The following is a 124,483-nucleotide window of genomic DNA, read 5'->3' as shown; positions in this document are numbered from 1 at the left end:
AATTCTAACATGACGTCCTTCAAACGCTTTGAGTACACACCCGTGGTAAAATTTGAATATATTGCATGGGCTGTTCCGATCGTACTCCCACGTCATATGCTTTTTTATGAATGAGTTTCGCGACGTCATAATACGATGACGTTAGAATATGAGCATTTTACGGGAAAATACACGCTTGAAAAACCGAAAATCATCACAACATGGCAACGTAAACAAACGATGCTCAAATGTGTTATAAGCCATATTTGTTTATCATTTAAAATAATTCAAAACTATCTATATGCGTTATTTTAAATAGTTTAAGCATGTCACTAATTCAGTTTGCTCCGTTCTTTTACGCCAATTTAATAGTGCGTTTATTTATGGGAATGGCAAATATTTGCCTCCACCTAGAGCGCTTCTATCCAAAAGAATTGCCGTATTTGACCTATTAGAATCGAAATAATTCATGGGGGCTTGAATATATCTAGATTTTACCACGGGTTGTCCCTTTATGCCGATATTTTACCCCTCGCTATCGCTCAGGGTAAAATATTTGTCATAAAGGGCCAACCCGTGGTAAAATCACGATATATTCAAGCCCCCATGAATTATTTCTTAAATAATCTTTACCATTCAGTGATAACAAGCAGTTTTTTTACATCTTAATATTTTATGATGTATTTAAATGAGTAGTAATTGTTGCAAACTCCATTAGAATATTTTAATTGAAATTAGTTTTGGAATAAGGGAAAGGGGGATGTGATTAAAAAATTGGGTTCAATTTTTCTCATTTGAAATTTCATAAATAAAAAGAAAATTTCTTCAAACATTTTTTTTGAGAGGTTTTATATTCAACAGCATAGTGAATTGCTCTAAGAGAAAACAAAAATTTTAAGTTCATTTGAATACATTCATTCTGTGTCAGAAACCTATGCTGTGTCAACTATTTAATCACAATCCAAATTTAGAGCGGAATCCAGCTTGAATGTTGTGTCCATACTTGCCCCAACTGTTCAGGGTTCAACCTCTGCGGTCGTATAAAGCTACGCCCTGCGGAGCATCTGGTTTGACATATTTGAAAGATTTTTCATATTTGAGCTTGAATCGGATCGTTTTTAATGACTTAATTAGTTAAAATCTTTCACAATAACTAACTGAATCAAGTGAAATAGACACTTAAGTGTTAAAAAAGTGTTCAAAATCTTTCTTCAGATGAAACTGAAATTTGAGGCCAAAATGAGTCCTTACCGGACCTACTCCTTAAGATTGTTATATTCCATTACATCTGTAAGATACTATCGAATGCTTACTCACAAATTGTTGCCATGAAAGCCATGGTTTCGTAAAAATTCCACTTGGCCAGAAATGTCAATCACAAATACTAGTATACGGTTCGTCATCTGATATGACGTTTAGCTGTGCGGAAGCCGTCCTTTTATTAGGTCTGTCAAAATAGCGAATGAAAGTCACTTTTACGTTTCGATCTTCTAAATACTTCCGCATAAGTTTCTCAGATCCGTTACACTTATTGATACCACCGACATAAAACCGACTGACTTTTTTCTTATGGACAACTCCTTTGAATGTTGAGCATACTGAACTCGGAAAATGAACCGGAATTTTGTGTTGATAGATATAGGAAGATGTGGTGTGAGTGCCAATGAGACAACTCTCCATCCAAATAACAAATTATAAAAGTAAACCATTAAAGGTCAATGTACGGCCTTCAACACGGAGTCTTGGCTCACACCGCACAAAAAGCTATAAAGGGCCCCAAAATTACTAGTGTAAAACCATTCAAACGGGAAAACCAACGGTCTAATTGACCATTATTTGCAAGTGGTTGATCCTTATTGCGTACATTTTCACCAGAGTTTGGTGTAAAGTTTGAAGACGAAATGACGGATGCAAATGACTTTTTTTGTAGGAAGCCTTTTTCAAAGTTTTTCTTAGGGTGTTAGACCTGAACGAACAATTAAATTTCTCAAAAGTGAAGAATCAGTTTCATTGTTTTCATTTGCCATAGCAACATGAATCTCTGTATATGTCACCAAATCAGCAGTACTAGTACAGGCTTTGAAGTAGCAAGTGCATATCAGTGGCGTAGCTAGGTCTTTTTTACGTGTATGCCCGAACCTCGATGAGGGGCCTGAATGAAAAAGAATCGTACAATAACAATATGTCACCCGACATCCGTCAGGACGACATAAATAATTTCAGCTGATCTATTTAATTGTTATCCATTATATCCAATTTATCACAAATAAATCGAAATATATATATTTTTCCGTGTTTGGTTTCAATCAGATATTGATCAAAATTGATAAATGGTTTCATTTGTGTAGTACAATGCCAAATTCCAAAGGGACATATAATTGAAATAATAAGCATATTTCTTACTGAATAAGATAAGAATGACCAAAAGAATGACAGAACAAAGAAATATAGAAATGATGCCCCCCCCCCCCCCCCCAAAATCCCTGTTGTCCCCAATCCAGACCCTCATATATCACTGTGATAGATAGTTTTGTTAAATATATTTAACTGGTTTTGTCTTCAAAAAGAATATTTTATTTGTATACAAAATGTTGTTAATATATGTAATGGACGATATATACCATGCCCTCTCAGCCGAAGTCGTAATCTCATTTTAATGAAAAAAGTATTTGAAAGCTTGCCTCCCTGTCAATATGTTATTAAACGGTGACCAGGCCAATCTGATTTAAATTGCGCCTGTCAGTATAAAACTGAAAAATGAACGATAACAAATGATACAGAAATTAACCATGAAAAAAAAACTTCAAAAAAGTTTACTGATTAAATTCGACGAAGGTTTAAAAAATTAATTGATATGTAACAAATTTTAACCCAAGATTGTAAACTGATGCAAAAAAAAATCCTTTTATTCATAAAATACAGAACTCATCATATATAATTTCTTCATTTTGCTTTCAATACTCGTTTGACCATAAACAGTTTTTGTCCAGCTACCGTAAAATTTTACGAAGGTTTGACAAAGTTATTGATTGGTATGGTATCTTCAAACTTTAACCACGTACCACGTAATGAACCTACATGTACATATAGTTATATTATTGACACCGCCGACGAAATTTAGGACCGAAATGTCACGCTTTCGCGACATAAATGTCAAGAGCTCGACAAAAAATGCAAACCACATTTCGAATCTTAGCACATAATGAATTGCTTAAAAAAAATAAGGAAAATGAGTATATAGAATTTACTGTAGATTTAGACTTTGACAGAAAATGAACAAATATATAATATGATACTAATTTTTGTCACTTTTATTTGCAATTACCAATCCATTGAAGAAAGACGTAGAAGATTGATGTACTGTTAACCAATTCTTTCATTTTTATTCAGATGAATATATATTTTTTACCCAATTCAAGTGTACGCCCGGGCGTTTTGATGTAAACGTAGCAACGCGCATGCATATTTGGTTGGAACATGTTAGTTGCTTGACGTTTTTCTCCTGCGCGTTCATACGTTTTCGGAGTTCTGTTACAGATTGGTTGTTGGACAACGTTTTTTTTTTTTTATTAAAACTAAGAACGGAAGTATTGATCTCTTTAAGTTCATTAGACATAATAGACACTTTAGACTTAAGGTTACACAATCATGATGCACGACTGTCGCTAATCTTTGTGATTCTGATGATTTCAGAATCAAGTCTAGATTTTTAAACTCTGAAATAGTTTTTCCGACATATCGGTAACAGTCTTTTCCAGGTAGGATATTTCGTCCTTCAATTTTGAAATAGTAGATCTTGATAAATTAAGCTGATTTTGATGGTTAATTAACCTTTCATTCTGCTTGTTTAATTTTCTATTCGTCGATCTTTTATGTTTCAAGTTTGTCTAGTTTTTTTCGTTTGTTCCCTTCGTAGTTTTTTCATGTGTCAATTTCTCGCATACCAAAATTAGGTATTTCTACAGGAGTAGACGAAACCACGTTTACATCCAGGTATGAATTATTTCTACCAAAAGATTTGCTGCTTAATGATTCTTTCAAGTCATCGCAATACTCTCCGACTGATGCAAGCCTGAGAACAAAACAATCTCGTCCAAGCTTTTGTACCAGATGTTCACCATATTTTTTTACTTGAATACGTTTTTTATACTACCGCAAGGTCGTATATTGGTATCACGTCGTCGTCGTCGTCAGCGTCGTCCGAAGACGGATGGTTTCCGGATAATTACTTTAGTATAAATAAACAGAAATATATAAAATTTAAACACAATGTTTATAACCACAAAAGGAAGTTTCGGATTGATTTGGGGGGTTATCGTCCCATCGGTGTAGGAATAAGGGGCCCAAAGGAGTATATACAATGCAATATTCACTTTTACTACCAACTGATAAATTAAAGCATTTTTTACCATTCAGTGATTACAAGCACTTTGATTACCATTCTACGGTTATGCTTATTTACAAGTGGAAAAATTGAAGATTTTTTTCGTTTCTGTTCTCTTAACTTTAGTTTGTCTCAACTATATTTAATGAAATGAGTATATAATGCTTATTACCTCTAAACTCAGTTTAAGTTCAATTTTTAACTTTATATACTAGCGGGGGCATCATCTGTGTCTCTTTGAACACATTCCCCATTTTTTTTTTAACGTTACTATTAATTAATATTTATAGTATAACTAATCGCCGTATTTGAATATAAAAAATAAGACAACGCGTGACCGGACGACGCATGGATTAAACGAGTGCGCAGCACGAGTTTAGTCCATAGCGGCGTTCGGTCACAAGTTGTCTTATTTTTTGTATTCAAATACGGCGATTAGTTATACTTTTTATTACATTGGCTATTAATGGCTTTTTTTTATGAAATTAATGCAGAAATTGTAAGGAACTATATTATTTTCCTACGCATTCACAATTTGTTTTGATCCGACGTTATCGACGTCTTGACAACGCCTATTGTTGTATGACGTCAGAGAGTGAAATAACCACGTTTATTTCACATGTGAAATTATCGGTTTTTATTCAACTGGGAAATCAATGTAATTCATTGCAACCAATGTAATAATAATTTTAAACATGACTGTATGACATTTTATATTTTAATACTTATTGATGTATTTAAATGAGTAATTATTGTTGCAAACTCCATAAGAAATTTGAATTAAGATCATTTTTGGAATAAGGGAAAGGGGAAGTGAAAAAAAATGGGGGTGGGTCAATTTTTCTCATTTCAGATTTCAGAAATTAAAAAGAAAATTTCTTCAAATATTTTTTTTTGAGAGGATTAATATTCAGCAGCATAGTGAATTGCTCAAAAGCAAAAAAAAATAATTAAGTTCATTAGACCACATTCATTCTGTGTCAGAAACCTATGCTGTGTCAACTATTTAATCACAATCCAAATTCAGAGCTGTATCCAGCTTGAATGTTGTGTCCATACTTGCCCCAACCGTTCAGGGTTCGACCTCTGCGGTCGTATAAAGCTGCGCCTTGCAGAAGCAAAAGGAAAGTCTGCTCTAACTTTTGCTTTTATGAAATATTGCATTCTCAATTGTTCTATTTTATCGGGGTTATTGTTGCAAATATTGCATAAACATGAGATAAAGTAGTCTCTTGGTATATTACTACATTCATTTTCGATGCGTTGGGAGATTGTTTCGCTCATTAGGCAATTGTTCTTTATTAATGACTGAATCTTCAACTAAATGTTCAGATCAAGGCTGTACGGTACCCTATAGTTGTTAATTTCTGTGTTATTTTTGTGTTTTGTATTTTTTTTTTAAATATTAAGAAAATGATTTGTTATCATTGAAGAGTCGCTGTCCAAACTGTGTATTTCACTTTCATCATTAATGCATTAATTAAGACTTCTGAGATAACTTAATTGTAATAAACAAGATATTAACTCGGTATACAACTTGTGGTAACACGCTCAATTAGTTCATATTGTGTGGAGAAAATTGCCATTTTTAACTGTCTTATGAGGTGGATATTTGTCGAAATGATTGGGTATAAAATTTTCTTGTTCTAGTGATTGGTATAGGGACTAGGATGAAATTGCAATCATGAGTCCATGGATTACTTTGTAGAACATTATCAGTCTGTTTTAGGCGGCGCTCAGTAAGTGAGGGCCATTGACGATTAAGTTGAACATGAGTGTAACACTACTCTTTTTCTCACTACAGGTGTTGTGGTAATTGTTACATACACATAATATACTTTTGTATATTTAATTTATTCAGTGGCTAATATATTCGCTATTGTCATGTGTGAGGCTCTCCTGGAGGTATGTATAAGTATACATACATATATACATACATATATTATTTATATATAACTGAACTTAAAGCAGAAATCACAAAGCCGGTAAGTAATTTCTGCATAGTAGTACATTTATCTAGATACCCCCTCCGTTTCCCGAAAATGACCAGCCCTACGAGTTTTGATACGAAATATTTTTTGGACGAATTAGGAAACACATACAAATTCCACTTTTTTGCAACCAATAACATTCGAGAGCTTATTAGTATATATTTATATAAAAAAAAGGTACGAATTAGTTAGGTACGAGTTGGGAAATATCATAAGGTACGAGTTGACACTGATTTTTGCGAACCTGTGATAATTCAAACGTTTTAATAACCATTACAATTGTCCTTGAACAGAAGTCGGACGAAATGGCATCTAAGAGAATATCAAAAACGGCGATAGATTGGAAGAATCTTGCCACAAAATTGGGCGATGGTGGCAAGTCTCAATACAGACACATTAAAGGGACAATAGACGGCTGTTTATCAAGGTTTTCAATATTTTTAAATAGTGACTTGTTTTTTTTTGTTTTACTGAGGCTTTGCCTTTGGCTTTGGTCATTTGATTTATCTGTGATAATTTTTTTATTTTTAATAATTTTTGTTGTTTTTATGTGTCAACTTTTGGTGTGATCTGGAATTCGTTTCTTAGAAGGACCCAGTGGCGGAACTTTGCCTTAGCCAAGGCTAAGGGGGGCCCACTGACTGACCTAAGAGGGGGCCCGCTCCAGTCATGCTTCAATGATTCCCAATATAATCAACCAAATTTTTCCCACGAAAGGGGGGGCCTGGATCCGAATATGGAACCTCTTTGGATAAGTTTCAATAACTTTTGTATGTCATCCTAGAGTCAGTAGACTGAGTGTGACAGGATACACCTGAAGCAAGTTAACTCGTACCAGCAAAAACTCGTACTACCTTAACTCGTACCAAAACATCAAGATACAACGATTATGGTATCCTGTATCAATGAAGAAAATATGGAAAATTCTGAATAAATTGTACTAATTGTTTTCAAAACAAGCACATATTTAGGAGTTTTATAATACTGTTACATTTAAGATGGATTTTAAGAAAAAGTATACTGTTCAGATTATTTTAAGCAGATTTTGCAATAATATAAAACTAAAAAAATGCTTTCGGTTTCTTATGGTTTCCTGTCACGTTTAAAAAAAACTTTAATATAACATTGAAAATAGATTTTGAATATTAACATGAAGCAAGTAACACTAGTAATGGTGTTTATTTATGCCTTTTGAATTATATTGTGCAAAATAAAGAAAATAAAGATTGGTTTCCTTTCACGTAAACGGTGAATCAAAATGTAATAATTTTTTCTCGAAAAACTCAATTGTTCCATTCATACTATTCTAACACCAACACAACCCACAAAATATAAGTTAAAATTTTAGAACTTATAAAAAAGGATACAAAAAGAAACCAAAGGCCGAATACCAAATTATGGTCCATATCTATATCCAAATTGAATTATTTAAAACTGTAATCCATGATCACAAATTGTATGCTATGTTTACAATTGTTGAAAGCCATGCGCTTTTTGGCGGGAAAATTGGGGAACCCCTTATATTTAACAGGATGACAGGAAACAGTTACATTTCATTGTTATTTATAGACCGTAAGAATTTAATTTTGGAAATCATTTTGATTAACTGCTAAGATTTATTCATGAACAATTGATATTTTCTTGGGGTGAAACTGATAATACTTTAATAATCTACATCTGCCACAGTATTTTCTATCCAATCTGACTCTATTGTGTTATTGTAGTCTTAGATCCAATGGACAAGGAATATTAGCTACACATTGGTCATTGTACTTTCAAATTATATATATTTTACAGACTTAAGAGGTTTGGAGTGAAAGTAAAGTATATATTCATCATTAAACACCATTTTAAAAATGCATTTAAATAAGTTGCAGTCTTCATGATGAACTTTTAAATCTACAGGCCTGAGGCTCAATTTTTGAAATTTTTTAGTAAGATTCTGTTGGCCTGTAGATATGATTTTTACAGGCCAGAGAGCAATATTACGAGCCTGGGCTGCCACTCTGTGTGAAGACTGAAGTTGGTACGAGTTAGCAGTGGTACGAGTTTGTATTGGTACGAGTTGACGTTGGTACAAGTTTACAATGGTACGGGATAACTATAATTCAATACACCTAATCGCTATTTATTCCATTACCATGATTACGGATAAGTTCTCTAAAATTATACAACTTTTTCATCCAGTTGAAGCTATTTGGGACCCTGTTTAAACAATTCACCATGCATGAAACTTTTTAATGAGACCTGTTTAAACTACCGTAAAATCATGTATTCTACCAGTAAATAGATTTACTTAAAGAGGACAAGTTGACATAAAAGATTTTATAGTCATTAGTTTTGTTTATCAATTTATTTTTATTATTTTAGAGTAAACAAGTATCCAGAAGAAATAAAGAAAATAGATTTTGCATATTACAAGACCAGAATGGCAGATCCCACTATGGCTGCAGCATTTGAGAAAGCTGTAAGACTACTTAAGTGTCAGATTGTGTCACACTAGTATTGGGGGGGGGGGGGGGGGGGGGCTGCAGCATTTGAGAAAGCTGTAAGACTACTTAAGTGTCAGATTGTGTCACACTAGTATGGGGGGGCTGCAGCACTTGAGAAAGCTGTAAGACTACTTTAGTGTCAGATTGTGTCACACTAGTATGGGGGGGGGGGCTGCAGCATTTGAGAAAGCTGTAAGACTACTTAAGTGTCAGATTGTGTCACACTAGTATGGGACAAGCAAGTTTTTAAATCAAAATCACCTTTAAATTTTAATATGTTTTATAGTTTTTATACGACCGTAAAAATTGAAAAAAAATTTGGTCGTATATTGGTATGACTTTGGCGTCGTCGTCGGAAGACATTTGGTTTTGGCACTATAACTTAAGTATAAGTATATAGAAATCTATGAAATTTAAACACAAGGTTTCTGACCATAAAAGGAAGGTTGGGATTGATTTTGGGAGTTTTGGTCATTACAGTTTAGGTATTAGGGGCCAAAAAGGGCTCAAATAAGCATTTTTCTTGGTTTTCCCTCATTAACTAAGTATGTTTATGACCACAAAAGGAAGGTTGGGATTTATTTTGGGAGTTTTGGTCCCAACAGTTTAGGAATTAGGGGCCAAAAAAAGGTCCTGAATAAGCATTTTTCTTGGTTTTTGCACAATAACTTTAGTACAAGTATATATAGAAATCTATGAAATTTTAACACAAGGTTTATGACCACAAAAGGAAGGTTGGGATTGATTTTGGGAGTTTTGGTCCCAACAGTTTAGGAATTAGGGGCCAAAAGGGTCCAGAGTTTGATTTCATAAAAAAATGAATTATTAGGGTTCTTTGATATGCCAAATCTATAACTGTGTATTTAGATTCTTAATTTTTAAAAGACCGCAAAAATTGAAATTTTTCTGGTCATATAATGGTATCGATGTTGCTATCCTTGTCCTCGTCCTTGTTGTCTGAAGACATTTGTTTTTTGCACTCTAACTTTAGTTAAAGTAAATAGAAATCTATGAAATTTAAACACAAGATTTATGACCATAAAAGGAAGGTTAGGATTGATTTTGGGAGTTTTGGTCCCAACAGTTTAGGAAGAAGGGGCCAAAAACAGGTCCCAAAATAAGCATTTTTCTTGGTTTTTGCACAATAACTTTAGTATAAGTCAATAGAAATATATGAAATTTTAACATAAGTTTATTACCACAAAAGGAAGGTTTGGATTGATTTTGGGAGTTTTGGTCCTAACGAATTAGGGTCCAAAAGGGTCCAAAATTAAACTTTGTTTGATTTCATAAAAAATTGAACAATTGGGGTTCTTTGATATACCAAATCTAACCCTGTATTTAGATTCTTAATTTTTGGTCCCGTTTTCAAATTGGTCTACATTAAGGTCCAAAGGGTCCAATATTAAACTTAGTTTGATTTTAACAAAAATTGAATTCTTGGGGTTCTTTGATATGCTGAATCTTAACATGTACTTAGATTTTTATACCCCCGCTTTAAAAAAGGGGGGGTATACTGTTTTACTTCTGTCAGTCCGTCAGTCCGTCTGTCCGTCCCATGAATATTTTTCGTCGCATTTTTCTCAGGAACTACAATACAAGGATTTCTGAAATTTGGTTTCAATGTTTATCTAAGTCAGCTAGACCGTGTGATGCGTTTTCAGATTGATCACTTGAAAACTTCCTGTTAACTGAACACTTGTATGATTTTACACATGATAGCCAAGTTGAAAATTTTCGTCACACTTTTCTCAGGAACTACAATACAAGGATTTCTGAAATTTGGTTTCAGGATTTATATAAGTCAGCTATACAGTGTGATGCGTTTTCAGATTCATCACTCGACAACTTCCTGTTTACCGAACACTTGCATATTTTTACACTATTTATTTTTCGTCGCATTTTTCTCAGGAACTACAATACAAGGATTTCTGAAATTTGGTTTCAGGGTTTATCTAAGTCAGCTATACCATGTGATGCGTTTTCAGATTGATCACTTGCCAACTTCCTGTTTACCTAACACTTGTATGATTTTACACATGATAGCCAAGTTGAAAATTTTCATCACACTTTTCTCAGGAACAACAATACAAGGATTTCTGAAATTTAGTTTCAGGATTTATATAAGTCAGCTATACTGTGTGATGCGTTTTCAGATTCATCACTCGACAACTTCCTGTGTACCGAACACTTGCATATTTTTACACTATTTATATTATCCACTTGCGGCGGGGGTATCATCAGTGAGCAGTAGCTCGCAGTTTCACTTGTTGATTATGGGCCCAGTTTTCAAGTTGGTCCAAATCTGGGTCCAAAATTAAATTTTGTTTGATTTCAAGAAAAATTCAATATATGGGGTTCTTCAATATGCTGAATCTAACATTGTATTTAGATTTTTAATATTTAGGACCGGTTATCAAATTGGTCCACCTTGAGGTCTAAAGGATCCAAAATTGAACTTTATTTGATTTTAAAAAAAAATGAATTCTTGGGGTTCTTTGATATGATTAATCTAACCATGTACTTAGATTTTTGATTATAGGCCCAGTTTTCAAGTTGGTCCAAATCAGGATCCAAAATTATTATATTAAGTACTGTATTGTGCAATAGCAAGAAATTTTCAATTGTACAGTTTTCAGCAATAGCAAGAAATCTTCAATTGCACAGTAGTGTGCAATAGCAAGAAATTTTCAATTGCACAGTATTGCGCAATAGCAAGAAATCTTCAATTGCACAATATTGTGCAATAGCAAAAAATCTTCAATTGCACAGTATTGTGCAATAGCAAATATTTTCAAATGCACAGTATTGCGCAATAGCAAGAAATATCTAATTGCACAATAGCAAGACATTTTCAATTGGAGTTTTCTTTCTTTGTCCAGAATATAGTTGAATCAACTTAAATCATTGTTTTATACAATATACAATGTATATTCACTTTTTACTTCCAACTGATAAATTAAAACAATCTTTACCATTCAGTGATAACAAGCACTTTTTTTACATTTTAATATTTTTTGATGTATTTAAATGAGTAGTCATTGTTGCAAACTCCATTAGAAATTTGAATTGAGATCAGTTTTGGAAAAAGGGAAAGGGGGATGTGAAAAAAAAATTGGGGGGGGGGGGGGGTGTTCAATTTTCTCATTTCAGATTTCATAAATAAATAGAAAATTTCTTCAAACATTTTTTTGAGAGGATTTATATTCAACAGCAAAGTGAATTGCACAAAGGCAAAACAAAATTTTTAAGTTCATTAGACCGACCACATTCATTCTGTGTCAGAAACCTACATTGTACATGTATGCTGTGTCAACTATTTAATCACAATCCAAATTTAGAGCTGAATCCAGCTTGAATGTTGTGTCCATACTTGCCCCAACCATTAAGGGTTCAATCTCTGCGGTTGTATAAACCGGGCTCTGCGGAGCATCTGGTTGATTATGGGCCCAGTTTTCAAGTTGGTCCAAATTGGGGTCCAAAATTAAACTTTGTTTGATTTCAACTAAAATTGAATATATGGGGTTCATCAATATATATGCTGAATCTTACCATGTAGTTAGATTTTTAATATTTGGGCCCGGTTATCAAATTGGTCCACATTGAGGTCTAAAATTGTACTTTATTTGATTTCATCAAAAATTGAATTCTTGGGGTTCTTTGATATACTGAATCTAATCATGTATTTAGATTTTGGATATTGGACCATAATAGGTAAATGTTCAATTTAAAGTTTTTAAGTTTAAGTTCTTAGACCACATTCATTCTGTGTCAGAAACCTATGTTGTGTCAACTATTTAATCACAATCCAAATTCAAAGCTGTATCAAGCTTAAATGTTGAGTCCATACTTCCCCCAACTGTTCAGGGTTTGTCCTCAGTGGTCGTATAAAGCCGTGCCCTGCAGAGCATCTGGTAATACGTTTATTGGTATCATGGCGTCGGCGTCATCAGCGTCGTCCAAAGACAGATGATTTCTGTATAATAACTTGAGTATAGAAGTAAATAGAAATCAATAAAATTTAAACACAAGGTTTATAACCACTAAAAAGGAAGCTTCGGATGGATTTTCAGGGTTATGGTCCCAGGTACATTTTACATGTAGCAATAAACAGTTAATGTTACATGTTACAAAGGGCAAATATACATCATTTGTTTTGTTAAAATGTATTCAAGTTTATCATCATCACTTACATTATCATCATCATAACCAAATTAGATCATTGTTTAAGGAGTGATGATGCAAAAGGAAAAAATATTTCACTCAATTACATGTAAGTGAGGAGTAAAAACCTTAATTGGTGAATTTTCATCTGGAGCTCTGAAATTGTCCTCAAAAGATATTGCCCTCTTAATTTACTACTCAAGTGTTACATTCTATGTATTGTACTTGAAGCTCTGTTACATTTTACACTTCCAGTTTCCATTAAAATACCTAGAAATTACAAGAATCTATTCAAGACAGTTTAAGAGGAAGGTCATTCTATAGATCAGGCTTTTTACATGTCTAAAAGTCCAAGAGATTCAAATGTTGAAAATAGACAGCTAAGTATAGTTTGAGTATTTTGTTATTTTTCTATGGTTCCATTCCTTTTAAATTTTCTTTATATTGCAGTATACAGCTTTGAAGGTTCCATATCCTGAGGATTCAGAAAAGTTGATACCTGAAATTGAAAAGGAACTTACAACTGTGGTTTGTAAATTCTTGATATTCTAGAAGTCTTGCCCATCAAGCTATATATATGTATTTTGTAAGGGATGATCCATAAAAAATATTTTTTAAAGTACAATATATTTTAAGGCTCACGCTATCAGGCGACTTGGGCGAAGAAGTCGCTTTCCCGACCGTCACTTCGCTTTCCCCGACCCCCAAAAGTGAAAACAAGTCGCCCTGTTCTTGACGATACTCGCTTTCAGTCACTTCCGTAGGACATTTTTGAATTTTTACCAAGTTGATGAAGCGTCTATTTTTTATTGATAATTAAAGAAATTTATACATAAACGATTCATAATCTTTAAAAAGAAGTTGAAGCATTCATTGTCTTTGAAGTGTGTTGCAGGTTATTTGATAAAAATACAACTTGTAATCACTTCGTGTATTTCCGCAAGTTCCTGTGCTTGTTACTCGAAAACGTACATCAACCTAAATTTCAGCGGAAACTTCATTTAAACGTGATAAAATGTTTAATCCATTTATTGCATTAAAAACGTCATGTTCCTTTCAAAATAACTTGTCAAACATCTTTTATTTTTGTAAATTTTCTTGCATTTGTCAGCCATTGACCGATTTCTAAACTATGGATCTCAACCGGACCAGCTATGACCGAAATCCGTACTTTTACAATAATTACTATGGACGCGTGGATGGAACAGCTGACAGAAGAATATTGATCCCAAGGGAAAATTAATGTATTCCACACGAATTAAGAGACTGTTGGTTACATCTAATTGATTGGTTTATATAATTCCTTATATTTTTTTTGGATTGTTTCAAACTATTGATTAAAGTTGCTTAACTCTGAGACTATTATAATATACTAATATCAATATATTATGGCCCAGCTTTATAATAACTTTATATTTTTTGATGAGAAACACTGAATTTCATACACAAGATAGTTTTGAATTAAATTGTAATTGATTAATATAATTTCTTTACATTTTTTATACGACCGCAAATTTTGAAAAAATTTTCGTCGTATATTGCTATCACGTTGGCGTCGTCGTCGTCGTCGTCGTCGTCGTCCGAATACTTTTAGTTTTCGCACTCTAACTTTAGTAAAAGTGAATAGAAATCTATGAAATTTTAACACAAGGTTTATGACCATAAAAGGAAGGCTGGTATTGATTTTGGGAGTTTTGGTCCCAAATTTTAGGAATTAGGGGCCAAAAAGGGCCCAAATAAGCAATTTCTTGGTTTTCGCACTATAACTTTAGTTTAAGTTAATAGAAATCTATGAAATTTTGACACAAGGTTTATGACGACAAAAGAAAGGTTGGGATTGATTTTGGGAGTTTTGGTTTCAACAGTTTAGGAATTAGGGGCCAAAAAAGGGCCCAAATAAGCATTATTCTTGGTTTTCGCACAATAACTTTAGTTAAAGTAAATAGAAATCAATGAAATTTAAACACAATGTTTATGGCCACAAAAGGAAGGTTGGTATTGATTTTGGGAGTTTTGGTCCCAACAGTTAAGGAAAAAGGGGCCCAAAGGGTCCAAAATTAAACTTTGTTTGATTTCATCAAAATTGAATAATTGGGGTTCTTTAATATGCCAAATCTAACTGTGTATGTAGGTTCTTAATTTTTGGTCCCGTTTTCAAATTGGTCTACATTAAGGTCCAAAGGGTCCAAAATTAAACTTAGTTTGATTTTAACAAAAATTGAAACCTTGGGGTTCTTTGATATGCTGAATCTAAAAATGTACTTAGATTTTTGATTATTGGCCCAGTTTTCAAGTTGGCCCAAATCGAGGTCCAAAATTAAACATTGTTTGATTTCATCAAAAATTGAATAATTGGGGTTCTTTGATATGCCAAATCTAACTGTGTATGTAGATTCTTAATTTTTGGTCCAGTTTTAAAATTGGTCTAAATTAAAGTGCAAAGGGTCCAAAATTAAACTAAGTTTGATTTTAACAAAAATTAAATTCTTGGGCCTCTTTGATATGCTGAATCTAAACATGTACTTATATTTTTGATTATGGGCCCAGTTTTCAAGTTGGTCCAAATCAGGATCTAAAATTATTATATTAAGTATTGTGCAATAGCAAGTCTTTTCAATTGCACAGTATTGTGCAATGGCAAACAATATCTAATTTCACAATATTGTGAAATTGCAAATTTTTTTTTAATTAAGAGTTATCTTTCTTTGTCCAGTATAGTAAGCAAGAAATATCTGCAAGATTTTTTTTTAATTGGAGTTATCTTTCTTTGTCCAGAATCAACTTAAATCTTTGTTATATACAATATACAATGTATATTCACTTTTTACTACCAACTGATAAATTTAAATAATCTTTACCATTCAGTGATAACAAGCAGTTTTTTTACATCTTAATATTTTATGATGTATGTAAATGAGTAGTAATTGTTGCAAACTCCATTAGAATATTTTAATTGAAATTAGTTTTGGAATAAGGGAAAGGGGGATGTGATTAAAAAATTGGGTTCAATTTTTCTCATTTGAAATTTCATAAATAAAAGAAAATTTCTTCAAACATTTTTTTGAGAGGATTAATATTCAACAGCATAGTGAATTGCTCTAAGAGAAAACAAAAATTTTAAGTTCATTTGAATACATTCATTCTGTGTCAGAAACCTATGCTGTGTCAACTATTTAATCACAATCCAAATTTAGAGCGGAATCCAGCTTGAATGTTGTGTCCATACTTGCCCCAACCGTTCAGGGTTCAAACTCTGCGGTCGTATAAAGCTACGCCCTGCGGAGCATCTGGTTTAAATATATATTTTTTTTTTAATGCTATATAGATACTAAATATTTAGTTGGTAGTTTTTCACAAGAACCATAGTAAAACTTAAACAACTTTTTATTTGCAATGTTACTTTAATTGTATACTCAGATATGAGTCGAATTGAACAATATAAAAAGAACATTATGTACATATGACCCTTTATCATGTTTATACTATAGTAAAATCCAAACATTGTAGCACACCGCACGAATGAGCACTTCTCTTTCAAATCTCACAAATTCTCCCTATCAGTTTCAAAAAGAGAAGTCACTTCTCCCTTTAATTCTGAAGTAGTGAGCCCTGTATTTGTAGGATTTCTGTGATTTTTGTAAGAATTTACTTATTAAATATATAACAATATAATCCACATGATATTTAAAATTGTGTTTTGTAGGATAAAGAGAATGCTGTTATTGTAGAAAATCTAGATGGGCAGATTAATTTATATAAGGAATATGTAAGTACAAAAGCATTTAAAATTCATTCAACATAAAGTTATAAATTAAAGACTGTTTTGTCTTGCCTGCAACATTTGAGTGACATATTGATTCCAATCCTGAGGTGGCAAAAATGTATAAAAGATTTTTTGTTAGAAGATTTTCTGACTAATTTAGGTTTGCACTTGGGTCTGTCTGTCCATCCCTCAGTCCTGCAAATCAGTTTTCACTTGGAATCTTTCATAAACTTTCCCAAGTAGTGCTTAGAATGATGTCATGCGGTGGTTTCACCATTGTTGCCAATTTTTTATGATTTCTTGTATGTGAATATATAGTTAAGAAAGGTACATGCTAGCTCGCAACTCATGAGCTCAGCTGTTAAGTATTTTAGATTTTGGGATAAAATTGGTCAAAGGTTGTGGATCCAAACATAATAATCTTTATAGGGATTGAGATTGATTCCTCAACAGTGGAGCTTAGACTCCCTGCAGATAAGTTATATCTCTTATGGCAATAGTTTTAAATTTAAAAGCATGCAATCAAAAAGCTGCTACAGTCGCATGACTGGAAGCTTAACTGTGCATCAGCTTTGATTTGTGGCAGGAGAGTTTTCCTCAGTAGAAAATCTAGATGGACTGCATATTTCATCACTAAAGCAAGATTGGCACAACACACTCCTTAAAAAATTAGGGTCCAAAAACAAGCATTATATTGGTATCACGTTGTCATCATGCGAAGACAGTTGGTTTCCAGACAATTTCTTTAGTATAAAAAAATAGAAATCCATGAAATTTACACACAAGGTTTATTACCTCAAAAGGAAGGTTGGGATTGATTTCAGGGCTTATTGTCCCAACAGTTCAGGGATAAGGGGCAAAAAAAGGGCCCCAAATAAGCACAATGATAAGAAATTGTTGGAGGGGACAATTTTTTCTCATTTCAGATTTCAAAAATTAAATGCAAAAAAAATTGAATATAAATTCAAATCATATAACCAACTCTAAAGTTCTTTGACTACAGTTATTCTGTCTCAAATTAAGACCTATTATGTGTAATATTTTATTACAATCCAAATTCAGACCTGTATCAAGTGCTAATATTGTGTCCATTTTTGTCTCAACTGTTCAAGGTTGGACCTCTGTGGTCGTATCCAGCTGCGCTCAGCGAAGCAATTTTTTTTTAACATGTAGTGCCGTATCTCAAAAACGGTTTATGAATATTGCTTAAAACTTTAGACAACTCTTAGTTATATTAATCTAAAGATCTGTATACTTTTTGGTGATGATTCAAAATATTTTTACATTTTTGTGTAAAAAAAAGGTGTCACGTGTCATGCCTTATCTCAGAAACTATTTGTGATCATTGCTAAGACAAAAAAAAGGGGGGTCACATGTCATGCCTTTTCTCAGAAACTATTTATGATCATTGCTTGTGTACCTCCTGTCTGTCTGTCATCAACATGTTGGACATTAACCATATTGCATAATACTTTGAAGAATTGTTTATATCTATTGACTTGAGCTCCCTTTCATTTTATACGACTGCAAACATTTTTTGGTCGTATATTAGTATCACGTTGGTGTCGTCATCGTCGTCCGAAGACATTGGTTTTCGCACTCTAACTTTAGTAAAAGTAAATAGAAATCTATGAAATTTAAACACAAGGTTTATGACCATAAACGGAAGGTTGGGTGGGATTGATTTGGGGTGCTTTGGTCCCAATAGTTTAGGAATTAAGGGCCAAAATGGCCCAAATAAGCATTTTTCTTGGTTTTTGCACAATAACGTTAGTATAAGTTAATAGAAATCTATGAATTTTTAACACAAGGTATATGACCATAAAACAAAGGTTTGGATTGAATTTTGGAGTTTTGGTCCCAACGAATTAGAGGCCAAAAGGGTCCAAAATTAAACTTTGTTTAATTTCATAAAAAAATAAATTAATGGGGTTCTTTGATATGCCAAATCTAACCATGTATTCAGATTCTTAATTTTTTGTCCAGTTTTCAAATTGGTCTACATTAAGGTCCAAAGGGTCCAAAATTAAACTTAGCTTGATTTTAACAAAAATTGAATTCTTGGGGTTCTTTGATTTGCTGAATATAAACATGTACTTAGATTTTTCATTATGGGCCCAGTTTTCAAGTTGGTCCAAATCGGGGTCCAAAATTATTATATGAAGTATTGTGCAATAGCAAGATATTTTCAATTGCACAGTATTGCCCAATAGCAAGAAATCTTCAATTGCACATACTTGTGCAATAGCAAGAAATTTTCAATTGCACAGTATTGCCCAATAGCAAGAAATATCTAATACCCCAAAAAAATGTTTTCAGCAATTCTCATGAAACTTTGGTGAATTGTTTATATCTATTGATGTTCAAGCTCCCTTGTGATTTTCATTAATTTCAAATCTGACATTGAAAAGATATTGAACTGTATTCTTTGAAAACGTGACGGACGTATCATGTGCTCATGGCACAGCTGTTAATTAATTTTTGTTGTGTTTGTTAATTTTAATTTTTACTTGATCCTCTGTTGAAACTCAATAAATAACAATCTATTATTATTAAAGGATATTTTTCATTACATAAAATTGTGTAGATAAAGTTGTAGAGTTGCAGATCTATATAAGTTTGTTACAAATGAACATGATAAAAGTGTTTTTAGAATTATTTTCACCTTTTATCAAGATAATCTGGTAATTGTCAATCATCCAGTAATAGTTGGAGTGACAGATTTATTTGAAAACTATTTATTGTATTTGATTATAATTTTAGATTTTGGTTCATGGAAATACATTTTGAGTATTTCACTTTGAACAGAAATGGTTTCACTCAGAAGTATTTCATCAAAAAATGAAATGTTAGAGTTCTTTGATATACTTCTAGTAATGTACATGTACTTAGATTTTGGATATTGGACCATAAAAAGTTAATTCAAATTTTTCAGTTCTTTGACCACATTTATTTTGTGTCACAAACCTATGCTGTGTCAAATATTCAACCGCAATCCAAAATCAGAGCTGTTTTAATCCTAAATATTGTGTCCATGTATACTTACTCAACTTTTCATGGTTCAAGCTCTTCAGGAAAATCCTGTTTGTGTTGTCTCTGACAGCCTCTTGTTTTATAGAATATGAAGACTATTATAAAGTCAAGTTTAAGTGATAGGAAAGAATAACAATGTTACCTTTAATCTTACTTAGCAAGGAAAGAATAACAATGTTACCTTTAATCTTACTTAGCAAGGAAAGAATAACAATGTTACCTTTAATCTTACTTAGCAAGGAAAGAATAACAATGTTACCTTTAATCTTACTTAGCAAGGAAAGAATAACAATGTTACCTTTAATCTTACTTAGCAAGGAAAGAATAACAATGTTACCTTTAATCTTACTTAGCAAGGAAAGAATAACAATGTTACCTTTAATCTTACTTAGCAAGGAAAGAATAACAATGTTACCTTTAATCTTACTTAGCAAGGAAAGAATAACAATGTTACCTTTAATCTTACTTAGCAAGGAAAGAATAACAATGTTACCTTTAATCTTAATTAGCAAAGCTGCTTATATTGTTCATTTCAATGTAAGAGATACAAAAAAAAATCATAACATCAGAATTCTTAAAAAAGATTATTTTATTTAGGTGGCCAGACAGACAGAAAGAAGTAAAGAAGTTAGACTTGATGCTGAAAAAGGTCCATACTTAAGACTTAAAACATGCATAATCATGATAATACTCTTAGTAATGAATTCTGGATAAGGGCATTATGATATCAGATTATTTTTACACATGGAGATAAATTTTTACTTTATTTGTTTTTTGTTTGTTTTTTGTTTGTTTTTTTATTTATTTCTTTTCTTATTTTTTTAGATTGCAGTACTGGATTCTTTGCCACCACTTGAAGAAATCACCAAAGAGATGGCTCTTGTATATTTCCCAAGTCCTGAAATAGATATTGATCGTCCAGCAATGTACCCCTTTACACCAGAAGTACAGCCAGAAGCCTCTCCCTCTCCATTAAATTATGGTGGAAAGAAATGGTGATCATCGCTATGAAATAGTAATCATAGCTTTGAAATTATTTTGAGATTTCCATCTTTATTTCTGACAGTTTTGGGTTATGAACTTATGTTGTCTGAAGAAATGATTTTTTAATTATGAAAGGAAGAAAACAGAAGCTTGTTGTCCAATTTTTATGCCCTCGCAATAGTGGAGTGGGCATTAAGTTTTACCCTTGTCTGTCTGTCTGTCTGTCTGTATGTATGTATGTATGTCCAACAGTTGGTTTTTCTTTCTCTAACTTTAATTTGTCTCAACCAAATGTTTTGAAAATAATACACAATGCTTATTACCACGTAACAACAGTATAGAGATTAAGTTCAAAATTTGGTGCACTTTTATTAGTCCCTACTGACAAGGTCGAGGGGACTTTAGGTTTTGGTACTTGGGCTTGAAAAGTTCTCTCATAAAATCAGTTTTCCATTCTGTTTTTAGTCATGCTTGAAGATATTGACTTGGTATCTTCTTTTGTTTACACGGTCACCATGACCAGTTATAGAACAAGTTAGCATTTTGTTCCAGTAGAATGAATTTTAACCTGGTAGAGTTCTATGTATTGCCATGCAATACTCTCAGAATTCTGTTTTTTCTTGAGTTATGCCCCTTTAAAAAAATAAAAACTGCTAAAAAAATATTCGTTTCCCTTCTCTAACTTCAGTAAAAACACCAAAAATCATTGAACTAGCTAACTTTAGTTTGTCTCGACCAATTGTTGTTACTTATACACAATGCTTATTACCACAAAATACAGATAAATTTAAATTTTGGTGGCTACACTTTAACCATTCTCAAGTTTTGCCATTTTACAAATGGAGAAATAGCTGAATTTTTACTTAAATTAGCCTCAACCAAATGCTACGAGACTTATAGTACTGCAACCATTGTTCATTTTATTAAACTTTAATGTTACGGAAAAACACACACCGAAATTATATATCGATGGAAAGAGAAAACATGTACAATAAGAATAGTTTGGTCGTAAAGTTCTAGAGTGGTCACATTTTTGTGAAATTGGGGTCAAAGGTCAGGCCTGAAAATATCAGTATTTCAACCTTAAGGACAAAAAAGGAGAAATTTTCTGATATTCATTCATTAGAATGCTACAAAAACGTTCAAGCATAACCATATGATGCTAAGGTCGCTAAAACTAAAAATTTGACTATTCATATGAAGAGCTGCAATTAAAAAATGGTGTTAATCTGGAACCTCCTGATTTTTTTTCCATTTATGTAGAAGTAGAAGTGGCCTTTACCTTTTTACATCCATCAACTTTCATATTTTTTAGCTCACCTGGCCCAAAGGGCCAAGTGAGCTTTTCCCATCACTTTGCGTCCGGCGTCCGTCGTCGTCCGTCGTCGTTGTTAACTTTTACAAAAATCTTCTCCTCTGAAACTACTGGGCCAAATTGAACCAAACTTGGCCACAATCATCATTGGGGTATCTAGTTTAAAAAATGTGTGGCGTGACCCGGTCAACCAACCAAGATGGCCGCCACGGCTAAAAATAGAACATAGGGGTAAAATGCAGTTTTTGGCTTATAACTCAAAAACCAAAGCATTAAGAGGAAATCTGACACGGGGTAAAATTGTTGATCAGGTCAAGATCTATCTGCCCTGAAATTTTCAGATAAATCAGTCAACCCGTTGTTGGGTTGCTGCCCCTGAATTGGTAATTTTGTGGAAAATTTGCTGTTTTTGGTTATTATCTTGAATATTATTATAGATAAAGATAAACTGTAAACAGCAATAATGTTCAGCAAAGTAGGATTTACAAATAAGTCAACATGACCGAAATGGTCAGTTGACCCCTTTAGGAGTTATTGCCCTTTATAGTAAATTTTTAACAATTTTTCGTAAATCTTAGTTATCTTTTACAAAAATCTTCTCCTCTGAAACTACTAAGCCAAATTGAACCAAACTTGGCCACAATCATCATTGGGGTATCTAGTTTAAAAAATGTGTGGCGTGACCTGGTCAACCAACAAAGATGGCCGCCACGGCTAAAAATAGAACATAGGGGTAAAATGCAGTTTTTGGCTTATAACTCAAAAACCAAAGCATTTAGAGGAAATCTGACAGGGGGTAAAAATGTTTATTAGTTCAAGATCTATCTGCCCTGAAATTTTCAGATGAATCAATCAACCCGTTGTTGGGTTGCTGCCCCTGAATTGATAATTTTGTGGAAATTTTGCTGTTTTTGGTTATTATCTTGAATATTATTATAGATAGAGATAAACTGTAAACAGCAATAATGTTAAGCAAAGTAGGATTTACAAATAAGTCAACATGACCGAAATGGTCAGTTGACCCCTTTAGGAGTTATTGCCCTTTATAGTCAATTTTTAACCATTTTTCGTAAATCTTAGTTGTCTTTTACAAAAATCTTCTCCTCTGAAACTACTAGGCCAAATTAATCCAAACTTGACAACCATCATCTTTGGGGTATCTTGTTTTAAAAATGTGTCCGGTGACCCGACCATCAAATCAAGATGGCCGCCACAGCTAAAATAGAACATAAGGGTAAAAGGCAGTTTTTGGCTTATACCTCAAAAACCAAAGCATTTAGAGCAAATCTGACAGGTGGTAAAACTGTTTATCAGATCAAGATCTATCTGCCCTTAAATTTTCAGATAAATCTGACAACCCATTGTTGGGTTGCTGCCCCTGAATTGGTAATTTTAGGGAAATTTTGCTGTTTTTGGTTATTATCTTGAATATTATTATAGATACAGATAAACTGTAAACAGCAATTATGTTCAGCAAAGTAAGATTTACAAATAAGTCAACATGACCGAAATGGTCAATTGACCCCCTAAGGAGTTATTGTCCTTTATAGTCAATTTTTAACAATTTTCATAAAATTTGTAAATTTTTATTAACATTTTCCACTGAAACTGTTTAGTAAAGTAAGATTTACAAACACATCACCATCACCAAAACACAATTTTGTCATGAATCCATCTGCTTCCTTTGTTTGATATTCACATAGACCAAGGTGAGCGACACAGGCTCTTTGGAGCCTCTAGTTATAATTTTTCACTACAGTATATTGCAGAATTATTTTATAAACTATAAAACACCACTTTATCAAATTATTTGAAAAAAACAAAATTCAAGCTATGAAACAATGTTTTTATACGACTGCAAAAATTGAAAAATTTTGGTCGTATATTGATATCACGTTGGTGGCGTCGTCGTCTGAAGACATTCGCACTCGAACTTTAGTTAAAGTAAATAGAAATCTATGAAATTTAAACACAAGGTTTATGACCATAAAAGGAAGGTTGGGATTGATTTTGGGTGTTTTGGTCCCAACAGTTTAGGAATTGGGGACCAAAAAGGGCCCAAATAAGCATTTTTCTTGGTTTTGCTCAATAACTTTAGTATAAGACAACAGAAATCTATGAAATATTAACATGAGGTCTATGACCACAAAAGGAAGGTTGGGGTTGACTTTGGGAGTTTTAGTCCCAACAGTTTAGGAATAAGGGGCCAAAAACAGGTCCTAAATAAGCATTTTTCTTGGGTTTTGCACAAGAACTTTAGTATAAGTTAATAGAAATCTTTAAAATTTTAACACAAGGTTTATGACCACAAAACAAAGGTTTGGATTGATTTTGGGAGTATTGGTTCTAACGAATTAGGGGCCAAAAGGGTCAAAATTAAACTTTGTTTAAAATGAATTATTGGGTTTCTTTGATATGCCAAGTCTAACCGTGTATTCAGATTCTTACTTTTTTGTCCTGTTTTCAAATTGGTCTACATTAAGGTCCAAAAAGTAAAATCACAAAAATACTGAACTCGGAGGAAAATCAATTAGGAAAGTCCATAATCACATGGCAAAATCAAATAACAAAACGAATGGACAAGAACTGTCATATTCCTGACTTGGTACAGGCATTATGAAATGTAGAAAATGTTGGATTAAACCTGGTTCTATAGCGCTAACCCTCTCACTTTAATAACAGTCTCATCAAATTCCGTTATATTTACATGATGCGTTAAATGAACAGTCACAATTAATAAAATAGTCAAAATATGGGTACATCAGTCATCATCGTATAACAATTTTAAAAGGGGACATTTTAACCGAACACAAAAACATCTTCTATCTACGAACACATTAATTGATTTGAGTGTTTGACGTCAGAAAATTTTATACGTCACATAAATTTGTTGTTCAATGTGCATACACACAGTTTTAAAATTTACATGGGTAATGTAAGCATACAGGGTTAAAAAGTCAAAAGTATGTAAGAATAAATTACAGAAATAGACCGATATTCAAACTAGTCCAAAAGTTATAGGTAGAATTTATGAGAATCCAAAAATAGTTAATACCACTACGTATTTGAATGATTTTGACGTTTGTGGTTCAACGTACATAGTAATTCATAATAGAAATATATCAAAATGACATATAATAGACCAATATAATACTGACGGGATCTTTTAAATAACAGAGTCACGTAATAAGAACAAAAGAAATACAAAAAGTCGCATATACAAAACAAACCACAAATAAATGAAAGCCAATACAAACACATTGACGAGATGTAGAAGTACCGAGCCACGTCAAACTGATATCACATAAAACCATTCAACAGTAAAAGTTATATTAATAATAGAACAAAGACAAATGAAAGAACAATAAAACATGTTGTTAAGATGATAAACAACATCAGTACGCAGAATCTATACAAAAAGACCATCGTGTATATGGAATATTAACAAGGTCTTGATACCTTCCAATGAACTTTTTTAGAAAAAGGACGAGACGTTCTTTGACATATCCCTGGTTCATTAACTTTCTACTCAGACACTGATGACGTTTTACAAAGTCTGAGTAGGAGCTGCAAGCTCTTGAATATCGAATAAGTTGGGAAATATATATCCCATATAATGCAGGTGAAGTTGGTATATTGCAACTAAGGTGGGGGAAATTTATAATTTCAAAATTAAAATCGTCTCGTTTGTCATAGATTCTGGTACTGAGATGACTGTGTAAGTCAAATTCAAGATATAAGTCTAAAAATGAGGCGGAGGAAGCTGTGTCTGTTGTTTCTTTAATCTCTAGTTCTGGGGGATATATCCATGGAACCCAATCAGAAAAGTTCGGATTGTTTATGGAAAGAACATCAATATATCTGAAAGTGAAATTAAATAATCTGGCTTCTTTGATCCTCTTGTTTTTGACAAGTGTCTGGAGGAACTCCGATTCATATGAAAATAAGAAGAGGTCGGCAAGAACAGGTGCACATTTTGTTCCCATAGGAATACCGACAATTTGTTGGAAAAGTCTACCTCTAAACTCAACAAATATGTTGTTGATAAGAAACTCCAGCATACTGACCACTTGTTCTTCTGTGTAGCATGTTTTACCTTTTTGTTTGTCAATATTAACGAAATATGCCTCCAAAGGGTCCAATATTAAACTTAGCTTGATTTTAACAAAAAAATAAATTCTTGGGGTTCTTTGATATGCTCTGAGACTACTATAACACTGTGTTATAGTAGTCTCAGGTACCAAGTACCTTTTATATTTATTAAGGCATATACATTATATAAAAGTTAAAGATGAAATAAAATAGAGGGAGCTTATGTCAATAGATGTAAACAATTTATCAAAGTTGCATTAAATTTTGTGAAAGTGTTAGTTATGGTCCCAAAATTGGAAAATCCCCCCTTTTTTAAGCATAAAAATTCATTACACGGAAATATAAAATCTGAAATTTATAAAAATTGAAAGGGAGCTTACATCAATAGATATAAACAATTCACCAAAGTTTTGTGTACATTGGTGTAAATCTTTTTGAGTTATTGTCAAAAGTGTTAAAAATCCCCCTTTTTTTTATGAGTAAAGCCCCATAAATCCAAAACTTAAAATTTTATATTTATAAAAATTGAAAGGGAGCTTACATCAATAGATATAAACAATTCACGAAAGTTTCATGGACATTGGTGAAAGCCTTTTTGAGTTATTGTCTGAAGTGTTGAAATTCCCCCCTTTTTTTATGAATAAAGCCCCATAAATCCAAAACTTCAAATCTGAAATAAAAAAAAAACGATACGAAGCTTATGTCAATAGATATAAACAATTCACTAAAGTTTCATGGAAATTGGTGAAAGTGTTTTTGAGTTATTGTCTGAAGTGTGGACGACGGCTAGACGGACGGACGGAGGGACAACGGTATACCATAATACGTCCCGTCTAAAAGACGGGCGTATAAAAATTGAATCGTAATTTGCTGTTAATATGCACATCTTTTGGCTTTTTACTTTTTGGACTTTTCGGATTACAGCTCTTCATCTTTTATATAAGCTTTGGATTTCAAATATTTTGGCCACGATCATCACTGAAGAGACATGTATTGTCCATCTGCACATCTTGTGCAGGACAATTGGTACCGTTAATATTATTACTACCACTGGGTCGATGACTCTGCTGGTGGACTTCGGTCCTGGCATGAAAATACGGATTTTTTGTTTTATTAGAATTTGCTGTTACAAAATGTTAGAAATTATTATAATTTAAAAAATGTATCTCCCTCATGCAAAGCTCTGATTCCTTTTAGGGATTTTGCTTTACTTTATGGACCTTTTGGATTATAGCTCTTCATCTTTTATATAAGCTTGGATTTCAAATATTTTGGCCATGAGCATCACTGAAGAGACATGTATTCTCGATTTGCACATCTGGTGCAGGAAAATTGGTTCCATTAATGTTATTCATAGTATGAAATTCTGTTGTGTGGTTTCAGAAGAGTTGCAATGACAAACTGTTGAAGAAGTATATTGAGGAAAATAAGTTCAAAGGGGCGTTACTTCTGAAAATAGAATTGAATCATAATTTCCTGTCAATATGCACATCTACATAGTATGTCTTTATTATCTAAAAAGGTTTCATAAAATTCTGTTGTGTTGTTTGAGAGTTGTGATGACAAACTGCTGCAGTAGGTTATGGCGTTGTCAGTTTGTTTAAGATTTACGAGTTTGACTGTCCCTTTGGTGTCTTTCGTCCCTCTTTTATTGAAGCAAATAAGTTCAAAGGGGCATAACTCCTTGAAATAAAATTGAATTGTAATTTCCTGTAAATATGCACATCTACATCGTATGTCCTTATTATCTTAAAAGGTTTCATGAAATTCTGTTGCGTGGTTTGAGAGTAGTTCAGATGACAAACTGTTGCAGTAGTAAATTGAGGCAAATAAGTTCAAAGGGGCATAACTCCTTGAAATAAAATTGAATTGTAATTTCCTGTAAATATGCACATCTACATTGTATGTCCTTATTATCTTAAAAGGTTTCATGAAATTCTGTTGCATGGTTTGAGAGGAGTTCAGATGACAAACTGTTGCAGTAGTAAATTGAGGCAAATAAGTTCAAAGGGGCGTAAGTCCTAGAAAAAAAAGAAGCATAATTTCCTGTCAATAGGCAAATCTACATAGTATGTATGTCCTTAGTTTAATAAAATTATAATTAATCTTAAAATGTTTCGATTAATTTAAACATTATTATCTAAAATAAGGTTTCATGAAATTCTGTTGTGTGGTCTGAGAGGAGTTGCGATGTCAAGAAAGAGGACTGACAGATGGAAAGAAGGACAGACAGACTGACGGGTCAAAAACATACCCTCCAAAACTTGGTTGTGTGGGGTATCAAAAGTAAAACTACAGGAGACTTTGTAACAAGATCAATGTATTCTAAGAGGAGATAACTGAATTAGTAACTAATGTTTCATTCATTTAGTCAAACTTTCTATTAACAATGGCTTTTCTTCAGTTAAGAAATTGTGTACAAGTTGGTAAACATTCTCCTCACACCTTTTCACTTGTTTTTCAATTGTCATTTTAAAATCTTCTTTCACACCTTTGTTAACGCCTCTTGTTACTGTTCTTTGCCTGAAATAAAGAACATTTTCTGTTGTAGTTTTATCCAAGATTATAACTTCCTTATATTCCAATATGTACTTGGAAAAGGGGAGGTATAGAAATTGAGAGTTCAAGCTACTAAACTCTGTAAACTCATATATATGCATAAGTCAATAAGAAAAAAAAACAAATTCAATATTTGTTTTCTTATTTCTCTTTTAAATCTGGAATGGTTGCACAAAATATTACATCTCACAATCGAAATTACTCTATAAATTCATACAAATAGAAAAAATACAAGCATTCTGTGAGTATTGCATGGCAATACATAGTCCCCTATCAGTGTCATATGGTATTTTGAATCCCATGGTAAAATGACCCGGGGTCAAAATACCGCTATGGTAAATTGACCCCCCCTGTATGGAAAATTATATCCCCATGGTAAATTGAACCCCCTGTTTTTTTCATCCTAGATGATTATTAGGACATTATACATTATTCTAAAGCTAATCATAGATTAAAAGATCATTCATACAAGAAGGGGAGGTACATTTTCATTGATTGATTAAAAGAAATATCTGCTGGATATAAGTGCTCTGAAGTCTTTACCAACAAAATGTCACTCAAAATACTTCTTGACTCATTATAACTAGACCATGTAGCTTGAATGCTTTAATTAATTGTAAGTAGGTTGAATGCTTTAATTAATTGTAATGATAACATATGTATGTATATATATGTATAAGGGTAGTTTTGATTTTCCATGGTAAAAAGGGGGAGGGGGTAAAATTACCATGGCTCATACATCGCTCAGGGTAAAATATTTGTCATAAAGGGCCAACCCATGGTAAAATCACGATATATTCAAGCCCCCATGAATTATTTCTTAATTTTGTTATGGTGACGTTCCCTCGTCAAGCAAAATAAAAATGAGAATGAGGTCGAGTAGAATGACATAAGCTTCTTAACATGAGCCATCTGTGAGAGTACTTACAAGACATGATGAACACAAAAATAAACAGATGGATGGAAACCTCATATTTATATGTCATCTCAACGTATCCCTCAGTGGACAACAATAGTCATTAATGGAATCAATGGAATACACTGACTACGTTCCTGCTCAACATGAGAAAAGTCAGAAATATTGCTCATGCTGTGACAAGAGAATGTGAATATGTAAAAAGTCCATCTACCAATTACTAATTTAATTCTGTTAAAATACATACTTTTAAAACAAATTACTTCCCTTTGTCTATTGTAGACTAATTCCATACCAGAAAAAAATGGATTTTGACCAAACAAAGCATAATAAGCTGAAAGTGATATATTGGTGTTTTAAAAAATGTTTTTGAAAAAAACCTTCTAGTATCAAAAGTATTAATCGATTGTTATCAAATGTAATTAAAACATTTGAAAAACATGATAGGTTTATAGACACATTATGTACAGATAAAGGAGTAGGTCCGGTAAGGACCGATTTTGGCCTCAAATTTCAGTTTCATCTGACGAAAGATTTTGACCACTTTTTAAACACATAAGTGTCTATTTCATATGATTCAATTAATTTATGTGCAAGATTTTAACTTATTAAGTCATTAAAAACGATCTGATTTAAGCTCAAATATGAAATATCTACCAAATATCCGAAAAAATGTCACTTTTCAGATGGTTTTTGTCAAAAAAGAAAGTGGCCGCATCCGTGTTCATCCTCAATCTTTACATATATTATGTATAATCATCAAATACAACTTCCATTTCAATATTTTGGATGAACACGAATGCGGCCACTTTTGTTTTACCCGGAAACCGTCTAAAATTTAACTAAAATGCTGGAATTGTGAAGATTTCAGTAATTTAGCACGACCTTATGGTGCTAGTACCCAATATATGTGCATTGTATTGTCAAAAACAGTCCATATTTATGTAGCAGAACCATTCTACTATCCAATAACTAAGTAAAAGTTTATATTTTAACAATTTTGTAAAACCGCTATATTTTGGGGCCAAAAAGAGGTCTTAACGGACCTACTCCTTTGCTCTTTTTCTGCTTGCTCTCCGAAGTAAAATAAAATTCATAACCATCCTAAGGGAGACAGCTAAAAAGGGGATCTCTAATAACAGGGTCAATAATGGGAATGGGCAATCAGAGAACATATTCTTAGTTCACCATTACACCGATATTCAATAACCATCAACCAACTGGTGATGGCATCTGTAAAACTTTTATTTCAACTTTCAAACTAGAAACCCTTCAATAGCTAGCTCCCTTGTAAGCAGCCCATACCAATCATGGAAATCATGATAAGAAATGTAAACTCTGCAATATCATATTAACTGGGAGATATAGACTCCATAAGCAGGTGTTCTGGGATGGTGCCACATAGAAATGGAAAGTTCATGTATGTATTTCCCTTAGGGTCGTATGTTAAACTAAGTCCTTCTCTGGCAGGAATGTTGGATGATGGATCACCTACAAAAGGAACATTCATATTATGATTGATTTCATTCCATTCAGTGGTTCTCTAAAAGAAGACATTTGAATGAATTGACCATAGGATCTAATGTTAAACCAAGTCCTACACTGGCAGCCATCTTGGATGATTGATCAGCTCCAAAGTAACAACAGAAGCTTAAGATGAACATTTGTGTCATAGATATAGGAAGATGTGGTGTGAGTGCCAATGAGACAACTCTCCATCCAAATAACAATTTAAAAAAAAAGTAAACCATTATTGTTGACTTATGTTTAGATCTTCTATTTTTTTTGCAGTTTATAGTATATCTCAATCTACAAAGATGTCAGCTCTGAAAATGCATAGAGCACCTCATAAGAAAAATTTAAGCAATGCTTGGTTTCATTCCATTCAGTAGTTCTCTAAAAGAAAAACATTTGTTTGTATATTAGCTTTTGGGTCCTTATTCAAATGACGTCCCCAGCTGGCAGCCATCTGAATGATGGGCTAAATGCCATGTTTGGTTCCTTTCAGTGGTTCTCTAAAAGAAGACCTTTGTATTTATTTTTCTTAGGGTCCATAATGTTAAAAGAAGTCTCTCGCTGGCAGCAATCTTGGATGATGGATCAGCTACAAAGTAACAACACTTGGTATAATTCATATTCTAGCAATTTTTTATTTCATTCCATTCAGTGGTTTCTAGCAGAAGTTATTAAAATATTTCTCTGAACGCAGCCTGATACAACCGTGGTGGTTGATCTTTGAACACTTGGGGCAAACTTGGTCACAATATTCAAGCTTGATACTGTCTGAATCTGGATTGTGATCAAATCTTTTACATTATATTGGTTTTTGACAAAAATTAAATATGGTCAAAGATCTTTGTAACAAACTTCAGTTAATTATTTATATGATTTATTTTACACCTAGGACTATATTTTATGTTATCTCTTATTTTCACTAACACCGGTAATCTAGTCAAGCAGACCTTGTTTATCACGTGATTACGCACCTATTGAAATTTAACAGGTGAGTCTCAAATCAGTCGGCACATGATCATTGAGAGTAGCACACGTTTGTGCAGTTGGGTTTGTGGTTTAGATAGCAATTTGGACATTATAATTGTCAGGACAGGACATGGATGTCCAAAGGCTAATTGAAACAACACTCAGGGGTTTTTAGGCCCGGTTTTAGTGTGCGTTGGCACGTTGCTAATTGTCGACTGGTCGGAGATAATGGTGTCGATGAATTAATGGTGTCGGGATTAAAAATGGTAACAACTCGGTGATATATTGGTTGGAGTTACAACGCATGGAGGCGGTGATAAATTTATAGTCCGTTTCTATTTATTTGGAGCAAAAAGTCCGTAAAATTATATACATTTTTAGTTGAGAAATCGAGAAGTCCGTGCAGTATTTATGCAGTTTAAAGCAGTTATAGTTTGTTATTCAGCATTATATTTATTCATACAAATTTAGTGTTCTCTTCAATCAATTTAGAAGCAACCAAATATATGTGAAAATTAGTTAATTCGTCCGTTTAATTATAAAGAGAAATTTAAAGGGGAACAACCCAGTTCATCATTTACATCTACAGTACGTACAACGAGGAACGTATCCGGGCAGTGTGCGGAAAGTGTGCAGGCCGAAATTTGTTTGATTTATGTTTATTTCATGACATTTTGTTTTGTTCCGTGTGTGTTTATTTAGTTACATTTGTGTTCTCATTTCATATTACATTTTTTGTTGAATTTACTTTATTTTGTTTTGTTAATTAAATTTATATTTTAATTTGGTTTTGTATGACATTGGCCACCTGACAATTCCCAAAGAACTTACTTCGTTACAATGGTGGCAGCGGTGGGATTGTCACTGTGCCAATTGTTATATTAGAAAATATTGTCAGATAGACAACAGGGATTTTTTTTCTGTTATATATTTTGTTTGAACTTTTATGTTTTATTATTTGTTTACATTATCATTGTATTATTATTTGTATTGTACAGTATGGCAGGAAGTGTATTACCCGCTTGGGTTCCGGAGATGTTAGAGAAGGGTGAAACTTTGGAGACCTGTTTAGAAATGTTGAAAAACATGCAGTCTACTGAGAGAGAAGCTAGGATGGAAGAGAGAGAGATGAGAAAGATAGAGATGGAAAAAGAGGTACGTTTAAAAGAGTTAGAGCTTAGAGAGAAAGAAATGGCTCAAGGTGTTGCACCACCACAGACACATTCAAGTTTGAAGTCGAAACTTCCTAAATTTAAGGAAGGTGAAGACCCAGATGTATTTTTAAGGTCTTTTGAGAAATTGGTGGTTTTGCATAAAATACCCAAGTCTGAGTGGGCCCTTAGATTAGTACCTTTACTTTGTGGGAAAGCTTTAGAGGCATTTTCTAGATTGTCTGAAGAGGACAGTAAAAATTATGATAAAATTAAATCTGCTATTTTATGTAGATACGAGCTTACTGCCGAGGCATACAGGGAGAAGTTCAGAAGGGAACGCCAGTCTTCGGATGAGTCATTTAAGGAATTTTCAGTCAGACTAGTAGGTTTTCTTAGACATTGGTTGGAGCGTGAGTTGATAGGCACTGATTTTGATAGATTTGTTGATTTAGTTACTAGAGAACAGTTAATGGTAAGTTGTAATAAAGAGCTCAAACTTTGGATCAAGGAACAGAAACCGAAAACAATTGATGAGTTTGTAGACAAAGCTGAGGCTTTTCAGCAAGCACATAAAGATGAACAGGTAAGTTCTAAATCAGTTGGGAGAATTGACACCGACCAAAATAAACAACAAGGTAGATATAACCAATCAAAAGGAAGACAACCTGACACTAGGACTTGTTTTATTTGTAAGAACATTGGTCATATAGCTACGCACTGTCCTACAAGGACGAACCGGTCAAAAGAGGATAATTTTAAGCCAGGTAAGTTTGGTTTGTGCATACAGAGTAGACAGGAGTATAGAGTAGATGATTATATTAGTGGTGTGACTGTTAAGTTGCCTGGTGTTTCATGTAATGGCGACAAGGTACAGGTACATGGACTTGATATAGTAGAAGGTAAGATCGATAGTGATAAAATCTCAGTTTTGAGAGATACAGGTTGTTCTACTGTATTTGTTCATAGTAGGTTTACTAACCCAGATTGTCTTACAGGTCAGACTAGAGACATATGTTTAGCAGATGGTTCAGTGAAGCAGTGTCCAGAAGTATGTATTAATATTTCTACTCCTTATATTTCAGGTGATATTATTGCATTGATCTTAGATACACCGTTTGCAGATCTGATTGTTGGAAACTATGTGAACACATCAGTACCACATAGTGTCGATGGTTTATCAGTGACTAGTGGAGAAGATATTTTTGTTTCAGGTGACTCAGTCCCATGTCATGCAGTTGAGACTCGATCTCGAAAGAAGAAGCAGGATGAAGCAGATATTATGATTGATCAGACGAATGTTCAGCGTAGTAGCGATATACCTATATCTCATTCTATAGATTTTTCAGACGTATGCCATGATTTTAAGATTTGTGATAGGAAGCAGTTGATTGAGTTACAGAAGACAGATGAAACTTTGGATAAGGTAAAATCTTATGTAAGTGATGTGCATGATAACCCAGCATCTTATTTTATATATAATTCAGATTTACTATATAGAGTGTATACTAAGCCAAGTGGTGAAGTTATTCAGCAAATTGTATTACCAAGCAAGTTGAGAGGAACAGTTCTTTCGTTGGGACATGATATTCCGTTGGCAGGTCACCTTGGGAATAAGAAAACAAGAGACAGAATCATGCAGCACTTTTTCTGGCCAGGTATATTTAATGATATTGCCGAATACTGTAGGTCTTGTCCAGATTGTCAGATAGGTACATCGAAGGGTAGAGTACCACGTGCTCCATTGATTAGCATACCACCTATGGATGAGCCATTTCAGCGCATTGCTATTGATTTTGTTGGCCCTTTGCCTATGACTGATGACAAAAACCGTTATATACTTGTTTGCGTCGATTATTCCACTAAATATCCAGAAGCAATTCCTTTAAAAGACCAAGAAGCTTCTACAGTCGCTAATGCTCTTATAAGTTTATTTTCTAGAGTTGGAATACCCAGGGAGCTGTTGACAGACCAAGGCAGTAACTTTATGTCAGAGCTGATGGTTGAGGTATGTAGACTATTAAAGATAAGTAAGTTACGCACTAGTCCTTATCATGCTATGTGTAATGGACTCTGTGAAAAGTTTAACGGTGTACTGAAGAAAATGTTGAAGGCATATGCACGACAGACACCAAAAACATGGGATGCATATATCCCCTACTTATTATTTGCATATCAGGAGGTACCAAATGAGAGTACTGGTTTCTCACCGTTTGAATTGTTATATGGCAGGCACATTAGAGGACCTCTAGCAGTACTTAAAGAAGAGTGGGAAGAGCCTAGTACATGTCAAAACTCTGTGTTGAGTTATTTATTAGACACTAGAGAAAAGTTGAGAACAATGGCTGAGTACGCCATTGAAAATGAAACAAAAGCGAAACAAAGACAGAAGTTTTATTATGATAGAAAAGCTAGAGACAGAAAGATTGAAGTTGGTCAAAAGGTGCTTATATTATTGCCTACACATACATCAAAGCTGTTAGCGAGTTGGAAAGGACCATTTATAGTGACTGATAAAGTTAGTCCTGTTGACTATAAGGTCAAGGTTAGAGGAAAAGACAAAGTATTTCATGTAAATATGTTGAAGTTATGGCATGAGCGGGTAGATAATGATCTTGATAATAATGTCACAACAGATATTGCTGCGTGCTTAAATGTAATTTCAGGTCTTAACACAGATGAAGGCACAGATGATAGTGAGATGACTACAGATATAACTCCAGTGTTGAAAAGCAAAGAAAATGTAGATGACGTTACGATCTCACCAGAATTGACAACTGTCGAAAAACAGCAGCTTAAAGAATTATTATCAGAATATGAAGACATCTTTAGTGACGTACCTAAGGTAACAAATATTATAGAACATAGAGTAGTTACAAAAACAGATGAACCGATTTACCAACGTCCGTACCCACTACCATACGCACTTAGAGATAAGGTCAGAGAAGAGATTGACAATATGTTAGCTGCAGGTATAGTTGAGCCGTCTGACAGTCCGTATGCAGCTCCGATAGTACTGATCAAGAAAAAAGACAACACACTTAGATTTTGTGCCGATTATCGTTCATTGAACAAACAGACTATCTTTGACCCGATTTTTATGCCACGCATGGATGAGGTACTGAATAAAGTCAGCAGAGCACGATATATCAGTAAACTTGATTTAACTAAGGGCTATTGGCAGGTACCACTTGATAAAGATAGCCGACAGAAGAGTGCATTTATAACGCCGTTCGGACATTATCAGTTTACTGTTACTCCATTTGGTATGATGAACTCAGGTGCTACTTTTGTTCGTATGATGGATAAAGTTCTGGCAGGATACGAGGAATTTGCTGACTCGTTCATTGATGATATTGGTATATTTAGCGATACATGGGAGTACCATATTGAGCATTTAAGGGCAGTATTCGATTCACTGAGACAGGCAAACCTCGTTGCAAAACCGAGTAAGTGTTTATTTGGCTACGATGAGCTTGAGTTTTTAGGACATATTGCCGGCGGTGGCAAGATTAAGCCTGTTCAGGACAAGGTATCTGCTATACATGAATTTCCAGTGCCTGTCACGAAGAAACAGGTGAGATCATTTCTCGGTCTGATAGGTTTCTACAGGAAGTTTATACCACAGTTCTCCGACATATCCGTACCTTTGACTGACCTTACAAAGAAAAACGAACCAAATAAAGTTAAATGGTCAGACACAACACAAAAATCTTTTGACAAGCTTAAAGAATGTATTTGTAGTGACTCTGTATTACGGAGTCCAGATTTTTCTAAAAAGTTTATTTTGCAGACTGATGCGTCCGGTAAGGGTCTAGGTGCTGTACTAGAGCAAGAATTTGATGACGGAAGGCGTCCAATTGTGTTTATCAGCAAGAAACTCTCTGGAGCGGAATGCAACTACGCAGTGGTAGAAAAGGAGTGCTTTGCCATAGTGTGGGCGGTTAAAACTTTGAGAAACTATCTAGAGGGTAAAGAGTTTGCTATTAATACTGATCATGCTCCTTTACAGTGGTTACAGAGGATGAAAACCAGTAACCAACGGTTACTCCGTTGGAGTTTGATACTTCAGGAATTTAATTATACAGTTTTTTACATTGCAGGCAAGACAAACATTGTTGCAGATGTTTTGTCTAGATGTGGCGATATTTAGATAACCCCTGAGTGTGACGTTATTACAGCGTTATTGTGTTAATTTTGGTTTTATTTTAGTGTTACAGGACTGAATTTTTTATGTTTGATGTGTACATATTTGTTTTTTTTTTTTACTGTTATAGCTTAATTTCAGATTTGAAGTTTGTTGTTTCTGGTCGGACTAAATGTTCTTTAGTCTCCTGGAAAGGGACGTTTGTAACAAACTTCAGTTAATTATTTATATGATTTATTTTACACCTAGGACTATATTTTATGTTATCTCTTATTTTCACTAACACCGGTAATCTAGTCAAGCAGACCTTGTTTATCACGTGATTACGCACCTATTGAAATTTAACAGGTGAGTCTCAAATCAGTCGGCACATGATCATTGAGAGTAGCACACGTTTGTGCAGTTGGGTTTGTGGTTTAGATAGCAATTTGGACATTATAATTGTCAGGACAGGACATGGATGTCCAAAGGCTAATTGAAACAACACTCAGGGGTTTTTAGGCCCGGTTTTAGTGTGCGTTGGCACGTTGCTAATTGTCGACTGGTCGGAGATAATGGTGTCGATGAATTAATGGTGTCGGGATTAAAAATGGTAACAACTCGGTGATATATTGGTTGGAGTTACAACGCATGGAGGCGGTGATAAATTTATAGTCCGTTTCTATTTATTTGGAGCAAAAAGTCCGTAAAATTATATACATTTTTAGTTGAGAAATCGAGAAGTCCGTGCAGTATTTATGCAGTTTAAAGCAGTTATAGTTTGTTATTCAGCATTATATTTATTCATACAAATTTAGTGTTCTCTTCAATCAATTTAGAAGCAACCAAATATATGTGAAAATTAGTTAATTCGTCCGTTTAATTATAAAGAGAAATTTAAAGGGGAACAACCCAGTTCATCATTTACATCTACAGTACGTACAACGAGGAACGTATCCGGGCAGTGTGCGGAAAGTGTGCAGGCCGAAATTTGTTTGATTTATGTTTATTTCATGACATTTTGTTTTGTTCCGTGTGTGTTTATTTAGTTACATTTGTGTTCTCATTTCATATTACATTTTTTGTTGAATTTCCTTTATTTTGTTTTGTTAATTAAATTTATATTTTAATTTGGTTTTGTATGACATTGGCCACCTGACAATTCCCAAAGAACTTACTTCGTTACAATCTTACAAATCTATTGTGCAATTGAAGATTTCTTCTTGAAACTTTCCAAAATTTGAAAAAAAAAATCAATTCCTTAAAAAAATTGTACCCCCCCCCCCCTTGGAGCAATATCCCCAAAACTCAATCCCAGCCTTTCCATTGTAGTATGGAACCTTGTAGTAAAATTTCAGAGAAATCCATACTCTATTCTACATGTATGATTTAAAAAAATAAATAAAACCTATCCCCCTTTTTTCCCAAACCTTTGGTTCCAACCCCAATGTTACATTATATATTACATTTGTTGAACCTTCTGAAAAGAATAGACAAGACTGTGAGTGAAGCAAAGCATGCAGTCATATTCCAATTTGACTATAAACACCCTCTATATATGTATTTTTTTTACATAAATGTCTATTGATACATTTTAAAATAGATGTTGTTATGGGTAATATGTATTTCCATGGTAACTATTGAAGTCATCAACTCTTAACAATGTTAATTTAGAGTTAGCTTATGGTTATATGTATTTTCTTATCAGTTATGAAATAATTCAGTACATTTAAACTTAACTCTAAAATTGCAGTATTCTGCAAATAATAACTCCTTTCCAAGGAAAAATTGGTTGCTATGGTGATAAAACTAAAGAAAGTCGCACGCATTCTTCTATTTAATTTGGTAAAGTTGTATCCAAACTTCATAACTACAGTGCTAACTATGCTGTAAACATTTGCACCTTCCTGAGAAAATTTGATCATTTCGCAAAAATTCCAAATTCAGAAAAAGTTGAAAATATGCATTTTTTGGCAAAATTTTTCATGCAATCTTAACTAAAATGAAGCTTAAACCAAGTTGTTTCAATGAAAATTAATAAAAAAAGCTTGATTCTATTCATTATCAGGCTCTGAATTGTAGTGATTTAGCTGATTTTATAAAGATTTTACTATGTTTCACAACCAAAAAATAGAGTGTCTGTTACCGTGGCAACCACTTGTATTTTCCCACTCACATTTATTTTTTGAGCAGTATTCAGTTACTGCTTCTTCTAGGCCATTTATAGATAAAATCCGAAACCCTCATAAATCACATGTATATCATTCTTATAAAGAGCTTATAAAAAAACACAAGTTATTGTCTGGAAACTAGAAACATTTTTCTTTTTGGCCCTTTTTGGCCCCTAATTCCTACATGTTTTGAACAATTAACCCAAAACTCAATCCCAGCGTCCCCTTTGTTATATGGAACATTGTGGTACAATTTCAGAGAAATCTATACAATTACACACAAGTTATTGTCTGGAAACTATAAAAAATGCTTGTTTTTGGCCCTTAATTCCAAAACTGTTGGCCCCTTAACCCCTTGAATGAATCCCAACTTTCTACTTCTGTTTTTAAACATTAATGTGGTACAATTTCAGAGCAATTGAAATACTTAAACACAAATTATTATCCTGAAACTAGAAAAATGCTTGTTTTGAGCCATTTTTGGGCCAATTCCTAAAGGGTTGGGACCAACATACCAAAAATCTATCCCAACCTTCCTTTTGTGGTATTGAATCTGCTGAAAAACTTTCATAAAGATCTATTTTCTTAAACTAAAGTTATTGTCCTGAAACCAATGTGTCTTCAGAAGACACAGATGACGAAGACATCATTCCATTATACAATCCCAATTTTTTTGGGGGGGGTCGTATAAAAATAACAAGAATGTGTCCAAAGTACACAGATGCCCCACTCCCACTATCATTTGAACTTCAACTTCATCAAAAACTACCTTGACCAAAAACCTTAACCTGAAACTTCCACTTTCAATTTCTATGTTCGTTGGACCATGAAATTGGAGCAAAAGTCTAATTTGGCGTTAAAATTAGAAAGATCATATCATAAACAATAAGTGTACTAAGTTTCAAGTTGATTGGACTTCAGCTTCATCAAAAACTAACTCGACCAAAAACTTTAACCTGAAGCGGGACAGACGGACACACGGATGGGCGAATTAACAGACCAATAAGCCAAAGCACAGAGCAGAAAACATAATGCCCCTCTACTATCGTCGGTGGGGCATACAAAAAGTTGGCCTTTTGAGCCAGGTGAGCTAAAAAGTGGATCTCAATTTTCCATAGTTACTTTTCCATTTCTGTGTAGCAGCATTGCAGCATTTCAAGGCTTGATTTCCAATCATGTTTTTTTTTTTAATGCAGCTTACAAGGAAGCTATTGCATCATTGATCCCAATAGTAGTTTTGATGTCATGCACTTTAAAATTATGGACTCCTTTGATTTTAACTGTTGTTTTCTTTACTAATTAAGGACCTTTAGTATCTTCTCCCTCCATTCAGGGCGGATCAAGAGGGGGGTATTTGGACGATCAATGCATTTGAATGGGGACATGTAATTGGAATCTCTCCTTTGTCCTGGTTTAGGAACCCCCTTTTTAAAATGGCTGGATCCGCCCCTGCCATTTCACACTTTGGTGAGTCAACTGATGAAAGTTGTAAAATATTACACCTCAATGAAAATACTTACTGGGCAATAATCTTTGTACTGGTTGGCAATATATCTAAACTGACTTTTCCTCCTTCTATGGACTTCAATAATGCTAATTCTTCTAAAATATCAATATCTGTGACAGTTAAGGATAAACAAAATCTCTAAATAAGCACTGGATTGACAAAAGGTAAAAAATCATGCAAATCAAAAGGGACATTACTTTGACCTATTCAAGCCAATTTGATAAACTTTCAGGAAAAAGTATCACAGCAAAGATGATTTATTTTCTATTGATAAAGGTTTACAACTCTGAAATTAAAATATTGGAAATGATTAAAAACAAATAGGAGCTTCTTATATCAATCTTTACTTTATATCATGGATATAAAAGCCATTATATCAAAATTACATTGGAATTGGTTAAAGCAAACCATTATTTGCATACAAAGTATTGTCATACAAACAATTCTCATACAGTCTAATGGACTGACTGATGGCAAACTCTCTAAACCATAAAATGTCATTTAAAAAAAGGGCATATAAAATGACAAAATTTTAAATTGTCATTATCAATTAGACATCTCTATCCTGTCAATCCAAAGAGGGTTAAAATTGTCCCTAAGATTTACTCTTTTTTTTTAATCTGGCCAAAAAACTACAAATTTTACATTGAAAAGGCTGCAACAAATCAATTAATACAACATTACTTTAACATAGCATTATAAACTAGACATCATTCAGATGGGTGCCATCAAAGTGGGCCTGAAATGAATAACTTGTACATAAGACATGAGGTTGTCAACTGATACCCAAGTTTTTTATATCTTACCCTCTGACCTAGGAAGTTGTACAAATGTTATGAAACACCCTCTGGTGTTGGATAAAATATATGTCAAGTATAAACTTTGAAATCATAAGGGTTCTGAAGATAAAGAGCTGCATGACACAAGCTTGATTATAGGACTAGGGGTCAACTAAACCTAAGATTTTACCTTGACCTTTGACCTAAGAAGTTGTACATTGTACATACATTATGACACACCCTCTGGTGTTGGTTGATATACATGTCAAGTATAAACTTTGAAATCATAACAATTCTAAAAATAGAGGGCACTCAATACTTTGGACATGAGGTTGACAACTGAAACAAGTTTTTGACCTTGACCTTTGACCTAACAAGTTGTACAAACATTATAAGACACTCTCTTGTGTTGGTTAAAATACATGTTAAGTATAACTTTTGAAATTATAATGGTTCTCAATATATAGAGCCAACACAATTTGTTAATGATGACGGGACAAACAGACAGACAGACAAACTGAACTCAAGAGTTTTTTACTATGACTTTCAACGAAGGAAGTTGTACAAACAGTATATCACACCCACTAGTGTTGGTTAATATACATGTCAAGTATAACATATGAAATAATAAAGGTTCTCAAGATATAGAGTGGACACAATTTGTTGGCTGGCTGGCCCTGACTACACAGTTCTGGCCCTTTAAATGGTCCTATTTTTGTTGCAACATCAGTTGTGGTCCAAGTTTTCCATATTTTATACCTGTATTTTAAACAGAACACATTGGCCACATTATTCAGACAATAGTTGAGTTTTGGGATTCAGTATAAACCTTTAGTTTTTAAATATCTATTTATAGTGGATTGGAAAACAAGCAACTTATATTAATCCCTATCCACTTTGCAGGTATGAGTGCTGCCTTGTAGTGGCATTAGCCTGCTCTTTTTTGAAAGGGTGTCTTTTAGGTGCAAGAGATATTGTTCTCTCTTAACAGGGGTCAGACATTTATCGTCCATTTAGATGGACTATCATCGTTTCCTCAAATGGTATCAAGTGAGAGCCGAAAATTCAGTCTCTGCAATTTTCATCCTGGAATGGGATTTGAACCAGGAACTTTTGTGTTAGTAGTCCAAAGCACTAACCACTACACCAATCTGACAGAATGCTTTTTAAGTTAATTAATATGAAAATCTTTCAAGACTAAATTTGTAATAACACATGCCTGGGTTTGAGGTACCTGTAAACTTATTAAAATTTGAATTCATAAAATGGATACTAATCACATAATTAAAGAAAAAGTTGTATGTTAAACTGCCTTGTGCTTTGATCTTTTGCATCACTTGATGAAACAAATCTGTATGTTTTGGCCAATCATACTGCAGCAATATAATCATGTGACCCAGTGCCATATCATCACATTTTCCTGAAAATATCTTCTCCTGTAAAACAAAAACAATATATAAATATTCTATCATATTCATTTATGAGTCTTCATTTTTGATTTTCTAAATGTGTTATTTAAGATCTTGTATTGCTGTTCTTGATACGTATAGTGGTAAATTATGGCACAGGACGTTTCATAGGACATTTGTGCTTTTTGCTAGGGACAATGCCCTTTCAAACTAGAGGCTCTAAAGAGTCTGTGGCTCATCTTGGTCTATAATACTATATGCATATTCAACAAAGACACTCTCCAACATTATAGACTAGAATAGAATTCTTAAAAAAAATTGTCTGTTTTTAAGTGCTGATAATTTTTTCTGTTTTGTTTCTCATTATCTTCTTTTGTTTTTGCTCACAACAATAAAGAGAGGTTATAAACAAGAATGTGTCCCTAGTACATGGATGCTCCATCCCCACTATCATTTTCTATATTAAGAGGACCCTGAAAATTGGATAAAAATGCTAATTTGGCATTAAAATTAGGAAGATCATATCATAGGGAACAGTTTTTGTGTACTTGGTTTCAAGTTGATTGGACTTCAACTTAATCAAAAACTACCTCGACCAAAAACTTTAACCTGAAGTGGGACAGAATGGACATACAAACTGATGCACAGACCAGAAAACATAATAACAAGTTAGCTAACAACCCCGCTGCAGCTGCCGGCTACTATCCCTATGTTGAGCTTTCTGCGACAAAAGTCGACAAAAAACCTGCAAAAATCTAGTTAACTTCTGCAATCTGTATAAATGACACTGGAAAGTCTGGATTAAGCTTTCTCATGTTTTACTGATTTTTCCTGACAAATGGAATGCATTCTCTTATTAACCTTACCTTCAAAGAAGCAACTAATAACTTAATACAATATGGAAAAATCTGTGATTCTTTACACAACGTTAACACAAGGTGGCGTGAACACCCTTCAGGAACATTAATCTGGGACTGATCTGTTATGTTGCTTGGATTACTGTCTTGCAATCCTGATATTGTATCTAGCACCAGTTCACAGACTTTCTAATCAAATATAAAACAAATAAAACTACACATTCAATACATTACAACTCTACAAACATCTCTTATTAAAGTCATCATATAACACATTTTCAACAATATATATGTAAAATAAGGCGATATGTTAAGTAAGATTGCCAACGAGACACATATCTATCAGAGACCAAATGTTGTAGGTCACTGTACAGCCTCCAACAATGAGCAAAACTAGTAAATCAAAGCAACATAAAAAAAAACCTGACATGAAAAAATATATAACAATGAGAAATTAATCAATCAAATAAAATTCAGTTGAAATTTAGGTCCTTGACTCATCAGATCAATGTAAAGTTCAATAAGCGTATAATAGTATTCATGATACTGATAGCTAGTTCAAAGCAACTGTTAGTAACTTCTAGTACTCTTAGATCTGTACTTATTGTTTGGTTTGTTGTGGGAATATATAAATGTGCAGCCACTTCCAGTCTGTGCTTTTGTTAGTTGTATTTCTGCTTTATATCAATCTGATTTGTAAAACCTTTTCAACTGATTTTTATAGTTTGTTTATATATTGTACTGTAACACCACCGTTCTTGGTTAGGAGAGGGTGGGGGATTAGCAAACATGTTTAACCCTCCTACATTCTGTATGTGCCTGTCCCAAGTAAGGAGCATGCAAATTCAGTTATTGCTGTTTGTGGGGTTGCCTTTGGTAACTATTGTGTTGTCTATTATTTTCAGGTACATGTTACTATGGGTTTAGTTAATAGTGAAGACATTAGAATAGACAATATAATCTACATTGAACATGTTGAAGCCTGTAATAATTTATATTGAACATGTTGAATCCTGTAATAATTTCTATTGAACATGTTGAAGCCTGTAATAATTTATGTTGAACATGTTGAAGCTTTTTATAGTTTATATTGAACATGTTGAAGCTTGTAATAGTTTATATTGAACATGTTGAAGCCCTTAATAATTTATATTGAACATGTTGAAGCCTGTAATAGTTTATATTGAACATGTTGAAGCCCGTAATAATTTATATTGAACATGTTGAAGCCTGTAATAATTTATGTTGAACATGTTGAAGCTCTTTATAGTTTATATTGAACATGTTGAAGCCCGTAATAATTTATATTGAACATGTTGAAGCCCGTAATAATTTATATTGAACATGTTGAAGCCTGTAATAATTCATATTAAACATGTTGAAGCCCGTAATAATTTATATTGAACATGTTGAAGCTCGTAATACATGTAATAATTTATATTGAACATGTTGAAGTGGGTAATAATTTATATTGAACATGTTGAAACCTGAAATAATTCATATTGAACATGTTGAAACCCGTAATAATTTATATTGAACATGTTGAAGCTCGTAATAAATTATATTGAACATGTTGAAGCTCGTAATAATTTACATTGAACATGTTGAAACCTGTAATAATTTATATTAAACATGTTGAAGCTCGTAATAAATTATATTGAACATGTTGAAACTTGTTATAATTTCTATTGAACATATTGAAACTCGTAATAATTTATATTGAACATGTTGAAGATCGTAATAATTCATATTGAACATGTTGAAGCTCGTAATAATTTATATTGAACATGTTGAAGCTTGTAATAGTTTATATTAAACATGTTGAAGCCCGTAATAATTTATATTGAACATGTTGAAGCCCGTAATAGTTTATATTGAACATGTTGAAGCCCGTAATAATTTATATTGAACACGTTGAAGCTCGTAAAAATTCATATTGAACATGTTGAAGCTCCTGATAATTTATATTGAACATGTTGAAGCCCATAATAGTTCATATTGAACATGTTGAAGCTCTTAATAATTTATATCGTAATAATTTATATTGAACATGTTGAAGCCCATTATAGTTTATATTAAACATGTTGAAGCACGTAATAATTTATATTGAACATGTTGAAGCTCGTAATAATTCATATTGAACATGTTGAAGCTCGTAATAATTTATATTGAACATGTTGAAGCCGGTAATAGTTTATATTGAACATGTCGAAGCCCATAATAATTTATAATGAACATGTTGAAGCTCGTAATAATTTATATTGAACATGTTGAAGCCCGTAATAGTTTATATTGAACATGTTGAAGCCCGTAATAAATTATATTGAAAATGTTGAAGCCCCTTATAATTCATATTGAACATGTTGAAGCCCGTAATAAATTATATTGAAAATGTTGAACATGTTGAAGCTCTTAATAATTTACATTGAACATGTTGAAGCCTGTAATAGTTTATATTGAACATGTTGAAGCCCGTTATAGTTTATATTGAACATGTTGAACCCCGTAAGAGTTTATATTAAACATGTTGAAGCCAGTTATAATTTATATTGAACATGTTGAAGCCCTTAATAGTTTATATTGAACATGTTGAAGCCCGTAAATGTTTATATGGAACATGTTGAAGCCCGTAATAATTTAATCAACAGTGGTTGCAGATATAATAAAGATGGCCACAGCACCTAGTTAAAAGAACCCACCTGGTTTGACCAAAGACAAAAGTTATCAACAATGGGAAAATGACGTATAAATGTGGCAACTCATGACTGATCTTGACAAGAAGAAGAGAGGTTTTGCTTTAGCTATGTCGTTACAAGGAAAACCAAGGTAAGTAGCCCTAAAAAATGAGTTCTCAACTAAAATTTGTAATTCTCATATGCTAAAAGAGAATTTTTGACAATTTTTTAACTTTTAAGGTAAAATTATGTTGTACTAGAACACACCCGTGATCTCACGGGTCCGTGATCTCACGGGTCCGTGACTGAATTAAATTATATAACTATGCGCAAGCCTTATTTTAGTATTAGTATTGTCATCTGATAAATTCATGCCGATTATAAGATACACAGTTTCTCTGCTTTCAAATCTTTCTGTTTGAACCCGTCGAACCGGAACTTATCAATTATTGGTAATATTTATTATTTGGAAAACAATAGGTCCTGGAATGGAGTCAACAGCATTATCCTATATTAGTTATAAATAAAGTTGAATTCTTTGTTTCGCTGTTTTACGTCATGCCCACTAACAAATTGAAAACTGTACCTATACGCCTTATTTTTAGTCCAGATTTTTAGTATTCGTATTGTTATCTTAGAAAGTCTTACTGATTAAAATACTACAATAGGTAACAATTTGACAATTTAGTTGTGTCAACCTTGTGATTATGACCCGTGTATATAGCATATTAATTCTGTATACACCGTTTGGTGGTGCGCCTGTGAGATGCGGAACGTACAGATAAGGTAATAGGTAATAGGTGAATATACTATTGGTATCGGTATCGGACTCGACCCGGAACTTCTTAATTATTGGCAATATTAATTACGTGGAAAACAAAAGGGCCTGGAGTGGTGTAATTTTTAATCTACACCTTTGTACTATATTAGTTATATATAAAGTTGAATTCTGTGATTCGTCGTTTTTACGTGATGACGGCTGGCAAATTGGACCTCGTAATTTTAGTATTATAGATTCTACTAAATATTTCAATGACCAGAGAAAATGTTAGGGCCATGTTCCATATTTGGAATATTTCTACTATATTGCATTTGTTTTAGTATCAACATATGCTAATGTTACAAGAAATCATACTGATTCATTTATTTCTATGAATAGTAGATGCTGCATAATAGATTTTATTGGTTCTCAAAGATTATGGATGCTCTCTCGATTATATTAATAACTTTTGTAGTTGTGAAATTGTTTTGTATAAAAAGCACTTCTTATTTCTGTATATGGCATATTTAAGAAAAGTGTCTGCGGATAATGAAGAACAAAACTAAAATTGCATCTCCACCTTTGATAGATGCTGATGTAATTCTTTTAATTTCATATTGAAGTCCATTGAAAACCTCAACGTTTGGATGCTCGCTTCCAATTATTTATAGATTCTGGCATCCCAACATATACGGAAACTGACATCCCAACATATCTGGATGCTGGCATCCCAAAATATTCGGATGCTGGCATCCCAAAATATCCGGATGCTGGCATCCCAATTTATCTGGATGCTGGCATCCCAAAATATCCGGATGCTGGCATCCCAATATATATGGATGCTGGCATCCCAATATATCCGGATGCTGGCATCCCAAATTATCCGGATGCTGGCATCCCAATATATCTGGATGCTGGCATCCCAAAATATCCGGATGCTGGCATCCCAAAATATACGAATGCTTGCATCCCAATATATCTGCATGCTGGCATCCCTATATATTTGGATGCTGGCATTCCAGAATATAGGGATTCTGGCATCACAACCATGCAGACATGTACCATTTTTCATTATGAAATACGAATTTACATGCTGTTTTTCATCAATTGATTTTAGTATTAAGCCACCAGTATAACACCCAGAACATTTCCTAAGGTTTTGATGTGTGTTGAATGTATATTAAAACAATCAAGTAAACATAAAAAAACGCTACTGATGAATGCCGGGAAGATTATATGTTTTGTCTTTGTTCATGTCCAGTGGCCAGTTTAATGCATATTGAGAATGTGACATCATAGGTCAGAGTGTGAAATGTATACTTGACCAACAAACTGAGTCTGAATTGTAAAGTGCTAGTTTACCATGTGAATGCTGATGTTAACAATTTGATATTTATAAGACTATGTCAATGTACTACCGGTAAGTTTCCAATAATAAGCCAATTTTACTTTAATGTTATTTTTCTGACTTTGATTACCATTATGAAAGACATGATGTATACATTTTATTGACTACATGTATAATGGTCTCGAGACAATACATTTATATATGACATCAGGACTACAATTTTCAAATCTGCTCATGTTTCGAATGTTCATAGAATTATTTTTTTTTGAAAATAAGCTTAATGCAATTGCCCAATGACCATCAACCTTTGGAATGTCTGATTAACTAAGTCATCCAGGACATACTCTACAAAACAGATTGGAGACTGTACCTTTATGAAGATGCTAAATATGAGTTGCATTTAATGTATGAAGTAAGGAGATTTGTTTTCCGCACTATTGTCTGTATACCATAAAAATGTACCACAATGCAATATTTAAAAAAAAATCTATTATCGATACTGGTGCAGTGTCTTTGATCTGTACGTACTGGATATTGTCAGTAAATCTCATGTATCTGGACTTGCTGTATTCATTTTCCAATGTGTCAGTACATTATGTCAGCATCTTTTAGTACTGGAGTCTTTCATTTCATTAACACAACAATTTTTTTTATTACAATCATTATTAAACTTGTATCTTTTTTTCTGTATTTTGATATTTCAATATTTGTTTATCATTTAATCAAATCAGTTACACGAACTGGAACTTTCAAACTTTATATTATCATGTATTGCTAGTAATCTGAAATCAGCTGGAATCACAAATGATCTGGTGCTGTTTGGATGATTCGTCGTCTGAGTTTAACCTGTCCAATAACTATAAAGTGTTGCGATACATTAATACACAACACATGAATAGTAACCAGAAAGGTGAAGCCACTTCTTTACTCTTTACAAATGCTGAAAAGAGAAATAATAAGTATATGAAAGATTATCAAAAATAATTTTTCGTTGTAACATCACCACACTAGGGAACAGAAAGTAAATATTCATGTATGATGTCATAATGATGTAGAATTAAATTTAAAGATTGCTTTCTCACTCGTGGTTGATATTAAAAATAAAATACTTGCACACCCCCTTCCCTACGAGAAAATCTTCATTTAAACTTCTTTTAAATTAAGTTTTCCACACCAATATATGCCTGTTGTTTCTGCGTAGTCGTTAAAACACATATGAACCACTATAGTTCAATTGAAATTTTATCGAACAACATCCAGGTCTATACTGTACATTATGAAAAGGAGAAAAGTGTTTAATTTCATCGAAGTTTTTATTTAGAAATACATCCTACATGTATTTAGTGACTTTCGTGAAATTTAATTCCCATCTAGAGTGGGGGCCCATATTCCCCGGGGACACAATTTCGCCGTTTTATGATTTTAATGTGTAAACACTTCAAAGGATGGCTAAAATGGAAGAAATATGACGATAAATTATAATTTTATAACAAGTATGATTGTCTTTTAAACTTAAACAAAATTACGGCACTTACTGCAAAAGATAGAAAAACGGACCACGATTTTTTCAGTCAATTCCTGAATGAAAAACAGGATTTTCAAAGATTTTTTTCTTAATATATTTTGGACTGATTGGCCTAAATTTCTGTTTTTTTTACACATTTGAAATGTCTGCTGTTTATCTATAGTGAAATTTATTTGATAAATATTATATAAAGCTGCAGTTATTTGGTTTTAAATAGATGTGTTAAAACGGCGAATATGTGTCCCCCATTGACGAAACTTCGGGAAATTTCAAACACCCTTTAATGTAACCTTACATATGATTATTTTCAAACAAACATTTTCAAGCTTAGGAATGTTTAACATTTGAAGTTATTTTCATGTTGAAATATCAGTACACTAACTTCAAAAACATAGACCTGAACATAAACTGTAGAAAACATGGAAAGATATGTTTAAAATGAGCACCCCACTCTAAGATTGTATTCGGTTAACACATTAATTTGTGTGTTTTTTTTAAATTTTAGCCTAGTCTTGAAAACACAAAACTCTTGTAGCGATATTTACATTTTGTTCATTGTTGGAGGCCATATGCTGACATTTAATTGTAAACTGCTTAGTCATGTTAGTGCTATATTATTTGGTCTCAGTCCGGTGGAGAGTTGTCTCATTAGCAATCATACCATTACTCAGATATTGCTCACACTTCAAACGGCTGTTTTGCAAAACAAGCTAGGCCCATGAGCGTAGGAAGCCAAGACTCAAAGTAATCTCGGACGGGCACAAGTTAACTAGTTTTAGACCCTTGCAAAAAAGAGGCAAACAACACATTCAATTTTCTAGACCGAAAATCAATCTTAAATTAAGTTTTTCATACTTTATTTTTCTTGAACTCAGACTCTTACCAGTGATGCATTTTAATGGTTTTCCTATAGGTTGTCTAGGAGTAAACAAATTCAATTATGCAGACCCAATATTTTTACTGGCCATGGTATAAATATTGATGGTGGTTAATCGTCTCAGTGGGGTTTATGTCGATCATATTTTTGTCAAAACTATTCATAACTTCATGAAAAAGGACATACTTCAATAATGCAAAATAAAAAGAATATATGTGTATTCCCTATGTCTGTCTTGGAGGCTCATCTCTACCATAGGCATAGGCGGATCCAGCCCTCCTCCTTTTTCGTGTGAACAAAAAATGGTTTATTATACAGGTAAACATTAAAAGAAGACTTTAGCGGGGCCCTCTGTTATGGCAGTCAGAGACCCCCCAAATCCCATTTATAGAAAGTTGTGGAATCACGATTTGCTCCCACAAACGGATCAAAGTGCATCCCTCCCCGACGACATGGGAGAATCTGGCGACTGACATTAATCATTGTTGCTTAACCATTTGTGCCTGTAATTTTCCCTCTGGAAGTAATCAGAAATATATTACCCGGCTGGCGTATCAAGTCACTGAAATGCGTCCGAGATTACTCGAACTTCAAACAGCTGTTTAGCAAGACAAGCTAGGCCCATGAGCGTAGAACATTCCTTTAAAATGTCATGAATGAGGGGGGGGGGGGGGGGGGGGGGGTCATGAATGGCTAAATCTGAGAAATCTCGAACTACGAAGTGCATGTAAAATATAAGCAAATCTACTTACCCGTATGAATAGCGTTCTATTGCGAATATGTTATATTGTTATATCAAAATGATGATAAATTGCGGCATACTGCATGGCCAAAGAAGTGTTTTTCGTCCTTCCCCTTGCAACCATGTCCACCAGCCGATTTTAAACATTCTTTTTACATGACGTCATGCGGGTGGGATTTACCGCAATTAGCGTAAAAAAAAAGTGCAAGCGCTTTCAGTATTAAACATAAGAAAATCTAATATATAAGAGAATATTAAAAGGGTTATCTGTTTTAATTACTTTTCAAAAAATATTTATATCGGTATTAGTGATTCTTGAGAATTGATTTCTTTTCATGTTTACTGTGTCTGCACGAATCTCTACGCATGATGGTAAACCACCTCTTACGTCATAATATCCCTGACGTCATTAGATAAAGTGTTGGGAAGAAACAACAAACGGATTTTTGTTGTTGTTTTATTTTTTTGCATTACACAAAATTATGCATTGGAGTACATCTATAGAAATTCGGCCAACGGTATATCAAACAGAACTTGAAGGATTACTCCATTTGGATGTCTTGCGATGTCTGCACTCTTATAGTTTTGGATGCCAGCATCCAGCTTTTTTGGGATGCCAGCATCCCAATATAACGGGATGCCAGCATCCCAATCAAAACGGGATGCCAGCATCCCAAAATAACGGGATGCCAGCATCTCAATAAAGCGGGATGCCAGCATCTCAATATGACGGGATGACAGCATCCCAATAAAACGGGATGCCAGCATCCCAAAATAACGGGATCCCAGCATCTCAATAAAACGGGATGCCAGCATCTCAATAAAACGGGATGCCAGCATCCCAATAAAACGGGATGCCAGCATCCCAATAAAACGGGATGCCAGCATCCCAATATAACGGGATGCCAGCATCCCAATTCAACGGGATGCCAGCATCCCAAAATAACGGGATACCAGCATGTCAATAAAACGGGATGCCAGCATCCCCAAAAAATAAAAAAATAGTTTTACAAAATGTATGCAAAACTAGCATCCCAGTAATAGTAAGATGCGCCAATACCTTATTATTTTCACAACAGCATCTACATCAAATTTTAATGCCAGAAGCATATAAAATAAAACACACAGCATACGTACTATAAAAAGATGCTACATTATGCAAAATATGAAAGCAATTAAAAAATTGAGAAATACTTTGAAAAATAATTCTAAATTAGCATCTTTTCATTGAAATATGCTATTTCCTAGTTATTTCACGGAATGTATGAAAAAAACTGTACATGAGAATTTGAAATTTTAGTTGAGAACTCATTAAAAGTAGATCTCAGTGATTGGAATGTTGATGAAAGAGTAGATAAGCTGATAAATGAGTTTGACAAGCTTTTTGTGAAGGATAAGATAGATCAGGCTTATGGTGCTTATACTTTATTAAATTAGTTCCACAGAGGAGAGGATGAAAGCATTTCTGATTACTGTGGGTTCATTTATTTTCATGGGTGGTACCATTTCTCATGGATTGATGAACATCTGCATTTTTGTGGATATTTGATTTCATGGTTTTGCCAAAGTCTGCATACAAACCTTTAGAAAATTTGCAGTTTGTTAAACATTTGAATTCATGGTTTAAATGTACCCACGAAATCCACAAAAATTGGTATTCAACAAATAATAATGAATCCACAGTATATCATTGAGTTTGAGCAGAGATACAATAAATGCAAGAAACATGATATGGCACAGATGCAATTCCAACTTTCAAACTTCTGAACAATGCTGCTTTAAGTCAAAAGTAATCCTCATCTGGCATTTTAAACTACATGTTCTAACCTTAAATTTAACACAATTTTTTGTCCAAATCTTTATTTAAAAAATTACTTACAGGATAATTTCCTAAGCAGTGATAACAGCAAGCCATCTGTAAATTACTACGTATCTGAAAAAAGAGTCAGACTTATGTTGCAGACTTTTTTGTAGTTCAATAACTAAATCAATGCGGCTCAAGTAGGATATACGGTACTATAGTTCCGGCTTTTATGCCGTAAATTCCTACGCGTATGTATTCATGGGTAATAAAGGTAAAACTGTTTGAATTTTTCATTCTAGTAAAATTAATGAGTGAAAGACAGGTTGACAACTTTGAAAATGTTATCGTTGAAATAAGTGGTTGACAGGTTGACAAGTCGACAGGTTGACAATTTTAAAAATGTTATGGTTGAAATAAGTGGTTGACAGGTTGACAAGTCGACAGGTTGACAGGTTGACAAGTAGACAAGGCGACAGGTTGACAATGTTAAAAATGTTATCGTTTAAATAATTGGTTGACAGGTTGACAAGTCGACAGATTGACAATGTTAAAAATGTAAAAACAAATTATAGTTAACAGGTTGACAGGTCGACAAGTCGACAGGTTGACAGGTTAATAAGACATTGACCAATTGATAATAGCGTTATGTATAACTGGTAGGCAAATTGACAAGTTGACAATGTACCTATACACTGTATAGGACTGTATCGGACCACAGATGAATTATCATGTTATGATTGGTTAAAAATGCGATGTTTCAACCTGTTAACTTGTTGACCTGTCAACTTGTTGACCTGTCAACTTGTCGATCTGTCAACTTGTCGACCTGTTATCCGGTCGATCTTAACACTTATAAACTTGTCGTTTGTCAACCTTTTCATTGTCAAGCTGTAGACCTGTCGATTTTAACACTTGTCGACCTTTTCATTGTCGACCTGTCGACCTGTCAAACTGTCGACCTGTTAATATGTCAAAATATATATATATACATGTAAACCGATTTACTTCTAATTTAAACCAATTTACTCCTATTTTCTTCCGATGGAACTACAGTACCGTATATCCTACTTGACCCATCCCTGTTTTATCTGATTAATTTCCATTTCTATCAAACATAAATATAATACAGTTTTGAAAATCATTTCAATCAAGGAATGTATCCCTCTGATACACAGCTTCGTTCCATTTATGGGTTTGGCTATACTTTAAGTAATTTTAGTTAAGCTCTATTTTGAAAGTTTGTTTATAAGTTTTGTTTTTTCAGATGTTTTGTCCTTTAGCATAAATATAAATAGAGAATATCATATGGCGTTTTCAATATGGTATCCACATCAACCCGAGACACCAATATAATCTCAAGAGCTCTGCTCGAGGGATTATATTGGTTGAGGGTTGATACGGTGTGTGATCTTGAAAAAGCCATATCATATACACTTTATTATATACATTCAAGTAGATGTTTTTTATGTGACATAACGTCATACAGATAAGGAGGTTTGAAATGAAGTCATACAGATTATAGGTTTGACATGACGTCAAACAGATTATAGGTGTGACATAACGTCATACAGATTATAGGTGTGACATAACGTCATACAGATTATAGGTGTGACATAACGTCAAACAGATTATAGGTGTGACATAACGTCATACAGATTATAGGTGTGACATGACGTCAAACAGATTATAGGTGTGACATAACGTCAAACAGATTATAGGTGTGACATAACGTCATACAGATTATAGGTGTGACATGACGTCAAACAGATTATAGGTGTGACATGACGTCAAACAGATTATAGGTTTGACATGACGTCATACAGATTATAGGTGTGACATGACGTCAAACAGATTATAGGTTTGACATGACGTCAAACAGATTATAGGTTTGACATGACGTCATACAGATTATAGGTGTGACATGACGTCAAACAGATTATAGGTTTGACATGACGTCAAACAGATTATAGGTTTGACATGACGTCATACAGATTATAGGTGTGACATGACGTCAAACAGATTATAGGTTTGACATGACGTCAAACAGATTATAGGTTTGACATGACGTCATACAGATTATAGGTGTGACATGACGTCAAACAGATTATAGGTTTGACATGACGTCAAACAGATTATAGGTTTGACATGACGTCATACAGATTATAGGTGTGACATGACGTCAAACAGATAAGGGTTTGGATAAAGCCTTTGCAACAGTGACTGCAATCGATGATGTGACGTCATACAGATTATAGGTGTGATAAAGCTTTTGCAACCGTGCTGATATTGATATCATCACGGATGGCTGATACAGCACGCTTGCCATTGATTGTATTACACATACAATTCATCTGTATTTACTACTAAGTATATTATAAAGCTATTTATTGTCAAAATGCACATCTAACATTCGTATTGTTTAATGTTATAGCATTTGATTAAACTGCTGAAGATGAAGCAAGTGATGATCTTAAATTTTTATAGGACTGCAAAAATAAAAAAAACAAATGGTCGTATATTGTCATCAGCGTTTTACATTCTAACAGGGGTGATCTGAGCCAGATCACCCCTACCAGATTACCCCAGTTTGAGTTTCTTTGTTAAGCATGCTTTCCTTTATTATGTAACATTTTGGCGGGAATGTCAAATTCACTATAAAACTTATAATTAATTATACGGAAAAAACAATCTATCAAAATTCAAGTAGAAAAAATCCAGTGTATAGGTTGGGATTCGAACTCTGATTCAAGACTAGCATATCAAGCCATGACACATACCACTACACCAGGACGACTGGTTACGACTTAACAGTAATTTAAAATACTTAAAGGAAGCAAGATCTTTTTATAAGTAGGGCGAGTTGGCAGACCTTTATTCTGTGGGGTTTTAACCATTTTTGTTAAAAAGTGAGTTGTCGGATTGATTGTTCAATTTGATTTTACACAAAAGTGGGGTGAATTGGTAAACAAGAGTATAGCGATTTTTTTTTATAAAGTGGCGATATAGTGTGGGCTGATTGGCAAGTGGGGCAAATTTACATTGTTTGATATCTACTCATTGTGTTCCGGGGTCATAAAGGGTATACATCATATAGTAATATATAAAGTATATTATAATGGTTGTGTGGTGTTCTGAGCTAGATTTTATGAATTGTAAATGGTTTTTCGTCTAATCTAAAACAGCTGAAACAGCTGGGATGTAAAAAAGATATCCCACTGAGACTTGGTGTGTCCGTGTTAGATCACCCCCTGGCCTCCAGCCTTTGGGTGATCTTACACTGTCACACCGCTTCCTTGCGGGATAACTATAAACAAAATATACAGAGAACAATAACTGTTGTATTTGTTCAATGGGACAATGGAACTGCCAAAAGTTTAAATGGACAGGTAACTATCAGGTGAATCTATGGTAAGGTATAATTGGGTTGTAATAACTAGGGAATGTCATCATAGTCATGGCTAAAAATAGAAAACTTTGATCAGCAAATTTTAATAGTAATATCTAAAAGTAAATTCCTTTTTCAGCATTTAACACAAGTTCTAAAAATAAATTGACAGTTAATCACCCCAAAAGAATACAGCATTTCTTTATAACAAAACCATTGAGAACTTAGAATTTGTTATAGGATTTGAAGTTATGCTCAATGTTTTGCTTTTCTGCAATTCACTTTGCTGTTGCGAATTGACTCCCCCCCCCCTGAAAAAAAATTGAAAAAAATCTGCCCTCCCTTTTTTTTTACCTCTCCCACTGTTTTTCCAAACAACCCTACCCCAAATAATAAAAAAAAAAAAGAATACCACCCCCCTTTTTTTCCAAAAAAAATCATTCCATCAAGGTATAGTCATAATCTCAATTCAAATTTTAATAAAGTTTGCAACCATAATAACCCTTTTACATACATGATACAAGTCTTAAAATATAAAATGACATACATAGTCATGGCTAAAATTAATATTAAAAAATAGTGACTTCTATCAAAAAAAATTGACAGCTTATCACCTCAAGACAATCATCATTTATTTATACATAATTTACAAGCAGTGTAAGGGAGGTAATCAACATTGTTGATTTAAATTGGGATGGATTACCTCCCTTAGACTGCTTTTAAATTGTCTTAATGGTACTTTAACCAGAAAAAAACTTGTTTTTCCCTCTAATTTCTTAATGGTTAGAGCCATATCCCCCTTGGTCAATGTTAACCATCCCTCTGTTGTATGGAAACTTGTGGTATAATTTCAGAGAGATTCATATACTCTAACACAAGTTATTGTCTGAAAACCATAAAAATGCTTATTTTGGTCCCTTTTTAGCCCTTCATTTCTATACAGTTGGGACCATAACCAACCAAAATCAATCCTAACCTTCCTTTAGTGATTCTTAACCTTGTGTTAAAATCTTACTGATTTATTTTTCCTTATACTAAAGTTATTATCTGGAAATCATCTTTTTTGGGAAGACGCTGGCAACGACAATGTGATACCAATGTAGGACCAAATTTAAAAAATATTTTGGGTCTTATAAAAACTAGCTAATGAGTATGAATATCCCTTTGGTATATTTCACCCCTATTTTAAAGGTGAAAAATACATTCTAATCAGCTAGGGGGGAAATACTTCTAGAACAGCCCTAATCATTATCTCTTCAATCCTACCTTCATTTTGTCTTTCATTGTGGAGGAAAAACTATGTAAATGTTCAACAGCCTCATTGTAAGCACCCTGAAACAAAAAATAACATTGTAAATTACAGCTTCCTTATATTCTTTTCAAAGTTTTTTAAACATAATTTTAAGAATTGTTATTTTTTAGAAATCGATATCATATTTTACAAATAATATAGAACTTGTCAACTTCATTCATGTGCAATCATTGTCATTTTGCTTTTTCAAGTTTCTATCCATCTTTTATAGTTTCAAGATAATAGAAAAAAGAAAAAAAAATATGTGGTCATAAAATACTCTGCTGGGCACAGGTTGATACAACTGCTGCACAGAGGTTAAACCCTGAATAGTTGGGGCATCAGTATGACACTTAATTCAAGCTTGATACAGCTCTGTGATTAAAGATCTGACACAGCAAAGGTTTCTGTCAAGGAATGATGTTCAGCATTACAAATTACGTTGTGGGTTGGTGGGTTAAGACCATCATCCCCAAGCTGATAGGTCAAATGCTTTAACTTTTAAAAAATCAGACCGTCTCCAGAGGATAGTGAACAGTTTTTCAAAGAAAGTTCAGAGTTTACCTTCTGTTAGTAATTATGATTAATGATTTGTACATGCAGTGTTATATCTTATGAGTTTTTCTGACATATAATTCTTTTTATTAATTAAGGAATGACTGTAATATTTTTTCTGTCTATGAAGAAATAACATAAAAAATTTGGTGCACACTGGATAACACGCGTAGCAGGTTATTTAACAGTGTGCACCACATTTTTTATGTTATTTCTAATAGACAGAAAAATATTACAGTCATTTCTTATAATTTAATTCTAAATTCCATTTTAAAACGTAGAAAACTATGAGAAAACGTTGATGACGTCACAGTCACATGACTAAATTATGTCTATGGGCTGATAACAAAATACCGTCAGCCAATCAGAAGACGTGTTACATCCAAAATTAAATTATTCATATATAAAATTAAAGGAAGTTTGTACCATCACAGGCAGCAGAATAATTACATTTCTTTTTTCAATTATCAATAGTTAACAGTTTTCATTGGTTATTATTGTTTTTGGTACATGTTCGGTATGATGATGAGTATAGAAGATTCTTATATACTGAAGTAGTTCTGTCTTGCAATTGAAAGGGGCGTATTGCATTTCCGCTAAATTTTCAAAGTCCCAATGCTACGTTTCCGCAATTTGTATTTATTACTTTCCCGGAAATTTACCTGGTAAATTATAAATATTTCAATATATATTGACTTGAAAAATGTTGCTATGTCCTTATACAGAGACAGGCGAAAGCAAATTCCAAAATTACCTAAATGTAGATTAGAAATTCACAAGACATTAAGACAAATAGATTTGAACACTAACAAAACTGAAACTTATTTTCACTTTTAATTAGTCCATGATTTTGATTCAGGAATCGTTATATTTCCATGTTTCACCAACTTTGTATGTCTATGTAATGAAATGACCGATATTTTCATAGATGGCACATTTAAATCCTGTCCAAAATTCTTCTACCAACTCAGTTTATTCGATACATGGATGTAAAAATTGTAACTACATTCGTCTTGTATTTGAGTTACTTCCACTTAAATCCGAGGAATGTTACATGAAGCTGTTGGATGGGCTTATTGATGTGTGTACAACCCGAAGAATAACTATCCAGCCCGAGGTAGTTCATAATGACTTTGAATGTGCAATGCATACTGCTGTTACGAAAACACGAATAGTGCCGAGTCTTTTCATGCCCACTTGAACGAGCAGTTTTACGCTAGCCATCCTAACATTTTTGTTTTTATTGATGTCATGTGTTATTGAAACTGCAAACAACATCTTACATAAAGATGAGAACTCTAACTGTAAAAGCACCCGTTTGGAAATGTGAAAAGGAGAAGATGGACTTCCTTCTTGAACAAAATACAAAACTTGTAAACAGTGAATGTACTACTGTCGACTTTGTACGGCGTGTTGGCTACAAATATTCTGCTGACTTATGAACTCATATCAAGATATTTCTGATTAGTGCTGACTTTTGAACATACGTTTTCATAGATTTAAATGATGAATTTTACTTGCATGTTATGATGACCTTTGACTTACTTAATATTTATTTTATATTATGGCTTTGCTTTCGATCAACAGATATTCCTCAATTATTTGTGAAAAAGCAATACCTGTAATTTATTTTTTCCGGAATAGTTACTTTTTTCCTGGAAAAGTAAGATATTTATTTGCTAAAACATAGACTTTTTTTCCGGAAATGTTTTCTTTTTTTTCCGGAAAAGTAATGCCAATTTGCGGAAATGTAAAACACCGATTGAAAGCAGGTATACAAGTGACAAGCACATTTATATAGTACACATGTCAGCTTTTTTCTCACCTGAGTGATTTTACTTTAAACAGCTTGATAAGTGTTTAGAAATGAAGGCAATCACAATGTTACATCTCAATCATTTTCTTCATATAATCTATATTCATATCCGACAATTCACATCCTCATGAAACCTACAATTTAATTTAATTTCCTAGCCAGCAACACACATGCAAATCCCTCTCTGGTGTTGTTTTTAATACATCTGTCGTTACAATTTCAATTGTGACGTCAACCACATTCAGCAGATGTTCTATTGGAATTACAATATGGTTTTGTTTGCAAAGCAGAAGATGAAAGTCATATTAGAATATAGAAGGCTAAAAACATTGCTTGACAACAATCATCTCCTCTTATCATTTCTAGGTTTCTGACACATGTCATTTGTTGTATTGTATTGGATTAATATTTGTATTGTCAGTATATTCTCTCAAAAACTTAAAGCTTAAGAACAGGCAGAAACCCTCTGTACAGTTACTGAACAATAAAATACATGTACCAAGGTATAACCTTATGAGGCATAATAGGTTGCAATATACCTGAAATAACAACATGTCTGTTTGGAAATGGGACATCCATGTCCATGTTTCTAATTTCCATGCTTTACACAAGACTTGGAATTCTGAAACACAAAAAACACAGGTTGTCTATGGTATTTTCTTTTAAGGTGTAGCATATGATATGGTAAAAATTAATTGTAGCGCTTGATCTTTAAATACAAAAGAGGCCCATGTAAGCCTGATATCTGTCACCTGTAATTTCAGTTTCAGGCATTTGACTTATTTGTAGATCTTACTTTGCTGAACAATTTTTAGGTCAGTTAAATACAACACTTAATTATTGAATTCAACAGTTGATAACATTTACAGCTCTGTAACTTCATTGTTGAATATAACAGTTGATAACATTTACCTCTCTGTAACTCAGCTGTTGAGTATAACAGTTGATAACATTTACCTCTCTGTAACTCAGCTGTTGAGTATAACAGTTCATAACATTTACCTCTTTGTAACTCAGCTGTTGAGTATAACAGTTGATAACATTTACCTCTCTGTAACTCAGCTGTTGAGTATAACAGTTCATAACATTTACCTCTCTGTAACTCAGCTGTTGAGTATAACAGTTGATAACATTTACCTCTCTGTAACTCAGCTGTTGAGTATAACAGTTCATAACATTTACCTCTCTGTAACTCAGCTGTTGAGTATAACAGTTGATAACATTTACCTCTCTGTAACTCAGCTGTTGAGTATAACAGTTCATAACATTTAAAAGCTGTAGTAAAGCACTGTGTAACTGTTTTAGACTTTGGCACACAAGGTGGTGAGAGGATTGGTGGTGCTATCACTGATTTCAACTTCTTTGATCTGATATAAAGAAAGTAAAATAAATCCATATGATTATCAAATTAGATAATGTATGCACAAGAGACTACAATAACTTTATTTACCCTTTGTCATACTTAAAAATAAATTGAGAAGGAGTCCATTGGACACAAATGATGCCCTCGCTGCATAATAATGTTAATCAGGGACTTAACTCAAGAACTGTAAAAGAAACGCTACCCTACATTTGTTTTCTGAGTTTTGTGATAATAAGCATTGTGTACAAGTTTCATAACATTAGGTTAAGGCAAACTTAAGTTAAAGAACAGTTCCATTTGTAAAGGGGCATAACTCGAGAACTGTAAAAGTGACCTTCCAAAATTTAAAACTTGATCTATGCTTTGAGGTCATAAGCATTGTGTATAAGTTTCAACACATTTGGTTTAGGCAAACTAAAGTTTAAGAACAGAAACGAAAAATTCAGCAATTTTTCAATTAATGAAGGGGCATAACTCTAGAATGGTAAAAGTGATGTTCCTTCAATTCAAATTTGATTTGTGTTTTGTGGTAATAAGCATTGTGTATGAGTTTCATAAAACTTAGTTGAGGCAAACTAAAGTAAGAATACGGAAACTAATTTTTGGATGTATGTACATACAGACAGACAATGGTAAAACTTTATGCCCCCTCCACAACGGCCGGTGCATAAACAACTTTTTTTTATTTGCAGAAAATTAAAATTCTTAGTAATTTTATGCTTTGATCAAAACACTTTAGACATGTCTAATGCAATCTGTGTGGTGTCTGACAAATTTTGGACCAAAAAGAACATTGATTTGATCTTGACATTCTGAGTATCTTGTGTGTTTTCTTTTCCAAGATATTTTTCTGAGTTACCCTTCTCTTTTTCAGTTATACTAAGCATGGCTTTTGGTATGTGTATTTCTTTATTCAAATTAAACTGGACCAACTTAAAGTGACTTTGGTAGATAACATAAACCTGATCAGTTGTAGTAAGGCGGCTTTGTGAAAAACATCCTGCTACAAGCATAAAATTTGGCATAGACCTTCCTCAACTATTTCTCTTTTATTTCAGATAGGGAGACATTTGAAAAAAATGTCTGACTTCCGGTAAATTCCAAAATGGCAGACATCATACTTAAATCAGCCCAATATAAAAGGCTAGTATGTGAAAAGGTGTTATCAACATGCTACTATCATAATATTTGGTACAAACCTTTGTTATATACAACTTTTTGATATATGATATAGATTAGATGTCTTTGAAAACCCTACTTCTGGTAAAATCAAACAAGGTGAACATTGTACTAAAATAAGCTTATTTTTAGGGAGGGTAAATGAAATGTGTTTTAAAGTATTGCTACATATTGTGCAGGAACCTTTCCAATGTGCTTCTCATAGATACAATAATGTATAAGACATATGTCTTTAAAACCCTTACTTCCAGTGATATCTAATATGGCGGACATAGAAATATTGATAATTTTTCATTTTAATATTCAACTTTTTGTAGAATGTTAATAAAATGTTTTTTTAAGCTGCTCTGATTAAAGTTTTGGCTTTAAGTCATCCTCAAAACCACTAATTCTATTCAGTTTTATATGTTTAAATACAAAGTTAACACTTCCGGTAAAAAAAACCAATATGGTGTAACTTACAAAGATGAGTCCACAATCCATATCTTTGATGTAGAGTTTTGGATAGATTGATTAAAACAAAATAAAATCACTCCAGTTCTTAAACATCTATAGAATGATTTATTTATGGCCGCAAATACATGTTTATTCACAATCAGAGATCTTATTTTCCAAATTAACAAAGATAGTGGTGTTGTTTCTTACATCTATAATGTACAAGCTCCTGATAAGATGGCCTCACAAAGAGTTGTTTAAAAGGGTTCCCATGGATCATATTTTTTCCCTTCGCCATTCATAAGCGATGGACCCGTCTTGGTATATTGCACGTTTTACTTGCTGAAAAAGACTAGACTGAGTCGTGGTAATAGCCTCAATAAGTATTTCCTCTTTCCAAAAACACATTTTTCTTGCTTCGTTAACCCCATCTGATAAGTTTGTTCAATCTTGTAATCTCGCAATGCCTAGTGTATTTGAAAGGTCATGGATAGATATTATATCTGAAGCTATTCCCGCTTCCAAATGCAAGCCAATGTTTGTCTGCCCCTATGTCACGGAAAAGTGAAACAGCAAAGACAGCAACATCAGTATCGACTGTTCGAGTCATGACGCAGTTAAGTCTGTGTTTCACTGCATCAGACACATGCATCTTGATTCACGTGAACATGATGCTAAGCTTGAAACGCCATCAAGTGGTGGATAACACATAACATCCTGAGCAATTGTTGTTACAACTACCTTTTCCTTAACATCTATTGAGCAAGCTATTGCGAATGAAAACTTAAAAAGTTCTTTCTTATTGTCTTCATCTTGTTTTGACTCTGGATTTGTCTGTGTATTCCCTTTCCCCTAAATGAAGCTCTTGCTTCTTATAACAAATGCTCAGGATATTCTATCTTATCACCTCGAGATGTATTTCAAGTTTATCACCATGCTCACATTAAGAGGCTGACAATAGAATCATGGTGCATGTGTCTGATGCAATGAAACACGAAATTGAACGAGACATGATTCGAATAGTCGTTACTGATGATGCTGTCATTACAGTTTCGCTATTCTGTGACAGGGGTAGGCGAACTATGGATTGTGTTTGGGAGTGGAAAAAGCTTTGGATAAATATATATCAATGACCTTTCAAATGCACCTGGCAATGAGTGATTACACACACTTATTGTGATCCATCATGTCTTTACCAGTTGTGATATGGTTCTCTGATTGCTTGAAAAGGAAAAAAAGACGGCGTGGGAGACATTGATGGCATTTGAAGATGTGACTTTAACATAAGAAATGATCATGATTGATCAGTCTAAATCACAAAGTTTTAACTCTAAGATCACACAAACTTATGGGGTTAACATGTTTAACGAATCAAGAAAATAACTATTTGCGCAAAAGGGAAGACTAATTGAGGGCATTCCCTCAACTTGCTTTATTTTTTTCCAGCATGTAAAACGTGCAATATACTAAGGCAGGTGTTTAGGGAGATGATCTTGGAATTGGCTTTTAATGCTACCCAGTTCAGGCGCTAATGGATGACGAAAGGACAAATAGGATAACTTTTGAGTATATTTTTCTAAGGCCTCATCATTTTGTCAGAAGCTTGTACATTGTGGATGTACTGGGGAATGCGGTTCAATGTAAAAATAAATGCTACATCCTAAGCATCAGAAACAAAAACCATAAAATCTACAGTTTAATGGACACATACTACAACGAGTCAAGCATAAGACCTAAAATGGACCACCCAAATATTAAAGCTGGCAAAGAAAGCAAATTCAAGACTAGGATTTCAAAGAAGAAACTTGAAATACTGCCAACAAGATTGCAAAACTAGAGGCTCTCAAGAGCCTGTGTCGCTCACCTTGGTCTATGTTCATATTAAACAATGGACACAGATAAATTCATGACAAATTGTGTTTTGGGGATGATGTGTTTGTAGATCTTATTTTACTGAACATTCTCTCAATTATCTGTATCTATAATGAACTTGGCCAAGTAATTACAGTGGAAAATATTTTCTAAAAATTTATGAGAGAGGGACGAAGGATACCAAAGGGACAGTCAAACTCATAATTCTAAAACAAACTGACAACGCCATGGGTAAAAATGAAAAAGACAAATAGAAAAACAATAGTACACATGACACAACATAGAAAACTAAAGAATAAACAACACGAACCCCACCAAAAACTAAGGGTGATCTCAGGTGCTCAGGAAGGGTAAGCAGATCCTGCTCCACATGAGGCACCCATCGTGTTGCTTATGTGATTACAAATCCGATAAAATAGTCTAATTCGGTAGGTCACATTCATGAAAGGGAAGGGGATTGTATTTACGACGTAAGGAACATAATATCCGATATCATTTGTGAAACGGTTATTCCATAACGGTCAACCAACTCGTGATGGCGTCCGTAAAATTTACGAAGGGATGATTTCAACTTCACCACTAAACTAAAGTTAGAGTGCGAAAACTAAATGTCTTTGGACGACAACAACAACGATGATGACGCCAACGCCATACCAATTTTTGCGGTCGTTTAAAAATTGTAAAATTTTATTTAAAATTACTAATTTGGGGGCAGAAACCCAACAAGGGTTGTCTGATTTGTCTGAAATTTTCAGGGCAGATAGATCTGATAAACAATTAGATTTGCTCTAAATGCTTTGGTTTCAGAGATATAAGCCAAAATGTACATGTCACCCCTATGTACTATTTTCAGCCATGGTGGCCATCTTGGTTGGTTGGCCAGGTCACGCCACACATTTTTTAAACTTCATACCCCAATAATGATTGTTTCCAAGTTTGGTTAAATTTGGCCCAGTAGTTTTAGAGGAGAAGATTTTTTTAAAAGAATACTAAAATTTTTGAAAAATGGTTAAAAATTGACTATAAAGCACAATAACTACTTAAGGGGTAAACTGACAATTTTGATCATGTTGACTTATTTGTAGATCTTACTTTGCTGAACATTATTGCTGTTAACAGATCTCCATCCATAACTAGAGGCTCTAAAGAGCCTGTGTCGCTCACCTTGGTCTATGTGAATATTAAACAAAGGAAGCAGATGGATTCATGACAAAATTGTGTTTTGGTGATGGTGATGTGTTTGTACATCTTACTTTACTAAACAGTCTTTCTGCTTACAATTATCTCTATCTATAATGAACTTGGCCCAGTAGTTTCAGTGGTAAATGTTAATAAAAATTCACAAATTTTATGAATTGTTAAAAATTGACTATAAAGGACATGTTATTTGTACATCTTACTTTGCTGAACATTATTGCTAATTACAGTTTATCTCTATCTATAATAATATTCAGGATCATAACCAAAAGCCGCAAAATTTCCTTAAAATTACTAATTCAGGGGCAGCAACCCAACAACGGGTTGTCCTATTCATCTGAAAATTTCAGGGCAGATAGATCTTGACCTTTATAAACATTTTACTTCATGTCAGATTTGCTCTTAATGCTTTGGTTTTTGAGTTATAAGCCAAAAACTGCATTTTACCCCTATGTTCTATTTTTAGCTGTGGTGGCCATCTTGGTTGATTGGCCAATTCACGCCACACATATTTTAAACAAGATACCCCAATGATGATTGTAGCTAAGTTTTGTTTAACTTGGCCCAGTAGTTTCAGAGGAGAAAATTTTTGTAAAAGATAACCAAGATTTACGAAAAATGGTTAAAAATTGTCTATAAAGGGCAATCACTCCTAAAGGGGTCAACTGACCATCTTGGTCATGTTGACTTATTTGAAGATCTTACTTTGCTGAACATTATTGCTGTGAGCAGTTTATCTCTATCTTTAAAATTATTCAAGATAATAAACAAAAACAGCAAAATATCCTTAAAATTACCAATTTAGGGGCAGCAACCCAACAACTGTTGTACGATTCATCTGAAATTTTCAGGGCACATAAATCTTCACCTGATGAACAATTTAACCTGATGAACAATTTAACCTATGTCAGATTTTCTCTAAATGCTTTGGTTTTTGAGTTATAAGCCAAAAACTGCATTTTACCCCAATGTTCTATTTTAGCCATGGCGGCCATCTTGGATGGTTGACCAGGTCATCAGACACAATTTTTCAACAAGATACCCCAATTATGATTGTGGCCAAGTTTGATTTTATTTGGCCCAGTAGTTTCAGAGGAGAAGATTTTTGTAAAAGATAACTAAGATTTATGAACAAGAGGGAGCCTGAATTGCTCACCTTAATTTTTTTGGTTAAATCTCTCATCAATGATTATTTTGGCTTTTCAATTTATTCAAATGTTCTTTAAATCGTCCTATTTTCTTCAAAAGCAAAAAAAAAATCATTTTCTCATGTTCTATTTTAGCCATAGGAGCTATGATCTGTTTCTTGACATACAAGGAAATAAAATATAAAATTTATACTAGATACTCTGAAACTCATTTAGACTAAGTTTGGCTGAAATTGATACAGCAGTTTCAAAGGAGAAGATTTTTTAAAGTAAGTCAACATGATGAACAAATTGTGAAAAAAGTCTTTAAAGGGCAATAACTCCTTAAGGGGTCAATTGACAATTTTGGTCAAATTGACTTATTTGTAGATCTTACTTTGCTTAACATTTTTGCTATGAACAGCTTATCTGTATCTATAATAATATTCAAGATAATAACCAACAAGAGGCTGTCACAACAACAGCAAACCGGATTTATTAACATTTATTTGTGTCCTGGCAATATCACAAGAACCATTGCTGATGATAAGTGAAAGTGAAAATAGTGAATATCAAATTTGACCTCCATTTTGTCATCTGTATCAACATATTAAAATTTGAAAAGCTTAGATTGAATGGTAAGTGAGTAAATGCAACGTGAATGGAAACACCATTTAACAATCTTTCAAGAACCATAACTACTGAACGGTAAAAGTCAAAATCATCATTATTGAACTTGACCTCTATTTTGTCATCAGTAACAACATATTAGAATTTGAACAGCTTTGGTTGAATGGTTCATGAGAAAATGCACGGACACAACTGGAAACACCACTTTTCAATCTTTCAAGAACCATAACTCCTGAACGGTAAAAGTCAAAATCATCATTATTTAACTTGACCTCAATTTAGTCATCAGTAACAAAATATAAAAATTTGGGAAGCTTTGGTAGAACAGTTCATGCGTAAATACACGGACACGACTGGAAACGCCATTTTTCATCTTTCAAGAACCATAACTCCTAAACGGTAAAAGTCAAAATCGCCATTATTGAACTTGACCTTCATTTAGTTGTCAGTAACAACATATTAAAATTTTAAAAGCTTTGGTTGAATGGTTCATGAGTTAATGCACGGACAACATTTGATTGCTTCCCTCCCGGCCGCCCGACCACCGAGCATCCCCAAATCAATAACCGACATTTTTGTCACAAAAATCCGGATTAAAACTGCAAAATTTCTTTAAAATTATCAATTCAGGGGCATTATACCTGAAAAACCAGTTACTCAATTCGGCTAAAAATTTCAGGACAGGTAGTCCTTGACCTAATAAATACCTTTACTTCTTGTCTTATTTGCTCTAAATGCTGGAGTTTTTGAGATATAAGCCAAAAACTGCATTTTACCCTGTGTTCTATTTTTAGCAATGACTGCCATGTTTTTTGACCAAATAGAAAATACAACACAAAGTTTATTTTATACACCCTACTGATCATTCAGTTGAAGTTTGGTTGAATTTGGTTGAGTAGTTTTAGAGGAGAAGATTTTTTAAAGTTAGCAAACATGATGAACAAATTGTGAAAAAATGTCATTAAAGGACAATAACCCCTTAAGGGGTCAATTGACAATTTTGGTCAAATACACTTATTTGTAGATCTTACTTTGCTGATCAGTTTTGCTGTTTACAGTTTATCTTTATCTATAATAATATTCAAGATAATGACCAAAAACTGCAAAATTTCCTTTAAATTACCAATTAAGTGGCAACATACCCACAATGGGTTGTTTGATTCATCTGAAAATTTCAGGGCTGATTGATCTTGACCTAATGAACATTTTAACCACATGTCAGATTTGCTCTGAATGCTTTCGTTTTTGAGATATAAGCCAAAAACTGCATTTGACCCCTATGTTCTATTTAAAGTAACGGCGACCATGTTTTTTGATGGATCAAAAATTGCCCCTGTGAGATGATAATGAATAATTCATGAATATGCATGAACATTTCATGAACTGTTCATGAACAGATTTCATGAACAGTTCATCATATCTTCATGAACATTTGATGAGCAATTCATGAACTGAAAATCGACAGTAATGTTCATGAACTTTAATGTTCATGAACAATTCATGAACAAGAAAGGTTCATGAGCATTTAAATGTTCATGAACAACAATGATCATGAACCCTTTCTTGTTCATGAATTGTTCATGAACTTTGTTCATAAATTGTTCATGAACATTGAAGTTCATGAACACTTAAATGTTCATGAACCTTTCTTGTTCATGAACATTGAAGTTCATGAACACTTAAATGTTCATGAACCTTTCTTGTTCATGAATTGTTCCAGTAGATTCCACTGGAATTATCACTGGTAAATCCACAAACTGATTAACTAATATAAAAATTATGTGTGATATATAAACTTCTCTTCCTTTCTGTAATTCAAAACTTGCTGTCTCTGTATTTCCAACAATAATTGCTGAATAAAGGTATTAAAATGGAGTCTGCATAAAATCTGTTTCATATCATTGCTGGCAGCTCATATTTAATCCCCTAAAAGTACAAAAATATCCACAAAGAATCAATTGTTCAAGAGGTAATGATTGTATGAAGCAATACATTCAATAGAAACAGCATTATGCATCTTAAATTGCATTGGAAGTTTAAGTTAAACTCAAATTTAGTACCCCCCCTCTTTAACCCTTGAAGATGAAACTGGCGACTTAAATTATTATTAACGTTTCACCAAGTTAATTTACGATGAATATTATTCACACAATTTAATTTCTACATATCAGATTATCATATATACCCATGTACCATTTACATGTCAGATTACGATATGTCTGTTATGAATGTGACAACAATATATCAATTTATCATTCTTCATTAATTTATTGTCTGCCTAAACTTTCTGATGTTTTGCTCAGATTAAAATCCTAAATGTTTTATATTGCCTCAACAAATTGTATTTCATAATCATTATATGTTAAATCAAATACTTATCTGAAAACATCTGCGTTTGGATTCTCCATTTTTGTTATCCAGCGTAATCATATGACGTCATATTTGCAAGTGCGTTTAAGTCAAGGTGTCAATCTCGTCCCATATAATATCGGCCCGAAGTTGATTCGTCCCTGTTATGGTATTTCAGTGAACTTCTCAAAATCGGTCGACCGTTGGACTACGGAAACAACCGATTTGCGGGGTTTGCCGGTTTGTAGAAATTTAAAATCACAAGAGTTACTTCCCCTTAATATGGGTGTTTGAGAATGTTTTGAAAATGTATTTCACTTTCATTAAAATATACGTTTTCCTTTTAAAATTTTAGTTTTGTATATAATATCTATCTTAAAATACAGCTACAACTTCTATTTCATCTTATTTTATTTTTTTATTTTGCAGGAATAAAAAAATAAAAACACCATACATTTATGATATTTCACGAATAATTAGGTAAAATGTTCTACTCTGAATGGTCGAAACGGTACCTATGATACTCATTTATACGTGTGATGTAAGTTATAAATATTACACCTAGTGATTCATCAAAACTTCATGAACATTCATAAATACTTTTAATGAACATTTCATGAATTTTTATGAGCAGCTAGTGATTCATCAAAACTTCATGAACATTCATAAAATACTTTTAATGAACAGTTCATGAATTAAATTCATGAACCTTCATTTATGAATTATTTATGAATTTTCATGTACCATTCATGAACATTCACGAACCATTCATGATAGTTCATGAAGTCATGAATTTCTTCTTGCCGGGGTGAGCACAGACTTTGTGCAGGATCATCTAAGGAACAATCATGCTAAGTTTCATCCAAATCCATTCAGTACTTTCAGAGGAGAAGATGTTTGAACAAAAGGCTGTCACAACAACAGCAAACCGGATTTATTAACATTTATTTGTGTCCTGGCAATATCACAAGAACCATTACTGATGATTGGTGAAAGTAAAAATCGTCAATATCAAATTTGACCTCTATTTTGTCATCAGTATCAACATATTAAAATTTGAAAAGCTTAGATTGAATGGTTTGTGAGTAAATGCAACAACGTGAATGGAAACACCATTTTACGATCTTTCAAGAACCAGAACTCCTGAACGGTAAAAGTCAAAATGGTCATTATTGAACTTGACCTCTATTTTGTCATCAGCAACAATATGTTAAAATTTGAAAAGCTTTGGTTGAATGGTTCATGAGAAAATGCACGGACACGACTGGAAACATCATTTTTCAATCTTTCAAGAAACATAACTCCTGAACGGTAAAAGTCAAAATCATCATTATTTAACTTGACCTCAATTTAGTCATCAGTAACAACATATTAAAATTTGGGAAGCTTTGGTAGAACAGTTCATGCGTAAATGCAGGGACTGCCTGGAAACGCCATTTTACGATCTTTCAAGTACCATTACTACTAAACGGTAAAAGTCAAAATCATCATTATTGAACTTGACCTCTTTTTTGTCATCAGTAACAATGTATCAGAATTTGAAAAGCTTTGGTTGAATGGTTCATGAGAAAATGCACAGACACGAATGAAAACACCATTTTTCAATCTTTCAAGAACCACATCTTCGCTAGCCAAGGGTTACGATCCACTCCCGCTCTCTTCACCCTTGGCGGATTGAGCCAACATTTGTGATAACAATGTTGCGCCATCTATCGGAAGATAAAAACCACGCCAATTCCGAATGCATTAGTCTTGACCAATAGTAGCACTTGAACTCTTCAGCTTGGAGGTAAAAACACGGTAGCGTCTAGATGCTACACACTTGGTAAAGCCGGAAATGAAAGCATACGTCAACATTCATGCATTTGTGCATGAAACATACACAGGAACTTCCATTTGTTGATTAAAAACATTCAAGTTTTCACTAAATATAGTCGTATGTTTAGGGATGTAAAGGCTTGTTGCACAAAAAACATGTGGCAATTGTTTACAAACACTTTCTACATTTACACGTGATCATGTTACAGGCGCATTTTGATTGGATGCAGCGAGTTTTGACTGCAACCAATAAAAATCCTTACCTTGTGTCTCCGAAATTTTATCTCAATCCGCCAAGGGTGAAGAGAGCGGGAGTGGATCGTAACCCTTGGCTAGCGAAGATGAAGAACCATTACTCTTGAACGTTAAAAGTCAAAATCGTCATTATTGAACTTGACCTCCATTTTGTCACCAGTAACAACATATTAAATTTGGGAAGCTTTGGTAGAACAGTTCATGCGTAAATACACGGACACGACTGGAAACGCCATTTTTCAATCTTTCAAGAACCATAACTCCTAAACAGTAAAAGTCAACTTGACCTTCATTTAGTTTTCAGTAACAACATATTCAAATTTTAAAAGCTTTGGTTGAACGGTTCACGAGTTAATGCAAGAACAACATTTGATTGCCGCCCGCCCGCGGAGCATCCCCAAATCAAAAACCAACATTTTTGTCACAAAAATTCAGTTAAAAATTGTTAACGAAGACGACGACGACGGACGCCAAGTGATGAGAAAAGCTCACATTTCCTTTTAGGAAAAATGACTAAAAATGGTTAAAAATTGACTATAAAGGGCAATAACTCCTTAAGGGGTCAACTGACCATTTTGGTCGTGCTGACTTATTTGTAGATCTTACTTTGCTGAACATTATTGCTGTTTACAGTTCTCTATCTATAATATTATTTAAGATAATAACCAAAAACAGCAAAATTTCCTTAAAATTACCAATTTAGGGGCAGCAACCCAACAACCAGTTGTTCGATTCATCTGAAATTTTCAGGGTAGATAGATCTTGACCTGATAAACTATTTTTTGCTCTAAATGCTTTGGTTTTTGAGTTATAAGCCAAAAACTGCATTTTACCCCTTTGTTCTATTTTTAGCCATGGCAGCCATCTTGGTTGGTTGGCCGGGTCACGGGACACAACTTTTTAACTAGGTACCCCAATGATGATTGTGGCCAAGTTTGGTTTAATTTGGCCCAGTAGTTTTTTTGTAAAAGTTAACGACGACGACGGGCGACGATGATTATAAATGGTGACCCGTTTGTATTATTTTATATTGGCCTATGGTATATTGGGTTGCGATCTCATTTGTTTCTACACCTAAAATTATTGATAATTCTAATATGACATGCTTCTTTCGCTTTGTAAATAAAACCATGCTCTAAATCCAATAAAATTTGTTTGCTCATGACTACGGCAGAATAATGAATTTTATCTATTGGCATGTACATTTAATATATTTCATTAACTTAAAACACTTCCAAACTCTTAAATAATGCACATGTTGTTAACTTAATTCATTTATTATGACTGTAATGTGTCGCAATTCCAAATTGACATATTTGACCTAGAAACACCAACCTATCTCTAATCTACTTACAGTGAAGGTCTTTCTGTTGACTCAAATTTGAAACCTTCTACTAATACCAATGGCTCTGAAGATGATAAACTACCTACAATTAGAATGATAAAGTTCAAACAAAAAGAAAATGATAAACTACCTACAATGAGAGGATGATAAAGTTCCTACAATGAGAGGATAATAAAGTTCCAACAAAAAGAAGATGATAAACTACCTACAATGAGAGGATGATAAATTCCCACAAAAAGAAGATGATATTAACTACCTACAATTAGAGGTTGATAAAGTTCCCACAAAAATAAGACGATAAACTACCAACAATTAAAGGATGATAAAGTTCCCACAAAAAGAAGATACTACCTACAATTAGAGGTTGATAAAGTTCCTACAAAAATAAGACGATAAAACTACCTACAATTAAAGGATGATATAGTTCCTACAAAAAGAAGAAGATAAACTACCTACAATTTGACGCCGCCGATGGAATGTAAGATCGCTATGTCTCGCTTTTTCGACTAAAGTCGAAGGCTTGACAAAAAGGATATTTTATTTATTTTTTAGAGATAATGTTTTTTTTTGGGGGAGGGGTTGGTGGGAAGAAAAAAGCATGAAAAGTCAATTTTATTTTTATTCTGCAAATCGGCAAAATCGGGTCGGTGGATCCATAAACCAACAAATTAAAAAATCCAGGCCTTAACTTGAATATTAAGTTTGTCTACACATGCACTCTATGTATCCTGGTCCTAAGTTTGGTTGAAAAAAGGTTAGTTTTCCCCCAAAATCTAAATTTGACCTATTTGTGATATAGAAATCAACACTTTAGAACATAACTTTGACACAAAAAGTTCTGTTTAACTTTCCCAAATGTTTTTAAGTCAACTTCAAACTTTGTTTAAACCTGGAACATTAAACTTTAAAATCAGGGGCAAATATGGCCCTTACTAAACTTACTTCTTTACAATAATTTAATGCACAGCAAACTATATATCCTCATCCATGATCTTTCAATAATTCTTTTATTCAGCAGGTGATTCCAAAACTTATAGTGATTTACATTTGTAAATATTATATCTATTTTATTTCTGAGTTTTGTATTTGTACTTGTGTGTATAGTAGTTATTATGATTGACCAAAAATTTTGAGCTTAAATGCACAAGTTAAATTGTCCTACAAAAGAGCAAGAATGTTAAAATATCTGGATTACAAAAATCTCATACCGAATTTTATGCATTCTATTTATTATGAAACACTTGTTCTCATAGTTGAAACTTGAATAAGTCAAATAATTTTGTCCAGTCCAGTCAAGTTGATTTTTGACATAATGCAAATCAACTGTACCTAACATGTGAGGGTGATAAACAATCTAAAATAAGAAGATGATAAACCACCGAAAATTTAGAAACAGATATTGGCAAGAAAGAAAAGTTACACAATTTTTTGGCACATAATTCAGATATAAATAAATCCTGGTTTCATATAAAATAACCTTGAGTTAAGCAGTTGCTTTTATAAATTTAAAACTGTTTAAAAAACTTTATATTTTGGAAAAACTAAGGCTTTTCTACCCAAAGAATAGATTACCTTAGCTGTATTTTTTAAACTTTTAAGAATTTTTGGTCATCAATTCTTCTCAGCTTCGTACTTTAATTGGCTTTTTTAACAGTTTTTGATTAGAGCGTCACTGATGAGTCTTTAGAAGACGAAATTTTAATTCTGGTATCTATGATGAGTTTAATTGTACTGAAGGTCAGGTTATCTCTCTATATATATATATATAAGTAATACCTATAAAAGAATCTGGATCCACACTAGACACATAAGAATACAGACTTTCAAGGAATACCACCACTGTTGTGAACAGTACTTGTTTAGTGTTGTTACTAGTCTTCACCTGTTGAGATCTGTGATGTAAACTTAGGATCTGCTGGCACTGAATGTCTCTGAAATATATACATTATTAAAATAAATGGGGAATGTGTCAATGGGATACAGATGCTGCGCTGCTTGCATATAATTCTACAAAGGGACATAACTCAATAACTAAAGAAGTGAAGCTACCCAAATTTGCATTTGATTTGAGTTTTGCGGTATAAAGCATTTTTTATAGGTATAATAAAATTTATTTGAGGAAAACTTTCAACAGTTTGAGAACAGAAAAAAACAAGAATGTGTCCCAAGTACCGCTCCGCATGATTATTTTCTATGTTCAGTGGACCGTGAAAATGGGGCAAAACTCTAATTTAGCATGAAAATTAGAAATATCATATCATAAGGAACATTTATACCAAATTTCAAGTTGATATGACTTCAACTTAATCAAAAACTACCTCCACCAAAAACTCTAACCAAAGCTCTAACCTGAAGTGAGACAAACGGACAAATGGAGGAACAGACAAACGGACAAAAAACATAATGCCCATAAATGGGGCATAAAAAAATCAGCAATTTTTCCATTTGAAAAGGGGCATAACTCTAGAATGGTAAAAGTGACATTGAAAAAATACAAACTTGATCTGTGTTTTGTGGTAATAAGCAGTTTTTTAGGTCCATAACATTTGGTTGAGGCAAACTAAAGTTAAAGGACAGAAACCAAAAATTCACCAATTTTCATGTTTAGAAAGGGGCATAACTTGATCTGTATTATGTGGTAATAAGCATTATGTATAAGTTTCATTACATTTGGTTGAGGCAAACTAAAGTTAATGAACGGAAACCAACTTTTGGATGTACAGATGTAGGGACTTACATACAGACCGACAAGGGTAAATTTAATACTCCCTCTGCTACGGCAGCGGGGATAAAAAACATTGATTCACCGATTCAAAAGTACTAATTTATTTTTATTTTCTGCTGTGAAACTTGATAATTTTTGGAAAGTTTCTCTGGATTCTGAATTGGAAGAACATCACTTTAATTTTACATTCCTACCTTGGACATAAAATGTTTTCTTATACCATTATTATGTCCAAAGTGTGATAATTGTGACAGTCTTAACTAGAAATATACCTGGCTCTCTTTCAAGGTTCGTTGCATAATTCATAACCTGGGACATAATTTAATTGTTAGTTTAAACATATTTTATAGTCCAAAAACATTGACAATAGGATTAGACACAAATTTGCAACTTAGAACGTCTTCTCCATTACACAAAATAATGAATAACCGAACAAAAATGAAATACATAATAATAACATCATAAACAATATTAATATGAAGACATGAAACTAACGAGAATTTAAACGACATGGCTCATCTATTTCTAAAAGTCGAGTTGACCGTAAATTTTTATGATAGACCTACCTGGTAGGTTGTATTAATCTTGGAATAAATATTCCCTCAAAAGGTAAGTTTTTACTGTATTTTAAACAAATAAGTTAAATTGTTGTTGTCAACTGATGAATTATATACTAAAATCAAATTGATGATCCATGTCTTAGGAAAAAATGAACAATTTCATTCGAAGTCAACAAAAAGTAATAACATTGTTATTGGTATATATTTAACCATAATGTCTATAAACTATGAAAAGCGATTGGTCTCTTTAATATAATTCTGCACTTTTATAAAAATTAGCCTGTTTATGTTAAAAGTCAACAAAGCATTGCTGTACAATAAATTTTCAAAGTCGGTAGGTATATTTTCTTTTCTAAGTTCCAAAAATAAGGTATTCCTTTGCACTGCATAATTTTTACACGAGAGGAAATAATGTTCAGGATTTTCGTATAAATTACCACATTGACACTTTGCATTAGTTTTAATATTAGCGGATACAGATCCATGTTCAGGGCACTGCATTTGTTTCTTAATCTTGCGTGTAAACATTTAATTGTTACACAGTTAAAGGTGGTATTTTATTTTATCTTATTCTGAACACTTCTAGTTATTTTTTGTTGAGGCCACACAAATTTGATTTCTAGTTCTTTGGACAAAGTTCAAAAAATATATGGGGCGAGCGAGCGATTTTTTTTAATTGAATATATTTCTTGAAAATGACTTTCGTTGAGGCAGGTGCTCTACAAGTAGAGCGAGCGGTATAATTTTTTTTCAAATTGTGCAATTTAGAATTTAGAATTTAATTTAGATGGTAAAACTGGTTTACTTTAAAGAAAAAGGAGGAGAAACATGCTCTTAAGCATATGATTTGATGTATTTTTGCTTACAGTACCATACCCAACTTTCTGGTTCACTTTACTTTAGTAAAATTTTGATTATTTTCATCAAATAAGCTATGACTGCGTGAATTTTACGGTCCTACTAAAAAGCGCCTGGGGGGACCCAAGAAAAGAAAAAGCGCACAGAGAAAAAAAGAAGCGCCCAGGAGAATAAAGTAAATAAAATTTTACAACATTAATGTTTTCTTGAATAAAAAATAAAAATATTGCTTGTTTTGTCCTTAATATAAATGGGGATATGCACGATGCTACATCTAAAGTCTGTAGATGGTGTTGTTGCATTTTTACATTTTAGATTTCAAAATTTTATATAATTAAGTAAGTAAATATAAACAAGAGTTTAAAGAAAAATCATGAACAATATTGTCTTCGGTCATTGGCGAAAAAGACCCAAATTACAACACTGTGCTCAACAATGTTTTTGGCGTAGATGGTCACCTCTCTTCTCCTGATGATGTTGAGTTTGACCTAAAGCTAATGGAGTTGAAAGTGAAGTACAAGTACAGTGTTCCCGTGTTTCAACGTTACTTTAGCAGTAGTACAACATCTCTGAAGAAATATGTCTGGGAACCGGCACAAAAAGACATTGCCCCAATTAACTGGAAGAACATGCGAATCCAGGAACAATATTTTAAAACTATCTACAAATTGGAAAGCTGTTATAGGCAAACTACACAAAATTGTTCAATTACAATATTGAGATATATGCCGAGCATTACATGGCCAGGGGAACTATGTGTTGGCTCCTTGGGCTAGAAAACTTTAAGTTACAGAAGTGGTATGGTCGTCGAAATGTGCAAAAGAAAAGGACGCCATTTTCAGAAAGTTAATGAATCTAAGCAAACCTAGAGTGGAATCATCTGACAGAAAGTTAAAGATTCCTAAATCTCAAACCACCGCAAGGAAGCCAAAGCAAAAGAAGCATATTCGTTGGAACAAGACCACTACCTTGAAACTTTCAACATAACTTTTAATGTACATTGTAGTATATTTGTTATGAACAGTAGTGTAGTTGACAGTTTGTATGAATAGGTGGTAAGACGCATAGTGCTTTACTTTTAGTGCTTTTTAACAATAGTAAATGTTTTATATGCAAATGCTGATATAGATTTATTATATCTTTTTCTTAACCTGAAATTGTTTTAATGGCTTTGCTAATATCAGCGTTTTAATAATTACTTTTTACTTTAGTGCTTTTTAACAATTTAGTAAATGTTTTATATGCATATGCTAATAAAGATTTATTATATATTTTTTTTAAACTGAAACTGTTTTAATGGCTATATGCTTATCAATGTTTTAATATTTACTTTTTACTTTAAGTGCTTTTTAACAATAGTAAATGTTTTATATGCAGATGTTGATATAGATTAATTATTTCTTTGTTTTAAAACTGAATCTCTTTTAATGGCTATGCTTATCAGTGTTTTAATGCTTAGTTTTAAAATTAAACCCAACTCCTGCTTTTTATACCATTGCTTTTACCTATACGGTACATGTATATTACTGCTTTATTTGCTGATTTTTTTTATGTGTAACTATTCTAATTTTGTATAAAGTAATATCTAAGTGTGAATTTTAATTATTTATTTTTTAAGTTTTCATTTTGATATCGTTTTTGAAAAACATGTCTTTTGATGTCTTACATTTTATAAATCTTCAGCATAAATAGTATTCATATATTATTGTTAAAATTGAAACATTCATACTTGTTTTTGTGCTTTATTACAAATGTCTATTATCTGAATTTGCAAGATACTCGTCTAAAATTAAAAAAAATCAATTTGCATAACTCATTTTATCGCCACAAAGTTGTCTCATGCCAATACAATAACTATTTCTTTTCCCCAGGCTCTATTTTTTCTTCCTCAGGCGCTTTTTCTTCACCCGGGCACATATTAGTAGGACCCGAATTTTTATTTAAATTCACACATGTGTATATATTAAGGAAGTATAGAGGATGAAGTTTAGCAAGAGGTATTATGTTAGTTGGGTAAATATATTGTGTTGAATACAATTAAAATACATGTATAAATTCAAAACAATTGACCAAAAACTTTTACCTGAAGCAGGACGAAGGGACGGACGAACGAAAGAAAGGACAAGCGGACACACAGACCAGAAAACATAATGCCCATAAATGGGGCATAAAAACTCCCTCCCCCTTGAAGTAATTATGCCTAAACTCAATCCCAGCCTTCCCTTTGTGGTGTAGAACCTTTATTTTAATAAACAGCTGTGCCATGAGTGCATGATACACCCAATGTCTTGTGTGGAAGTTTTATGCAATAACCATAAATATTTATAGTTTCTGAGAAAGTTTTAAGCAATAACCATATATTATTTTTGAGACACGGCGGGACATGTGAAACCTCCAACTCTGTTTTTTTTTTACAAAAAACTAAATATCACTAAAATAAAATTTTGAATCAAAACCAAAAAGTATACAGATCTTTAGATTAATATAACAAAGAAGTGTGTAAAGTTTTAAGCAATAATCATAAATTATTTTTGAGATACGGCGTGACATGTAAAAAAAAACTCCCCTGTTTAACAAAATACTCAATAACTCCAAAATAAAGTTTTGAATCATCACCAAAAAGTATACAGATCTTTAGATTACTATAACAAAGAAGTGTGTAAAGTTTTAAGCAATAATCATAAATCGGTTTTGAGATATGGTGCGACATGTAAAAAAAACCTTTTTTACAAAATACTCAATAACTCAAAAAATGAAATTTTGAATCATCACCAAAAAGTATACAGATATTAAGATTAATATAACTAAGAAGTGTGTAAAGTTTTAAGCCATAATCAAGAATCGTTTTTGAGATACGGTGCGACATGTGAAAAAAACACACCCCTGTTTTAGTTACAAAGTGCCGTAACTCAAAATGTTTAATCTTATTTCACCAAAAAGTATACAGATCATTTGACCATCATAAGAAACAACTATTTTAAGTTTCATGAAATTTGGATAAGTCGTTCTCAAGTTACGGTGCGACATGTTTACGCCGGACAGACAGACGGACGGACAGACAGACAGATGGACAGACAGACGGACACTGGACATTTGTATACCATAATACGTCCCTTCAATATTTTGACGGGCGTATAAAAATACACTAAAACACAAGTTATTGTCCAGAAACTAAAAATATGCTTGTTGTTCAGGCCCCCTTTTTTACCCCTTTACTCAATCCAAGCCTTCTTCTGTGATATTGAACCTTGTGGTACAATTTCAGAGTGATCCATACGCTTAGACACAAGTAATGCTTCAGATACTTCAAAAATGTTTGTTTTTGGCCCCTAATTCCTAAACTGTTGATACCATCACCTCCAAAATACCAACCTTCCTCTTGTGGCATTGAAGCTACTTGTAAAATTTCATAGAGATCTATTTACTTAAACTTAAGTTATTGTCGGGAACCGAATGTGTCTTTTGATGAAGACATCACCGACAACAACATCATAGCATTATATGATGGCAATTTTTTGGGGGCAATCGTATAAAAATATCATGGATTCTTCAACCAGACATAACTGTCATTCAAGAAACTGTCAGCATCCATACAACAAGGAACAAAATGCATTACACAGCTCGCAATGGGATATGGAAAATTCAGAAAATTAGCAATTTTTGGAAGATTTGCATAAGTTAGGAATTAACATTCCAAAAAGTTTGTCAAAAACTGTACTGAAATAACTGTATCTGGACATCAAAAAGCATGTGACCACTGATGAAATTTGATGGTGTAACCCATGCAACAGATAATCATATTTGGCGGGAGAGTTACAAGCCAACGGATTTATAAAGTTCCACCCCTCCAGAAACAACACAGGCACAGGCTCCAATGTAAACAATATGACTAATCTGTTTAAATTGGCCCTTATCCCTAAACTATTGGTACCATAACCCTAAAAATAAATCCAAACCTTCCTTTTGTGAAATTGAACCTTCTGGTAAAATTTCATAGTGATCCATTTACTTACACTAAAGTTAGGTTTCCTGAAACCAAATGTGTCTTTGGAGAACATTGACCACATTATGATGAGGATGATAACATCAAAGCATTATTTGAATGCAAAAACATTTTTTATGGTTGTATAAAAAGTAAATTACATAATTCTCCATAGCTAGAAGTTACATTTGTCTTAAAAAATTCAACTGTTATCGGAGGATTGAAATAGTGCTTTTTGATGAATTTCTCGGTTTTCAAGATCTAAATTAGCAGCTTGTCATTATGCCTACAATGAATTCCATTTTCATGATTGTAAACATAAGCTGGCTTTATGGGGAGATAATTTTGACAAAGTAATATCCTGACTGATGAGTTCTTATGGGAAATTGTATTGTATATATTTGCAGATGTACAACCTATGAACAGTAATTATACCTTGTTTGATTAAAAAATAGTTTATCAATATCCCATCCTAGATGGTGTCCAATCTGTATAACAAGTTTCTGTAAGTTCTCCCATGGGTCAGGAATTTGACATTCTTTGTCTAACAAGCCAGATATTGATGCTCTTCTGCTGAGCTTAGCTGGTGACAGGATATCTATAATAATAAATCAAATATTTCCATTTCATCACATGAAACACTTTAATAGAAGATGTGGGGTATATATATATAAATAAACTCAAAACCAAACCAAGATCTCACTAGCTGAAATGCCTTGCCTGTATAAAATAGGCCCCATTGGGGGCTCACAACAGTTACAAAAAGTGTTTGACGTCTTTAGCCAAACAGTTATCTCATTTTCACATTATTCAATTTACTGTGTGCTGATTCATATTCTGGACGCCAGTCTTTGCTCCTTTCTTATAAAATCCACATACCGAAAAACAAATATGAAGTATAGAAATGGAAAAATATTAAATACTAAACTCGTTCAAAGGGTATAAATCTTCAAAATGGCTTATCTAACAAGAATGTGTCCACAGTACACGGATGCCCCACTCGCACTATCATTTTCTATGTTTAGTGGACCGTGAAATTGGAAAAAATTCTCTAATTTGGCATTAAAATTAGAATGATCTTATCAAAGGGAACATGTAAACTAAGTTTCAAGTTGATTGGACTTCTACTTTATCAAAAACTACCTTGACCAAAAACTTTAACCTGAAATTTGCACTATCATTTTCTATGTTCAGTGAACCATAAAATTGGGGTCAAAACTCTAATTTGGCATTAAAATTAGAAAGATCATATCATAGGGCACATGTATACCTTGACCAAAAACTTTAACCTGAAGCGGGACAGACGGACGAACGGACGAACGGATGCACAGACCAGAAAACATAATGCCCCTCTACTATCGTATGTGGGGCATAAAAATACTACCAGGGCTAACATTTTTAACCCTTCTATCGATAAGAGTCATGCCAAAAGATGACTTTTATGTCCCCGTCTTTCTACCAACAATACGATAAGGTCCATATTTAATGGTCGCACATTTTCGTTAAATATTAAAACTGATATAACTTGAAAACAAACAGTATTATTCATTTACTCACATAAAACAAACCAGGGTGCGGTATTCAGTACGTAGATGAAACTGAACGATATTTCTCTAAACGCACGCAAGAACACCTGTATCGTTTTAAAAGACCCAATAAATTCAAAAGTATCCTTTATCAACATCTTAAGAAGCACAATCATCCTATTAAATATTTAACAGTTCAACCTTTGGTCTCAAGTAGTAAATAAGCAGCCTGGTGAATCTCATTCAAAGTTTGTATGATCAAGGAAAATAATTGAATTAAATTGGATTCAAAAATTACAGACAGTCTACCATCTCCTTCTTAATGATTATATCATGGGAGTTGGAAATATATCAAGAACATATTCTGTTAACATTTTTTACATAGTTTCTCAAACTGTTGGTAAAAATCGTTCTCATGGATGTAGAAAAAATCGCAATCAATGAAAGTTTCAGACCAACCACACAAACATTTCAAAGAACAACGGCAGACATTATCTGTTAACCAAGCTCTATTCTTTACCTATAAATAAATTCAATAAAGTTTTAGAGGATTGCAACACAATTTCATATTGCAGTCCTAAGTATGAAATCGTTCAAATTTTAATGGCATATTGTTATTCTAAAGTCTAAACTGTTTCCCAAAATTGATCGCCCTGAAGATCATAAAAAACATTTTATTAAAATAAAGTATGTCAATAAAGATTTTGATTTTGTAAATATTGCAGGCATTTTTAAGGACAATTCTGTTAGAGACCAAAGTCCTGGATATTTTGATAATACTGAACACCCTCTTATTTGTTATATTTACAAGAAATCTTCCAGGAAATATGTGTTTAATTATAGCCAATTGTGTAAAGATGTAAGTATCAGTGAAAGTACACCTAGGTCATGTAATTGAAGCAAATATGAATACACTTATGGCCCCATTTCCCATGTCATAACAGGAGACCTTAACATCGTTCGCAACAGAGAGTTAAAATCATTCCTCAGTTAGCCATGGTATTTTGACCCCCTACCATGGTATATTGAACCCCCAACTATAGACCTTGAATTTCAAAAATTCAAGCTATTCTAAATCTTTAACATAGTAATTATACTCCATTAAGTAGTTTGTATGTATTTAACATGCTGGAAAAGGTATTTTGCAAAATTTTACACAGCCATGGTATTTTGACCCCCCTGTGGTATATTGAACCCCCTACTTAAGGGCATATCCAACAGTTTAATTCTGACGGTGAGAATTTCTTCCCTTTAAGATATATCATTCTTCAGTTGAAAGAGAATCAAATTTTGCAAAAAAAAATATATGTTGTCGATTTCGTTTTTGCAAAAATTACTGCTGAAAATTGAACATTTTTTGCAATTTTGGAGTAAAAAAAGTTTGTTATTGAAAAAAATAAATATGATATTTTAATCAACATATACTTTAATATAATTGGGCTCAAATTGAAGCAAAATAATTGAAGATTGTAAGAAAAATCTAACTTTACAATTTAAAGCATTAGTTCTTACTCAAATAAAGCCAAAAACGTTATGGTGGACCCAAACAACGGCAAGAAATGAACATTTGAAATGCACATTTTTGATTTTTTGAAACATTTTTAACTGTGTCCATTTGATCATAGTAAGATATGTGTTGTTTTTTTTTAAAGTGGAAATTCATAACGTTTTGAAAACTATTTGTCACCATACTCGTTTTTGAGAAAAATTGAGTAATATAATACTGTTTACTCAATCCCTCCCGTAAGCCTCACAAATTGAGCCAAAAATTAAGACGTTTCAGAAAATATCATTATATTTCCCTGCTTATTTTTCAAAGGCAGTGCTACAGTGTGGCAGACAAATGAATTTACACTGTGACTTTGTTGGGTAGTTTTCTAGATAGCACTGGTATCACATCTTCTTATTCATAATGAACCAGTATCTTGACGATAATAATTCAGATAGTTTTACTATTGTGTTCGTCAAAATTGTGAAACCTGATAGTGAAAAACTCACTTGCTCCGTATTAATTCATTTTGCTGTTTCAGGCTTTTTATTCTTTATAGGCTTCTAGCTATAACAAAAATCTGTATTTTGACTCTAAGTGTTTTGAATTATATGGGTCGTTGGGTTGCTGTCGTATTAATGTATACCTTTAAAATCTTTTTCAAAACAAAAGGATTGATTGGGTATAGAAATTATTCAAATATTCACTTCTCTGGACTTCTCCCATCCGACAGTATATCTTTGCTAAAATTTGGTGCGGCCGTTTAGCTGCTCGGATGTATAAATTTGCAGCCTCGTTTAGTTGAAATAACTATAGGCTCTCAAGAGCCTGTATCACTCACCTGATTCTACTTGGGTTTTTGAAATCATATAAAAAAATATAAAATTTGGCTAAAAGTGACAACACAACCTCATAAGGAAAGGAACATTCAGGCTTTGTTCAATTTCATTTAAAAGTCCCCCACTGGCAGCCATCTTGGATGACGGATCAGCTACAAAGTAACAACACTTGGTCAGCACCTCATAAGGAACATTCATGCCATGTTTGGTTTTATTCAATTCAGAAGTTCTTTAAACAGAAGTCATTTGTATGCATTTCCCATAGGGTCCTATGTTAAACTTATCCCCTGCTGGCGGCCATATTGGATGATGGATCGGCTACAAAGTAACAACACTTGGTCAGCACCTCATAAGGAACATTCATGCCATGTATGGTTTCATTCCATTCAGTGGTTCTCTAAAAGAAGTCATTTGTATGCATTTCCCATAGGGTCCTATGTTAAACTAAGTCCCCCGCTGGCGGCCATCTTGGATGATGGATCAGCTACAAAGTAACAACACTTGGTCAGCACCTCATAAGGAACATTCATGCCATGTTTGGTTTCATTCCATTCAGTGGTTCTCTAAAAGAAGTCATTTGTATGCATTTCCCATAGGGTCCTATGTTAAACTAAGTCCCCCGCTGGCGGCCATCTTGGATGATGGATCGGCTACAAAGTAACAACACTTGGTCAGCACCTCATAAGAAACATTCATGCCATGTTTGGTTTTATTCCATTCAGTGGTTCCCTAAAAGAAGTCATTTGTATGCATTTCCCATAGGGTCCTATGTTAAACTAAGTCCCCCGCTGGTGGCCATCTTGGATGATGGGTCGGCTACAAAGTAACAACACTTGGTCAGCACCTCATAAGGAACATTCATGCCATGTTTGATTTTATTCCATTCAGTGGTTCTCTAAAAGAAGTCATTTGTATGCATTTCCCATAGGGTCCTATGTTAAACTAAGTCCCCCGCAGGTGGCCATCTTGGATGATGGATCAGCTACAAAGTAACAACAATTGGTCAGCACCTCATAAGGAACATTCATGCCATGTTTGGTTTTGTTCCATTCAGTGGTTCCCTAAAAGAAGTCATTTGTATGCATTTCCCATAGGGTCCTATGATAAACTAAGTCCCCCTCTGGCGGCCATCTTGGATAATGAATCGGCTACAAAGTAACAACACTTGGTCAGCATCACATTAGGAACATTCATGCCATGTTTGATTTTATTCCATTCAGTGGTTCTCTAAAACAAGTCATTTGTATGCATTTCCCATAGGGTCCTATGTTAAACTAAGTCCCCCGCTGGTGGCCATCTTGGATGATGGATCGGCTACAAAGTAACAACACTTGGTCAGCACCTCATAAGGAACATTCATGCCATGTTTGGTTTCATTCCATTCAGTGGTTCTCTAAAAGAAGTCATTTGTATGCATTTCTTATAGGGTCCTATGCTAAACTAGGTCCCCTGCTGGTGGCCATCTTGGATGATGGATCAGCTACAAAGTAATAACAATTGGTCAGCACCTCATAAGGAACATTCATGCCATGTTTGGTTTTGTTCCATTCAGTGGTTCCCTAAAAGAAGTCATTTGTATGCATTTCCCATAGGGTCCTATGATAAACTAAGTCCCCCTCTGGCGGCCATCTTGGATAATGGATCGGCTACAAAGTAACAACACTTGGTCAGCATCACATTAGGAACATTCATGCCATGTTTGATTTTATTCCATTCAGTGGTTCTCTAAAAGAAGTCATTTGTATGCATTTCCCTTAGGGTCCTATGTTAAACTAAGTCCCCCGCTGGTGGCCATCTTGGATGATGGATTGGCTACAAAGTAACAACACTTGGTCAGCACCTCATAAGGAACATGCATGCCATGTTTGGTTTCATTCCATTCAGTGGTTCTCTACAAGAAGTCATTTGTATGCATTTCTTATAGGGTCCTATGCTAAACTAAGTCCCCTGCTGGTGGCCATCTTGGATGATGGATCAGCTACAAAGTAATAACAATTGGTCAGCACCTCATAAGGAACATTCATGCCATGTTTGGTTTTGTTCCATTCAGTGGTTCCCTAAAAGAAGTCATTTGTATGCATTTCCCATAGGGTCCTATGATAAACTAAGTCCCCCGCTGGCGGCCATCTTGGATGATGGATCAGCTACAAAGTAACAACACTTGGTCAGCACCTCATAAGGAACATTCATGCCATGTTTGGTTTCATTCCATTCAGTGGTTCTCTAAAAGAAGTCATTTGTATGCATTTCTTATAGGGTCCTATGCTAAACTAAGTCCCCTGCTGGCAGCCACCTTAGATAACGGATCGGCTACAAAGTAACAACACTTGGTCAGCACCTCATAAGGAACATCCATTCCATGTTTGGTTTCATTCCATTCAGTGGTTCTCTAGAAGAAGTTCAAAATGTAAATAGTTAATGACGACGGACGATGGACGCCAAGTGGTGAGAAAAGCTCAATTGGCCCTTTGGACCAGGTGAGCTAAAAATGATAGCCAATATATTGTAAATTAGATTATCTGCAATACTATTTATCAAAAACAGGGGTGTTCAATATACCACAGAGGTGTTCAAAATACCATATGTGAAAATAACCCCGGGGTCATTTTACCGCAATATTTTGACCCGGGTTCACTTTTAAGGGGGTTCAAAACACCATATGACACCGGCTGATAAAGCTGCTAATAATATCATTATTGTTTGACATAAATTTTATATTGTGGTTCTGCAAAAGGAAAATACAAATTCACCAAAATTCCAACTGACTTCATTTTCAGAAAATGACATCTGTAACAAACACAAACTTTTAGCTACTTCTTTATTAGCAGAACCAAATACAATGAAAGTCCCAACTATGTTATGGCTTCCGAAGCTACACAAAAAAACTTACAAATTTAGATTTATTTCATCTTCAAGGCATTGTTTCACTACTTAATTGTCTATTCTACTTAATAGTATACTTGGTACAATAAACTAGAGGCTCTAAAGAGCCTGTGTCGCTCACCTTGTTCTATGTGAATATTAAACAAAGGACGCAGATGGATTCATGACAACTTTGTGTTTGTACATTTTACTTTACTGAACATTCTTGCTGCTAACAATTATCTCTATCTATAATGAACTTGGCCCAGTAGTTTAAGGGCATACGATACAGTTACAGGGAAGGTAATGACGTTGCTAACGTAATTTGTTATTTTCGCGACGTCAAACGGTGACATATCGGGAAAAGATGCATTTTTCGACTGATTTTTATCATTCAATCTGATTTGATTTGAAAACGAGTTCATGGACCCCTATTTTTCAAAACAGCATTTTGTTTCATTTTGCCGGGAGATTATGTGACCCAAATTTTATAAAACTGTAAATAGAGGATTTTTTTTAATTTTGATAAACATGCAGTAAAAAATTACGTTTTTTCCTCAATTCATAAACATTTGACAAATATGAGTTATTTCTGAATAAAAAATTGCATATTTTTTAAAGATATTTATAAAATACAGAAATTACCGATTATTTAACAAAAAACAATTTGTGTTTATCTTTTATAACAAAAAAGTTATGTCTTTCTTTCGAAAAAGAAATTAATGCCACAAATCTGAATTTCGAGCAAATCTACAAAATTTCGACCTCATTTTACTCAAAAAGTAGCACATGAAGGTATATTTTTTATTACATATTTGATTTAATCAGGTAAAAAATAGCCTACATGCAAATTTTCATGAACTTGTAAATACAGGATCAAAACTGTATCGTATGCCCTTAAGTGGAAAATGTTAGTAAAAATTCACAAATTTTATGAAAATTGTTAAAAGTTGACTATAAAGGACAATACTTAGGGGGTCAATTTACCATTTTGGTCATGTAGACTAATTTTAAGGTATCACTTTGCTGTACATTATTGCTGTTTACAGTTTATCTCCATCTATTATAGTATTAAAAATAAGCCAGATTTGCTCTAAATGCTTTGGTTTTTGAGTTATAAGCCAAAAACTGCATTTTACACCTTTGTTCTATTTCAAGCCGTGACAGCCATCTTGGTTGGATTGCCAGGTCATGGGACACATTTTTCAAACTCGTTACCCCGAAGATGATTGTGGCCAAGTTTGGATTGGCCCAGTAGTTTCAGAGGAGAAGATTTTTGTAAAAGATTACAAAGATTTATGAAAAATGGTTAAACATTTACTATAAAGGGCAATAACTCCTAAAGGGGTCAACTGACCATTTTGGTCATGCTGACTTATTTGTAAATCTTACTTTGCTGAACATTATTGCTTTCTTTAGTTTATCTCTATCTATTATAATATTCACGATAATAACCAAAACAACAAAATTTCCTTAAAATTACCAAATCAGGGGCAGCAACCCAACAATGGGTTGTCCGATTCATCTGAAAATTTCAGGGCAGTTAGATCTTGACCTGATAAACATTTTCATTACTGACAGATTTGCTGTAAATGCTTTGGTTTTTGAGTTATAGGCCAAAAACTGCATTTTACCCCTATGTTCTATTTTTAGCCATGTCGGACGCCAAGTGATGAGAAAAGCTCACCTGGCCCTTTGGGCCAGGTGAGCTAAAAACCTGATAATAAATTGTTCAAATAAGGCCTTTGAAAATAGTGGAATTAAATACTTTTGGACCACTAAATGATGTACAGTAGTTGTCGTTTGTTTATGTAATATATACGTGTTTCTCATTTTCTCGTTTTGTTTATATAGATTAGACCGTTGGTTTTCCCGTTTGAATGGTTTTACACTAGTAATTTTGGGGCCCTTTATAGCTTGTTGTTTGGTGTGAGCCAAGGCTCTGTGTTAAAGGCCTTACTTTAACCTATAATGGTTTACTTTTTAAATTGTTATTTGGATGGTCGAGAGACCCGCAGTAGCTCGCCCGCGTCTAACGTGCGGCTTCCCGATGAACTTTTTAAATTGTTATTTGGATGGAGAGTTGTCTCATTGGCACTCACACCACATCTTCCTATATCTATGTATTGGTGATTTTGAATCTGTTCAAATTTTTGATTTGAGAGCATGCAGGTATTATCTCACCTGGTGCATGTTAATTGAGAACTTGCAGGTACAATCTCACCTGGTGTTAATGGAGAGCATGCAGGTATCATCTCACCAGGTGTTAATGGAGAGCTTACAGGTAAATCTCACCTGGTGTTAATGGAGAGTTTGCAGGTACAATGGGTGGTTGTGTAATGTACATGACATAAAACTCCACAGCCAGCTGTAACCAATTATGAAACTGAGATGTTGGTAGTTCAAATTTCTTCTTCTTTTGTAAAACTAATGGTAAAACATCACATACTGAAAGTAAAGATCTCAACATTCTTTAAATTCAGACATTTTTGGCCAAATGTTACAAAACATTTGGAACTTTCTTAATGTTATATTGTAAGCTTTTGTTTATGATGAATAATTTTAAGTTGTTTCCTTCTTTTTTTTTAGATCAATTCGTTAAAATATGTGAGTTGATCAAAGAAGACTCGGCCATGTGTTTTGTGTAGTTATCAAATAAAACAATAAGAAATAGCAAAGTTCATGAAAAATCAAAATAAAAGGTGCATCACTTCATGCAACAATGTGATAAAAAAAAACCTAACTGGCAAGCATAATTTTGAAAATGCTGAGTGAATAAGTTTAGGCATGGTTAAATATAAATAGAATATACAAAGTCATATCTCAGAACCTAGCAGTGTAGTCCTATTTACCCAACAATTTTCTGTAACAATTAACTGGAGATTTCATATTAGCATCCCATTCTGCTTTCTGTAATGTTCCAACTAACTTTAACTGTAAATACAAAATTGACTTAATTTTATATAAACCATTTTTATTTAAACTATAATAAGTCGCAATTATGTTTTACTAGTAAGATGTTTTAGTTGAGAACACACCTCTCCAACAGAAATGAGTTTTAAATTAAAATTTTCAGTTTTCTTTAATTTTTTACTTGTAAAATTTTGTAGCATAGAAAAATCCATATCTGAAGTATTATTTCCAATAAGTTTTTCAGCAACGGATGAAAAATTAACATTAAGAGTATTTTACAATATCTTGGTTGTTATAAACAATTTGATTTTTATACTGCATTTTAGGTGGGAAAATATTATCTTCTTTTCTCTTTCAAAGTGAAGAAGATTTCATTCTTTTACTTTACTTTAAAGTATACTTTTTTAAAATGAATATTTCATATGTCACATATGTTACAAAAGAGGGACGGAAGATATCAGAGGGGCAGTCAACAATGTTGGTAGGTAAAAGAAGGCATCCAGAATCAATTTTATAATGGTAAAACTATCTTGTGTTGTAACTTTCTGGATGCTCTGGTATATCATATTTTTTAATAAAATTTTTTTTTAACCTGTGTCACATTCTAAAATATAACTATGATGTCCCATTTAATGTCATGACTTATATGTTGAAATAGATATTTTAAGGTGGCTATCTTGGAAAAAGCCACTATTTTGAAATTTTAATACACCCAGAACTTTTACCCTGCCAAATTTGGTGCTTTTATCATCAAACCAACAATTGTGTCACTGTTCTGCAAGACTATCTAGCTATAGGCTTAATAATAAGATAATCAAATCGGTCAACTTACCCCATGTTCATTGACCAGGGAAGTGAACTTTCTCATGGCCAGCAATAGAAGTCTACACTGTTCTAATATATCTGTCATCTTATTAGAGAGACTGATCAACATCTGGCATTGTGTTGGTGTCGTCAGTGCTGCAAAAATCTCTAGAAAAAATAGGCATACATTGTGTTATCAAAATCTGAATAAAAAATTAGCTGGTGACACAGAAAAGAATACATATTTGATTGCAGTAAAGTATTCCCTCAAAATCTTCATGTGAAAATCCATACTATTTGAAGGCTCACAAACATGTTCAACCTTCCACATACAATTTCTATAACTTATAATAGCACTTCTAACTCCTTTTAATGGAGGAAATACTCAAACTAGAGGCTCCAAAGAGCCTGTGTCGCTCACCTTGGTCTATGTGAATATTAAACAAAGGACGCATTATAATTCATGACAAAATTGTGTTTTGGTGATGGTGATGTGTTTGTACATCTTACTTTACTGAACATTCTTGCTGCTTACAATTATTTCTATCTATATTGAACTTGGCCTAAAAGTTTCAGTTGAAAATGTAAGTAAAAATTTACAAATTTTATGAAAATTGTTAAAAATGGACTATAAAGGACAATAACTCCCTATGGGGTCAATTGACCATTTTGGTCATGTGACTTATTTTTAGGTCTTACTTTGCTGTAAATTGTTGCTGTTTACAGTTTATCTCTATCTATAATAATATTCAAGATAATAACAAACTAGAGGCTCTAAAGAGCCTGTGTCGCTCACCTTGGTCTATGTGAATATTAAACAAAGGAAGCAGATGGATTCATGACAAAATTGTGTTTTGGTGATGGTGATGTGTTTGTAAATCTTAATTTACTAAACATTCTGTCTATAATTAACATGGCCCAGTATTTTCAGAGGAGAAGATTTTTGTAAAAGATTACTAAGATTTACGAAAAAATGGTTAAAAACTTGACTATAAAGGGCAATAACTCCTAAAGGGATCAACTGACAATTTCGGTCATGTTGACTTAATTATAAATCTTACTTTTCCAACATTTATTGTATTTTAAAGTTTATCTCTATCTATAATAATATTCAAGATAACAACCAAAAGCAGCAAAATTTCCTTAAAATTACCAGTTCAGGGGCAGCAACCGAACAATGGGTTGTCCGATTCATCTAAAAATTTCAGGGCAGATAGATTTTGACCTGATAAACAATTTTACTTCATGTCAGATTTGCTTTAAATGCTTTGGTTTTTGAGTTATAAGCCAAAAACTGCATTTTACCCTTATGTTCTATTTTTAGCCAATTTTTAGCCATTGCAGCCATCTTGGTTGGTTGGCCACGTCAAAAAACACAATTTTTAAACTAGATACATCAATGATGATTGTGGCCAAGTTTGGTTTAATTTAGCCTAGTAGTTTCAGAGGAGAAGATTTTTGTAAAAGTTAACGACGGACTACAGATGACTACGAGGACGATGACGGACTACGGACGTCAAGTGATGAGAAAAGCTCACTTGGCCTTTTAGGCCAGGTGAGCTAAAAATGACCCATCCCCCTGGTAACGGTATTCAATGTTCATAGTATATACCAAATATCTAATAAATATATTCAATCATGCGGATAAAATGTTTGGAATATTGTCCTGACGGACAGAGGGACAAACTACTGATCGCTATAGTGAATGGGGGGACAAAATGCAAACTTGTTTGACATATACAATGATTTTCCTACTATTTACTAGTATCATTAAGAAAATAATTAATCGATCTATGAAAAATGAATATGACCCCTTTTCTTTAAATTTAAATTTAAACATTATTAATAAATTGTCTGCGAAAAATAAAAGTATGGTGCACTTTTTTGTGCGTATGGTTTTCCATCGGCTACAGGTGGTTTTAAAAATTACTTTGTTTCCCGGGGAAATGTTTCTCAGGGAAATAAATTGACGAGAACTTTAGTCAGCTGCACCGATTGTTCGATTCATCTGAAAATTTTCAGAGCTTTACCTGATAAACAATTTTACCCTTTGTCAGATTTGCTCTAAATGCTTTGTTTTCAGAGTTATAAGCCGAAATCTACATTTTACCCCTATGTTCTATTTTTAGCCATGGCGGCCATCTTGGTTGGTTGGCCAGGTCACGCCACACATTTTTTTAAACTAGATACCCCAATGATGATTGTGGCCAAGTTTGGTTTAATTTGGCCCAGTAGTTTCAGAAGAGAAGATTTTTGTAAAAGCTTATGACGGACGACGACGACGCCGGATGCTGGACACAAAGTGATGAGAAAAGCTCACTTGGCCCTTCGGGCCAGGTGAGCTAAAAAATGTGTAAAATTGTCCTTAAGGTGCAATAACTCCTTTAGGGGTCAATTGACAATTTTGGTCAAATGAAGTATACAGTTTATCTTTATCATTAATTATCATGATTATATTCAAAATAATAACCAAAAACTGCAAAATTTCCTTAAAATTACCAACTTAGTGGCAGCAACCCAACAATGGGTTATTAGTAGATAGATATAGGAAGATGTGGTATGAGTGCCAATAAGACAACTCTCCATCCAAATAACAATTTATAAAAGTAAACCATTATAGGTCAAGGTACGGCCTTCTACACCGAACAACAAGCTATAAAGGGTCCCAAAATTACTAGTGTAAAACCATTCAAACGGGAAAAGGTTCATCTGAAAATTTCAGGGCTGAAAGAACTTCACCTAATGAACACTTTTACCCACATGTCAGATTTGCTCTAAATGCTTTGGTTTCTATGATGTTTCTGAGATATAATCCAAAAACAGGATTTTACCCCTATGATATATTTTTAGTAATAGCGGCCATGTTTTTTAACGAAACAGAAATTAGAACAAAAACTTTATTCTAGATACCCTAAGGATCATTCAGCTTAAGTTTGGTAGGAATTGGTTCCTTAGTTTTAGAGGAGAAAATGTTTGAAATAGTCTACACCAGACAGACAACTACTGACCACGCTTGCCAAATGATGGCAAAAGATCACAGTTCCTTCGAATTGGTGAGCTAAAAATTCAGCAACAATCTTTTAGAGACAAGTCAGCGGTCTTAGGTTCACGTATTGCTTTTCTTTTTTTAATGAAAGAAACTTGTTTTACACTTTTTAAGTGCATATGTACACAGACATGAAATTTATAGGGAACTTTATTTCTGTGTGTAGATTTAGCAGCTGCTTGTTGAAAGGGAGGCCAGTGCCATAGTTAAGATTTGGAAAAAATTCCAACCTTTCCAAAAATACATATATTTCGAAATTGACCTTTTAGCAAATGAATTTTAGTTTAAAAAAAATTTCTATGGAAAGTTTGTAATTGTTTGAAAATAGAGCTGTTATAAGAACTCAACAAAACATACCAACATTTATCTTTGTAATTTCGTATTTGAATTTTTCAAAAAAAAAAGTCTTACACATGTACACGTCATGAATTTTTAACTGCTTTATTATGATTAGGGTTTTCTTTTATGTCACTGTAATGCAAAGGAGGGAGCAGTCCTTTTCCATGTAATTGTAAAAAGCAAAAGATGTTGTGTAATTCCCAATGCCATAATGCAATGCCATGCCCAAACAAATGATGCAGAACTATTTTTGTATTTTATAAATAAGGTTTATTGTGTGGTCATTGAATACAAATTCTATAGTGTGTATCAATGCTTTTTTATAACAAGATCAATACTACAAATTATTGTACAAGTTACAGAAATGTATAAGTGAATTTTAGTCGAATATTGTACAAATTATAAATTGCGTATTTTTTTTGGTACAAAATGATAACTTGTACACAACATTCAATACATTTGCAATTATATGTTGATTTCTGTATTTTGCAGCTCATATCATGTCTTGTTTCTGCTTCTTCAGTAAATCTCTCATGAAGGCATTATGAATGTATCGTCTGAATTATATGAATGGGACAATATGAAGAGAATATTACCTGTGAGGAAACTATTAGAAGATTCTGACTGTATGAAGGGGACAATATGAAGAGAAAGTTACCTGTGAGGAAACTATTAGAAGATTCTGACTGTATGAAGGGGACAATATGAAGAGAAAGTTACCTGTGAGGAAACTATTAGAAGATTCTGACTGTATGAAGGGGACAATATGAAGAGAAAATTACCTGTGAGGAAACTATTAGAAGATTCTGACTGTATGAAGGGGACAATATGAAGAGAAAATTACCTGTGAGGAAACTATTAGAAGATTCTGACTGTATGAAGGGGACAATATGAAGAGAAAATTACCTGTGAGGAAACTATTAGAAGATTCTGACTGTATGAAGGGGACAATATGAAGAGAAAATTACCTGTGAGGAAACTATTAGAAGATTCTGACTGTATGAAAGGGACAATATGAAGTTTGAAATACCTGTGAGGAAACTATTAGAAGATTCTGACTGTATGAAGGGGACAATATGAAGAGAAAGTTACCTGTGAGGAAACTATAAGAAGATTCTGACTGTATGAAGGGGACAATATGAAGAGAAAATTACCTGTGAGGAAACTATTAGAAGATTCTGACTGTATGAAGGGGACAATATGAAGAGAAAATTACCTGTGAGGAAACTATTAGAAGATTCTGACTGTATGAAGGGGACAATATGAAGAGAAAATTACCTGTGAGGAAACTATTAGAAGATTCTGACTGTATGAAGGGGACAATAAGAAGAGAAAATTACCTGTGAGGAAACTATTAGAAGATTCTGACTGTATGAAGGGGACAATATGAAGAGAAAATTACCTGTGAGGAAACTATTAGAAGATTCTGACTGTATGAAGGGGACAATATGAAGAGAAAATTACCTGTGAGGAAACTATTAGAAGATTCTGACTGTATGAAGGGGACAATATGAAGAGAAAATTACCTGTGAGGAAACTATTAGAAGATTCTGACTGTATGAAGGGGACAATATGAAGAGAAAATTACCTGTGAGGAAACTATTAGAAGATTCTGACTGTATGAAGGGGACAATATGAAGAGAAAATTACCTGTGAGGAAACTGTTAGAAGATTCTGACTGTATGAAGGGGACAATATGAAGAGAAAATTACCAGTGAGGAAACTATTAGAAGATTCTGACTGTATGAAGGGGACAATATGAAGAGAAAATTACCTGTGAGGAAACTGTTAGAAGATTCTGACTGTATGAAGGGGACAATATGAAGTTTGAATTACCTGTGAGGAAACTATTAGAAGATTCTGACTGTATGAAGGGGACAATATGAAGAGAAAATTACCAGTGAGGAAACTATTAGAAGATTCTGACTGTATGAAGGGGACAATATGAAGTTTGAATTACCTGTGAGGAAACTATTAGAAGATTCTGACTGTATGAAGGGGACAATATGAAGTTTGAATTACCTGTGAGGAAACTATTAGAAGATTCTGACTGTATGAAGGGGACAATATGAAGTTTGAATTACCTGTGAGGAAACTATTAGAAGATTCTGACTGTATGAAGGGGACAATATGAAGAGAAAGTAACCTGTGAGGAAACTATTAGATGATTCTGACTGTATGAAGGGGACAATATGAAGAGAAGATTACCTGTGAGGAAACTATTAGAAGATTCTGACTGTATGAAGGGGACAATATGAAGATAAAATTACCTGTGAGGAAACTATTAGAAGATTCTGACTGTATGAAGGGGACAATATGAAGAGAAAATTACCTGTGAGGAAACTATTAGAAGATTCTGACTGTATGAAGGGGACAATATGAAGAGAAAATTACCTGTGAGGAAACTATTAGAAGATTCTGACTGTATGAAGGGGACAATATGAAGAGAAAGTTACCTGTGAGGAAACTATTAGAAGATTCTGACTGTATGAAGGGGACAATATGAAGAGAAAATTACCTGTGAGGAAACTATTAGAAGATTCTGACTGTATGAAGGGGACAATATGAAGAGAAAGTTACCTGTGAGGAAACTATTAGAAGATTCTGACTGTATGAAGGGGACAATATGAAGAGAAAATTACCTGTGAGGAAACTATTAGAAGATTCTGACTGTATGAAGGGGACAATATGAAGAGAAAGTTACCTGTGAGGAAACTATTAGAAGATTCTGACTGTATGAAGGGGACAATATGAAGAGAAAATTACCTGTGAGGAAACTATTAGAAGATTCTGACTGTATGAAGGGGACAATATGAAGAGAAAGTTACCTGTGAGGAAACTATTAGAAGATTCTGACTGTATGAAGGGGACAATATGAAGAGAAAGTTACCTGTGAGGAAACTATTAGAAGATTCTGACTGTATGAAGGGGACAATATGAAGAGAAAATTACCTGTGAGGAAACTATTAGAAGATTCTGACTGTATGAAGGGGACAATATGAAGAGAAAATTACCTGTGAGGAAACTATTAGAAGATTCTGACTGTATGAAGGGGACAATATGAAGAGAAAATTACCTGTGAGGAAACTATTAGAAGATTCTGACTGTATGAAGGGGACAATATGAAGAGAAAAATACCTGTGAGGAAACTATTAGAAGATTCTGACTGTATGAAGGGGACAATATGAAGTTTGAAATACCTGTGAGGAAACTATTAGAAGATTCTGACTGTATGAAGGGGACAATATGAAGAGAAAGTTACCTGTGAGGAAACTATAAGAAGATTCTGACTGTATGAAGGGGACAATATGAAGAGAAGATTACCTGTGAGGAAACTATTAGAAGATTCTGACTGTATGAAGGGGACAATATGAAGAGAAAATTACCTGTGAGGAAACTATTAGGAGATTCTGACTGTATGAAGGGGACAATATGAAGAGAAAATTACCTATGAGGAAACTATTAGAAGATTCTGACTGTATGAAGGGGACAATATGAAGAGAAAGTTACCTGTGAGGAAACTATTAGAAGATTCTGACTGTATGAAGGGGACAATATGAAGTTTGAATTACCTGTGAGGAAACTATTAGAAGATTCTGACTGTATGAAGGGGACAATATGAAGAGAAAATTACCTATGAGGAAACTATTAGAAGATTCTGACTGTATGAAGGGGACAATATGAAGAGAAAATTACCTGTGAGGAAACTATTAGAAGATTCTGACTGTATGAAGGGGACAATATGAAGAGAAAATTACCTGTGAGGAAACTATTAGAAGATTCTGACTGTATGAAGGGGACAATATGAAGAGAAAATTACCTGTGAGGAAACTATTAGAAGATTCTGACTGTATGAAGGGGACAATATGAAGAGAAAGTTACCTGTGAGGAAACTATTAGAAGATTCTGACTGTATGAAGGGGACAATATGAAGAGAAAATTACCTGTGAGGAAACTATTAGAAGATTCTGACTGTATGAAGGGGACAATATGAAGAGAAAGTTACCTGTGAGGAAACTATTTGAAGATTCTGACTGTATGAAGGGGACAATATGAAGAGAAAGTTACCTGTGAGGAAACTATTAGAAGATTCTGACTGTATGAAGGGGACAATATGAAGAGAAAATTACCTGTGAGGAAACTATTAGAAGATTCTGACTGTATGAAGAGAAGATTACCTGTGAGGAAACTATTAGAAGATTCTGACTGTATGAAGGGGACAATATGAAGAGAAAATTACCTGTGAGGAAACTATTAGGAGATTCTGACTGTATGAAGGGGACAATATGAAGAGAAAATTACCTGTGAGGAAACTATTAGAAGATTCTGACTGTATGAAGGGGACAATATGAAGAGAAAGTTACCTGTGAGGAAACTGTTAGAAGATTCTGACTATATGAAGGGGACAATATGAAGAGAAAGTTACCTGTGAGGAAACTATTAGAAGATTCTGACTGTATGAAGGGGACAATATGAAGTTTGAATTACCTGTGAGGAAACTATTAGAAGATTCTGACTGTATGAAGGGGACAATATGAAGAGAAAGTTACCTGTGAGGAAACTATTAGAAGATTCTGACTGTATGAAGGGGACAATATGAAGTTTGAATTACCTGTGAGGAAACTATTAGAAGATTCTGACTGTATGAAGAGAAGTTTACCTGTGAGGAAACTATTAGAAGATTCTGACTGTATGAAGGGGACAATATGAAGAGAAAATTACCTGTGAGGAAACTATTAGAAGATTCTGACTGTATGAAGGGGACAATATGAAGAGAAAATTACCTGTGAGGAAACTATTAGAAGATTCTGACTGTATGAAGGGGACAATATGAAGATTTAATTACCTGTGAGGAAACTATTAGAAGATTCTGACTGTATGAAGGGGACAATATGAAGTTTGAATTACCTGTGAGGAAACTATTAGAAGATTCTGACTGTAAAGCTTCTAATATACTCTGAATTTCTGTCCACAGTCTTGTCTCATTTGGAAAAGTCAAAAACCTGAAATCAAAACATAGAAATAAGTGTTTACTCACAAAGATAAACCCCTCCACCCACAAGTCTTTATGGACCTTCATTAATTTTCTTTGGATTAGGGTATTTTTGTCATTCTTTTGCTTTTGATATATGTTTCCTAAAGGTAGCAATACACAGTTAGAAGTTTAGTTTCGCATTATGGCCATGGTGAATTTTTTAAATATGAAAGTTTTTGTACAATAAAATTGATTTTTAGATAGTTGAAGAATAATATAGCCTTCCTGGCAAGTGGATTTATATTCCTTATTTGGTAAAGGCATTTCCTAATGTAGAATATTGGAAATATGTCCAGTGCAACATCTTTTGTGAATATTGTCAACATTGCAAAGTCTGATTTATTGTGTAATAATTGTTTTTACATTGTATCCTATCTAGTATCTACATGTATATACTGGAAAGGATACAACATAAAAACAGTATATGGCCTGACACAACTCCAAAAACAGTTTATGGCCTGACACAACTCTAAAAACAGTTTATGGCCTGACACAACTCTAAAAACAGTGTATGGCCTGACACAACTCTAAAAACAGTATATGGCCTGACACAACTCTAAAATTCTACATGTATATACTAGAAAGGATACAACATAAAAACAGTATACGGCCTGACACAAGTTCTCTAAAATTCCAAAAAGAAGAGAGATAAGATGTTACAACAACTGCAAGGAATTACATTCCCAATAAACACCACTTACAGATCTAAGCTGGTATAATATGTCAAATTTGTCCTTTATGCCCTCTGGGTGAACTGTCCTTAGTTTCTAATCCAAAATCTTTCTCGAGCAAGTCTTTTGACCCTCTGTGTGGTCTATGATTGTGATGGTAAGTCTTTTTAGATCAGTTTGGGCATGCCCAGGTGACCTAAAATGATGACTTATGGGAAGGTCGGGCTTGTAGGTGTAGTCACTTCCACGACCATTCATGCGTATGTTGAACGGCTGTATGACAGTCACAAAGAATCATAATGACAATGACGTGTAGGCAAAACAACAAACATAATATGTTAAAACGTCAAAAATGCAATGTTCAATATATGCTAATTTAAAGTTTATTGATTTCTATGATGGGGTACATGCTAATGAGACTGGTGTTAAAATTATTGTATCAAACATGAAAAAGGTTCTTAATACCTTATTGCTAAGGTATAAAAATTGAAGGTGACGTTTCAGAGAATGACAATCATAGGGGTAAATTTTGTAGTAACCATGGCAATGGAAATAGAAATTTTAATAACAGGTTTATAGATAGGAGACAATATAAAGATAAAACTCAAGATGTAAGATATAATAAAGATATCCATACAATGATGACACACAGCTGTCATGGCAGGGTAGTCATTATAGTTACAACAATGAGACGCCACAAAACCTGAATAGTAATTTTAGATACAACAATCACACAACACAAACTAACAGTAGGGATAACATCTTATCACTTATGGAATGTATGTTAAAAGAAATGAAAAACACATAGTTCTTGTTTTGAACTCCATGTAATTGAAACTAGAGGCTCTAAAGAGCCTGTGTCGCTCACCTTGGTATATGTGAATCAAACAAAGGAAGCAAACAGTTCATGACAAAATTGTGTTTAGGTGATTGTGATGTGTTTGTACATCTTACTTTACTGAACATTCTTGCTGCTTACAATTATCTCTATCTATAATGAACTTGTCCATGTAGTTTCAGTTGAAAATGTTAGTAAAAATTTATAAATTTCATGAAAATTGTTAAAAATTGATTATAAAAGGACAATATAAACTTCTTAGGGGGTCAATTGGCCATTTTTGTCATTGTGACTTATTTTTTAGTCTTAAATTGCTGTACATTATTGCTGTTTACAGTTTATCTCTATCTATAATAATATTCAAGAAAATAACCCAAAACAGCGAAATTTCCTTTTAAAAAATTACCAATTTAGGGGCAGCAACCTAACAACCAGTTGTCCGATTCATCTAAAAATTTCAGGGCAGATGTAGAATTTTTATCCCATGTCAGATTTGCTCTAAATGCTTTGGTTTTTGAGTTATAAGCCAAAAACTGCATTTTACCCCTATGTTCTATTTTTAGCCGTAGCCGCCATCTTGGTTGGTTTGCCCGGTCACAAAACACAATTTTTAAACTAGATAGCCTAATAATGATTCTGGCTATGTTTGGTAAAATTTGGCCTTATGGTTTCTGAGGAGAAGATTTTTGTAAAAGTTAACTAAGATTTACGAAAAATGTTTAAAAATTTACTATAAAATGCAATAATTCTTAAGGGGTCAACTGACCACTTTGGTCCTGTTGACTTATTTGTAAATCTTACTTTGCTGAACATTTTTGCTGTTTACATTTTATCTCTATCCATAATAATATTCCAGAAAATATCCAAAAAAAGCAAAAGTTCCTTAAAATTACCAATTCAGGGGCAGCAACCCAACAACTGGTTGTCCCATCCATCTTAAAATTTCAGGGCAGAAAGATCTTGACCAGATAAACAATTTTACCCATTGTCAGATTTGCTCTAAATGCTTTGGTTTTTGAGTAATACCCAAAAACTGCATTTAACGTCCATGTTCTATTTTTAGCCGTGACGGCCATCTTGGTTAGTTGGCCAGGTAAAAAAACACAATTTTAAACTAGATAGCCTTATAATGACTCTGGCTATGTTTTGTCAAATTTGGCCCAGTAGTTTCAGAGGAGAAGATTTTTGTAAAAGTTAACCAAGATTTACGAAAAATGTTTAAAAATTTACTGTATTAAAAGGGCAATAACTCCTAAAGGGGTCAACTGACCATTTTGGTCCTGTTGACTTATTTGTTATTATCTTACTTTGCTGAACATTTTTGCTGTTTACATTTATCTCTATCCCTAATAATATTTAAGATAATATCCAAGAACAGCAAAATTTCCTTAAAATTACCACATCAGGGGCAGCAACCCAACAACGGGTTGTTCCATCCATCTTAAAATTTCAGGGCAGATAGATCTTGACCAGATAAACAATTTTATCCCATGCCTAAAGGCTCTTGGGCTGATATTGATGTCTCGGGATGATACGCCATACCATACTGATTTTGCCATGTATTATTCTCTATGTATACTGTTAATTATATCAGTTATAATCAGTCATGTTTACTGTGAATTATATCAGTTAAAATCAGTCATGATTTATATCTGCTGTAAATTCTGATATTTTTTTATGAATGCAAAAATGTGACTGTCACAAATATAAGAACTCACATTCTGATATCTGATACGTGTTTCTGTATGTAGATTTATCTGATACGTGTTTCTGTATGCAGATTTTCCTCATAGAGCATTAGTTAATCTCACATCTCCAAATTTCCAAAATTCAACTAACACTTCTTAAAGATGTTTTTTTAGGAATAACATCTGAAGAGACAAAATAGTTAAGGTATATTCTAAATAAAATTCTTCCAGAAGTTTTGTTAGGTAGTACATCTGCTCAGATAAAATCAGTCTTGATTAATCAACTTACATTTCTTCCAGAAGTTTTGCTGCTTCCTTAACATTTCTACCAATTTTTTCCAAAGAATATGCTTCAAACTGAAAATATAAAAAATCAATTAAAACAATTTTAGACATGCATGTTTATGTACAACATGTATAATCTTTAGAGTACAAACTTATTAAAAAAAAGTGTTAAGTACAAATGTTCAAAGAGTAAACTTATTTGTAGATCTTTTCCATGTTGACTGATTTTACTCTTTACTGCTTATGATTTTGGCAAAACATCCAAAACTGGCAAAAATATATTTGCTTATGTTAAAAGACATGCATAATGTCAAATAATACAAATACAAATACAAATTGTTGTTTTGTTTTTTCTCTAAGAAAACATGTAAGATTTCCACTGCTACATGTACTATAACAAAATAGCCTAGGTGCAATTTTAGTACTCGTTGCAATTTGGGTACCATGACTTTACATTACCCTGTTGGTACAATAAATTTCAAAAGTCCGAACGTAATGACATACATGTATTACACTGGCTTTTTCACGGCCAGTTTTGGTTTAGAATAATTAATAGCAAGAAAATATTCCTATTACGATCTAAGAAATGAATGAAATTTCATTAGTTTTTTTTTCATATTTCTGAAACAGAACTAAAGCAGAATATTAAAAAAAAAATTAAATAGATTCAAGTGCCATTCTAGATATCATAGAAGCAAGCACATCAAACGATTTGATTAAGAAACTTTTACTGATTTCATCAAATATAGGAAAAAATATAATGTTATCACAAATAAAATGTTTTACCTACCTATGGCTATGGTACCCAGAAACATATAATACAAGAGATTGGCAACTCTATATAACGGCCAATGAAATGAATTGGCCACCGATTATGCCGATAAATTTATAGGTAAAAAATTGTCAATTGTTGTGAAAAAGTTTCTACATCTAACGATTTTTCTTATGAATACTGCCAATACGTTTGACTGCTAAAGCATGTAAGCATATTTAAAACTTAAAAAAAAAACAATTCTGATAATTTGTTATCAATAATATATGTTGCATTGATGAGATTAACCAAATACAAACAAAGTTTAAACTCCTCGCATTTTACTTCACCTCCTTATGCCGTAGAAACCATATGATCTCCCAATTTGTTTCTTAAAACTTGGAAATATGCTAATAAATATAGAATTTTATATGACAATAATACTCCCAAATGTTGTTACGTGAAAATAAGACTATTATCGTAAAATTTGATGCAATAGTTTTCTTTTATCAAAATTATCCACAAGTGTGGCAATTATTTTATTATTGATACCCAAGACAGCTGTGCTGGTACTATCAATGTATCTCTAAAAAAAACTCAAATATGCGAATAAATATATAGATGTTTGGGTGGTGTCTTCTCATTTATCCAACTTTTTAAAATAAGGCATTCTCATTTAGCCAACTTTTTATTTTTGTTTATCATTGGGTTTTTTGTTTAGTAATAATAAGGTGTCTTTCTAAAATTTGACAGTAAATTTGTTCCTGTATGTTTTTATATCATCTAAAAAATATTATACATGTTATATAGAAATAGGCGATGGTAAACTTTTTAAAATAAAATTTAGTATATATTGAATAATAAATAAATGTTTCATCAATTATACAGAAGAAACCCACAAATCAGTAATATATTTATATTATATAATTAACATTTAAAAAAAAAAATGAATCTACTGAAAATTCATTTAGTCACGGTGTGCTATTGATAAGTCTGTGCAAGTATTTTATAACCAATGTGCTTGAACTGCTTTTAATTTTTTTTTACATTTACATATAATTATGTACTGGAACACACTTGCGAAATCGTTTAAATCTGCGAAAATAAAGTGTATTTGCTTTTTACTATCAATTCTTAGTTCACTAATCAATCCACGGCGGTCATTGACATATTATATAGATCCTCTCTATTTAATATACTTTAAGTATGTTCCTTTATTTCAATACATCAAATAAGTTAAAATAGTATAATGTTTTGTGCCAATTAGATAATTTAATTATGATAATGGCAGGTCCCAATATTAAAACAAAATATTTATTACCTCACAGTTCTATTATATTGTTAATGGGTTGTTGTTTACTGGCACGTGCCCAATAAGAATTAATCATTAAATGATAATGAAATAAGTTTACAATATGGACACTGCATTAAACAGACTTGTGACTGTCTTGGTCATGTTGGTATACCAAAACTGCATTACCAAAAACCAATTATAACTAATAATCACAAAGAGATATTTACAACTATATACGATATGTACATCCTAAGTAAACTTTCTGTAAAAGGGTAATAAGCTTCATTGTTTCACAAAGAATTTTAAACTTATTTGATATGAGTTTTTCTTCTTCTTGAACAAAATGCATTTCATGTGGAGTCATTGAGAAAATATTTCAGTTTGAATGTGCTGTCCTTTGTTCTTGGTCTTTTCCTTTGGTTTGGCTTACGAGAAAATGTTTCTTGGGTTTTGGCACCTCAAAATCTGTGCTTGAAGACTTAGTCAAGTCTTGGAGATAAGTCTTTCTCGCTATTCTGTTTACAACAATTTTTTTTTTTAGAATTTAGTTTAGAATCTAACTTGCCTCAAATCTAAACTAACATCTAGAAATTGACAAGAGGGTCGGTTAAAATCAAAACTTTACGACAAAAGAGATAATTTCAGCTTTCCAATTGTGATAGAGGGTTGCTGCTCACAAGGAAGCTATTAAACCAAGAGTTCCAAATGGTGAAGTTGTAATAATCCCTTCATAAATTTTATGGACGCCATCACGAGTTGGTTGACCTTTTTTCAAATGATATCTGATATGTTCTGCTTACCCTTCTGGTGCACCTGAGATCACCCCTAGTCTTTGGTGGGGTTCGTGTTGCAGCAGCTTATTCTTTAGTTTTCTATGCTGTGCCATGTATTCTATTGTTTGTCTTTTTCATTTTTATTTCCGATTTATGAGTTTGACTGTCACTCTGGTATCTTTCGTCCCTCTTTTTAAACTACATTCTTTCTTACAAATGGTTTAGAAATAATACCCAAATAAGATGATTTTTTTAAATGGAGGCAAATTCTTTTCTAAGAATTTATTTTCTCATTGAAATTTGTTCAAGGCTTATATTACTGGACAAGACAGACTTTAATGAGAAATAAAATCTTATTAAATATTTACCTTGCTCAATCTCAGGCCTCACTGTCATAAAACTTTCGAGCATGATTTATGTACTCAGACTGGAAAATCAACCAATCAAATTGCTGGATTTCATGTTTTGAGCATGATTTTTGTGCTCCGAGCACTGAGCAAAGTTTTATGACTTCAACCCCAGGCCTGGAACCACTCCTCTTAGTTGAAACATGGCTTTGGTCCACAAGGATGCCACATTTTGCAATAAATTATATCTATATTTCTATGTCTTACCCTATGACAGATAAGCCTGTGCCTTGTGCATGGTATCTTAGTATTTTTAAAGGGGCTTGTGTTTTCTACATTTTTATTTAAAAAAAAGGAAAATATACTATACAGATATTTTATTTAAAAGTAGAAATTACAATTTTATACTATTTTTTATTTCAATAACTAAAATTAAAACAATAATTATTTTAAACAGTTAACTATTCCATATTTTCTTAAAATATTTACATATTGTTCATTGGTTTGACTTGGCGTGAGGTCTCACTTCCATGGTCTAAAGGAATGAGCACGTTGAGGGCTCGTATGCAATCTTTCTTTTATTCATCCATAGTGATTTCCTTCGTCGCCATCTTGGATGGGCACACCAATATTTTTAAATTTATAATGATCTTTATTAACTTACCTGCTTTCTGTCAATCGTTTTTAAGTTATAAAATACACATGCAATATATTATTATTTAATAATCAATGTTTAAAAGTCACCAACATGTGTTAATATTAAAATTTGAAGTGTTATTCGATCTTTACAAGTGTTTTTCGAATAATAATAGGGTTATTCGGTCATTCGTGTTACCCAAAATCCAAAAGAGATTTTTATCTTTCTGAAACACAAAATGCATCTAATGTAGTGGATGCCAGGCATTAAAACTTTTCCAACTTCACAGGTAAGTCTGTACTCAGAGTAGTTTTGACATGTAAATACAGCCATATTTGTCGGTTTTTTATGATGCACCTTAAGGTCAAGTTACAGTAAATGGGCTATGTCACAGATGTCAGTAAAATTTGGCATACAACTCTGGCTCGATAAACTTCAACTGAAAATCGAAAAAATAATGCATTTATTTCATTTATTATTTAAAATATTACTGATTGAATTCTTACAAAATGGGTGAATATTTGTATAGAAAGCACATAAAATCGGCGAAAACCCTTCTAAAATTTGTCTTAAAATCACCAAATCTTTAATTCTACTCCATAGATTTTTCTTAAAAAACTATATGTTGTTTATACATAAATTTTCGTTATAATGATGCAAAATAAAGATAGTGTCACCAACAAAAGGCAACATCGATTTTCCGGTATACATCATTCAAAGTTGCGTTCTTTATGAAAAAATCCAACAAAACGTCGAAATAATCGTAACGTTATCGCGAAACGTTGATTTTTGACATTTTCACTACCTTGTTGGTAGTGAACAACGTAACAAATTGATTATTATACAAAAAACGAAGTCGGTGACCCTATGATGATTTTATATCATTAAAACAGAAATTTATGTGTCAACAATATATGTAGTATTTTAAGAAAAATCTATGGAGTAGAATTAAAGATTTGGCAATTTAAAGACAAATTTTAGAAGGTTTTTCGCCGATTTTATGTGCTTTCTATACAAATATTCACCCATATTAAAAGAAATCAATCTGCACTTTTTCAGATTATAAAAGAGATAAATGTATTATTTTTTTAGATTTTCAGTTGTAGTTCAACGAGCCAAGGTTGTATGCAAATTTTTAGCAAAATCTGCGACATAGCCCATTTACTGTTCCTTGACCTTAACTGAAGTCTAGTCTGGAATTCTAGTCAAGTCGGCACCTGGTTAAATCAGCACTTGGTCAAATCGGCACCCAGTATAGTCAAATCGGCACCTACATGTAGTCAAATTGGCACCTGGTTAAATCGGCACTTGATGTAGTCAATTCGGGACCCATGTTTAATTTGTTTAATATATATGTTGTCTTAGACTACTATAACACTATAGTAGTCTCAGATGTTGTGTACAAGATGTAACTTTTTTTTTGTACAAGTTATAAGTTTTTTGACACACATTTTCTTACACCAGGTGATACAAGTTTATCTTTAAAAATGTTCTAGTTCAAGCTTTAAATTTAAATTTATATACTTTAACCTAACATTTCGTGCTTTTATCTTTGTCCTCACAATGGAAATGAGTAGTGTTGGATAATCGGTTGAAATTACCAACCGATTATCTATTACAATCGGTTGACAGCAACCAACCGACTATAAGTTATAATCGCATCAAAATACCTTGCCCTTTTTTTTTTAAATGAAATCATGCATTTATTCTCATTGTACATGTCTAACGTGTATATTCCATATCATTGCAGAGTTTATATATTCATATTTGATCTTTTGTTTCTTTTTCATATACTGGCATACTAAATTATAATCCTGGTACCTTTGATAATTATTTATTTAGCAGTTAAACAATGAATTAATAAGAATCAAGATTCATATTGAAGATATTTTATCTCATAATTACAACATTAATTACCAACAGTGACACTAACATTTCTAAATTTCAATGGTGTAATTAACTCACAATACAATTTCAATAACATAGCTGTATAAACATTTGAATGCTTCTAATTAAGAAAAGATAGATAAAGTTTTTAATTTTAAGAAATTTAAAATTAACAGAAAAAAATAAAACAATGCATTTGCATTATAATATATACAGTAAACAAAGGGGATTACTAAAGCCAATGTCTGTTAATTCCGGTGTAGAATGCTTTTTTTTTCACTTTTGTGATCAGTATTTTCTGTCAATTGTGTCATTCGTGCGTCTGAACTTATAATTGCAACAATGTGGAATTATTACATAGTTGAACCGTATCCGATTCATGATTCTTATATTTACAAATGGCGGACAAATTTCAGAAAATTTACAAAAGTAAGCTATGTTTGGCAAGCAATTGGAAAGGAATATGACGTTTTTTTATGCTACAAATGGATAAAACATTAATAAAAGCAATTTGCAACACGTTCTAATGAAGCAAAGAAATTGTTTTGTCTAAAATCAGAATGATTTGTACGCTCTCAAGTAACAAGTACCGGTATTTAAAGAAAGTATTTCATTCAAAGTTATTAATCTTAAATAACATTCCATCAATCTGCAAATATGTATAGTCAATGCTTTTGTCACGTTTATAAAGAAGGAAATATGTTATGTCTTTAATTATAGGTTGTTTGACATTTTTATTGTCATCGACTGGTATTTTTTGTTATTATTTGTTTGACTGCGCATATAAAATGCAAACCGTAAACAGACCGGAAGTTGACAAGTTAAAAGTCCGGAAACTTTAACGACAATCGATTGAACAACATCCCAATTGATTATCGACATCGACAGGCCCAACCAACTGATTTCCGACTTATTCCGATCATCGGAACAACACTAGAAATGAGGATACCTGAATGGTTTAAATTCTAATTTTAATTTTTTCCTGATACCACATATATATCCATAAAGAGTCTTTCTGTGGTCTAATAATGTTTTTGTATTAATTAATAGATCATGATCGAATTTATACATTTTTAGAATTATTTATATATATCTGGGACTATTATGCTAGTATAGTCCAGTATACTTTAACAGGTCAGGAATAACCACCAATTGGTGGATTATACCTCAATTCTTTTGTTGAAACATTTGTACATTTGACCATGATTGACTCCATCTTCGCTAGCCAAGGGTTACGATCCACTCCCGCTCTCTTCACCCTTGGCGGATTGAGATAACATTTCGGAGACACAAGGTAAGGATTTTTATTGGTTGCATCCAAAACTCACTGCATCCAATCAAAATGCGCCTATAACATGATCACGTGTAAATGTAGAAAGTGTTTGTAAACAATTGCCACCTGTTTTTTGTGCAACAAGCCTTTACACAGTGATTTAGCTAGCGCTTGTCACTTTCGTATTTTACGAAAAGGTTTTCGAAATGACGAAAATATTTCATATCAATTTCGTCACTTAAATTTTGAAAGTGTAATAAAAATATTTACACATCAAATTACTTGAATTCTACCTGTCTTTATGTTTCTGACAAGTTTATGACCCTCAGGTAATTAACGTTTACCAAAGGTGTTAAAAGTTGTGATGACAAGTAATCCGCCTATCGCCAATCAGATGGGTCACTAATCCCTTAATTATTATTATAAAACCTCATAAATGACCATCATAATAATCTATTTAAGTTAAATCAGTCAGTCAGCATTTCATTTTAATCATTTCTCACAAATCTGTCGTATTTTCGTCATTTGAACAAAATTGATAATCTTCCCGGACATTTCGACTTTATTTTAATTTCAATATTTCCCTTACGATCATAATTTGCAGTTTGCTTGTCGTAGTTTCGTCATTTTAACGTATTTTCGTCATACTTTATATAAATATTCATGAAAAACTTTCGACAACTGCGATTGAAAAGAATAAACTTTATTCAAAACGTAAATATTTTCACTTGCAAACAGGTGCTTCCTGTTCTACGTATTGCGCATGCGTAAAAGTTCGTAGATGAATCCGGTTTTATTCTGAAATTATTATTCAATTGTCACTTCCCGTTTTCATTTCATTTCGTTTAAAAATCGAAAGTAAACGTGATCTACAGTCTACAGTCATTAGAATCGTATAGATGCAGATCCTTCTATCCAATATTAAAGAAATTGATTCAAAATATATATTTAAACGTATTTTCAAGGATATAAATGATTGTGAAGTGAAAAAGTCGTTACAAGTTCATTTGTGCAGTGGTTTAAAATATAGAGGCACCCAACTTTTGTTGATCAGGGATGTGCCCTGAAAATAACTGAAGTGAAGTTGTGAACCATATTACCAGATCCCTGTTCTTATCTCCATATCTAAGCATCACATCAGTCAATTCATTCAATATTGCCAATAACTGCCTACATTAGCAATCCTAAAGTCTTCAAAGATCCTAGACTAGTCCTTGAAGGACTTGGACATATATGTATAGCTAGTTTGATAAACATCCTAGACCCCTTGCTATTATAAAAAATAAGCCTGATTTTTATCACGCGCAAAAGTGACTAAAGCCCTCAAAATCCTAGCTAAAACCCTGCTTTACATCCCTAAACATACGACTATATTTAGTGAAAACTTGAATGTTTTTAATCAACAAATAGAAGTTCCTGTGTATGTTTCATGCACAAATGCATGAATGTTGACGTATGCTTCTATTTCCGGCTTTACCAAGTGTGTAGAATCTAGACGCTACCGTGTTTTTACCTCCAAATTGAAGAGTTCAAGTGCTACCATTGGTCAAGACTAATGTATTCAGAATTGTCGTGATTTTTATCTTCTGATAGATGGCGCAACATTGTTATCACAAACGTTGGCTCAATCCGCCAAGGGTGAAGAGAGCGGGAGTGGATCGTAACCCTTGGCTAGCGAAGATGGATTGACTCTTGATAATGAAAGTCAAGTATTAACAAAGAGCTCATTTACCTGTTGAGTTGTACTCATGATCACATGACTGCAGACAGTAAGGATGTCCATTGACAGGTGATTACAGGTAAATTTGCCAATCAAGGATTGACAAGATAACAATAGAAGAAACTGCAAATACAATTATTGATTAAATGCAATATGTTATGTCACTATACTAAACTAGGAATGTTTGACAAGTTTTCATACCATAATATGGTTTTAAGAAAATAATGCTCCATTTTGGTAGAATAATTTGATTTGAAAAACAAAGAATTATACACCAATTGGTCTATACCATTATACCTCAATTGGTGGATTATACGTCAATTGAGGTATAATCCACCAATTGGTGGTTATTCCTGACCTGTTTAATTACTTAGCATAATAGTCCCACTCCCATAAATTATAACAAATATTATTGGATGCCGAATTGACCCTGAATAGGTGCCGATTTGACTAGATGCCGATTTAACCAGGTGCCGATTTGACTTTTTCTATGGGTGCCGATTTGACTTGTACCCCTATTTTGGCGGGTTGTTTCCAACCTGTTTCAAAATCATATATATTCATACTTGAATTGTAAAGTGTTGCGGAAATAAAGATCTTGCAGTTATCATCCATGATTTGGCACCACAAGGATCAGATTTTATACACAATCTTGCTCTAGAAACTAGCCATTCTTCGTCTGATAATAAGTCGTCTTTTTGTACACAGGCAGCCATACTTATCGAAGGGAGGATGTTAGTAGGGGGAGAGCAATGATAATGTGCAACTTCTTCTTTTCTCTATATCTTCCTCCAATAGTTGGAGTACACCAACCTTACCGATTGAATTAAGGTTGGTTATTAATCCTTATTATTGAGTCAATACCTATCTATTTAAAAATAACATTATGTACAGTTAAATCCCTGCAAACTTAAGATAATAATAATAACTTCTATATACTTTAAAACTGGGCCACAATACACCTTATCTAATCCCGGCTAACCCGGCCGCTTGAACTTTTGACGTTAACCACACAATCACTTTTCCATTGCACAGGCACCAGCGTGGCAACTTCTGAAGCAAGGTTGTCGGCTCTTCGAACATACTCGAATTCCTGCGTTTACTTAATAATAAAGTCACAAGATATAGATGTTCAAATCCAATGCGTTAAACTTCCCCTCCATGCATGCAGCATACGTATTAACCATGGTTTCAAACAGGCACTATAACTTGCACACACGATTTGCGCCGCTATATATACCTGTCAACGAAATATGTAAAAATCTCGAGTTTGCCATCTGTAACATTCTACCAGCCGCACATGCTGTAACATAATGCGATACAACGTCATCCCGGTTTGGGATCGGTAAGCGCACTATTTTATTAGTCTTGAAGGACAACCTTGATGATTTCCCCGATTTGTCAAACCTTTCTAGCTAGCTAATTGTGACATCGATGAATCTATAAATGCAGCTCGTGATCTTGATGTAATTAGTTTGAATGATCTCAAGTCAAAAAATTAAAATAGATCATAGTGACCTAAACCAGAGACATATATACACAAGCGTGTATATATGTCTCTGCCTAAACAAATTGAGCCTAAATTAGGCTACAATTTAAAATTCCTCCCTTGTCAAATATCCTCCTTTTTCCTCTACTTTTAAACAATATGAAATAAGAGCTTCACCCCATACATAAATTTGACGTCTTCCCATAAAGCAAAACTATGCCCCAAGATTCTCTTCTTCGGTAAGGATGGGAAAAGAAGAATGACTTGTTCCTGTCTATGTAGAAAGTCAGATATATGAATTTCTGAAATATTTAGTGGTTGAGGTTGAAGTTAGAAACACTAATGACGACGAAGATGACGATGTATAAGATTTCATATTTCTGTTTGTACCTTCAGTATTAATCATTGTTAGCCATCGAATGACAATAAAGCAATCCCTAATGTTTTCTAAACAATAAATAAAACATCTACTCAATTTTGAAATCGTGGGAAATATAGTTATAATCTGTCTAGTGGGGAAAGATGAGGGGGATAGGATCTTTATCGAGACTTCGGGATCGAGTGTTTTTAAGCTCGGGATTTCGGGATTGACCCTTTCGAGATCCGGGAATTCTATTTTTCTAATTTCGGGACCTCGAGATTTCGTATTTTGAAGCCCAGGATTTCGTGATTTTAAGCCCGAGATTTCGGGATCAGGGCCCCTCCTAACCCCCTCCCAAAAGATATGTAAAAAAAATAATTATTATATTTTTGTGATACTTGTAAACATTATAGCCAATTGTTGCTCATTTAGTCATCTGTATATGTAGGATGGGGTGTTTTACCTGTTTCTAACACATGTTTTGTTTTCATAACTTTAGCCCCTCTTTTTCTCCGTTTGCAGTATTTTTCACTTCTGTAAAGCAAAGATATAAACAGAGCTTTATATTCAACCAAGTTCGACGTTAATGTTCATGATTTCGAAACAAATCATTTATATATACTCTATCACATGTACCTAATAACAGAAATCTGATATTTATCTAGAAATCGACGAACACCATAGAACTATCAAAAGACGTGAAAAACACATTTTGGTTTCGACAAATTAATAAAAAAACAACTTCAGGTCTTGGGTCCTACTAAAATGCGCCCGGGAGCGCCCGGGTGAAGAAAAAGCGCCCGGAGAAGAAAATATAGCGCCCGGGGAACAGAAAAAGCGCCCGGGGAATATATATTAGAAATTTTATTGGCATGAGACAACTTTGTTAAGTTATGAACATTGATTTATTTTTATTTTAGAAAAATAATTTGCAAATTCAGATATTTAACATTTGTAATAAAGCAAAAAAACAAGTATGAATATTTCAATTTTAACAATAATATATGAATACTATTTCGAACGACTGATAATAATGGATCACAGTTTATGAGCAAGATTTATAAAATGAAAGTTACCAAAAGACATGTTTTTCATAAACGATATCAAAACGAAAAATGTGTAAGACAACTCAGCTTTCACAGATAAACATTTATTTAATCAAAATTCAAGTCTAAGCCTTAAACCCTGATAAGCATAGCCATTGCAACAGTTTTAGTTTTATAAAAAAGATATGCTAAATCTATCTCAGCATCTGTATAAAAAGGTGTTTGAATAACAAAATACACTTTTTGATCGAGGACAATGTCTTTCATGATTCTTCTATATACTCTTATTTATATTTATTTACTAAACTCATATACAATTTTGAAATCTGAAATGTAAAAGTGCAACAATGCTTTAGATGTAGCATCGTGCATATCCCCTTTATAGTAAGTACAAAAAGAGCAATGTTTAGTTATTTTTTGAAGAAAAAAAAATTGTTATAAAATATTTTTATTTTCTTCTCAGGCCCGGGCGCTTATTGTCTTCTCCGGGCGCTAATTTTCGTTCTCCGGGCGCTTTTTCTTTTCCCGGCGCTTTTTCTGTTCCCGGGCGCTACCGGGCGCTTTTTAGTAGGACCGCAGGTCTTACTTGTACTAAATAGAATACCAAAAAAATCAAATTTAGAAATTGAAATAGGTCGAGGTCGCTTTTATTTAACAGCTGTTTGAAAATTTCAAATGTGCAACTTACCCTATCGTCATGTCATATGTTTTCGTATGTCATATGTTTTTGTATCAACCACATTTCGTCGGTATCGACTGCATTCGCGTACATTGTGGCGTGTTTTTCGGTTTCTATATTTAGAACAACAACACCACTACCATGCGCGTTGCTACGTTTACGTCAAAACGCCCGGGCGTACACTTGAATTGGGTAAAAAATATATTTTCATCTAAATAAAAATGAAAGAATTGGTTAACAGTACATCAATCTTCTACGTCTCTCTTCAATGTATTGGTAATTGCAAATAAAAGTGACGAAAATTAGTATCATATTATATATTTGTTCAGTTTCTGTCAAAGTCTTAATCTACAGTGAATTCTATATACTCACTTTCCTTATTTTTTTTAAGCAATTCATTATGTGCTAAGATTCGAAATGTGGTTTGCTTTTTTTGTCGAGCTATTGCCATTTATGTCGCGAAAGCGAGACATTTCGGTCCTAAATTTCGTCGGCGGTGTCAATAATATAACTAACGCTATAGTGTAAACGCTCTGGATTAAATAAGTCTTAGATGTGGTATTATTGCCAATAAGACAACTCTCCAGACAAGATCAAATGACACGGAATGTGTTAACGAGTCAACAATCCGGCCATATAGAAGAAACAGTCTAGTTCATAGAAAATGGACGTCACACTAAACTCCAAAAAACATAAATGAACCAAAATAAAAAACAAAACAATGGGCAGATGTTGATGACTTCGGACATGCGCAATGAATGCGTCGGGGTTAAACATGTTTTGTGAGATCTCAGCTCTCCTGCTACATGTATACCTTACATGTACAGCAAAACGCACAGTAAGACCCAGTTTAAATGAATTCCGAGCCCGATGTTAGAATAGTAGACCCTACTCAAAATGACAATGTTATTTCAAACATAAATTAATTAGGACTACTAGCAGTTACTCACATGCAATCTGGTGCCATCTTATACTGGTCGTCCCCAGAGCCAAAATCACCTATAAGTCCAAGATACTGCTATATTTTATCATTTATACTGCACTCGTTCTATTTGAACAGTCAAATGCGTTGACTGTATATTTCGATGTTATATACAGTCACTGACCCGATATCACTTTTCCTCATGAATATTTTAATAGAAAATGCCGAAATAATATTTAATTATTCATACGACCTCTTCAACTGTTCTCGTTTCCAATGCATACAAAGATTTCGGGATCGACCCAACCTTGTTTCTTTTGCAATTATTGAAAAAACAAATTTCATTTGTTACAAAAAATGTAATATTTTTTGTTTGCAACCTATGAATCATTATGTTTCATTATAATACGTTATTTTGATTGGCCAACTCGCAATCTCGTGATATTCCTTACTCAATTGCATAACACAATGCAACTAATCATTCACGATGACAAGAGGTCCCACAAAAAAGTGCACAGGTAAATGAAATAAAAACTTGATAAAAGGTGTGTTTTCATGATCCTAGGTAAAAATGTAATTACAAGTATATATTGAATGCTTTTTTTTGTGTAACTTTATAGGGTTGTAAAAGCGTTGACCGTGCGCACATTTTTAGTATGAAGCGCGGAAGCGCTTCATTTCCGCTTCATACAAAATGTACTTCGGTCAACGCTTTTACACCCCAATAAATTTACAAAAAAGAGCATTCCATTCTTAAAATGGTTCATATTTAAGTCCATACTCAAACGATTTTGTTCGCCATCGAGTGTGAGTTTCAACAGGTATATATGTACATTTCATTGTGTTGTATATTTCTCCGCAAGCATGGCGTGAGGCCTTTTAAAGGGGTTTTTCCCTAATATTTAAATTAAATAAATAACCTTAACGCATTAAACAACAATTGAAAATGTTGTTTTAGATTGCAGTATAAAGACAATAATAGTGCATTGACTTAAAATATCAACGATATAAGGATTTGGCCCGAAACGGGGAAATAGCTCTGCACGACCTCGCATTTCCCCGTTTCTAAGCCTCATCCTTATATTGCTGATATGTCAAGTCAATGTACTATTATTGTCTATATATCAATGCGATGTTTGTCTTACATACATGTAATAGCGATGTGTTTTTAATACAAAAAATTATGAATGCGATACTTTTCTAATATAACTGCTATAGTTTTCTAATATAAAATAAATACGAAAACACGTCACAATGCAAGTCAAGAAATCCGCAAACATATTTCACAAACTTAGTTCATGACCGGTTTAATGTTTGAGGACCAATATCACTAAAAGTTCGTAACTGTAACAAAATCAACGCTTACATGAACTTATCATATCGAAGATATTGCTTGACCCTCTTGATAGTTGACACTGTTAAAAACTTCAGTCCATTGTTTTCTATCACATGGTTTAACCGACTAATTCTGTTTGAAGTGATGATGCAATGGCGGAATTTAAATGCGGCTGTTTGTTTTGTTCTTCCCTCGCCGAGATTCAAACTCATGCTACTGAGATATAGTAACACCAAATCGCCTGCACTGTATCCAACGCGCTAGACCACTCGACCACATTGGCTTCTTAATACCATCCACAAGAACTTACGGTCATCCGGTGTTCAGTCCTCTATTTCCTTTTTTTATTCAATTTTCAGAGGCCTTGCAAATAAACTTCTTCCTTTTGGCCCGAGAACACAGTTATTCCGAAGTGCATTTCTTTTAAACAAAAAAATCAAATTAAAAAGATCGTACATGTTCTATCTCAAAAAGATTTTACAGTGTCGTGTACTACTGGTGGAACAAATAATATCCAGTGGCGGATCCAGAATTTTTTTTAAGTGGGGGCCCACTGACTGACCTAAGAGGGGGCCCGCTCCAGTCACGCTTCAATGATTCCTTATATAAGCAACCAAATTTTTCCCAAAAAGGGGGGCCCTGCCCCCCCCCCCCCGGGCCTCCCCCCTTAATCCGCCTGTGATATCAAAATTATAGAAACTTCTACCAGCTTTGACTCAAAACATTGACAATTCTGTGTTATTTAAAGGGGTGTTAAATTCAGTTTGACAGCTTCAAACGTAAAAAAAACCTTTCCCTTTCTTGACCATGTTGACTGGATCAAATCATCTATAATACTAAAATTACGAGGTCCAATTTGTCAGCCGTCATCACGTAAAAACGACGAATCAAAGAATTCAACTTTATATATAACTAATATAGTACAATGGTGTTGATTAAAAATTACACCACTCCAGGCCCATTTGTTTTCCACGTAATTAATATTGCCAATAATTAAGAAGTTCCGGGTCGAGTCCGACACCGGTACCAATAGTATATTCAACTGTTACATATTACCTTATCTGTACGTTCCGCATCTGACAGGCGCACCACCAAACGGTGTATTTAGAATTTTGCTGTATACTGTTGAGTAAAAAATACTCCATTCCAGGCCCTTTTGTTCTACAAATTAATAATATTACCAATAATTGATAGGTTCCAGGTCGACGGGTTCAAGCAGAAAGATTTTGAAAGCAGAGAAAACTGTACATCTTATTTTGGCAAGACTTTATCAATATTAAAATAAGGCATACGTACGGGGCGCCGAATGGGACTCTTGTGGTTTTGTACAAAATTCAATTCTGTCATAACAAAATCATTTTTGTCTTACAAAACTATGTGCTACAGACTTGTTTTGTGAGAACTTCAATTTTGTGATGACAAAATTCATTTGTGTAGACAAAATTCATTTTTGTCATGACAAAATTCATTTTTGTAGAAAAAATTCATTTTTGTAGAAAAAATTCATTTTTGTAGACAAAATTCATATTTGTCATGACAAAAGTCAATTTTGTCTTAAAGGTATGCAAATATAAACATATTTTCATACAAAATTGACTTTTGTTACCTGATATGGAAATTAAATCACAAAAGTCAATTGTGTACGGTAAGATTCAATTTGTGAGACAAAATTGACTTTTGTGAAACAAAATTAACTTTTGTGAGACAAAATTGACTTTTGTGAGACAAAATTGACTTTTGTGAGACAAAATTGACTTTTGTGAGACAAAATTCAATTTTGTCATTTTTGTTGAGACAAAATTCAATTTTGTCATTTTTGTTGAGACAAAATTCAATTTTGTCATTTTTGTTGAGACAAAAGTCAATTTTGTTCATTTTGTTGAGACAAAAGTCAATTTTGTCAATTTTGTTGAGACAAAAGTCAATTTTGTCAATTTTGTTGAGACAAAAGTCAATTTTGTGACAACAAAATTCATTTTTGTGATGACAAAATTCAATTTTGTAACAACAAAATTGACTTTTATGAGACAAAATTGACTTTTGTGAGACAAAAATCAATTTTGTTGAGAAAAAATTCAATTTTGTTAATTTTGTTGAGACAAAATTCAATTTTGTTAATTTTGTTGAGACAAAATTCAATTTTGGTTGAGACAAAATTCAATTTTGTCAATTTTGTTGAGACAAAATTCAATTTTGTTAATTTTGTTGAGACAAAATTCAATTTTGTCAATTTTGTTGAGACAAAAGTCAATTTTGTCAATTTTGTTGAGACAAAAGTCAAATTTGTCAATTTGGCTCACAAAAGTCAATTTTGTGTAACAAAAGTCAATTTTGTGTAACAAAAGTCAATTTTGTGTAACAAAAGTCAATTTTGTGTAACAAAAAGTAAAATCACAAAAATACTGAACTCAGAGGAAAATCAATTTGGAAAGTCCATAATCACATGGCAAAATCCAAAAACAAAACGCATCAAAAACGAATGTAATTTTTGTGTAACAAAAGTCAATTTTGTGTAACAAAAGTCGATTTTGTATGCAAATTAGTTCACAGAAACCAAACTAAACTAATTTAAATACAAAATTGACTTTCGTCGATCAATTTTCAAATTAGGTAACAAAAGTCAAGTCTGTGTAACAAAATGAATTTTGTCATGACAAAAGTGACTTTTGTCCGCTGATAGATAATTTTGTATGACAAAATTTCAAATTTGTAGTATGATACAAATTTTGTTAAACTCAACTCATTTTTGTTGAACAAAAGTCACTTTTGTCCGTACAAAATTGAATTTTGAGTACAAAACCACAAGAGTCCCATTCGGCGCCCCGTAATACGCATAGTTATATTCTTTAGTTCAGTCATGGACCCGCGATATCACGGGTGTGTTCTAGTTACTAAATATAAAGATTCAGCACCCAAATGACGTTTTTGGAGGACTTTTGTCGAATCAATCTGAACGAGGACAGTATGTTTCATCTTTGGCACAAGTTTCATTGTTACCAATATAGACATTCTTCCATGCGTGCTTTGGGAGAATATCGGATATTATATTATTTCGATGCTTTCATTATAAAATTTGCTAAATGTTATATATGTAAACAACAATTTTGATACATTTTTTTTGTACTGAACTATTTAGGGCGATATCTTTTTGCGCCAAAAAGTAACTCATTTGCGCCACAAATTAATTGCGGAAATACTTCTTTGGCGCCACCTAATTTTCACAACTAGTCTGGTATAATTTGCGCCAATAAATTAATCATCTAATTGCGCGAATTTTTTCATTTTTATTTATATATAAATAAAGATTGAATGCCCTCGATCCTCCTTTATACGGGCTGGGACCGACAGTTTATTTGAAAGATGTTACGAAAACCAATTTGAATTCAAGCATTGGTCTTAAACTGCTTATTTACATCCGAGGAAAATTCAAAACAGAAAGTTACTTATAAAAAGATAAAACACACCAAACGAATGGACAACACCTGTCATATTTCTGACTTGGTACTGACATTTTCAAATTTTGAAAAAGGTGGATTGAACCTGATTTTCTAGCGCTAAACCTCTCACGTGTATAACAGTCTCATCACATTCTGTTATATTTACAACGACGCGTAACTAAAACAGACATTACAGGTAACATTGTCAAAATATGGGTACAGCAGATTAACATTAATACTAATAAGTACTAATACTATTAATTCGTATATTTTAACAAATTTGATTCGTTTAGAGATATTCACATGTTAAACTGTATTTTCGAAGGTAGAGAGAAAACGGCGGATAGCAAAAAGCATATTGACCGGCAAAAAGCATATCGCACGGTTATTTTTAGAATATCTAAAAACCGATATTCTTTGTGACGTCATGTAATGAATTTCAAGATATTGTTTAACGTTTTATAACACATGATATCTGTCATCGATTATTTGACAAAAAATCTTTAAATACATAAAGATGTAAAAAAAAAAAGTTAATGAAATAACAACTTATATGTTTTTACAATTGTATCGGAAAGAGTAATACTTGATTATCATAATAAAATGTGTTGTTCTTATTTAAAAGATTAAATGATTAAAAGGACAAATAATTTACTTTTGTTTCATTTATTTCCCGACATAGTTATTTGACATAGGTTTTAATGTTGATGTGTGCCAACTAATAAGTAAGAGTGTGGTCAGCTTGGTAAAATGTTTATGTAAGAGACATGAAGACCAAATGAATATATATATTTATAACTTTTTTGTTTTTATTTTAATTCCGACAAAGATGCGTTACGAGTGGCTTCACTAAAACATGAGTAAATTCAGAAAAAAACCTATAAATCATGATTTTTATTTGTCCACTTTCTATTACTGCTTTTTACGTACTAGTACGAAAACCGACTGAATTGATAAAAAAATGTGGCGTCCTTGTGATTTATCAAAACCACTAGTTTTCAACCAGTTTGATATCAGTTTACAAAGGCGGTACTTATTAATTTGAAATTGTTTGACATTTGTTTTTTTTTCTTCTAAAAGTAAAAGAAGTTTAAAATAATCATTTAACGAATTTTAGTCAGATTAGGTTTTATTTCTAATATATGAAAGAGAAATGTTTTTCAAAATGTTCCACAGCGTTTAGTACATATTTACGAATAATTTCCTGCATTTGTTAATTTAAAGTTAAAGATATAATGTTGAGAGTGCTTTGTAAAAATTACTCACTGTTGAAGGCCGTATGGGTAACTTAAAGTTATTAATTTCTGTGTCATTTTGTCTCTTGTGAATAGTTGTCTCGTCACCAACCCTACAACATCATTTTTTATTGGTTGCAAAAATTTATTATCGTATTGAACTCGTTTTTGTCCAGAAATATATTGCTCAAACGTGTTCTTCATATGATAATTTGAAAATGAACCATAGCATACGCACAAAAACATGATTTCTGTCTAAATCCGTCTGTTTACTTGTAGCTTGCATTAAATAAGTTTGGTTACATGTAGTAAATATTTTTTATCAGATGGATTTT

The 124,483-nt window shown here is 33.2% G+C and overlaps 2 protein-coding genes across 2 annotated transcripts; one reads left to right on the top strand and one right to left on the bottom strand.

Moving 5' to 3' along the window:
* Nucleotides 1-6,557: 6,557 nt before the first annotated feature.
* Nucleotides 6,558-20,938, top strand: LOC134724593 (ATP synthase subunit d, mitochondrial-like). Its single transcript, XM_063587706.1, has 5 exons — nt 6,558-6,781; nt 8,725-8,821; nt 13,461-13,538; nt 16,714-16,776; nt 20,632-20,938. Exons 1-5 carry the CDS (start codon nt 6,660-6,662, stop codon nt 20,803-20,805), a joined length of 534 nt encoding a protein of 177 aa, XP_063443776.1. The 5' UTR covers nt 6,558-6,659; the 3' UTR covers nt 20,806-20,938.
* Nucleotides 20,939-28,497: 7,559 nt separating this feature from the next.
* LOC134724592 (integrator complex subunit 10-like) lies at nt 28,498-114,376 on the bottom strand. Its single transcript, XM_063587705.1, has 17 exons — nt 114,210-114,376; nt 104,966-105,033; nt 101,353-101,447; nt 93,088-93,227; nt 92,195-92,276; nt 91,638-91,790; nt 83,062-83,224; nt 76,278-76,432; nt 74,511-74,583; nt 62,159-62,298; nt 61,471-61,553; nt 58,536-58,601; nt 53,960-54,013; nt 44,163-44,342; nt 43,161-43,323; nt 41,122-41,218; nt 28,498-28,720 (listed from the first exon to the last, which is right to left on the bottom strand). The coding sequence occupies exons 1-17, from the start codon at nt 114,357-114,359 to the stop codon at nt 28,561-28,563; spliced, it is 2,022 nt and encodes a 673-aa protein (XP_063443775.1). The 5' UTR covers nt 114,360-114,376; the 3' UTR covers nt 28,498-28,560.
* Between the last annotated feature and the right edge of the window lie 10,107 nt (nt 114,377-124,483).

This window comes from Mytilus trossulus, chromosome 7 (genome assembly GCF_036588685.1).
Source record: "Mytilus trossulus isolate FHL-02 chromosome 7, PNRI_Mtr1.1.1.hap1, whole genome shotgun sequence".
Taxonomy (NCBI): Eukaryota; Metazoa; Mollusca; class Bivalvia; order Mytilida; family Mytilidae; genus Mytilus; species Mytilus trossulus.
This window is presented reverse-complemented; position numbering and strand designations above follow the sequence as displayed.

What these genes read in the sequence shown, in the direction of transcription:
- LOC134724593 (XM_063587706.1), top strand. Translation starts at nt 6,660, where the DNA reads ATGGCATCTAAGAGAATATCAAAAACGGCGATAGATTGGAAGAATCTT. An exon ending in CTGCAGCATTTGAGAAAGCT is followed by an intron (nt 8,822 to 13,460) that starts GTAAGACTACTT and finishes TTTATATTGCAG; the next exon opens with TATACAGCTTTGAAGGTTCC. An exon ending in TTAATTTATATAAGGAATAT is followed by an intron (nt 16,777 to 20,631) that starts GTAAGTACAAAA and finishes TTATTTTTTTAG; the next exon opens with ATTGCAGTACTGGATTCTTT.
- LOC134724592 (XM_063587705.1), bottom strand. Translation starts at nt 114,359, where the DNA reads ATGGCTGCCTGTGTACAAAAAGACGACTTATTATCAGACGAAGAATGG. An exon ending in CAATGAAAGACAAAATGAAG is followed by an intron (nt 54,014 to 58,535) that starts GTAGGATTGAAG and finishes CTCTTTTTTCAG; the next exon opens with ATACGTAGTAATTTACAGAT. An exon ending in ACTGCTTAGGAAATTATCCT is followed by an intron (nt 44,343 to 53,959) that starts GTAAGTAATTTT and finishes ATATTTGATTAG; the next exon opens with AAAGTCTGTGAACTGGTGCT.